General features: G+C 51.1%; 1 protein-coding gene and 1 long non-coding RNA gene across 2 annotated transcripts; one reads left to right on the forward strand and one right to left on the reverse strand.

The window, feature by feature from the left end:
* Positions 1-43,343: 43,343 nt before the first annotated feature.
* IRS2 (insulin receptor substrate 2) lies at positions 43,344-68,792 on the reverse strand. Its single transcript, XM_079138045.1, has 2 exons — positions 64,242-68,792; positions 43,344-44,055 (listed from the first exon to the last, which is right to left on the reverse strand). Exons 1-2 carry the CDS (start codon positions 68,269-68,271, stop codon positions 44,051-44,053), a joined length of 4,035 nt encoding a protein of 1,344 aa, XP_078994171.1. The 5' UTR covers positions 68,272-68,792; the 3' UTR covers positions 43,344-44,050.
* Positions 68,793-69,216: 424 nt separating this feature from the next.
* On the forward strand, positions 69,217-115,324 carry LOC306659996. Its single transcript, XR_013763521.1, has 3 exons — positions 69,217-69,371; positions 112,559-112,861; positions 113,249-115,324. It is a non-coding gene; the product is annotated as an uncharacterized lncRNA (long non-coding RNA).
* The last annotated feature ends 28,013 nt before the right edge of the window (positions 115,325-143,337 follow it).

Raw genomic sequence — 143,337 nt, forward strand, 5'->3', positions numbered from 1 at the left:
ACAAGAATCCAGCCTGTCTACTGATTCGAGGGCTCTGTTTTCTCTAGTTCCCAACTTTGCATTTTTTTAAAAAAGGCACATGAATGAAAACCTAGCAGTTCTGGACAGGTAGAAATGGAATAGCAGCTGGTGGCTGGCGGCCATGCAGTAGACACGTGGAAACCTTTGGGCCCCTGGTCAATCCTTAAGCTCCTGTCCAAAAGGTGAAGGACCCTCTGTGAGTACAGGTCGGGGCATGTGGAACTGCCAGCCTGGTCCCCAAATAGAGCTTATAAGGCGCGTCCCAGAGACGAAGCCCAGACACGGCTTTCTACAGAACACGATTTCCAGGAGAGTCTCAGGAGCCTGGCGGAAGCAGAACAGCCCTGCTTGTTAGTCCAAGAGAACAAGATGTGGACGCAGACTCTGTGGCCTCAGCCTCCACAGCGCCCAATCCCAGCTCATTCTGTGGGGCCCGGTGTGGCGTGCACATTATCCAGGGAAACATGGCCCTTTGCACACCCATCAGATGGCACAGGGGAGGCCAGCACCAGATGGTGCCAGGTGCCAGTGTTCAGGGACCTGCGTTCCGCTCCAGCACACCGAGGCTCTGCAGAGCTCTTTTCACGCAATCGCTGTGATAAAATCGGGTACCGCAGAAAATCAGTGCAGACAGAAAACGCCCAAGGCTCCAGAAGCAGCCTAGCTCCTACGACCCCTAGGTGAGCAGCGGTGATTCAAAACCGAAAGAGAAAGTCAGGTGCAGTGGCACATGCCCATTAACCCAGTGACTCAGAGGCCGAGGCGCGAAGATGGGAAGTTCAAAGCCAGCCTAGGTGACTTAGCAAGACCCTGTCTCAAAATGAAAAACGACAAGGGCTGGGGTCTAGCTCACTGGTAAAGTGCCCAGGGTTAAATTCCCAATACCAAAAATATATACATACATATATAAAATAAAAATGAAAGGAAATATCCGTTTTCCTTCAAGGTATCTGAATTAGTTTTTCAACCAGCTACACGTTGTTAAGCATACGTAGTTATTTAGTTGTTTGACTCTAACTACTTTGAACAGCACTGTTGAGAAGTTCCCTTGGCCTACAAGTGCTCTGAAAAAGATTCTGAGACAATGAGAGAGCCCTGAATCCAGAATACCCACAAACCTCCTTTCTGGAGTTATCAGCTCTCCTGGGGAAAGCCTCTCAGGCTGGCATCTGGCCCAGGAGGGGCGCGGTGGGGAGGGCCCCCGTCTTCCTGATTGTCTTCCGACTGCCGGCCTCACCGGGCACATGGGCCTGTAGTCAGCCACTCAGAGAGGCCTGTGCAGGAAACAGATGTGCGTAGCTACAGAGGAAGCCCACGGCCACCCTGCCTGGCAAAGCCACCCGGCCTCCATTCATAAAAACCAGCCAAACCGAGGTCCACCCGAGTCAGAGGAATATCAGCACGGAGATCATGATAATGAGAACAAACAGAACAGCTCACCTGAGAGGAAACAATAATAATAATAAACCCAGTTTACTCCAGAGAGATTAGTGAGGAAATTGCACCCATAAAATTAGAAGTGGCTACAATTGGAAGGAGGGGGCGGGGAGGGGAGGAGAGGGAGGAAGAGAAAAGGCCTCTCCCTGGAGGGAGGAGGTGCTGTCCACCGCACACGACTGAGGAAATCTCCACTGAAGCCGGGAGCAGGGCTGGTCGCTGAGAAGAGAAGCCTCTGCCCTGTGCTGCAGAGACCAGAAACCGGAGGGTGGAGGCAGGGGATCAGCCAGGTTTAGACGCAAAATAAACAGGCAGATGAATCCGAAAACCGAGGAGCCTTGCAAGACATACCCAGGGACCCCTGTCCAGCAAAGCCGTGTGTGACAAAGAATGGGAATACCAGAAAGCAAAACAACGAGAGAGGACAGAAGCCCAGGTGAGCTGACCAAGGACTGCACAGGACGGGGGACACGTCTGCCCCAGACTCCCTGCTGACAGTCACGGAGGATGGAGGACAGGAAGAGTGTCCAAGCTCTGAGCAGACACCAGAAGAGGGGACCACGGAACCCCGAAACTGTAGCCAGTGGAGCTGAGGAAACCCAGGGATCCACAGAGGCGTCCAGCAGCCCCTGGCCTGGGGCTGCTCTTCCTCAAGTGGCAGTGGGCAGGGACATGGGAGGACATTCCCTCTGGTGTGGCTTTGTTCATTCACCCTGCTTAAAGAGAGCAACACACGCGTGGTCCTGGTACTGTGTGCTGACAAGGGTGACAATCACAATGTGAAAAAGCAAGTCACAAAACAAATGGGCGATCCCATCACGCTGCGTGAAGAATGCACACAGGTGAGGACAGACGACAGCCACTGAGCTGAGCAGAAATTCACACTGCTGGAAAGGACATGCAGCGGACAGTCTGGGAGAGAGGAGGGGCGTTGGGCCTTTGGCACTCGCCGTTTTGCATCAGGGACTATGGATCACTTTTGAAATTAAAAACAAAAGGTACAAAATGGAGAAAAATCACCTTCGCATGAAAGATGGCAGCGAGAGTCCCATACACAGTGGTAACCAAGCAACACGTGCTAGATGAATAAATGATGTAAAACATAAATAAATGTGTCTTTTTGCAAGCAGCAGTGTATCCGAAGATTTATTTTAGTGTCTTCTGTAGCACTAATAAATTCAAGTTGCCTGTCTCTTTCGGGGTCTTCGGTGGTAAATGTGTTTTCTTAGAAATGCATTCATTCAACAAAATACCGAGATGTGCTATTATATGGCTACCAACACTACAGTTTTACTTCTTAGGACTCCATTCATAATGTTTTTAACTTAACAAACTCATATTTTTATTTTCAAAATTCTGTTCTGAGTACTCTACGAGCATTAGCGCTCTGCCTTTCCCAACGGCGCCTCCTGAGCTCTGGGAAGAGGGGGGCCAGCCTCGGGCCAGGCAGCGGCAGGTGAGGGACCTGAGCCCAGGCTGCAGGACAGAGAACCGCCGCCCAAGTGCTCACGGTGCCCAGCACTGGGCCTGTTCCCGTGTCCCCGGGCCTGGCCAAGAGGAACTGCAGTTCCAACAGCCGGACTTTGCGTCACTATGCTCACTACAGTTTTCAAGGTCTGACTCATGAGTCTGCTGTTACCTTCATTCATTTCTTGCGCTCTTGTCAGTGCTTGCGACATTTTGCTTCTGGGGTGGAATGGCTGGCTTGAATCCCCCTCAATCTAGCAATAAAAACCTCTGAAACTCACGCAGCTTCCTCCTGGCACAGCCGCCACATCCTGTGTCTTCTACATCCTTATCTAGCAACTAACCACCTTTCCATTCCATTTCACCTTCTCTGTATCTCAAGGATCTTTTAGGGGCATTTTGGCTTCCACACAGTTTCAGATTTTGTGTTGTCGGTTATGTTCTGGTCACTGCCAAACGTGGCCTGGGATCGATGGTATTAGGCTCTTTTTGAGGCTTAGGCTGCGAATCATGTAACCGCACCAGGGACATTTGAAGAACACAGGGATTTTTTTTTTTTTTTTTTAAGCAAATACTGATTATTATTCAATTCTTTGAATTCTATCTTTTTAACATATATGAAGAACAGAGACATTGTTAAAGTATTCTTTTAAGACTGTGCCAATTTCTTATTGTATTTCCGACATCTTTTGGTATCTGTTAGTCAGCTCTTCATTGCTGTGACAAAATGCCTTAGAATATCAACTTAGAAAAGGAAAGATTTATTTAGGCTCATGGTTTCAGTAGTTTTAGTTCACGGTGGTGTAAATCCATTGCTGTGATCCTGAGTGTGGCAGAACCTCATGATGAAGGGCCCAGTGGAGCAAGGTTGCTCATCTACGGCCTCCAAGAAGCAAGAGAGCAAAAAAGGGGCCAGGGTCAAGATGTAGTACCTGACGGCACAACCCAAGGACCCACGCTTTTCAACTAGATCTCACCTCCTACAGTTGCTATCACCTCCAAATAGCCCATTCAGCCATGAATCCGTCAAATGGATCAATCCACTCTGAGGTCAGAGCCTCATGATCCCGAAGCTCTATCTGAACACTGCTGCTCTGGGAATGGTCTTCAACACAGAAGACTTGGGGACATTCCAGACCCAAGCCATGACTTTTCACTTGATGCTCTGTCACTTGGCTTTAAACATTTTTGCCTATTACTCTCGTTATGAATGGTACTTTAAGAAATCATGGAAATAGTTCAGTTCACCCCTTGTTGCTTATTTTTACTTGAATTCAACTCTATCTGATATGTGTGCTCCTTGGGGTTTTTATTTGTTATTTGCTTTTTATTTCTTTTTCATTCTATTTATATATTCTTTGTGTCATTGTGCTTCCGCTTACTTGTGTATTTAGTTTTATTTTTCTATTTATTTTGCAGTATTAGAGTTAAACCCAAGGATGCGCTACCACTAAGCAACATCTGTAGCCCTTTTTATTTATTTATTTATTTTTTAAAAAAATTTTTTTTGGGGGGGTGGATACCAGGGATTGAACTCAGATGCCCTCAACCACCGAGCTATGTCCCCAGCCCTACTTTGTATTTTATTTAGAGACAGGGACTCACTGAGTTGCTTAGCGCCTTGCTGTTGTTGAGGCTGGTTTTGAACTTGAGATCCTCCTGTCTCAGCCTCCCAAGCCCCTGGGATTATAGGCATTGTACCACCACACCTGGCTATTTTTTATTTTAAGACAGGGTCTCACTAAGTTGCCCAGGTTGGCCTCAAACTTGTGATTCCCATTCCTCAGCTTCCTACTTTCCTGAAATTACAGGTGTGCCCCATGCCCCTGGCTATTGTATACATATGTAGTTAGGTATCAAATTTAATATGAGAGTCTTTGTCTTTCATTAAGGAGATTAATCCACTTATATTTGTTGTATATTGTGGTGAGTGATCTTATTGATAATGGTTCTGTTATATATATATATACTTTTTTTATTATCATCTCCTGCTATTAACACAGATATGTTGTATTTTTAAAGAATCCTTCTGTTCTGGCTGAAGCTTTCATTCGTTCATTCATTCATTTGTTCATTTACACACCTGGCCCGGAGACACTGCTAATCCCCAACATGTGCACAGCATTGCAATGGCCACAAAAGTGCTCTGGTGGAGACAGAGGGGCTGTCCTGCAGCTGCCTTCTGAAAGCACTGCCAATACAACCGCACACTCTGGCCAGTGGCTGCTGTTCTTAGGGCTTTACTTGCTTTACCTTACCAAATTTTTTCAACAATAAAATAAACTTATACAAGTGAGCAACTGAAACAGTTTAAATAACACACTTGTTGTTACCTATTTTGAGATGGGCACGGGATTAAATGCAGAAGCAGACCTGGGCCAGGGTCAATTCTGATGAACACACGAGCCACAGACACACACCTGCTCTGCAAGTGCCCGCAGGCCAGGGCCCCTCCTGAAGCCTCCCTGCAGGTCAGGCTGCAGTTCATGGCTAGTGAACAGCTGACCTCTGTCACCTCCAGCCACTTTCCCCAGGAAACACCAGCCACGCCCCTTCCTCTCTGGCCCACGGACCCCCTGAAACTGTTAGTGACACCCACTGGGTTCCTGGTCTAGTAAGTCTTTGCCAGAGAGATGGACCCTGGATTTCTCAGCTTCCCTCTACAACCCCACACTGCTGTGGGACCTTGAGGACGCAGTGACCACAGGACCTTGCCCTCCCCCCTGAGCCAAGTGCCAGGAGCTGCCTGGCCTGGAAAAGCTTTTCCCTCCTCCACAAAGCTGAGTCTTGGCCTGTGTGCTTGGGAACTCAAATATCCTAATTAGCATGCCAGGAGCTGCCACCCCCACAGTGGAGCAGACCTGTCCCCAGGTTTTTGTTGATCACACTACACATACACCCACCACCACCACCAGCCTGGAGGCAGCCCTGTATCAGGAAATGCAAAGCAAAAGATTTGTCCCACCGCACAACAGGGGTCATAAGGAAGCATTTGCCTAATCCAGAGGGCCTGGAAAGCAGTTTCCTTAGAGACACGTTTGGGTGAGTTCCTAAGGACCCCAGGGAATCACCTGGTCAACAGGAAGGGAGAGGTGTTGGGGCAAAAGACAAAACACCTGCGGACCTGTTCCAGCATCTGCAGACCCTGGGAGGCCAGAGGGAGGAGAGAGCAAGGTGCAGATGGGGGAGAAGCAAGAGCTGGGGTTCCGGGCAGGCAGGCGGGGCTGTGGGCAAGGCAAGAACCGGCTCAGGGCTCAGATGGGACCCAGTGGCACAGAGGGGCAAGGTGGAGGGGGCCGCAGCAGGGGCGCCCTTAAGGCCACCCTACCAGGGCACACAGACGCCACCTCGTGCTGGTGAGTTTCTTTCCAGGACTTCTCTCCCACCTACTAACCATCCTCAGAATGAAGGCCTCAAGATTTTGAGCCCCTGAGATCCAGGGTCATGTGGAGACCTGCCTACCACCAACTCCCCGCTGTGTCCCCTTCCTCAGCATGGAGCCACCCACGGTGGGGAGTGAGCTGTCCCCAACATGCTCAGGACCAAATTGAGCACAAACAGGGCGCTTCTCCAAGCATTGCCGCCGCCTGGGCCTCTGCAACTCTCCCAGCTGGGCTGAAAGAGCGCAGTGGCCCCTGGGTTATTTGGAAGAACAAGTACCATGCTCATGCCCCCTCTTCCTGCGTCTTGGTCTGAGGGTCCTCTCGAGGTAGATGGGCCTGGATAAGAGGCCGGACGGCCTGCCCCCTGGGAGCTCATGGTGGTTCCCACGCAGAGAAGAATCATGGGCAGAAAAGGAGCTGAACTGGTTTTTTCTTGCACTGGAAACGGGAGTCAGACGGGCTGATGGTGTCACGGGCCTGATTCTGACCTCCCTGCCCTGTTGGCCCGCTAGCTGCCTGCTATGGACTGCACCCTGCAGGCAGGGGCAGGATCCGGTACCTGGGCACTTCAAGCTGCGCCTCGTCCTCTGAGAAAGGCCTTGGCCAGTCACTGGAGGCCTGGCCCTCAAGGGTCTTACCTTAGTATTTGGAGGAGGGTCCATGAGAAAGGCCATGTCAATATGTGTTAGAAGCCTTTTCATGAAATGTAAGGCAAGACCACGGGAAAAGAATCATCGTAAGAAATGAATAGCCCTAGACCCACACACAGTAGGATGATCCTAACGTCATATCGTAACCTGTATTTTAAACCACTCCAACACTTAGTTTTACAGACACATTTTTATTTCAAAACACTTGATCCCAGGAAAGTCAGGACTTACAAGTTTTTAGCAAATCAGGACAGTTATCAATGGGATTTCCTTCCAGGACAGAGTTTTCTATCGGGACTGTGGACGGTGTTTGAATCTCTACCCTTGAGTCACAGTGGACACAAAGTCAAGGAGTCCTGGATGCTGACAGTCACCCCACTAGCAAACAAACCTCAAACCCCAGAAGACAGGGGAGAGCTAGGAGGTACTGTCAATGTCCGCGAATCACACAGACAACACCTTTTGCGTGCGGAAGGCGGGGTCCAGAGCCCAGGAAGCTGGGGCAGCTGCTCTCACACGGAAACCGAGCCAGGCCTCCCCAGCTCTCCTTTGTTGTCACCGGGCCCAGCTCCCTAGGGAGGGCACTTTGTTTTCTTCCAGCCTTCCGACATCATATGATGCAACCTGATGCAAAGCGATAGGCATCTTGTCACAGGAGACCTTCACGGGGAGGAGGGGCAACTGCAGCTGGAAAGTCTCAGGAGAAGCCTGGGAGCAGGGCCCCTAGGCAGAGGGAAGCCAGGAAACTCCTGGGATGTTCAAAAGCGAAGAGTGGGATTATTGCAGGCCAGTGCCCAACGCTGGGATACAAAGGCCAGGACGCCCTTTCAGGACGTCCGTGGAAATGCCGCGTGTGTGCTGGGAAGCCAGGTGGAGGGGAGGGTGAAGAGTATCCCTGAGCAGCACCAGGGCCTTCAATGCCTCTTGCTGGGCTGAGGCCACAGTCAGGGCTTCCCACAGGGCCAGGCCAGCCCCAAGGACACCCCAAGTGAGCACCTACTCATTCAGCAGGGGCAACTGCCTGGACAGGGTGCAGCGCTTCCTCTGCAGGTCCTGGGGGATGGCTAGGTGGGGATGAAGTGCAAGAGCCTTCGTCCACCTGCAGAGCCCAGATCAGGGAGCTGCTCTCTAGACCTGGAGCGTGGAGTACCTAGCACCCAGCACCTGCCCTTACGTAACAGGTGCTCAGTGAGTACTCATGGACACCTGGAGGAGCAGTGGTCGTTTACATTTGGTTTAATGAGTGAACTGAACCAAAGGCAGAATGCAGACAAGGAAGATTTGTCACATCTCTGTCTCTAAGTGACTAGCTAGTCAGCAGACACCACGCTGGCCACCTCCAGGTATGGAGAACACCCCAGCCTCCTGCCATCCCTGCCCCACAGCTGAAGAACCTGGAGCCTGGAGCTGAGAGCATGTCTGAGGCCTGAGAGCATGTCTGGTCCACGGTGCTCCTCCATGCGGGCAGCCAGGGCGGGTTTGGGAGTCCCCATCTCTTGTGGGCATCTTGCTTGCTTCCACCTCTCTTGTCCAGAGTACCTAGGCCCCTGACGGGGCTCAGGGCCTTAGGTTGCTTGGCTAGGAGCTCACCAAAGACACGAGAGGATGGCTTGCTTACTGCTCTCATACGGCACCAGGAGGATGGTGTTAAAGTCGATTTCCTCATCAGTGAATGTGACGGAACACACAGTCTGGAAACTTCCACCTGGCTGTTGATTGTAAGTCTAGGAAAAACAGCTCCTCAGAGGCCTTCCACGGCAGAACCCAAGGGTTCCGTCAGTTGAGGCTCAAAAGATATTTAAAAGAAAAGTGGGGGAAAGAGAATAGAATAGATTCCCAGTTATCAAACAAGAACAACCAAAAGAAAAAAGACTTAACAGTAAGAGAAAATAATTCAAATTTTTATTTTTGAGAACTTCCAAATGAAATTATAAAAGCTTCATAAAATAAACTGTAAATATATACTAAGGATATCCAGGTATTTCCAAATATCTAAACCCTTGGAATTGAATGTGATTAATAATTATCATAAAATACATTTCTATGATTTATAAAAACTTTAGCAACTGCTCAAGAGATTTTAAAACTTGATCGTTCTTGAGAAAGGCCAGGAGAGCTGTTTCATGGTCGAGAGTGGCCCAGGGGCTAGCTGGGGTCTCCTGCGCCTTGAGGAAGCCAGGGCTGTGCCCGCCCTTTCCCACACAGGCCAGGCACATTCCACAGGAAAGGGGACTGCAGTGTCATTGCCCAGGCAGAGTCACCTGGCCATCCTCCCCGGGCCAAGCCTTGGTTAGACACTGATCTGCAGGGTGAAGCAGGCCAGCTTCCCTCCCACCAGCTCACTTCCTGTGGCCAGACCATGGCAAGTGGGGTCAGAGACCCTGAGGGAGAAGCATCGGGACAGGGACAAGCCGGAAAGGCAGGTTCCGGCAAGGTGCGGAAGCCCCCCAGAGGGTGGGGCGGAGGTTTCCTACTGTGGGTCTCAGGGAATAGTCAATGGTTAGGAAAAGAACATCCACTCAGAATAACTAAGTCAAAACGGGCCACCAGAGCTGGATGTGGCCTAGAGAAGACACAGGAGCCTTTGTGTGGAAGAAAGTGGACCTCTGTCCCCGCGTTCTAAAAGGCCCATGGAAATTCATAGCCCAGGTGTGCTCAAGGAGCAAGCGAGGGGAAAGGCAGACAGGAGCCACCTGGCCGCACGTGCCCGTCCCCCCAGCCCTGTGCAGGGCGACACATGGATGGAGACTGGTCCATGGCCTGTAATTGCTGAAGCTGGGGAGAGGTGCATGGCTACTTTCTGTACCATGTTCTTTACCTGTGCATCTTTAATTGCCCACCAAAAAGTTTTTAAATTGACAGTGACCCAGCAGCTCGGGAGGCAGGAGGATTGTGAGTTCAGAGTCAGCGTCAGCAAATTAGCGAGGCCCTAAGCCAGTCAGCAAGACCCTATCGCTAAATAAAACACAAGATAGGGCTGGGGATGTGGCTCAGTGGTTAAGTGCCCCTGGGCTCGATCCCCAGTACCAAAAAATAAATAAATAAATAAATAATTTTTTAAAGTTTTAAATTTGAAAGCCAAAAATTAATATGCATTAACAAATGTGTCCTTCAAGATTGGTTTATGGAGTAACATTTAGAAGATAGCTCAAAAAGGAGTGAGGCAGCCTGCTTCAGACTGGTTTCCTGCAGGTGGCTGCAGGTGTTCAAGACAGGGGAGGGGGTACCTCCCTAGATGCTCTGAGGGCCAGTCCCTGGAAGGGAAGGCCTCTGCCACACCTTTGTCTCTGGCATTGCTTTGTGCTGAAGGGACAGCTGCATTATTGTTTCAGGGAGAAAGTCCCAAACACTTTTTAACCCCAAATGTAAAAAGACAGTGTCATTGTTCCGAGAAGATTAAAAGAATTTCTAGAGGTATCAGTAACTGAAACCTAAATGGCCCGCAATCATTCACCAAATTTTATAAATTCAAGGATACTGATTTTATTTCTGCTTTCTCTCAAAACGGATCTTCCCCATGGCCTCAGATGGCTGCCAGCAGTGGCAGGAGCAGGCTGGAGGAATGTAGAGCTATGACCCCTCACTTTGGTGTGATCCCCAACACCCCTTCCTCTGAATGCCCGTGTCCTGTGTGGGAGTATAAAGTGCACCTTCTTTAGCTAAAACACAAGAGGAAGTCACTGTCCAGAGAACATCCTTGTATAGTTGGCTGTAGCCCTTGGCTGCCCCAAACAAAGAGTGGACAATTGTAGCCATAAGCCCTAAAGAAACCAAGGCTGAAGGTATTTCTCTACACTATGAGCCCAGCCGAGTGTCCTCATCTCTTCAGAAAGATTGAAATGGGATAAGATATGCAAAGGAAGACCCCTTGTAACCTAAAGTGCTGCATATTGTATTCAGAGGTGCATTATAATGTCTTGTGTTCGCTGATCATAGAAAGAAGCCAAGAAAGGGTCACTTCTGAACATAGAAATCACTGTTATGACAACTCTTGTAATAAGAGAATAAATTGAAAATACCAGCATAATCTATATGCATATTTATATCTAAGTCCTATACACATATCATGTTCTGAATTTCATCAGAATAAAACCTTAATGAGCAACCCTGGTATGCTGCTCAACTCATATTTAAGTGTGTCCAAATACCTGAGGAAATAGGAAACAGAATTCTAATAGTATTTTAAGTCCAAGGAATATAAAAATGGTGATCTAGCTGGGTTGCAGCAGGTGCAGAGTCCTGGAAATACAAATTCTGTCTTTCACACACTATTAAGATGTCAAGCAAGAGTCAAATAGTGTTCATGTTTCTGTTCTGGATGAAATCAACCACGGTTATAGAGCTACAATCTGTAGCTAAAACACAGGTGAATAAACTAAATTTTAGGCTGAGATTATTGTGATGAGCTTCTTCCCCGGGGAGGAAATGGCACTGAGAGTCACCGGCTCTCAGAGTCAATGCTGGGGTGCTCTGCGGGGACTCTAACTGAAGATGGGGTTAAATGGCTTGGAACTCAGTTTACAAGTAGGTTAAAAAATAACAACCTTCCCCCTCCTCTGCTCCTTCAGTTCAAGCATTTTCTATCTCCCAGGCCTCTTTTGAAATGCAATACTCCTGGGAGTGGTCACACCTTAAATTATCAGCTAACACTTTCAGGGAGATTAGCAGGAAGCCTGGGGAGAGAAAGAAGTGGGACCCAGGCAGAATGCCTGGGGGTGGGGCGGGGGAGGCCCTGGGGAGAGAGTTAACCAGTCAGCACGCCTGCTGATCCTTGATAAGCAGACGCAGTTCACCTGCTCCAGAGCCTCTGGGCCCACCTCCGACAGCCCCAACCCCTGGTTTCTGTAACTGGACCTCAAAGCTAGGAAGGTACTTCTGGAAATTTCTGGGTCAGACATATGGGCACAGTTTCCCACAGTACAGTTAAGGCAGCACAAAGGACGAACAAAATGTATCAACTACTGGCCTACAGGTAATCGAAAATTATTAACCTTTCACCCGGGACAAATTCGAACCATCTGTAAGGGACGTCCGTGCCTATGCGACTTGACTTTGAGAACCACAAGTGGATTTGGGGGGGAAAGCACACAGTGGTCAGAAGGGCAAGTCAGAATTCATTTGTATGCTGCATGCTCTCCAGATCCTCCCAGTGCTGCGACCAAGAAGCCCTACAAGAAGCCCTGGTGCTAAAAGAACATAGAAATAGGGTCCTCTTCTGCTCCAGGGACCCCTTTCCGTTGTCTTGGTTCTCTGGGGCAGACGGCTCCACTCTAGGGCTTTGCTCTTCCTCTTCGGGATCTTCTTTTGCTGACATTAGGGCAGAAGCGTGTCTCTGTGCTTTCAAGGAACCATGTTGAATACAGGGTCCCCGGCATCGGGTGACTTCAGGACTCCCTGCCATGCTCAAGTCCAGTGTGAAATGGCACAGTGTTCGTACAGAACCAGGGAACAGCCCCTCCTTTTCTTTAAATCACCTCCCAATTACTTATAACACCTAATGCAAAATAAATGCAACACAAATCATTGTTACAGAGCGTCTATTTGTATTATTATTATGTTTTTCATTTTTAATTTTTAAAACATTTTAAAGTGTGTTCAATCTGCCGTTGGTCAGATCCACAGAGGCAGATCCTGCAAATCAGAGGGTGAGGGCTCTGCAGAGGGTGCTTTGCTTTGGTTTCTTCTTTCTTGGGCTGAGTGTGTGAGTTTGTTGTCTCTGTTCTTTCCTGCAGACTCTAGGAGGCAATGAAGCAGAGCACGCTTTCCACAGTGACTGGACTCTGGCTCTGTGCTGGACTAGTACACCCAGTGGTCTCAGAATCACTAGGACGTGATGAACCTGGGGGTGTTGGCATCACCTCCTCTGCTGCTGCATTGCGAACACGTGGGAAGTGCACAGCCAGATGGAAGACACCACGCCAACCCCCCACTCCACTTCCCCATCAGCTTTAATGGTCACTAACAACAGGTAGACAGGTGGATTTAATTCTTCTTCCTTATTTCCAAAGCGCAGCAACGATTATATTCGTGAGCATTAGCAGGGCCGAGGGAATTAGTGTGCTTAATGAATATCAGCTTTACTTCGAAAGTCGTCATGGAGAGGAAAAGCGGTCACTCCTTTGTGCTTTAATCTGACAGATGTACTTGTACCCCAGCCACCATGCTAGGCTCCGGGGCCAAGGGACAAGGATGGGGACAAAGCCAGCCAGAGCCTTTCAAGGCACACCTCAGATCCAGTTGAGGAATACCTGGGCGTGGCTTCTGCTGGAAACCGTCCACCCACGGCTCAGCAGCTGGGCTTACCATCTCAGGGTGGCTATCTGCTTGCTGGATAGGTCACTGTGTCTCTTCAGTTCTGGGTTTCTCCTCCATAAAATGTGACAATTGGCTACAATATGATGGTTCTTTACTATTCCTCATATCCTGTGATTCCCTTTGTCAGAGTGAAGCCCAGCCAGGCAAGAAACGAGCAAGGACAGGTGCAGCCTTGGACCTTGTCCAGCAGGTGAGGTCCCTTCATCTTGCTCATCACCTGGGTCCTAGGGGTGGGTTGGCACACCAGACTCTGCCACTGTCTGTCCTTCTACTGTGTCTTCCCTCTGCTGAGGCACGGTGCCACTCACGGCTTCGAGTCTTAACGATCGAGAAAGTGCAATTGTTTAAATGTCCAGCCCAAATGGTCCAACCAGGTATACTTTCAGAAAAGAAAAAAAAAAAAAGTGTGTGTGTGTGTTCTCACTAGGTAAAAAGTTTTTGCTCAGGTTCTCACTAGGTAAAAAATTCCAACTATCAAGTCAAATGACAAAAATATATACTGAAGGCAAATGTAACCTCCAGACTAGTTTCCTCTGTTACTGGCAGAACCTCACAATCAACAGGAATAGTAATCCCATTAATCCAATTCAATTAAGGTACTAAAAAAGTAAGATCCTCTGCTATTCGATGTCTTACTTCGAGCCATGTTAGGGAAAGTTTTATTCCCTTACTGCAGAAACATTAACACCTGCCCTGATTTCTCTGAGATCTTTGTAGGGAAGAAAGATCAGTGAGTGCCAGAAAAGGCAACAAATATCGAACAACCAGGAAAAGTGAGAGAAACCCACTTACAACACCACAACCAAGTGGACCTATTTGACAGGCTGATGGTTGACCAGGGTTCATTAAGCCTAGGATGGGCCATCCATACTGACTGCTTTCCAAAGCCCCCAGCAAACGGTGCCTAGGGCTACTGGGGAGGGGGTGGAGGAAGATCTCGTGCTACCTCTGCGAGGGGCTGAGGCAGAGAGGAGCCCCATGCCCATCTCTACAGGAACCCCCAGAGACCTGCCACGTGCAAATCTCCTGCCACTGCCCCTGATCCAATGAGGAGGAGCCAGGCTGGCTGAGGCAGCACTCAGCTGTGGGCTGAACAGTGACCTGTTCAGAGCCCTCCACAGGCTGGCTGGGATCAGAGTCCTCCCCTGCCCGTGGCACTTCCGTTCCCAGGTTACTAATGAGATTACCTTCTTCTTCCTAACGGATTTCTCTGCCACATGGTGACTGGGAACAGGACCCCTACTTAACTTGCTGTCCCCGAATGTCATACCAACTTGAAGAAATCCTGTTGTCCAGGCAAGCTGTTGACATTTGAGACATGTCCACAGCAGGGACGTGCAGGGCTGCCACCCGGAGCTGGGCGGACTTCATGGAGACTGCCTGGAGGGAAGCAGCACGCCCCCGGTTAAGGCCCCTGCTCTGGAGCGGCAGGTGCCGGTGGGTCCTGGATTCTCCGGCCAGCTGAGCAGCCCTCAGCTTCCCCATCTCTGGTCTCCCTGGAAACACTGAGGTTGGAGTCTTGCTGTGCCTGCGTTGAGACGTTTTGCACGGCGTCTTGGGCACATTAGAGGCACATATGTAGCAAATGGTCTAGGTTTCAAAGTTGTCGCTGTTCTCGTTACGCTGCCACGGCTACCATAAAGGACACCACTGCCGGGTAACTTTTAAAAATGACCTCAAGGCTCTGGGCTCCAGGAGGCCTGGCAGCACTGGCTCCTCCTGAGAGGGAGGCAAGGTCTGCCCGGGCCTCTGCCCGGCCTGTGGGCGGTGGTCACCTCACCTGCCCTCCACACATGTGTCCAAATTGCCCCTTTCTTTAAAACCACTAGTCATGTTGGATTAGAGCCCACCCAGGGGACCCCGTTTTACATCGATCACCTTCATGAGTCTCCCATCTCCATAAACAGTCGCCTTCTGAGCTACTGGGGATCAGTCACTTCAACACAGGAAATAGAGGGGACGTGATTCGGTCCATAACATTGCTGCTGCAAACCATAATGAAACCAAGTGACGATCATTAGGTCACGATTCCCGAGGCAGAGGTGCTCACCCCAGGACGCCTGTGAAAATGGGAATTCTCGCCTGGTGCCTCCAAGGTGCCGAATGACTTGGAGGAGGTGAGAGGCCTCAGGGTGAATGACCACCGGCCACGGGCTGGACGGTGGGCAGGGCTGGGCCTCTTGAAGGACTTGCATCCAGTGGACTGAGGTGCGTGACTACTCAGTTCCCACAATCTGGGGGATGTGTCAGGAGCCCTGTTGGTTCTGCCACCACGGGAACAAGGGAATGATGCAGGGACTTGTGTCATGGAACTAAGGTCAGGAGACGTCCCACAAGGCAGGCTCCTGCTGGGCAGGTCCATGCCCACCTCCACCCACCATCTGTGACTGGGCAGTTATTACACCCGTGGAAACCTAAATAGGATGTCCCCAGTGAATGCAGGCTCCTGCGGCAATGTGCATGACACACCCAGCTCACAGGATCACATAACAGGCTCGCAGCAAAGTCGGGGGCTCCTTCCTGCAGCTGCAAGGAGCACCAGGACTGTGAGCCACCCAGGTCAGGACCGCTGCAGCCAGCACGTGGATCAGGGCCACAAGTCCCAGGGAGAGGCCTCCTGGCTCCCCACAGATGTGCTTACAGCCTGTGGAGACCCAAGAGGGCCAAAGAGGACGCAAGCCACCCACCCCTATCTCTGGAAACCTCCTGGAGGAAGCCACTTCCTCCCACTTCCTCTGGAAGTGACCAGAGGAAACAGCCCTACTTTCAATTAGGTCACATTGTAGCTAAACTGAGGGCAGGTCTGGAGAAATGGACACTTCTGGGGACCTAGAGGCACAATGCATAGTTGGTAATACTTGGAGACTTTCTTTTAGTTTTGCTTGCTTTTACCATGAAAAAAAAAATCTATTGTATCTCAGAGGACAAATTTATTTTCCTACAATTCATAATATCACATTACTTAAACTACACCTAGCCAGGCATGGTGGTGCACACCTGTAATCCCAGCTGCTTGGGAGACTGAAGCAGGAGGATCACAGGTTTGAAGGCAGCCTCAGCAACTTAGCAAGGAGGCTGTAAGCAACCTAGCGTAACCCTGTCTCTAAATTTAAAACAAAGGGGGGGGGGGGTGGAATGATTAAGCACCCTTGGGTTCAATCTCCAGTACCAAAAACAAAACAAAGACAAAACCACCTATTGCCTGGGCACGGTGGTCACGCCTGCGATCCTAGGAGACCGAGGCAGGAGGAGAACAAGTTGGAGGCCAGCCTATGTAACCTTACAGATAAGTTACAGATATGTAACTTTAAGCACACATAAACAGGGCTGGGGATGAAGCTCGGTGGTGGAGTAACTGTGGGTTCAATCTCTAGCACCAGAAAAAAAAAAAAAAAGCACCTATTAGACAATAAGATTCCATTACAGCTCCAGAGAAATAAGTGTCCTTCTGGGAAGCCAATGGGACACACGCGGACTCCAACTCAGATACCTAACTCTCACAGGGACGGTCCTTCCTAGTGTGTGGCCTGTGTGCTACCTCTATGCCCCACTGTGAAATCTGCTATTCTCCTTTGAAAGGAATTCTTGGAATTCTTCTGAGACAGGGCAAGTTCAGTGAAGAGATAAAGGACTCTGGCCAATGCCTGGGAAAGGGATCCTAGGACAGAAGAAGCTTGAAACAAGAAAAAAAAAGCCCTGGGGGCGGGGGGGCGAGTGGCAGTGAGATTCTCCCGCAGACGCAGCAGGAGACTGGACTCCGTGTCCCTGGGACTGGACTCCAGGCCACTGTGGCTGTGAAACAGGACAGAATCCTTTTATGTACAGCTCTGCAGGCTCGGGAAGGAGTCCCACAGCACCTGAGCCCGACCTCATGCTTCTCAGAGAGACTTCTTTTGAATCAACAACCTAATACTTCAAGTGCACTTTTGCCAGACACTTGTTTCCTTAGGATGAGAACATTTATTTTGCAAAGAAATTAGACAGCATATCCAAAAGGACTGAAATAGGCGTGCATGGGCACACGCTACATGGATACACTCTTGCACAGTCCACGCTCCTCAGGTGCCTGCGATGGGCACCCATGACCCACACACACATTAATAACCATCACTTGTCCCAACACTGTGACCGATCCCACCCTCACATCATTACTGCGGGAACAGAGACGGATGAGCCTAGTGTCAATCACCAGGGCTGGACCCCATGTTGAGAGCTACATTCAGGCTCAGATTCATACTTAGAATTCATAGCTGGTCTCTCACACACAGCAGGGACTGAATATTTAACAGTCCTCAATAGAACTTTATTTTTAAAAAAAGTTGTAAGAGAGAGAGACTACTGCTTTTGTAGAAGAAGAAAAACAGTACTTTGTGTAACATTTACGAGAACTGCTGAGGGCACGCAAAGCGAGAATGCGTGCTGAGGCCCGAACGTGGATTGGCACTGCCTGTGTTAACGAAGGGTCCCTAGCTCCTGGCTGGACTCAGTGTGAGGACAGCTGCTGAGGGGCCAGTCTCAGGATTTCCAAGGGCCCAGTGTTCTCACGGGGAAACGTGCAGCCAGGGAGATACCGGCCATGGCGTCTACGGGAGCCGCTCCTCTCTAAAAGAGCCCCAGCCTTGAAAGACGGAGGACTCCTTCAGGCTAGCAACGAAGGAAGGGCCGCTCGTCCTCAGAGTCAGCGTGATGTCCGCAATGCCACTCCCGAGGAGGACGGAAGCGCCCTGCAAATGGCCAGGCCCAGCCTGGGGCAATCTGACCAAAGGCCCTGTCTGCCTTCCCCAGGTGGCTGTGACCAAAGGGCCCTCATGTGGACCCCTCTCTCTGACCGCGTCACGCAGGGCTGTGGAAGAAGAGGAGACAGAGCTCCTCTCTGGGGGAAAGCATCTCTCTGTTTTGTCATTTAGATTTTCAAAGTCGAACAGCCCTGTGTGGAGCCCACCTTTGTTCCCCCCATCAGCCTCAGAGAAGGCCCCAAGCCAGGTCTCCGCAGGGATAAGGCCTTTCTGTGTTTTCAGAAGACCGGGCAGGAGGCAGGAAGGACTGCGTGGGCGGGGCTCTCTGAAGAGAGGGGTCCTTGCAGGAGCTCAGGGAGAAGCAGGGCCCAGCCAGGCAGCTGCCTCCCCCACCAGATCCACAAACACTCACTCTGCTTTTTGATTTGTGTTTGTCAGTGTCATCTCCCCCTAACATTGTGCAAATGAAAAACATAAATGCAGTTCCTGGATCAGTAATTAAAGATAATTATTTTAGTGGAAGAGATTTTCGTTTCCATAATCTCCTCTTTGTCTGCCAGAGCCAGCTCTTGGTTGCATCTGCCGCTGATAGCCTTTGCTCTGTTTACTTTAAAGAATAAGCCACTGTTTGATTTGGTTTCTCATTTTCAATATGTAAACCTTGGCCTCTTGGTTCTCCATTCCAGGAAGGAAAAATGAAAGCACCAGGCTCTTTAAATATCCGAGCAATGGTTACTTCCAGATACACACAACGCAGCATTTTATGTAACAGCCACTTAGGAAGGTGTGTAAGAATGCCCCAGCTGGCAGCCTTGATTTGGCAGGTGCACCTCTGTTGGACTTGTGTCTTTTTACCTGATTGTCCATCCATTTGTTCTCCCTGGCTGCATGGCACCAGAACGTGTGTATTTCAAAAGGTCATTCACCTGCTCCACGGTTCACAGGATCCTTTTGCTCACTTAGGGTCACTGCCATATGTATTAAGACCCAGCTGAGGAGGTGAGTTGAAGTTCTGTAGTGGAGTGAGACCAATAGGAAAACTTCGGAGTAGAAACCACACAAAAGGATTTTTTTTAAGAAGGAGGAGAACAGTATTCCTCAACCAAAAAGCAAACAAGCCCCCCACCCCGCCCCCAAAGAAACAAAACCTTTAGCAACTGCACTGTAGGGGTCTCATTGCACTGGGGAACTCGCAGCTCCAGCTGCGCAAGTACTTATGTGTGTCGCATCTGAATCTCGCACTGGCGGCACGTTCCAGTTGCCTGCTTGATTGACCTGATCCACAGCAAAGGAAAAACAGAGACTTATATAAATTTCATTTTCTGCAAACACGGGATTAGCCTAGTGGCTGAGCTGCGGTGTTGCTCGCCGGGGCCTGTGGAACTGAGGTGAAGGGTCACCTCTCTGCTCCCATGTCAGTCCACCTCTGCTGAACAGAAAAACAAGATCGCGGCTCCAGTCTTGTTTTTAATCCAGAGAAAGCCATTCTCCCAGCAAGGATAAGGGAAACTGCTTCCAAAAAATAACAGGTTTAGGAGACATAATGATTATGTTTGATGAAAACATGGCTTGGCCTATAATACAGCTATATGCAGATAAAAGGAGTTGCTGTCTGGCTTCACCATCTTAAAATATTTATACTTACCTGGGATTTTTATAATTATACTGCTGTGGTTTTCGCAGATGTTTGGGCTATAAAAATGCTGAACTTTACAATTTACATGCTCCCAGTCACCTGTATTTATGGAGGCCACAGGGTGGACAGCCGAGAAGTACGGGGACTCCCTCCCGCTCTGTCCACAGAGGACTTCCAAGTGCATCCTTCCTGAGTGTGAAGTTCCTCAAGGCTCCCTGCTGCGGCTGGGGGCCCTGGGGAGGCCAGGCCCCTGCTGACCCAGGGCCCCTGCTGACCCAGGGCCCCTGCGGACCCCGCCCTCCTCCAAAGAGTACCCAGTCTTGGATGCAGACTCTCAAGGATGGCCCCAGGTTTCCACCATCTCTGGCAGGTGTGTGAGGGTGGGAGAGACAGCCATGCGGGGGTCGGCCCTTCCCAGCCAACTCCCTCTCCCTGCCTTTCATCAGAATGGGGAAGTCCAGAGCAGAGCAGCGGCTCTCACCTCCAGGCCCCGTGTGGACTTGGGGCCCTGCATGCAAACATGCTGGGGAATCACACCGGCTCCCTGCCAGTCCAGCTTTTCCTGTTTACGTGCCCGAATGAAAGTGGGCCTGTTCACAAACATGGCACCAAGTCCCGGACGTGGACCAAACAGCCTCGAATGAGCGCAGGACACACTGCACTCATTTGCCGAGCCCCGAGCAGAGCCAAATTGAAAGCTCGTATTTTTGAAAATATAAACAGAACTGCAGTTACAAAAACACCAGGAAAATGGTCTCCACAAGACATCGTCTACATGATCGTGTCTGAAGTCTAAAGAAAGTCCTTTTCTAAAGAAAGTCCGCGGGTTTTTTCTTCTACTTCTAAGATTACTCAATTGTTATTAAAACAACAACCCAAATGATTTGACTGTCAGCCAAGCTGAGTTTTATTTAACCTAAGATCCCTTGGGTGGAGATGCGATTGATCCAGGTATGACTCCAGTGTCTCTTCCTGGGAAGGGTGCTCTGTGTCTCTGGCAGAGAGGGCCTTGATTTCCCACAGCGACTTTCAACCCCATGAACAGGTGAGGGCTGCAGAACTGAGCACATGGCCACAGGGAAGAGTCTGCTTGGTTGATAAGACAGTTTCAAGGAAAAATCAGCTTACTGCACATCTGTCACCTGTCAGACCAGGTCATGAGTGCTGCCCGATTGGAGCACAGACAGCATTGGATGGAGGGTCTCTTCTAGAGCCCGTGTCTAACGGAGGCCTGGGCTCTCGCCACACCTTTTTACACCATTTCCTGCCTGTATGAAGCCGGGGCCACGAGCATGGTGCAGTGGGACCGGGCATGTGGGACCACTGGGCCCCACGTCGGTCCTAATACTTGCGAATTATTTGACCCAGACTTAATTACAAAACACAGAACACTGGATAGTAGTCCCCTTAAGACACAGGTCAAGCTTTGGACCAACCTGAGTCTGAATGTGCCCAAGTCATTTTATAAAACCAATGAAAAGTGAAGTCTGATGTTTATCAGGGAAGAGAAATTTGCCTTACTTTAAAACGGACATTTTCTTGACCTAAGAGAACAGAAATACAGAGGAGATGTCTTCTCGGCAGTGATCCGTGGCTGCAGGCTTGAGCAGCAAGCTTCCAGATTGATGAAGATCCTGAAATACTTGGCACCCTCCCGCCTGCAGGGCTGATATTCCATTCATGTAAGAGTGGCGTGAGCAGTCACTTACAGGAACTCCCATTAACAGGTACGGCCAGGGTGGCGGGTGTCCTCTGTCTCCTCCAGGCTTCCTCCAGTTCAACGCCCCAGGTACATGGTGACGGGTTCCCCCTCCCAGGAAACACCCACCCAGAAAAACAAAGAAGGAAGAGGCGAAAAGGAAAGGCAAGTGAGCTGGACAGGTGGACCCCCAAATAGGCTGTGCCCCGGGTAAGGCCAGCTCCCCTCCCTGGGCGTCTAACGGGTCACGCCGGGCTGGCTCTCCTCTCCCCCGGTCACAGGACAGCCTCTTCTCAGGGAGGAAGTGGGTTTCTGCGGCAGCTTCACCTATCTGAATATGGGGGATTTATTTTCCCCATAGACTGGAAATGCTTTCCAGTGTGTCCCAAACTTTGGGACACTCTCTTTGGCCCCCGGTAACAATCAGACAACAAATTTACCTTCATCCTCATTCTCCAGTGTTCGATTTACGCAGGTCCAGAGCATCATCCATCGGTCCACTCGTTAGGTTTATTCACTGGGTTGAGGGCAACAAGCAAACAATAGCAGACCACCAGGCAAGGCATAAAACCAGGGGGCCTCCAAATCATGGTCTTTAAACTTTTCCAAACCACTGACATGTAGATGGTGCCCCACATGCATCTGCCATGACAAGAAGCAGCGTGGGCCGGCTTCCCCGTAAGTGCTAGGCCTCCGTGGCAGGTGAAGCCTAGCATCGTATATCCAGACCTCATCCCTTGCTTACAGGTATGCAAGAATCTTCCCCGGCTGGGAGGTGCCTGCCCACCCAGACACAGCTCCCTGGGGTGCAGGCAGATCAGGGAGGGCAGGGCCAACAGCCCTGTTCCCAGCCAAGTTGCTGGTTTCACTCCCAAGGAGAACAGGAAGGCCCATTTTTCCTCATGCAAACTCCACTGTTAATGTGGTTCCTAAAATCCAGGGTGGGTGGAGGCGTGTGCTGCCTGGGGTTGCCTCTGCACTCACAAAGGCACCTCTGCAGTGTGCTGAATGGGTGCCATGGCCGTGCGCCCAGAGCAGTGATTTGAGAAAATCACCCATGGCAACGGTCAGGCGATGCGTCTTCGTTGACTGCCAAAATCTCACTGCTCGCTGGAGGCAGAGAATTCACATCTAACACAACTCAGAGCAGCAACCCAGCCCTTCCTGGAGAAGCCCAATCGGGTCCGAGGACACAAGGTTGATGGTCACAGGCTGGACGTCCGCAGGACCCAGGACACCCAGCTCTGCCTCCCACAGCTCCTGCTGCCAGGCAGTCTTAGAGGACGTTTACCCCACAGAGCCTCAGCTTCCTCGTGGGGAAACTCAGACACTACCTCAAGGGCCTCAGGAGATCCGTGTAGAACAGAATCCCCCGCACACGAGGGCCATGCCGTCACTGCCATCACCTCCAGGTTGCCCTGCAGTCCGGGACCTCAGAACAAAGCAGCAAAGGACAGTACCACCAGGGACCCGAGTACCCTCACATAGGCTCTGTGGAGGGGTCTCTTCCACTGGCAACCAGAGGAGGGACCTGCAGGGACTTTGGAACTGAGATCATCAGCTAAGAGAGGAAGGAAATGCTGACCCCACAGTGCCCTTGGAGACCTGTACATACCCAGAGTTGGAGAGGACTCCACAAGGAACAGAGCGGAAGCCCCACAGAAGAGTGCCATGGCCGCAGGAAGGAGCATAGTTTGGGCCGGGCATTGGACGGCATTTGACGGGAACTTCTTAACACTCGGTCTCGTTTTTCAGGGGAGAACCTCAGTGTTCGTGTGCCTGGAAGCCGGGGTCATGGCCACTGGACAAGGGCAAGCATTGGGCAGGAACAGATGGACAGGGTGAACATCCTCACTCGGCTTCATCCTATCCGGGGCTAGGCACATCCTGAACCACTTTCACTTGGTGACATGGGAGCAGAGATGAACAATTTCCCCCTAATGTCTAGCTGTCGTTTCCTTCTTTCATTTTACGTGGCAAGTGAGGTGCTGGCTGCTATAAGCAGATATTTCTAATCCTGATAATGATCCTGAACATCAGTATTTTGGAACCAATTATCTGGATACATAAAGTGAGTTTCAGAGAGATTAAGTACTTGGTCCAGCTCAATCTGCAGACAGAGGTATACATGTAATTATGTCTCCTTTGACCCACCTTCCTTCCTTTAGATATGATTCTGGATCAGGGTGGGTAGGAAAGCGGTCACTTGCTCATTGTGAAGGTCTTCATGTGCCCAGGCTGGAGAGTTAGGTTATCCTAAGATACACAGTGACTAATCTAGGGGTGAGTGTGCGACCTGCTTAAAGCCAGTCGTATTTTGGAAGATGTGTGTGAATGTTGGAAATCTCTTTCTCAGATTACTCACCTTTGGAAAGATGCAAGCGGAGGAATACAGGAGAGCAGTGTGTTACCACCTCACCCAAGGCAAGCAAGTGCAGGCAGCCAGAGAGGAACCCATGGATGCCGGTCATGTCATTGAAGACATGGGGCACAGGGCCTGGGTCGGGGGCTCAGGTGGAACAACAGCTGCTGCTGCTGGGCAGCTTAGAGATGAGGACAGGGACTGTGCCTGAAGGAGCTCTAAGGGGAGTGTGGGGGACACTCTGGGACAGCAGCAGCAACGCGGGGCCCTGGAGGATGCTGGGGAGGTGCAGGCAGGGCGCTCCAAGGGACACTGTAGGTACACGCCTGTGCTGGCAATGCAGGGCTTGCTCCAGAGGACAGGCTGGGCATTCATGCCCATCCACAGGAGAGCCAGCAGGACACATAGGAGGAAGGGGAGGCCGGCCAGGCAGGAGATGCAGAAGAGATTTTCATTCTAAGCCCCGAGGCAGGGAAGAACCCAGGAACGCCCCCTCCAAAGTCTCACTAGAATCTGCACTTTCTTCTAAAGGCCATTGGGTACCTTGGAGCTGCAGAGAGACCTCTGACCAGTGGGGAGTTGGGGAGTTGTGGGGAGAGGGACAGGAGTCAGAGACTGGGCCCTTAAGCAACTCTCCAGGTCAGTGTGGGGCGGGGTGGGAGAGATTCCCTGCAGAGGATGTGGCAGAGGAAATGCCACACAGGGAGAGATTCTGGAGTAGAGAGAGCTTAACAGGCTTGAAGCAAACCCCTGAAGGTGTGCAAAGAATTTCACATGTATTGTATCATTCTTTTCTTCCTGGGAAGAAGTTTTGGGGAGTTTTGTTTGTTTTTCCTATGCTTTATGCGGTGCTGGGGATCAAACCCAGACCCCTCACATACTAGGCAAGCTCTCTACTACTGAGCTACATCTGCAGCTCCGCAGGGAAGAAAGTTAGTCCTCAAAGGAGTCTGTGACCCAGGAAAACATCCTTCCCCCTTTGGAGCCACTTGACTGTCTCAGAGCGAGTGAGCTAATGGGAGTTGGTGTTTCATGGGACAGCGAGAGGTGGAGAGGTGGAGGAACCCAGCCTGATTCCCAAGTTGCTGGCTGCTGGGCAGAGTGCCTACAAGGAGCTCTCCTGTTGGATCTACTGCTCTGCAGCGGGCCGTTACTGAGGAGGGTGGGAAGCACAGGCTTGGGCGCAAGCAGCCTGGGCACCCCCGGAAGCGGCAGGTGTGCTGATCCCTCCAGCTCTGGAGGAAGCAGTTTGCTTCAGTCCAGGGAAACTTGTCCCCCTTCTCTCACATCTGACTTTGGAGATCCTCTTTCATCAGGGGCTGGCCTGGGCACCATGAGCAATTTGATGCATTCTGCTTGTTACTGAAGCCTGGCTCCAGGACCCTGCCTGCATCCCAGCGGCTGGATTCAGCCGCCTGCCTGCACAAGCAATAGGCACAAGATGGAAAAATGAACTCGTGCAGTTTGAACAAAGGAGCCCAGGCTGGGGTCCTGGGCTAGGCGGCCAGTAAGAGGCTCAGGTCCGGACCTAGACCTCCACCCAGAAAACAAGCCACAGTCTTCTAATAGGCAAGTACAGGACAGACTCCTGAGCAGCAAAAGAAGACCCAGGCCACCAACTCCAAAGTGAGATGGCGGCAGGAACAAAACGCAGCCAGAAAAGAACAGGGAGGGAAAGGCAGGCTCTCTCTCTCTCCAGACGGGCTTGCAGGCGGCCCCAAACAAAAATGGAGGGTGCATGGCGGAGGGAAGGCTGCCTGCCAGTCAAGGCAATGTTTTGAAGCGCAGAAAGAGGAATGCCACCGTGGGGGGCGGATGAAAGGGCCTTTGAGCCCCCAGGAAGCTGCTCGCACACAAAAGCACGCTGTGCCTCCAGACAGACCTCGTAAGTTCCCAAGGCTTCCCAACCTGAATGAGCCCTTACTGATGTGGTTTGGAAATTAACCTTGCTTTTCTTCCCACTGCTGTTTTACATATTAATTAAAGTGTTTTCCTCAGATCAGGAATGCCTGCAGGCTGGCTTAGCTCTGCAAAGGCATCTTGCTCTCTGCTGCTTCCCGCCCGCAGCCAGCCCTGTGCACGGTTCACCGGTTAGAACTCCCGGCCTGTGCCAGACCTTCTCCCCATCTCCTGCCATCCCCCTGTGGAACGCACCCCACCAGTCGTGGTCTTTGAGCTGACTGAGGCGGCGGCTCCTTGAAGAAGCCGCTGAGAGGCCTCCCAGCATTCTGCCCGCTCCAGCCTCCTCACTCAGGAGTCCCGTCTCACTTTCCCCTTTCACCAACAGTGCTTGGGAAAAGCGCAGACAACTCACCTCTCACGCGGCAGGAAGACGCCCACCTGCTTCGTAGCACGCTTTGGGGGAACTGTGGCAATGTGAAGACCATAAAAGATATGACCCCTGGCTGGGAGGACTTGCTCAGCTGCCATTCCGCGGTTTGAGTCCGCGTCCCAATGGAAACTTGGCATGTCATTTTTTAATAGCTGAAGATTCGCAGTGGTGTTTAAGACGCAGCAAATATCCCAGGAACAACTCTCCAGTTAGCAACGTAAGAGTTAATGAACCTATGGCCCAAGATAAGGAGAAGTCACAACCACTTCCTTGGATGTGGGGCACTTGAGGCCAAGGTACTCTTTTCAATTTTGAATTATAGCTTGGGCCATATCCATGAGCTCCTGAAATCAACACGTTTCTTCATGATTCTGGGGAACACTTTGTTCCCTATAAAACTTAGTGTAAAGTGCATTAAACTATAAAATGCAGGTCTCATTTCCAAGTGAGACCGGGAAGCCTTCCCTGAGCCCCCACCCCCACCCCACACCTGGCCTCCACACAGCCCACTGAGTAGCAGAAAGGTCCCTGAGTGTGCATGGGTTGGTGGCCTGCTTATATGCAGGGTCTGCAGGTCTGGGCGAGATCTCTGCTCTCGTGGAAAGACTTGACCTGAGCTAACGGAGTTCTCCAGCAGAGGAACTGGCTCTGTGATGTTGTGAACCCCATCACCAGAATAACTGGAGGAGAGGAGGAAATATGGGGTAACTGTCAGCCCGTCACCCCAGGCTTTCTGCACCGCAGAAGACAGGATTCGGTGGCATCGGAGGCCGCCTCTAACTCCAAGATTAAGAATTTGTCCCATGTCTACTGTATGCATAAACAGCCAACAAGGTCACCCTCAACATTCAGGTCACGTTCTGGTAGTAAAGAGACAATAAATAAGACGAGGAAGTCAAACATACATTACTTTAAAAAGTGAAAAATGTCAAACAAACAAAATCGGAAAACCTAGGAATTGCTGAGGTGATGTCTGGAGTGTGAATTTTAAATAAGCCACCAGAGAGGTCTGTAGGGAGGAAGCTGCCCCCAAGCAGCCCGAGTCAAGCGTGGACCAGGGAGTTGGTTCCACAGCAGGGAGAGGTGCCGGTGAGACAGGAAGGGGCAACGCCACACGGGTGTGTTGACGGGAGAGAGAGCCCTGGGCGACAGGTCCTCAGCTTGCTGAAGACCCTCTGAGAGCATATGCAGAGCCAGCTGTGGGACACGGGCAGGGCCTCGGCTCTCTGTTGGTCGGCTTGCTGTGTGTCTGCCTCTGTGATGCCTAAACAAAGCTTGGAACCTGGAACCAGTAGAATAGAAGCACCGAAGCCAGAGTGAAGGAACTTTGCATTTGCTCTGAGGGACTCCTGGGCACCTGCAGCCACATTCTTCCTATGGGACAGCTTGGCCACAGGGGACAGCTGGGCCCCCAGTGCAAGGTGAGGTCTCCACGTTGAAGAGACGGAAGTGCTTCTTGGGGGAGATTGAACAGAATTCTAGTGAAGGAGGCACCCAGGTAGAGGGCTTCTGGTAAGCCCATATGGAATGGCGACAACTTCTGGAGACCCAGCTAGGGCTTCTCTTGGGAATAGGTTCATTAAATCCAAAGGGAAAAAGAGAGAAGGAGAAAAACACAGAAAGGAAAAAATAATGTACTTATGATATCCTTACCTGAGTTACATGTAATCTTTTCTTTCAAGAACATAGTGTAGCAAGATTACGCATAGTGCCCACAAATGCTGTGTATCAAAATCCAAATTCAGCTCCCTGCCAAACTGACCCCCACACCAATCCACAACTCCACAAAGAAGTGATTTTGAAGACCCAAACCTTCCATCTGTGACAGAACCAGTGTTCTTGGCAGCAGCACCTTCACTGGGAAGTCACAGGCCTCTGGACAGAAGTCCCCATGGCCATCTGCTCCTTAGCAACCACACAGGAGCCCTCTGCAGCCCGTTTCTGTGGGGCGTTCTCACGTGTCCAAAGCAGATCCCAAGCTGTGAAGGCAGTTTCCACCTTCCTCCCATCACCGCGACTTATTGTTACCCCCGGTCAAGGTGCACGCAAGATGGGACAGTCACTCCTGCCTCCTTCAGCGGACATGCCCCTCTGTATGGGGCAGAACAGCCACCCCAATTCTGCCACAAATGCCACCAGAAAGGGAAGTGCTCTGGTAAGTCAGGTGACTTAGAAGGTAGAGGAGGGGACAGAGGAGGAGCCTGCAGGGCCAGGAGAAAAGAGAAAGAGGATGCAGGGGGTGGGAAAGGCAAGGCACACAGAGCTACCTCCCCTGGCCCCTGACGGGTCCTGCTGCCACCTCCCAGGATCTGCAGAGGAGCCCAGCTGCAGGGGGGCCCAGCTGCAAGGGTGCGGACTGGAGTGCAGCCGGGCTGAGGGGTAAGAATCGGGGTCCATGAAGGCTTCTCAGGGCCCGGGACCCCAGCGAGGGGAGTGAGCAAGGAGTAACACACCCTCCCAGGGAACGCCAAGGGAGAGGTGGGCACGGGGGTCATTTGCAACAGGAAACGATGGCCAGAAGGCCAGGTGGCTGCCAGAAAGAGCTGCCCACTCCAAGCTCCAGCCTGGGACTTGGAGAAAACGGCAGGCGGGGACCAGGTTTCAGGGAAGACAAAGATCCCTCTTGATCCAGGCTGAACTTTAGATGCCGTTTGGCAAACCGAGGCAGATGCCCTGCAGGCAAATCGAAAATGCGAGCACAGATGGAGGCAAAAGCCAAAGGAGGACATGGAGAGCAGCGAGATGGGCACAGGCAGCACTGTGGAGAGCGTGGAGGAGGAAGGCAGGCACCCGTGGAGGCAGGAAGGGGAGGCTGAGGCCAGACCAGGAGCCCAGGCTCCACCTTTAGATCTCCTGGCCTGGCACGTGTAGCTGCGGCTCTCAGTTCCCCTGTGTTTAAATGACAGAGGCTGTTGAGGGCGCAGGGTGACGCCAAGCGTTTGTACCAGGTCTGACCCCAGCCACCACCACAGAGTCCCCAGAGCCTCGTCCTGCCCCAGCTGGACCTGGGGCCCCAGCTGAGCCGCTCTTCTCTGCAGGGAAGAGTGGATGGCGGGCCACTGCAGAGGGATGAGAGCCTTATTTTGGCACCTAGGAGGTTGTCGGCACAGCTATGCCCCCAGCTGTGGTGGCGGAAGCTGACTTGCCGACAGGGAGGAAGTAACGCATGGGACGGGAGGAGGTGGGCATCTCATGCCCTCGCTTCTGTACCTGTAACCAGCCCTTGCCCTCTAAGCTGCAACTGAGAGCTTCTCCTGATGCTCCCCCTGGCTCCACAACAGAATGGGTGGCTCCACTCAACAGTCTCTGAGGGTCCTTGCTCTTCTCAGGCCCAGTGACGTGGCCAGTGATGGGCCTTCTCTCACGTGGGAAGGAGCCCAGTGGGAAGGAGGGAGCATCCCGGTGAGTGCTTCTTCTGGACGTGGGGACCCCCGTAGGACCAAGAAGAGGCACCTGCGGCCAAGCGGGGGAGCTGGGCATTTGTAACTGGAGACGGAACACTTTCAATTGCCAGTAAGTTCTCCCTGTGGCTGGTGGATATTCTCATCTGTCATGCCAACTGTGATTTAGCGAATTCAGCAAAGGATCTTCAGGGTTTGTTAGGTGATTATTTGAGGCTTGTCACTTATCATAAAATCAATGAATTCTGTGGAAGCCCTGTGCCTGAGATAAGGTGGGAGATGAGTGAAGATATTTGTCCCAGGGAATCCAGTGCAATCACTGGAGAGATGACTCAGGTGTGAGCAAAACGAGGCCCAGAGAGGAAGACGTTTGCCAGCACCACACAGGAGGACCTCTGTGGGAACCCTCTTATGCCCATTTGCCCTTTGCTTCATCCACTGGATTACTGCACATGGTAAAAGAAAAGAATGAAGACCTGGTGGTGTCAGGCTGCAGAGTAGGTTCATCTCTCTCCTCTCCCCCTAAGCACTGTGGCTGCCGAGGTACACAAGATGAAACATGTTGTCCTGTCACGTAAGGAGCCAGATTCCATGCAGCTTCTCACCTCCTTGGCTTCAGAAGTCAAACCCAGAGGGCTGTTGAGCAGCCCATCAGCTCTAGTTTACTCTGGTCCGATTCTTCCAAGACAGCTCCTCCATGGCTTCCAGGTCCTCTCCTTAGGGCTCAGCTTTCTGGGTGGCCCCAATGACAGTCCTCATGCTTTTATTTTCAATCTATGCTTCCCTTGTCCAGAACAAATGGAGGTGCCACCCCCAAATGCATCAGGTGTGTGGCTGAGGAAGGTGCAGACCTCTCGAGAGTGCTGTCTGCCAAAGCCGCAGACACGGACCAGGCTCCAGGGCGCTACCAGAGAGGAGCGGCCAGTGCAGTGACCCAGAGCGGGGAGCTGGGGTGCTGGCCATACACTCCTGGCGTTCACATCATTATAGGGGCAAAAAAAGACTCAAAGGCTCCCATTCTTAGGCGTTGACCACACCCATTCATGTTAGCTGTATTTAAATTTTTCATGTTTGCACACACCTTCAGATATGTATTTTTAATTCAAATGAATGGATAAAGACGAATTACCTAATAGTAGCTACTTAATTTTTTCCTCCTCTCCCGTTTTCAATCCTTCCAAAGCATTAAGGCCAACTAAGGTGCTGCTGTGCAGTGGGTGGTGACCAGTGGCTGGATCAGGCCTGGGATCCACTTTGAGGCCAGGACCTTGAGGTTTGCAGGATGAGATGTGGTGTGCAGTGGCCAGTGTCTGAGCATCCAGCTGGATGGACGGCTGCCTGCTGGAGACTAGGGAGAGCAACCTTGGGGTGAGGGCCGTGCTGATTTGGGCATGTGTTAGACATGCATGTGAAGGTGCTGGCGGGGGTGGAATCTGAGCACTGTGAGGCCTGAGACCCCGCCCAGGCCCTGTGCTTTGGAGGGGCAGCATGGAGAGGATGGAGCACCTTCTCCATGGTGGCCCCTGGGGCTTAGGAGGAAGCCCTGCTCTAGGCGGGCCAGGAGCCTCTGCTCTGCACCAGGAGCTGGAGACACTGGGTGCGTGAGGACCGGCTTCTGCAGAAGGAAACGCGCGAGGCTGGGGTGCGTGGCAGTCAGAGCAGGGGACAGAGACTGGGAGGGGAACTAATGAGGGTGGACCAGGGCACCTGGGCAGGGTGCCAAGTGAGACCAGCTGAGGGACAGACGTGAATGCTGATATGCACAGGACCTGGAGGCGAAGACGCGGGGATGAGAGACCCACGTGACGGGCAAACCAATCAGGAGGTGACGGATGTCTCCCATCTGCAGGACTCCAGGGTCCTTTCCCACCATGCCTGGAAATTCTCCCTGCCAAGTGGTGCAGCGCTAGGGGAGAGGAGTTTGTTTAGTGCCACTTGCTACAGAACCTCCAGGGTAACCTGCAGAAAGAAGGAGCATCCCAGAGGGGCCTCCTGGAGGGAGGGGCAGGAAAGGGAAGAATGGGAACTCTCGCCTACTTCTGATGGCTGTCCCGACAGAGGCAAAGCCCGCCGGGACCTCTGTGACACGTGGGTGACCCGCGGGATGTGGAGGGAGGAGGCAGGCATTCGCCATGAGGCTCCTTCTGTCCCAGGATGACTGCCCTCATCCAGGTGGTCTGGGCCGCACCTCCCCATGGAGGCCCCCAGAGGAGGCTGGGCCCTCAGCACTGCAGCCTCAGAGGAGAGGTGCTCAGACCACAGCTCAGTCCCCCAGGGCCATGTCTGTGCACACTGTCTCTTTCTCCTCCAGCTGGTGTTCCTGGTCCTACCTTGTGCCTCCGGGCACAGCCTGGGGAAGGTGAAGATGGTACAGGCTCCGCCTTCCAGCATTTGCTCCTCCAGAGTGCGCCTCTCTTCTCTTTACGCTCCCCCTGCCTAGCCCGCCCCAAGTCTGGTCCCCGACCTGCACTCTGGGCCTCCTCTAGGGGCTTGAGATGCGCAAACTCTCACTCCGCCTGGACCTCCTGGGTCAGAACCTGCATTTTAACAAGGTCACCAGGGGGAGTTTCCGTTCGTGCTGACCTTTGGAAGCACGGTTATGTGCTATTAAATGACACTTCGCCAGGGTTTCCCAAAGGAAAACCTGAAGAAAGTAGACAGTGGGCCATCGTCACCCTCCAGTGAGGGACTATCTGAGCGATTCCAGGCGTGTGCCAAAGCACCCAGGCACAACCAGGCCAGCCACAGGCTGCACTCTGGGGCTCCGGGGCTCCAACACCTGTTCCTTGAAGGCGACCTTAGGGCCGACCTTCGTCCCCTTTTGCACTGACCCCATGGCCATCTAGGGACCTCAATGCTGCACCTGCTGGTGGTGGAGCATGTGAGGCTCAGTGAAGCTCTCCACTTTCCCAGCCCCACACAGGCCTTGAACCTGGGCTCCAGGCCCAATTTCTCAGGGTACCTCGGGCATTCTCTGTGCACCTGAGATGGAGGGCAGCAAGCTGTCTTCCTTTGCTGTTTACCGTTTTTGACTTTTATGCAAATGGCTTCAGTCAGCTACTTCTGTTTACATCACAAGAGGCTATTTTGCGAATAAAAATTGGAAGTTTTGTTTTCTAGAAAATGACATAGGAGCTATTTCAATACATATTCAAAATCTGTTTACATGTGCACTTTGGTGCAGATCAATAATTAAAATTCTCACCTACATACTTGACTTCAAATGCAAAGGAAACTAATTAAATGTCTTTCCTTCCCTGAGATAATAGTTCATAAAGCTGCTTAATGAAATACTGGAACCACAGAATGGAAGAGGACGTGTGAAAACCCCTTTCCGGTGTGAACCTATTTTTAAACAATCAAATGAAAGCACCCGTCAGCCTTTGCAATATGCTAACCATCTGGCCTCTGTATCCTGCCTGAGTCACCCGATAAATAGCTACAGGTTGCCGGGAGCACACCGCACCCGCACAGGCTGCTCTGCTGGGCTGCCCACTGCCCTTAGGTGCAGATATTCACTCCTGTGGCTGAGCACATTTTCAGTCACACCTGGGTGCCTCCAGGGGATTAAGAGAAACTTCTAGTTGGCTGGGTAATAACATACCTCTGAGTAATGGGAACGGTGTGCAGGGATGCGGGTGGGGAAGGGAGCAGCCTGAGCCCAGCAGCTCCGCCTGCTACTGGAGAAGCACTCCGTGGAGGGAGGTAGGAACACCAAAGAGCACTCTGCCACCGCCTCCCGCTGCCTTCAGCCAGCCTTCCAGGGCTGCCAGGAGGGAGGTTCCAATCAGGAGTGCTGCCGGGGTGTAGGAGGGCCTGGAGGGCCCGCCAAGGGGCCACCGTCTTGCTGCAGGAGCCCAGTCGACTCCACAGAGCACGGCAGGAGCTGTGTGTGCTGCCCTTGGGGAGTCTTGGAAGGAGAACCCACTTTCCATACTCCGAGGAGGAAAGTGAGAAGAGGGCACCACGGCTCCCACCCACCCTCCTGCCTCAGCCTTACTGTGTACAGCCCGGCAAGGCAGCGGCTGCTGCCCTCGAGGTTCTGTGAAGCCAGAGGACTGGCGGCCACCTGACTGCTGGTCCTTGTTCCAGACAGACAGACGGAAGCAGGAGGCAAGGGCTGTGAGCTGACCGGGCGGAGGGAGGAGCAAACTGAGCACAGGCTCCTGCCAGGAGTCTGCAGCACCTCCCGTAGGATCCTGAGGGGTGAGGTGGCCTCTGAGGGACAAGGAGGACGCAGCGGGATGGGCCCTGGGGCAGCCACAGTGCCAGGCCTCCAGGGATGGCAGGCAGAGAAGCCCAGTGGTGTCGCCTTAGGATGAACCCTGGCTGAGCAGCCCTCTCAAGGGTCGGCCATGTCCCCACCAGCAATAGATGACAGACAGCTGGGAGCTCTCAGCAGCAGTTCCTGTCCCCTGAGGTCAAGGTTTGAGGTGTGCTGGGGGCAGGACACTGGGCCCTGCTCCTGATGCAGGCCACCCCTCAGGTCCCGATGTGCGAGGCGTGAGCAGGGGCAGGCTGGGTCAGGCCTCTGAGGCCTCCAGCTGCCTGGCCACGCTGCCTGCAGGAAGCTGCTCGTCCCACCCGGCACCACCCTTGCCCAAGTCTTAGGCTTGCCAGCCCCCGGGACGGGACGGTCTCTGCACTCCCTGTTCACGCACACACAGGCGGAGGGCTGGGCTTGACCTGAAGCCTGTCTCTGGGAACAGGAGGAGACTTCCTCTCCTTGGCATGCCAGCAAAGGTCCAGCAAAGGTTCAAGTGACGCTGTGAGGCCAGGGATGTGCCTCTGGGTTTTCGCTTTCCTCTAGACAGCATGGATCTTTTTAGAGTTGGGGCAGATGATGGTGGAGATCACAGTGGAACTGAGCAGTATGAACATCAGCACGTAAAACAATACACACCTGTGAAGTCCTAAGATTGTGGAGACAGATGGTCTTGATGTGACCCCTTGGGCCCACCAGCCTCAGGTTGTTAGCGTGGGCCCAGCTCACTTCCACCCGGCTGCTGTCAGGAGCTTGCTGAAGGCTCAGCTGTATGCAGGTCACCCTGTAGTACAGAGACCGCCTGCCCTAGAGCAGCAGGTCAGTACCCTGCCCTCCTAGGCCACACTGCTTGGACACGTGGGTGGAGACAATGGACTGCGCCACTTACTGCGGTTTCTGGGGCCCTCTGGGTCACTCCAGGAGGGAGCCCTTCATTGGAACAGCAGAGCCAAGGTAGCCCCAGCAGAAAGGGCAAGCCCTCCACCTGCAGCTGTTCCAGCACAGGGCGTGCCCCATGGGCCTCTGCTAGGAGGCACACTGTCCACCCGACGTCCAGGCCACTCAGGTCCTCTGCTTGGTCAGAACAGGTCTGCCCAAGAGAAGAACCCTCGCAGCTGATGCCTATGCTGCCCTTCCTCTGCTGAGTCCCACCTCCGCACTAGGAATTCGAGGGTTCTCCATGATCACACTTAAATGGCAAAACTGTGATAGATTATTCCATAATTGGTTCTCATTTAAACAAGGAAGTTCTAAATAGAGAACAGTAAAAAGTAGAACCACAGAGCAGAAACTGGGTCATTGGCCTCTTCCTGTTGCTTTCAATTTCCCAAGCATGCTCCTGCCTCAGGACCTTTGCGCTTTCTGGACCATAGGCCCTCAGTGACGACCTTCTTCTGCACAGCCACACAGTGGATCCCTCAGGGTCCTGACTTAGGGTCCCCTCCCAGAGAGGCCTTCTATATACAACAGTGCTCCCTCTGCCCACTTCTACCCCCACCCTCTCTCTGCTTACTGCCTCTTTCTCCTTCATCTAATATCAGCCACTAATTGGGAGTCACACACATGTGGGCGCTCGGGTTTCTCCCCCTGCTTGTCCGGTGCCTGGAGAGTCCTGGCAGAGGAGGCGGGAGCCTGGGGTCAACACCAGCGAAGCCTTGTGGACCGGGCGCTCGGCCTTGCCTTCCCAGGACTGGCCGCCTTGCCTCGCTGAGGAAGGTTTCTGCAAGGCCTCAGGCTTCCTGCTTCCTGGCTGCTGCGTGCGGGGCCGGAGCTAGGCCATCCCACTAGCAGAGAGGTCCAGGCGTGACGCGGGGTGTTGAGCTGGCACCTTTGCACGCAGGTGAGGTGTCTCGTGGCATGAGACCCAACGGTCTCAAAGGGCGCGGTCTTCACGCCCGTCGCCTGCCGGCACTGCGCGGCCAAGTCGGTCTGTGCCCCCACCTCGGCCCGCTCCCCTCGGAGCTTCCTGCCCTGAGCTCCGGCCTCCGGTCTTCACTACGTCCTGTCGGTTCAGAGTCGCGCTATTTTAAAGACTTTTTAAGAAAGGAGATGTATTTTCAAAATTCAGAAGAAGCGGCCGATTTTGAAGTCAGATGTGGAGAGGCGAGGCCGGAGCCGCCTGCTCCACCCGTCGGCAGGTTCGGGTCTGACGGCATTCGGGGCACAGGGCTTCAGGCTGGAAGCTGGCTTCCTGCTCCTCTCCCAGCTTCCACAGGTGTCTGCAGCGACTTCCTCAGAAGCTCACTTACAAAAGGCGACTCAGCACTGGCCTGGAGAGGATCTGATGCCGTTCATCTTCGTGGCAAAGCAAATGTGATGGCTGGAGCTGCAGGAGCCACGTCAGACCCCGAGGACGGAAAGAAGTGTGCTGAAGATGGCAAAGCACGCGACAGTGGCACAGGGTCCCAGGAAGCTGAGAGAAACGCCGCAGAGCTCAGAACGCCGCGCTAGCTGGATGAACCGACGTGTGTAGGTCGTTGTTCTTCGACTTTTCAGATTCATGCTGTTAAGTGTGATTCCCACTCGTGCATGCATCGATGGGACGGCGGGAGCCAATAGTGGTTGCTTGCTACAACTCCGAGAAGGACCCTCAAGCCCCCCGCCTAGGTGTGCCCTCACACAGCCCTCAGCAGCACAGCAGTGACATCAGGCAGGTGCACCCTACTGTCACTCAAAGTGACCGAGCCCTCAGGCTGGGGTGCGCTGGTCGTATACAAGGCACCTGTCCCAGCTGACCAACGACATTCGCTGAGTGTCTGCTATGTGTTGTGTACAGACCCCTGTGGGCGAGCCTGGCCTTCCAGCCCCTGGCCTAGTGGGCATGGGTGTCCGCACAGCTGCGGGAGTGAGGTGGTGCAGGTCACCTGCCACCTTACAGCGGGGGCACTGAGAGCAGGGACAGACCAAACCCGGAGACTGGGAAGGTGAGCCTTGGCCGGCGGGCAGGCTGTCACCAGCTCCTTTGGGGAGCTGAACAGGCATTTCCTTTTTCCGCCTCCTGACTGGAGGGATCTTCCTGTCTCCCTGGAGGATGTCTGCCTGGGACCAGCCTCAGCCAGTGAGAACGAGGAGGGACGTGTCTCACTTCCAAGTGCACCTTTCAAGAGGAGGTGGGTGTTTGCCATGACTCCACTGCTAAGGGACTGTGCCTCCCTCTGCCTGGGCCGGAAGCCAGGCGGTGCCCCAACCTGTCACAGTGAAGCAGCCCGGCAGGGTGGCTTGTCACTGCAGCCGCCTCAGTGCTGCTCTGACCCATCCAGGCGATGGCGTCTCTCCTGAAGAGGGAGTATGCCTCTGGATGGAGAAGGAGGTTGGCACACTTTGGGGCAGAGCAGAGTCAGAAGGAATTTCACGCAACGCACAATCATGAAGGGACTCAAATTTGGTGATGAGTTCAGTGTGACAGTCTCCAACACTGGGCCCACTGGGTAAGAGGCAGAAGTTGAGTCTGGGCAGGTAGGGGACAGATGGCATGGGACACCTGTGGACAAGGTGAATTCTGCAGAAGTGATTTGAACTTGGAACCCATTCATCAAAACCTTTTGATTCAGTAAACTAAGCTCAAAATTGAGTTAGTAAACAAAACTCAGAATAAGGCAGTCCTCGAGGCAACGAATTGAGACCCCAACAAGATGTCACATTAACAAATACACAACAGCAGTAAGAAAGAGTATCAGCAAGGCTGGAACCCCAGTTGGAGACACCGGGAAACTTTGAGTGGTCCCGAGAGGACCCGGGATGCCAAAGGACGTGGTGAAGAGGTGTCAAGACAAGCGCAGAGCTCAGCAAGTGACGAAGGAAGACATCCAGTCAGAGCACAGCACCTCGACATCAGCAAAGATCTACATCCGCCAAGGCAGAGCTCAGAGAGCCAGGAGGGGTGGCAGGATGCTCAGCCAGAGACACATCTGGGCAGGCTTCAAGGGCAAAGGCAGGATTCGCAGGTCCGTGCAGAGGAGAAAGCCCTGAGATCAGGCAGGCAGATATTTTGAGAAGAATGCTCAGTGTGAGAAGGCAAGGGGGAAAAGTCCACAGAACCCAGGGGGCGAGTCTGCAACCTAAGGGACCTGCCGCCCTTCTTCAAGGGGAACAGCACATACAAAGGATTCCCAAACACGGCCGGAGAGTTTTTGTTTTTAGCAACAGGACACAGTGGTAACTAGATGGACTGGAAGTCAGCGTGCTAGCGGGACTAGCAGCGGGAGCTGCGTCCTTGAGAAGGAGGAGGACTCGTGTCCGCCCTGAGTCCGGCTGCGGGAAACAGGCTTCTGATGCTGTGACAGAGGCAACAGGGCCTGAGGGGGAGGCCGGGCGGGAGGACGTGAGACCAGAGTGCCCTCGGCCCTCAGGAGAAACGCAGGGCGCTGTGCGACGTGTGACCGTGCATGTGCTCCGTGCTTCCTCTTGCTTCCAGCGCCTTGCGTTAGCCCTTCTTGAGGGACCGTTGAGGCAGCGACGTCGCGGGGTAAATAAACGCTCTTCAGGTTCAGCAGTCCTCTTGATTTTGGTGCCTGTTCCCCTCCGTGTGACGGGTGAGGCGCAGGGTAATGCTGCCATGGCTTCCTCAGCTGCCGAACTCCAATGCCACTTGGTCCCCTCGTCTCCAGAGAACCCAGGCAAGGCCGGGACGGGGCTCTACCAGCTGTGCCAGTGCCCTGCATGAGTCCAGAGGCGCGGCCCCCCTGAGCAGAGGCCCCCAGCCCTGCCTCCGCCCGCTGTGAGGCGCAGAGCCCGGTGGGAAGGGCTGTGGAGCCCATGGCCGCTACCACGTCCTACAGAGGCAACCTGAAACCTGTCCACCCCAGTGTTTAATAAGCCTCATTGTTACAAAATGACTCCTGGTGGAAGTTGAACATATTTTCTCTCTGGACTGTGCCCTTTTTCTGGCTGAGTCCTGTTGAGATCAGATGACAGATTTCCTAATAGCCCCTGAGGTGACATGCCAATCAATCTACCGGGGCTTCCTTTCTCCACTGCGCCTTCAAGGCTCCGACCCTCAACCCCTCCATCCTCAACCTTCAGAGCACAGCTCCCAGGGTTGCTCAGGATCCAATAATCAGAGCAAACACACCTGCAGATATGGGTAGACTTCCGGCCGGGTCCCCACAGGAGCAACTCTGCACACAGGCCAGTGACCCGGTGTTGATGTTGCTCCCTCGCCTCCTTCTGCTGGTGTCTGTCATAAATCCCCCTTTGCAAAACCACTGTGGCTTGGGGGCCTGCTGGCCGTGGGGGTGACGCCCTCGGAGGTGCGGTTACCCAGGCAGGGCTGGTTCCCTCTCCTGGCAGGTGGCCTGGCCGCCCATGCCACTCTGCCTGCTTTGTAGTCCCTTTGCCAACACCCACCTTTCATCCCTTCTCCTCCCAGGACACGGACTCCGCCCAGCCCAGGGTCATGGCCGACTCCGCAGCAGCCCTTTCTCTCCCTCCTGAGTAAGCCTGGGCCTGGTGCTGGCCACGGGTGTGTGCAGACGGCCTGCTGGTGTGGTCCTGGGGTTATCCACACCTGTCCCCAAGGTCCCCAAGTCAGCCCTGTCCTTCTGGGCAGGATCAGGGGAGGACGTGCACTTGGGAGCTGCTGCTGCCCTCCCACGAACACGTGGGCCACTGAGACAGGAAAGCCACACCCTGAGGGTGGCTGAGAAGGAAAGAGCTGGTCTGTGAAGTCAGTCACTTGGCTGCCAGGTGACCAGCCGGGACTGCCCTGAGGTGAGATGAAAAATCCCCTGGCTTTTCCACGTTTGGCCAAGCGTGGTCCCAGGCCAGCCACATCAGTATCTGGAAATTGTTAGGGACGCGACCTGGGCTGAGCCCCTGACCCAGAGAAGTCCAGGCCCTGAGCCCAGCGTGGGTCTCCAGTCGCCAGGTGGGCTGACAAACGCCACCAAGCTTCCCAGCTGGTGTCCCCAGTCCACGGACTGAAGTCCATCCCAAGTGCTGATCCGGGAAGTGGGCCCCTGCGAGGTGGTTAGGTCATGGGGCAGAGCCCTCATGAACCCCAGAGAGCTGCAGGGTCACCAGAGCCAGGGTACAGCTACTCGCCAACCAGGACCTGGACACCAGACCCATGGAGCCCTGTGTGTGGACTTACAGCATCCAGAACTACAAGACAAGATTGTTGTTTACAAGCCACCCATTGTGACTTTTTTATTATAAGAGCCCAAACCAATTGAGAGGCGCTGAATCGGGGTTGCAGCTGAAGGCACCGTAATACAGCTATTTTATTGCATTTTATGTCTCTTTCTAGGAAAAAACGCCTGTCAGTCAGTACAATGCTTCTGTTTTATGTCAGCATTGCCCAAGAACAGTGTGACCTGCAGGGCTGTGGAGATCCTGCACGGCCACCCGCCCTGAGACACCCACCCTTGGGCTGGGGCAGCTTCCTGCGGGTGCAGGTAAGTTTGGTAAAAGCTGGGGGGTTTTGAGTTCCTGGGTGAAAGGAAAGGATCTCAGAAAACTTCGGGAGCACCAACCCCGAGCGAGCTTGGTTCAGTCATGCCGGGAATAGGGTAGGGGTGTCCAAGAGCAGGGGGAAGGCCACAGGCCACCTGAGAACTCCTGGACACCAGAAGCAGAATCCTTGCGCACGCAGACGGGAAGCCATCCAAGTGCGCCAAAGGGCCACGTGGAGCTGGAGAAAAGAAGCCGAGGGGACAGAGGCAGCCTGGAGAGGGCTCGGCAGGGCTCGGGGTGTCTGGGGCCTGCGGCCGTGGCCAGCGTCGCGGTTCCGTCACATCCGGGTCCCTGCCTGTGCCACTCAGCCGCACCACGCCGGGAAAGGGGCAGAGCCGCGCTCGGCACGACGGCGGGGAAGGGCTGCGCCAGTGCCCTCTGCGCTCGGGCTGGCAGCACCCAAAGGCTGGCGCGGACGCGAGCCTCCTCCAGCGCCCGAGCCGAGCTGGCGCACGCGCACTGTGGCGCCGGCACCAGAAGCAGCTGCGCTTCTCCCTCGTGGGAATCGTGCTCCAAAAGCAGCGGGGAGCGAGCTCCATCCTTCCCCTCCTCAGCTTTCCCGTGGAAGTTTCCAGATTGGCCTCGGGTGCCTCAGCTCTCTGACCCTGGATGCAGCTCCACTTGCGTGGTACCTGTGCTCGGCCCTCGTGGTCCTCCCGTCCCTGGGGAGGCCTGGCATCACCTGCCCCCTCTGACCCGGGGAGCGGGTCCACAGGGTGCTCGCCCTGCAGTGTGCCTCTCTCTGGTGACTGACAGGCTCCTGGGAAGCATCCGGAGGGAGGGACAGCAGACAGGACAGGTGACCCTTCCATGGGTCCCCACACACCGGTGTGCACCTGCCCTGCCCACTGAGAAGCTGCCATTGGAGACCACCTTCCAGAATGCTCCGACTGTGTGTTTCAAGAGAGGAACACACTCGACCATGATTTCAGGCAGTGAACATACAAAAGAGTGATTCCTAACAGGGAGCGGGAACCGGGTTGGATCGAAGTCAGCTGGCATTATTTCTGTATTTTCTGCCTCCTGATCTGCACTTGCTGGGTCTGAAGATCACACTGCTCAATACTCCGGATGAATGTGTCACTGTTATCTTCTTGCCATGTCCATGTCAGGGAGAAAGCACAGTGGACAGCGGCCAACAGACTCCAGACTGCTGGGACAGATTCCTGCCACTAGTGAGCTGTGTGTTCTCCAAAAAGTCAGTTAACCTCTCTGTGCCGTGGTCTCCTCCTTCATAACACTGGAGTGGCGATTCCTCCCTCTGAGGCTGTTACAGGCCGTGAAGGAGTTAATACTCACAAAGCATTTAGAGAAGCACACAGGATGCTCAACTATGTCTTGTAAATAAAAAGGCTTTCTTCTTAACACTAATTTTTCATTGTTTTGTGATTTAAGGAACATTTTCTGGTTTCTAGAATAAAAGTTTTAAAATTCGAAAGTATCCAAGTCTATTTAGAAGCCTAATATTTATTCATCAACTTTAAAACCCCAGGAGTAGCTTGGCTTTCTGTGACATTCAGAACCCATGCAGAAAAAATATGCTCAGAGCATTGCTCGTTTCATAAATAATGTACTTTATTTTATTGCATATGGCTATTAAGGAGGCATCCATGATCAACACAGACTAAATACAACGCGCTGCTCCAGGCCAGTTCCTTCTCGTCTCCAGCAGCGCACGTCGACCCTATGTACAGAGTGTACAGCGGAAGACGGGGGGTGGGTTAAGTCTCTCGTCCTAACACAACACGAGAAGTAGATTCAACAGCTTGATATCCAGAAACAATACGTACCCAAAGAAAACACTGTTTAATAACTGTTAAAGTTTATATAGCAAAAAATATTTTAAATTTAAGGTAAGTCAGGCAAAATGTACAAAGACCCAATGTACATTGAGAAGTTTTAGCAAACATAACATTTACACATTTTGGTTCCATTCTGTAAACTAAATTAAAAATGTAAATATTGCATATGCCTTTTTTTGAAATGTACAGGATCGAGGAAAATTTAGTACATTATCAACTTTGTATTTTGCTCATTTTAAGTGGCAGCAGGGACCACCTGTATGGTACCGTGACTCCTCCAGCAGGGGCAGATAAACAGGCGTCAGCGCTGCATCCAGTAGGGTCCCTGGCATCCTGCTGTGCGGGGGAGTCACATAGCAAACCACCTGCCAGCTCCTAGTCCCACAACTAAATATAACTTTAGGGCATTTTATACATCTTGCTAAAGTATATGATACACTGGAACGGACCTTCAGACTAGCACTGCGTGGCCTGTGCATTATGGTGATGTGTAATTTCAGAAAAGACCATAAGAATGGTCAGGGAGTCACTTTACATTCAACTTTGTCTTGCAATACAATCCTCTGTTCTGAGTTCAGCACGGAAGCAGGAAGACATTTGCATTGCCATTAAATATATTTTTAAGACATTGAATTTTTTGGTCTTCCTCTAAAAAGCCTCATTTGATTAATGCATTATCCTAGAGTGATATAGATCTATATATTTATATATATATATATATTTTCTCCAAAACAGAAACAAAACAACAACAAAAAAACCCAAACAAACCAACTCACATCTCCAAGAATGAGTGTAGCCTCTACGGGACCACCAGGGGCACAGGCACTGGGGGAGGCGGCGCCTCCGGAGCGTGTCTAGGGAGCAGCGAGGGACCACAGTCTGCTGGCGAGCTCAGCAGGGCTGGGTGACATCTGTGATAATCGATAATTGCCACAACACTGAAATTTTCAGAACACTGAAAACATAAAACCAGGGTAGTCTTGTCAAGAATTTCTTTGACAAGTGACGTGCACTGTGAGAGATTGCTTTCTTCTTTCTTTTTTCCACTCTAGCACAGGGGCTATACGCCTCTTTATTTTTTTTTGATCAGTTTCTTTCTCTCTCTCTCTCTTCAGGGCAGGCTTGTTGGTATGCTAAAGAGAATACCTTTAAAAATTAAATCTGCCAGGCCCAGAGCAGCCTGAACCGCCAGCATGCCTACGCGAGTTTTTGGTTAAGGAAATGTAAGCTCAAGATTCAGGACAGCAGAGGCATCTGAGCTCATGAATGGAACAGAAGGCTTTTGCAACTTGAAGTACCTACACGAACACCTACGTAGAGAAGGACAGACAAGCCTGTTAAAGGTAAAAAGAGTCACCCTCCCAGGTCCCCTCCCTCCCGCCCGCACCACCCGATACAACTGATGATTTTCAAAAGTAGGTTGCTTCAGGTACATTTAATAATTATTATGTATTAATCCAGCTTCCAAGTCCAATCCCAGATTTCACCTCCGTGGAGAACTGTCAGTCCCACTCGGGCTCTGTACCAGCGAACATGGCGGGTCCCTGGACTGGAATCCGTGTCGACTGGAGCAGATCAGCCAGGCCAAGGACCACGCTCGAGCCCCCAGGGCGGACATGCAGGAGGCCCCTGTACCCCAACCACGTGATCCGGCGTTACCTTGGACTGAGGTAGGACTGTGGTAGAGTTGAGTGTAAGCCAGTAAATACCAGATTTTACCACTTCGGTGGGTGTTGTAGATCTCCTAGCATGCTTTGCCAAAATGAAAGTAAGAAGAAATGAAGACACCGGCCATGATCTAAGAAGGCCAATGAAAACATCCAATTTGCTCCAGAAAAACTTCTTCAGCTAATTTAGTTGTAAAATAAAACCAAACGCAACACACACTGCACAATGTTGCATGTCCCAGCCGGGCCCAGTGAGAGAGGCAGGTGCTCTGTCCTGGTTGGTCCTGTCCAGTTCACAGATGTCTCAACGTGGAATCACCCAGATCCGACAGAAGGTCGCATGCAGCTTCAGGTTGGAAACATGCTGAGCATCTCCGAGTGGGTCTCTGCCGTCGACCTCAGGGGCGATGTGGCCGGACAGTGCTTCACTCTGAAAGAGAGAGCAGAGAACTCAGGAGCAACTCGCACAAGGGCAGGTGGTCTCTGGGATCCAGAAAAGACCCCCGACCTGCGCTTGACGGTTTCCATGGAAGGAGGTGCTTGGAGGAACAGCTGTGACCTCCTTCCGTGTTCCACTGCCCCGGGCGCAGCACCGAGGCTCACCCTGAGCCGTCTGTGAGGGAGGTCTGCAATTTCAATCTAAGAAAAGGCTCATATGCACTTTTACAAGTGACCCCATCCAGTGAGCTACGAGAGACTGAGAGGCAAGAGTCCACCTTTGCACTGAGTACCTGTGCATCCAGGAACCACCCCAGGGCCAGGGGGAACAAAAGCCATTACTTTCTCACGGGGCTGCTGAGAAGACAAGCATCACACACCCCCTTGGTCATGGTTGGATGTGAAGTGTCCCCAGAAGCTCATGTGTGAGACAATGCAATGCTCAGGTCATGAGAGGTGTCACCCAAGAGGTGGATTAATCCACTGAAGGATTAAACGGGTGGTGACTGGAGGCAGGTGGGGTGTGGCTGGAGGAGGTGGGTCCAGGAGGCGCACCTTTGAGGTCTCGTCCTGAGCTGCCTTCGTCCACCATGCCCTTCTCACCTCAGGCCTAGAGCTAGAGGCAGCCATCTATGGACTGAACCTCTGACTCCGTGAACCAAATCCTCTGTTCCTCTAACTGTTCCTGTCAGCAGCCAAAAGCTGAGGAAAACGTCCCAGAGAGCTCTCGCCCACCGCCTGGCTCTGCCCTGGGGGCTGGCAAGCAGGAGGGGCATCGCCAGCTCCGCCTTCCAGGGCGGCTCCTGCGTGTCAAGCCCAGGTCTGCTCCAGGTCACTACTCCAGGGACAGCTCCCAAGATCCTGGCACCTCCCCTCATGCTGCCCGTTTTTTTTTTGTTTGTTTGTTTGTTTGTTTTTTTAACTTTCTTGGCTTTTAACTCCCCCAAAACATACTGTGAATTTTCCCCACTCACCAGGACGGCAGCAAGGTCACTGGAACCCTGCTCGTTCTGAACACTGGGTCCCAGGGTAGGTGACCCTCTTCCCCTCACAGCTGTCTGTACCTGCCCTGCCTGCGGAGCTGGGTGCCTCTGCAATGGAGGAGAGCCCTGACCCTTCTCTGGCCCTCACCTTGGTTTCCCTGGAGTTCATAGGACTGACCTCAGCGAGCGACACTGTGCACCCCTGGAGACTGCCCACCACCAACTCCAGGTTTCACTTCCTCTCCACAGAACAGCAGCCCCTGGAGAGACCCCGCCTCTTCACCTCCCTGCGAGGTGACATCTGGAGATTGTGCAGCTTTTCCCTATTCTTTTAATGAAGTTTACATCCTTCAAAAATCAAAAGGGGGTTCGCAGACGAAGCCTGACACACACCCAGGCTCCCAGTTTCCTCCCAGGGACCTCGGTCACACCACGATTTTCCACTCTGCCGTGAGCTCTGTCTGTATTCCTTTTAAAGTCCCCGTTTGCTAAACTGGACTCAAGTTTTACTCGAGTTTGCATTTTGTCACTCAGGCCCTGACCATGAGATAATTCCTGCGCCAGAGCAGATGTCAAGACCCTGTGAATCCACTATAGAAAGACCTCTAATCAAAGTTTATTTTCACCTTAACAATTAAGCTAAATGAAGCTAAATGTCTCATGTTAACTCAAAGCCCATTATCTTGAAAACAGCTCTTGGCTTGGAGATGAAGCCTGCAAGCCGGACTGTGGTCCCTCACACCCATTCACATTTACACAGGGCACACATGAAGGAGCCTTGTCTCCTGCTATGGCTGCCTCCTGTCAGGGAAGGGAGCCGAGACCTCTGGGTCTCCTGGGGACCTTCAAGCTCTAGCCGTGCTGCTCAGCACCTTGCCACTCCAGACCAGCTGGTTCACCACCTATTCCTCAGCCCTCTGTGGGCGGCTGCTGCTGGCTCAGCCCAGAAGCACCACACGAATGTGAAAGGGCCAGCCATCCCTTAGAGGCATCCTTCCTGGAGGTGCGAAGCAAAGCAAGGGCCAGCAAGGGAAGACCGGCCCACACCTCAAACTGGACCCACCTCGACTTGCTGAGCCACAGCAGAAGGACGTATGGACCTACAGACCAAAAATGCCCAGGAATAATGCAGGGAGTAGAAAGGAATCGTGCCAGAAATCTGCCTGCAGGTCTTCTACGCGTTACAGTAAGAAGGTCGAGACAGAAACTGGCCACCTCAACTAGTACCCAACACCCCTTTCCATTCCATCATCAAAAGAGCAGAATGTGTCTGTCCCATGTGCTAGCTAGCAAGGACCCTGACCCAGGACGGCCAAAGGGCACCTGCCTAGGGGAGGCACCTGAGCCAGCAGGTGCAGAAGGTCTCTGCAGCCCACGCCTGCAGCACCAGACACCAAACCCTGAGTCTGGCCCTGGGGGAGGCCCCAGGGAAGCCCAGGGCCTGGCCCTTCTGACAACTGCTCACTCCTCAGTGCCACTCTCCTGCTGCAGGCAGGAGGGCAGAGCGGGCGCCGGGAAAGGCTCCTGCGCATCTGAACCCAGCAACGGACCTGAACCCAGCAACGAGCGCATTCTCCCCTTCCTGTTTGTTTGTTTTCAAGGTAAGTTATTAGTCTGGTTCATTCAAACTAGGAGAAAAAAAATATTGTCTAATACTACTCCTATGACATCTTTAGTCCTTAAATATTTATGCTTCCTTGATGAGATCCCAGCAAAAGTTTGTTTATGTCTGCTAACCCCACTAGAAGCAAAGCGCCAGGTCTGAGCCCCGCCACACTGCTCTGCACAGGCCCTGGGAAGGCAGACTTCCTTTGAACTCAAGGGGCCCAAGAGCAAAACAAAAAGCAGCAGATTCCAGGCTGCCCACGTGGTCAGGGAGCCAGGCAGCAACCCCTCCTACAGAAAGTGCCTACTAAGAAAGGGACATGTACTCATAGTCACAGGGCTTGAATCCGCCACACAAAGCTACTGCATGCCTCAGGCTTGCTCTGCAGAGTCCTTCACAGAAGCACACTCACGAGTCACTGGGTGAACCAGACCCAGCAATGACCACTACCTGTGGCGGAGAAAGTTGCCCCACAGGACACGCCAGGCATTCCGGCTATCATTCTGGTATTTTTCCTGCTGTCCTTTGTGATAAAGGACATTCCTATGTGGGGCAGTCACACGGGGGGGCGGGGTGTAAGCTAATTCCGCTAATTCCGGGTGGGCCAGCCATGATTCCATCCTTGCACTTAAAGAGCAATCAGAACACAGAGGAGCCAGTGCCTGTGATAAAGGCCAGGTCTTCAGTCTGCTCTGACCTGCCCCCAAAGAGAGGGAGGGATGGAGGAGAGGGAGGGAGCACCCATCATTGGGAAAGGGCAGTAGAAAGGCAGAAAGTATCCTTGCGACACCCATGGACAGGTCAGCACCAGGGAACTGAGGGCCACGTCACATCACATGAGAAAGACCAAGGGAGCATGGAAGGCAGCATGTGTCAGCTACGAACGAGGCAAACTGTCCAGCAAATAAGATCAGGTGGCACTGCAGGTACTTGACTCATTCCTGACTTTTGTTATGATTTCTCATGAGAATTTGGGTTTGGACCTGTCCGACTGCAAGGTCATATTTCAGTGTTCAGAGTCCAGTCCACTCAGCGGGGTCACAGTAACCCCTGCCCACCAAGGCCCTGCTTCTTTCCTCTCCAGGAGCCCCTCGTAGCTGGTGCCCAGGTAGTGCCCACCCAGAGCAGGAAGGGTGCCTCCACACCCCCGGCACCTCTGAATTGGGAGTGTCATGCTGACTGCCAAGCCAGGCACTTCCTAGAGCGACTACTCACAACCACAAGCCGACACAATCAAGGGAGAAACCTCGGCTGAGTTCAAACCCATCTTAGGCCCAACTCGCCCCCAGTTTAGACCTTCTTCTGTTAAACACAGAATTACGAAGGAAAATAAAGTTTTCAGTTGCAGGAGAAATTCCTAGAAAAAATGCGCCTGATAATTCAGTATCTCCAGGCTTTACTAAAAGCAGCTCACTGAGAACGTGAGCAGGAGCAAGGTGGCGAGTGATAACCAGCAACCAGAGATTCTGAGAAAAACGGTTGCTGCGACTTTCTTTTAAATTGGGGGAAAATCACTCAGAAGGAAAATGCGGATGAATAAGCTGCTGCAGGCAGTAGGGACAAGGTCCACCAACCCCATGACAGCAGGACTTTCTACATGAGCTCGGGCCTCTTCCTTCTGAACGCCTGTTGCGGGAGAAACCCCCAAGCGGCTCCTGACACAGTGCGGGCGGCAAGAAGCCAGCCTGGTTCCCTCATGGCACTGGATCCTTCCCGGCAGACCTCATCTAGTCACCCAGCGAGTGGGGACTCCCACTGTCCCCTGCATCCCTGGACTCCCCTCACACAGCTGACCTTCCAGGCACAGGCACCTGCAGACTGGCCCGGCAGATTCCAGAGCACAGGACTGGGATGACGGTTTCTTTTTTGGGCTGTCTGCTGACATGCGTCATGTGAGCTATTCTTCTATGGCAAGAATTTTCCACCCTACCTGCAGGACAGCATCCAGCACCACGTGGGAGAGTCTTCACATTCTCTGGCACAAACAGCTTTGAGACCAAGTGGCTCCTAAGCTGCTGAGGGACACTTCTCTGGGATCATGAAATGCTAGTAGCCCCAGGTTAAGACCACACCAGGAAGCATCAAGGGCCTGACGAGGTCTCCCAGTGGGTTCCTGGAAGACTGCACTCAACCCCTCCCCCACCCCCACCCCCGGGCCACAGGGAGGTGTGGGGACGGGACAGGGCTCTACTGCTGGACATGACCACTTCGTGGGGGCCCAGAGCTCAAACTTCCAATTGTACCATTAACTTTTTTACTTCTTTGAGTAAGTGTCACTGTGCATATTGAGAATCACATGATGCAATGGGACATATACAGTCAGGGGACCTGGCCAGGTAGGCGAGCAGCTCTATCTCAGAGGTACGTCTCCGTGACAGGAGCAGATCCATCACACTAGTGTAACAAGATCCCCTAATACGATAGGGTCTGCTTGCCCTAGTCACATGTCACACGCATGTGCTGGACCTGCGGACTCGGGCAGCTCCATGTGCTCCCAAGTCCTCTTCTTTGCCTCTGCCGCCCCTTCTCCCACCCCCGATGGCAACCACGGTCTCATTCTTGACCTCTGTAACCCAACCTTTTATTATTATTTTAGGACCTACATATGGTACAAGAGAGCTCACACAACACTGTTCTTTCCCTAGCTCGGGGATATTAACTATGGCACTATATTTGACACTAAAAAGTCACTCTGCGTGATGTGTGCCGCTTTAGGGATCTGTTCCCTGCTAGACCAAGTCTAACCACACCTTTCTTACCTTGGTGCCCCCAGCGACGCACAAGGCTTACTGGGTCCTCAATCACCCTACGCTGACCTCAACTGGAATTAAAACCCCGGGTGGTTTATGCCATTTCTGACGCAGAAAAGGAAATACAGTTTCTGAAGAAAACAAAACTTTAGGACTGGATGAGACCCAGCATCAAAGGAAACCTTTCCCACCTCACCTGAGAATGACATTCTAGGCAGAGGCCAGTAAAGTACAGCCCCACCTGCCCCCTTACCTGTCTATGCCTACTTCCAGCTGAAGCCAAGTTAAGCAGCTGCCACAGAGACCCTGGAGCAACGACACCCAACACCTGCCAGCTGGCCCTTCAGGGAAGGCGTCTGCCACACCTATGGGGCGTCTGGGCAACCTCTGGTACGGAAGGCCACGAGAAGATCCAAGGAACAACATGGGAGCGTCCCATGTGTCGGTCCCACCTGCGGCTGCCGGACACCCGAGGCTTGAAAACAGCAAGCTTCTGTGCCACGCGCCTACTGCCAACACCCTGCACAGTCCCGCTGAGGGTGAGGAGGATGAGGAGGCAAGCCCAAAACCCGTGTGGGAAGCCAGACCCTCACTGTGGCGTTGCTGCTCTGCAACTAAGTACACCCTACGAGGTTGCCCAGCATCAAAGGGAAAGGGAGGTCACACCCACCAGGTCTGCCACTCAAGAACATCCAAATCCTTTCTCAGGTCATTTGAAAAGGTGAAGATAAGCCGGACCTTCTTCCCTAATAAGGACATCTGGGACATGTGCTACAATTTGCATTAAAATTGCAAATACACTGTATCAATGCAATTCTTGGGGCTGGGATTGTGGCTCAGTGGTAGAGCACTTGCCCAGCATGTGTGAGGCACTGGGTTCAATTCTCAGCACCACGTATAAATAAGTAAATAAAAGTCCATCAATGACTAATAAAAATATTTTTAAAAAAGCAATGCAATTCTTTCCTGAGACTGAAGACATTTTTGTACGTATGACTAATACTAATGTAAAAAATATGACTTTACATATACTGTTAAAACATTTACATCTAAAGTTATAGATCTTATTTTCTATTTTTCCTGTCAAATTAAGGAAATGTGGAGTGACTAATTCCTTCAAAATATACCCATATCCAAATGGCCTGTTTTTATGCATCATTTCAGCTGAACCTTTCTTTCCTTCAAGTACTTGCACAATCATGGTAAGTTCCTCCCGCTGTCTGACCCTGCATGACACAGGGCTGCGGCTCGGCCTCTTCTGGAGAAGCAGGTCTCTCTGGAGCCCTCTGGAGTGTGTGCCCTCGCCCTGGGGCTCTGCGGCCTATGGGGACAGACGGGCGAGCTCAGGCCCTGCTCCCCAGCACAGGTGGTGGTGGGCACTGCCAGTCAGCCGCTGCCAGCACAGGTACTGTTCCCTGGGGCTCGGGAGCGATCGGTGCCTGTGCGTCTGGGCACAGGCCACCCCAACAGCACGGCAAGCACAGCGCTGCACGGAGACCAACCCAAGGCCGGCCCAGAACCACCACGGCCAGCCTCGCATGAAGTGGGGCCCCAGCCCAACCGCACCCGAGACCGGGCGCCAGGCCTCCCTCCTGGCTGTCGCGGAGCGCACCCGCACGGGCCCTCCACACGCAGAGGCACCGCAGCAGCGCGGGGTGCTGCGGGGCCGGGTGGGCTCCCTGCTGTGTTGTCGCCACAAGACTTCAGAGGCTGGGCTGCTGGGAAGAGCGCCTCCTGCGCGCGTCCTGGCCGGTGTGCGATCGGCAGTGGGGCTGCTCAGTCACAGCCCCGTCCTCCTCCAAAATGGCATCCAGGAAGGACATCACGAACTGCAACTTCTTGCAGCAAACAGCAGACAGGCCACAGGGCAAAGGACCAGCGTACTTCGGCCAGACGAGCAGACCGGAGGGGAATGTGGGGCTGGGCGCCTGGCCCCCTGAAGCTCCCCGTTCTCACAGGCTGCAGGAGCACCTCTGCCCACCAGGACACCAGGACACCAGGACACCAGGACAGGACAACACACCCAGGCAGGGGCTGCGCAGGCCCACCGCAGGGCAGCTGCCCAGGACCACACCCGCCCTCCTGCGACAGGGGCTGCACAAACGCAGGGCACGGACAGGCAGCTCTCTGGGCCCTGCCCTCGCTCCCTCTGTTTTATACAGAAGGGGCACCGCAGCACAAGCAGGCGCTTAGATCCCTGGCCCAGGCGAAAGTCACTGGCTAGGGACAGTGCAGTAATGCCACAACACAAGTCCACTCACTGAAACAGACAAGTCCTCCCTGGGCAGGGGACGGGCCACCAGTGCTTGTCATTCCTCTTCCCTGCCTTCCCAACCCCGTGTGGATGCCCCAATCCACCAGGATGGCTCTACCTGCAACTTGCCTGGCCGATGGCCTCTAACACTGGGTGCCCAGATCCCACCAGGCTACTCACACACCCTTGCAGGCAAATGCCCAGGGGCCCTGAGGCTGCCCACGACCTCAAGTCTAGATGGAGCACACCTCATAAAAGATGACTTGTCTGGCAAGACCTTGAAAAGCAGGAACCCTACAGACATTTTCAGATGCTGGTGAACTGGACTGCCTGGTCAGAGAGCTGGCCGTGGTGTTTTCCATAGGCCCCTGGGGACACTGGATGAGCAGGTAAGCTGGAGAGGTGGCTGGAGACTGTGCAGTCTGGCTCCTGTCCAGACAGGCTCGCTAGGACCATAGGGGGACATGACTGATGGCAACCCTGTCCCCACCCAGCCTTCTCCAGCAGGAAGGAAGCATCTCAAAAGAAAACCAGCCCCGTGGAGGCGACTCCCCAGCTGAGGCTTGGAAAGGGGAGAGTTCTCAACCGATCACAGAGAAACGCCTCTTATTTGAAAAGCTGAACTGCGAGGGATGGCCTACGTGAGCACAGGTCCAGTTCCTCGCAGCTGGGCCGGGCAGGGGTCCTCTAAGACAGACAAGAACAGAGCTAAGGAGAGGGACCTCACTGACACCGCTCTGCTGACCAGAGTGACACACAGGGACCAGCACACTGTTCGCCAGGGTCACGCCCCACGCCTCACGGGCTTAGCGGCTCTCCTCTGGGGGAGTGTACGTATGACAGGCTGCCCCGGAAAGTCCACTCGACCGTGCAGGATGCTTCAGCTGTGAACCCCTGCACTACCCAGTCTGAAACCACCACGAGTCACTGCCCGCCTCCACTCCTCTTGGAGAGTAACAGGCCATCTTGTAATTTCCACTTGGAAGGAAAAACTAGCAACAGTGCTGACATACATGGAAGATGAGGTCCTATTCCTATGTCATCAGACGATGAATAATACCTTTTTAAAAAAGTGTTTCCCAATAGGTGTCACACTGAGCCGTAAGTCTAAAGAAAGATCTAAACACTATGAGCTTCCCCAACGATGCAGGCTGTGACAGCCACACGCCACTCGGTCAGTGTGCGTCCTGCTGAGGGCACTGGGCTCCCTCCACAGGCACCACTGCCCTCTCGGGGCACTGGCATCTCAGCTCTGAACTCCCTCCACAGGCACCTTCCCGTCGAGTCAGAATTCCAGAGGATGTGGAATTGTAAGTCATCTCCGGATGTCCTGCGTTCGGTCACTCAGCTTCCAGACCAGGTGGAGAACCGCACTCATCTGCCCGCGCGGAGCAGTCTCTGGGTACAGCAGCGGGCGCTGGGTGCCCGGCCTCGACCAGAGGAGTGGGGAGCGAGCAGGCAGGCGGTGGACGGCCCAGGGAGTGCCCTCTTCTCTAGAAGATGCACAAGCAGGCAGCAAGGGCCCACCAGAAAGGCTCCACAGCCAGAGCACAGCTATGTGGCCAGGTGGGCGCTGAGGAGGAGGACAGCAGGAACCTGTCCTCCGGGAGGCTCCAGAACGCTCTGCAGACCGTCACAGCCACTGCACCAACGTGGCTCTCCAGGACCAAGCCTGCCGTCTGCGACTCGACATCCGTGCTTCCTTCCATTCTGCTGTTCCGGCTGCAGACACTCCCCTCTGGATTCCCCAACCTCAGTGACATTTCAGGGCCTCTATTCCACTGGGAGACTTTATGTGTTTTTGTGTAAAGGAACTCAGGAATGCACATACACCTCACCAAGTACAAATGCCACCTGGGGCCACCACAAGGCCAGGCTAGGAAGGACTGGCACCAGCACGGTGCACTTCCCGCGACCCCACTCTCACCTACTCTTCTGAGTTCTTGCCAGCAGCTCAGACGCCGGGACACACCAGGCCATCTCCTGCCCCAGGGCCTTTGCATGGCTGCCCCCTCCTCACCTGTGTGCCTCCTCCCTGGGAGTCAGACTGACTCTATGCCCCCTCTGGTCACTGAGTTCAGATGCCACCTTCCTGCCATGCTCCTTTCCTGCTGTATACCCCAGAACATTTGTACCACCTACCACACGACTGTCCTGAACACACCTCAGCAGGGTTTGTTCCTAGGTTTCGGAGGTAGACAGCCTACTGAGGACTTTATTTTAGCTTGAAAAACAACCATTTCTCGTCAGCCTCTATTTTTGTATCATTCAAACGGATGAAATGAGCGTGAAGTAGTCCACAAGTAACAGCCGTCGCCTGCCACAATCCCTTCCCATGGCCCGAGGGACGTTTCTGCCACTCCTGGGTTTTGGGGTTTGTTCTGGGAAGAAGTCCAAGAGGTAAGTGGACAGGTAACCTGCCTGAGCCCACCCCACATCAGCCTGAGGGACTGGGCACAGCGGCACGCCCGCCAGACCTCCCTCAGGTGGTGCCCCGCTGGGGGAGGAAGGGACTCACATTCAGAGCAGGGAGCAGCCCAGGAGGGCTGGGGCTGTGGCAGCAGGGGGCGGCCTCCACAGGCAGGAGGGGGCTTTCCTGCAAAGCCAGGCGGCTGTGGAGGGTGGGCCGGGGCCCGGCGGGTCTTGGGTCTATGGGGTGGCAGGGAAGTGACTACCAATGGGGCTATTCGGAAGGAGAACACGCACGATCCTACGGAACGTTCACGGGTCATTCATGAAAAAAATGTGAACTAAGCTCCGAAGGACACACTGGACACGGGCAGCCAGGCGAGCCAGCTGTCTCCCCGGCGGAGCCACGGTGGGCCATGCCACGGAGCTCCGGGAAGACTCCTGGCCACACGCAGGTGCAGAGCGGGCCGATATCCAGCCTCTGGAGCACCAGCGTCCCACGGCCCCAGGAGCCCGAGGAAGACCAGGGTGAGGCGAGCCAGCACCCAGGCACAGCAGCAGCAGCCCAGCCAAACCAAGGCCCCGCAGGAGACCAGCTGGGGACGGAGCCGAGTCCTCCAGCAGGGCCACACCCCCTGCAGGGTGGCTCCAGACGATCAGAGCAGTCTCGCCCACAGGCAGCTCAGGTGGTGGCTGTCCACGCTGACCCCAGGGCCCAGAGGGCAGAGCCCTCCTTCTCTTCTGCCTCTGGAGCCGGCACATCTGTGCCCGCACACCAGACTCCCAACAATCAGACTGGCCAAGGCACCACCTGCACGATGCCCTTAGCGAGCAGCCCAGGACCCCACAAATTCTGACCCCACCCGCTGAGCCAAGTGAACCCAGGATTCAAGGGAGACACACACACACACGCAGCCGACCTCACTCTGTGAACTCCCTTGGGTGCCCCGTGCCGGGAAAATGAGATTTAATGCATTGTTTCATTTTGAACTAAGACCACGTGCTGATCCAGCAGGGCCGATAACTACACTGGAAACAAAAGCCTGAAGGCAGACTGAAGAGAAGACGGGCTCCTTGGCATCTGGAAGATTCTAACAGGACCCTAGACACCAGGGTGCCATTACATGCCAAAGCCACCCAGCCTTGAAAAGCCTGTCAAGATCTCAGGAGTGTTCACAAATTCGTTAACACTTGTGTTTAGGATGTCCTGTGTGGTTTCCGTATCTAGAACTTCATCACAGTTCACAACTAAAATTCAACTTCAACTTCTTTCTTTCTTTTTTTTTTTTTGCAGTACTGGGGATTTGAACCCAGGGCCTTGTGCTTGAGAGGCAAGCACTCAACCAACTGAGCTATATCCCCAGCCCTCAACTTCTTTCTTAACCAAATAAATCAGTTTTCTGATACTGCTGTTAAAGGAAGTTTAAAGTCCTGCTCTCACAATACTCTAAAAGAGAAAGATTTTGTAGTTTTGGAATGAAGGCACTTTGCTAAAGCACTCGCTTTGACCCAGGCTCAATGTGTGCTGGGCGTCTACCAGACAGTGTGACTCAGTTCTCCACAGAAGTCTTGCCAGGCTTGTTGGGCATATCCAACCAGGAGGTGTGGGGTGGCCTCTGGGATGGCCCTCTGTGCCAGCTGCACGTGTCCAGTGCTATTTTAGGTCGTGCCTCCTATCATGCCAGAATGACAGAAGCAACTCAAAAACACGCCCAGGACTCTTCTTTTCCAGGCATTTCTGTTGTTTGGAAAGCTCAGGGGCTTTGCAGTGTCCGCAGGACACCAGGGTCCTAGTACCTCCATTTCTGACCTCTTCACACAAAAGCAAGCTGCTCAACTCTCTAATCCATGTCGTGGTTAATCCTGCTTATTGCGCAGAGTTTCCAAGTACTATTTGCATAGTTTTTAAATTTAGTAAGGACATCTTGGCCTATTTCCAAGACTCGTCTCCCTGCTTTACAACCCCCCCCATTTGTCCACGCACTGGGGGCATGTGAAGTCCTGAACATTGAGGGCAGAGAGCTGGGGGGCCTAACCCAGGGGACAGGGTCCAGTGGCTGCTCCCACATACCTAGGAGCTCAGGGGATCAGATGGTGCCTGGCCCTAGTGCCTAAGTCCAGTGGCTTCACAGCACTGGGCAATACAGGTGAGCGCTCAGTTCCCGGCCCTCTATGGAATGCAGAAGCTCACGGGGAAGAATCCACACCTTGCTCAGGAAGAGACTTCTGAGCCCATGGCGGAAGACTCCCTTCACAGGACATCAGAAGCTTAGTTTTTAAAAGCAACCTGGTGAGTATCAATAAACCTATTACCCCCAGACAGGGGACTCTGAACCTGTCCTTCCTAACCTGGAGAGCAGTTTCCTTGCCCCACCTGGAGGCTCTGGGGTCATGTGCTGCCATCTGCTCGGAAGTCAGCATTCCCTTCCTGGATGCTAAAGGGACTGACAGTCACTGGGGAGGAGACGCCGAGCCCCCAGAGCACCAGGCCATGTGTCTTACGAATTTGCATGTGTTTGCTCAAGTATTTCTTTTGAAAAGGGTGTTACAGTTATATCACTACAAATTAAGTTTGTAGGAAAACCATTTTTCTTCATGTAAAAGTTCTGTTGAATGATTTCTTTCCTTAAAATTAAAAAAAAAAAAGACCTTAAAAACAATAAAGGTGCTGGTGAAAACCTCAGTGAAAAACTCAACCCCCAGAGGCTAACCACCCAACAACAACAGTTAGTTGCTTATTGGTCCTTAGCAAATTCTAAATTGGTGAGTTTTAAATAAAAACACCATTAGGTGGGTTAATGACTATTTCTCGGGGAGCTGTTAGTGGACGCGTTCATGCCGAGCAGCGTCCGAGGTCCACTTCCAGGAGCAGTGCATGGTAAGGACACACAGGCCTGCCCCTTCGCCACCGGATTAGCGCCCAGGGTGAGCACCTGCAAGGAGCAGGCCTTCTGCTTCCCCAGAACACCCAGAACACCCTCGGATCTGGACTGCGCTGGGCTTTCTTCTCCTTCCGAACAAGCCGCGACCCTGAGGGTGCACAGCTCTCGCGCTGCCCCACCCACTTCCTCACTGGGACCTGAGCACGTCTTCCAGGCTTCCTCGCCTTTCTGTCTGTGTGAAGCATCTCACTAACTGGGGTCACTTCTGCACATCCCAAGTCGGTCCAAGGGGAGCAGGCCGCATGCTGAGAGAGTCACTCAGCACCCAGGGGACCACAGGAGCCAGCCACGCTTCCCCTCCTCGGCCCACTCCTCCTTCACACTGTGTACGAACAACACTCTGGTAATTAAATCCACGACCTTGAATCAGATGCCAGAGGCACCTCACATGGCCCCTGTTTTCACAACCTTAAAATAAGTGACATTATGTCAGTGGCTCCTGACTCTTCACCCTCACGCTGCCCTGGGACTTCTCCCTGCCTGCCAGCACACTGAGCTGAAGTGTGGATATTCTGGGAGGATGGTGTGTTTCCAAACATAACAGCCCACTCGCTGTACTAAAACTTATCTGAAAACAGCTGGAGAACAGGAGTTTTCCACTAGTACTCCAAGCAAGATCCAGGAAGGAAGGCTGGACCCCAGAACCTGACCGATGGACAAAAGGATTATGAGCTCTCAGCTTCCCTGGCAAAAAATCTAAGCTCTTCAAATGGCAGGTGTGAAACTGGTTTTAAAGAAAATAAAGGGTTCCTGCCAGGCCCAGTCTTCTTTCTCAACTGTCCCCACTGTGGAAGGAAAGTAAGCGACTACCTCCAAGTGAAATGCAAATCAGGACACTAACTTGACAGCTGCCCTCCAGTCTCAGCAGGGTCCAAGTCTCCAGGCGACTATTATGCGCCCTCCCCAGGGGACAATTCCACTGGGAATTGGGAGCCTGGGAGGGGAGGGCAACATGAGGCTGACCCCAGCCATTCCTCCCCACAGTGACCCTGGGCAGCTCACTTGGCCGCTCTGAGGTGCAGGCCTTTATTCTTCCCAAATCGGATAGATAGAGCTGATGCTGCTATCATAAGGTTTCTGGAGCCTGCGGGAAGGTGCAGCAGGAAGATGTTTTAACACTGAAGTGAGAAAAAATACCTTTCGAATTTCACCCAATTCTTTTGCCCCATGCAGTTATCTTTCAATACCAATCAGACCAGTGGTTACATCTTCGGCGCATTCAACTTCAACAGCATTCTTTCAAAATCATTAACTGGCTGCGATGTTTTGAGACTGTGAGCTACATTTATACTTTGGTGGCAAGAGAGGGCTTGATTTAAGTTCACAGGATGCAAAGAGAAAGGACCATGTCACGTTCATGAACACTAATGCTGTGTGTTAACACTCTGCAAGCACATGGTCCTTTTTAACCTAAACACATAACTTTAAGGTAATAACTAAAATCATACGTGACAAACTATCATTATGCCTACTTTTATGCCTTGAAAAAACCCAAACTTGATACTACACCATAATAATTCACTCAAGGGCTTATAAGGATTCCGTATGAAGATTAAAGTAACAGCAGATCTACGATTACGCTTACAGTTCCCGTATAAGGTTTAACATGATCCAAAAGCAGATCGTCAGTATCTGAGTTTCAATTACAAAGAAAAAATTCATGCTCCTCAGATGATAATTAGATGAGATCTTATGAAACTGCATGTATGCACACACTCTCATGTACTGCCCCAAATATTTATTTCTGGAGAATACTGATACTATTTAAATATTAAAAAGCCCAGTATTTATATGGCACAATGCATGTGATCATTAATCTTTATGCTGTGGATCTGAGTATTTGGTCAAATATCCCAAATTTTAGTATAGGCAAAATAAGCAAGAGTATTTTTATAAATATTGCTTGTGTGAATAAACAGCATATACATATGGCCTAAAAAAACAGAAGAAAGCTTAAAGACACATTTACCCATTCATTTTGGACAAGTAAACATGATTTTATGCAAACTTAATATTTTTCTAGTCCAATAAAAAAGAAATCAGTGCTGCTAAATTGACTGTTTTATCACTTGCAAGCACGCAGCCTGTGAGTTTTAACCCAATTCTACTTCAGCATTATTTGCACCCAGTAAGCAAACTACATATTCCCCTACTCTCTTTATTCAAGCTTTCTCCTATGCATATTACTTTAGCATGGGTATTTTTTAAAGAGTTTCACCTTTATGATTTAATATTAATTGCCTTCTATACAAAGAGGTCTCACATAGTTATATTCCCAAGTCTAGCCTTGCCTACCAGGTTGGTATCTTGAGAAAGACACTGAATACTCAATAGCAATCACAGCCCCCAGCATTTCCTCTGCCTGGAATGAGGGCTTCACCAGTTCTCTCCAGAAAACAAAACAAAACAAAACACCATGGAGCCCTGCCAACAATTCATCTACTCTAACTGGTTCCACGTAACCACAGTCTTGAAGATCACGTTCAAACGAAATAAAATTAACAGAGTATCCTGCTCAGAATGTGCATAGCATTGTTTTCTCAAAACCCATGACCTGATGAACAACATAATGTTCTAACAGACAATTTCAGAGAGTCAGAAAATTTTGTTTTGTCTACTCAAATGCCAACTTAGGATGTTCTGCCCGGCTTGTACAGAAACATACATCCTGTTCATGTCCACAGAGAGAATCCACAGCCACAGGTCCCGAAGAGAAGGAAGGCTCGGGCTGGGACGGGGTTCTGCTTCCCGGCCTGTTCTCACCACTTCACTAGGCAACGCAGATAAACAGGTACGGTTACATTTTCCCTTCAGTTTCTAAGGTGAAATGGGAACACCTGATTCTGTGCTACCCCCCGAAACAAAACAAAACAGAAAACCTTTCCACTTGCCAAATCTGATACCAAAAGTTACCTAGCTCCTGGAACTGCACTTCTAAAGAAAGTGCATTAGTGGGAATTTAATAGAAAACCCTTTATGCCCACGCTCTCACTAGGACTTCTGCAAGTTCTCTTCAGAAAAAGATCTTCATTTTAATACTGATCCTGCTAAAGAAAATCAGCAAGCACAACTCCTCTTATGTGTGTGTGTGGGGGGGGGCACAAAAGATGCCAACATTTTCCTACTCTAACCCAACCAAACAGCTGTGAAGCACGGCTGCAGAGGAGCTGCCCCAATTAAACCAACTGAGTGGGCTGGGGTTGTGGCTCCGTGGTAAGAGAGCTTGCCTCGCATGTGTGAGGCACTGCGTTGGATTCTCAGCACCACATATAAATAAATAAAGGTCCATTAACATCTGAAAAATAAATAAATAAAATCAACTGAGTGAACTCCAAGACCGAATAAGGAATTAAAAACCTGAAGTTCAGGGGTTCTTGTGTCCTCATGCTGTCTGTATTAAGACCTAATTTTTTTAAAAAATGTATATTCTATTATACATTCTCATTTTGTCAACATTTCTTAATACATGAACAAATCCCAAAAGGGAATTCAACGGTCCCTTTCACAGAGGCCAGGAATCGGATGCCATTTCCCTCCCCCTTACTGTGCCCTGTCATTTCAAACATTACTTTTTAACTTTGGACAGTTTTCTATAGGACAGACTTTCTGCCTGTGTGTTTGCTGCTGGGGATGGAGCCCCAGCCCCACACGCAAAGCACTGGCTATCCTACTGAGCTCCACCCCAGTCCATGAAAAATCTTAACTGCAGGGGGACCAACTGAGGGCCTGCAGGTGCGGACCCCTGGGTGCGGGCTTTTGTTTTTTGAACTCAGGGTGCCTTTACCAGAGTCTTTCAAAGTAACAACTACCATCAGAATTTCTGGATTTATGACCACTTTCCTTCCAAGGAGCTGAAAACACACTTGCTGCTTCAGGTCTCCTTTCCCTCCCAGCAGCCCTGAGACACAGGATGACAATCACCCCATTTCACAGAAAGTGAGAAGCAGGGATCAGGTGGCTGCCCAGAGTCATAGGGTGACTCACAAAGAGCAGCCACCAGGAACCCGGCTTCCTGATTCCACGCACTGTGCTTCCTTCTGTGAAGCACTATTTTTATAAAGGTTTCTCTTTCAATAAAGGAAATGGAGCGGGTCACGTGACTTTCATTCACGAAAGCCTGTGTGTGTTCATTAGCACCTTACTCCCTCTTCCTGCACGTGGAGCCAGCGGAGGCACCAGACCTTTGCCAGCCCTTGCCAGCTGGGACTCAGGCCTGGGCGGGCAAGGAGTCCCTCAGATTTCCAGAACAAGCTCATTTTAATGTCAAGACTTTTAGACATACATCGTGACTTTTCTGTTCCTCTGAAAACTCTTCTCACAATCGTTTTATTCTAAGATATGAATGGAGAGTCCTTTCATCAAACAGTACAGATGCTTTCTGTGGTGACTCTTATCTGTTTTATACATGCACAGAAGCCAATTTTAGAATGAAATCCCACCAGGGAGGAAAACTAAGATAACTTATTTTAGAGAATATTAAAATAACAATGCAAAAATATAAAAAGTTAACTTTAAAAAGCAGTTCTAAAGAACAGTAAATTCAACGGCATGTTTCCAGTTCCAAACAACAAAACTCTTAATGTATTGGTTGGGTTTTCTATACACACACACAACACAGAAGCAACCTTCCCTGGCCCCCAAGTAAGAAGCATAACTTAGCGTTTGCTCTGAACTATGAAGATATTGACACCTAAATGGGTTTTGAATCGGCTCTTGTGTTTAAAGCCCTCTGCTTTATTTCCAGTCATGCTGTAAACAACTACCGAACGTTGCTGATGCCACGTAAGCAGACACTAAGGAGTACCCAGGGACCCCCATAACCCTCCCCCAGTGACTCGGGAGGTCTCCGCCGAGCGCTGGCCTTGGGCAGGGCGGCCAGCAGCCGGGAAGTGCCTGACCTACGCCTCTTCAGAGAAGTGCTGGCCCTCTTCAAGGACACTGCCTTCTCTGAACTTCTAACCCAGAAGCACCACAGCCCCCCGGCCCACCGCCGCGTGAGTGGCACAGAATGGACGTTCTTGCTGAGGTCCTGGAGGCGCCCTTCGGGCTCAGCCCTCAGGAAGGAGCCATCTGACCAACATGGCTCGCGGCCCCTCCCGCTCGGCCGCGCTCCGTTGCTGCTGGTTTACTGGAAACCTGATTTGCCACACGAATCTTTTTTCAACATGTGGTTTTGGTGCAACGGACAAACTCCAGTTACCTATTTTTCTTTAAAACAGGCCTTGTGCTTTTCAGAAGGTGGTCTGCCGAACGCCACGGCGCCCACGGACTTCAGAAAAGCAGCCACCACACCGACCTCTTCCCTGCTCAGCGACCGAGGAGCACGCACTGCTGCTTGGCTTTCAGAGCGCGAGTCCCGACAGCCGGAAGGATTTTACACCGGGGGAAGCTCAAGACCAGCCACAGCAGGGCTCCAACTAAACTCACACCTCTGCTGTGCGAGGGGCACTGTCTCCCAGGAACCGCGTCTATCAGAAGGGCCTGGAGTCCTACAGGCCCGCAGCCGCCCACAGCCCCGGCCTCGGCTGCCTGCCTGCCTGCAGGACCTGTTCCGGGCCCCTCGGTCCCATCCTCCACCGAGAGCAGGAAGCCGCTCGTTCTCAGGCTGTTTTCTGATAGGCTAGACCTGGGCGAGGTAGCTCTTCCACGCTCACTCTGGCGCACACCCAAGTGGCATACCAACTAAACGTGCGCGCACGTCTCCCGCACTCAATTACACTCACGCGGCTGTGTTTACACGGTCCATGTCTTAGAAGGCAACTAAGCTTTCAACCCCCGTCACACTGGCAATTTTGTAGTGTTTAACGTGACTCCAGCAAAGTGACCTTCAGTTGAGTCTCCGTTTACGAGATGCATTCTGAGAGCTTCCAAGTGATTTAATTAGATGCTGAAACACCACACTCCTGACAATTCGCCATGACTTTTCATCTTCTATCATACAGTTTTAATAAAAAAGGAAATAGCCTTTCCTCTATTACAGGGTATTCACCCTACAGCTATAATTTTAGATTGCTTGAACCAACAGTCCCAAGCATACTATAAAACATATACTGGCTTCAGACTGCATCAAACTGGTCTGTTTACTTAAGAACAAAAGGCATGTGGAATGCCAGGCCCCTCCGTCAAACCTTCGGAGCCCTTGCAGATCGTGCACCTTCGGCCATCATCCACCAGCCTCCCAGTCACAGGAGAGACTACTGAGTATGTGTTGGGTGTTTCCTGGAGTCTATCCTGCAGCCATTCCACAAAGAAACAACAACAACATCTGAAACATGAACTGAACACCCAAGCCGCTCTGACTCCTCCTCACACACCATTCACAGTCTGGGACGGTCAGCTGCCACTCTGTGTTTGATGGGACCAGGAGGAAGGGAAGGGGCACCCTCGCATCCAATTGTTCTTGAAAAGACCTGCTCTTGTCACTTGTTTTCTCCACAGCATGAATTCTGGCTGCATGCTGGAGTCACCAGGGAAACGCTGGTCCTGGACTCCACCCGGCCCTGCGTTCCCTTCCGGAGTGCCACCAATCTCCCCCGGGGAGCAGAGTGCAGCAACAGTGCAGCAGAGCCGGGGCGGGCTGCAGGCGCATCAGGAACCCTGGCTTGTGCGGGGAGCTCTCCTGGTGACGCCAGGCCCGCTCAGGTGAGCACCACGCTGCTCAGGTGTAAGAACAGCACTGCCATTTCAGCCCTGGGGAAACAGGCCTCTGAGGAGAAGCTCGAGAGTTCAGGCGTGACCATTGCCTCTGGCAGACACCACACCCAGTGCCCACTCTGTAAGGACACCAGGGCCTGGTTTTACAACCCTGCGGCTCAGTGAGTCTCAGCTGGAGCCCAGCTACAGGCCACAAGGAGAAGACAGGTGTCTGCAGGCCCCGCCCAGCGGCCCCACTGCACCTATGCCAGTGCGCTGCCTGCCTGCCTGCCTGCCTGCCTCGGGTGGCTGGGCTGCAGTGGAGGACTTCCTGATGCCCGAAGGCAGGGGAGGACAGGGGGCACCGGAAATGGGCCGGGCCTGAGGCTGAAGTCTCCCTCCCATGGGAAGGCGGCACCCTCACCCCAGAGGTTGACAGAACTTGACAAGTTCTTTGGAGGAGGGCACCAGGCAGCCAAGAGCCAGGATCTGAGCCAGTAGCTGGCATTTAGATCAAGGGGCCCACAGGGAAGAGAGCAAAGCCCAGAGACACACCCGCTGCCCCGCCCTCTGCCCCCAGCTCAAGGTTAAAAGGCCTCACCTTTCACGATGGTGGCCTCTTTCAAGTGATGGGACAAGAAGTCAATGCTGGCGTAGGTGTTGGCCGAGGGCAGGGCACCAGGGCCCGGACCACCACACACCCCGCTGGTGCCGCTGCCCCCCACAGTGCTGAGGAGACCCCCAAGGCTACGGGTCCGGCCCCAGCTCTTGTCTCCTGGCTGCGGATGCTGCATCTGCACCTGGGGGGACAGCCCTGGCTCATCCCTCACGTCGATGGCGATGTAGTTGAGGCCATTCTGGAAACCCGCAGAGGTCTCTCTTCGCATAGGAGAACCACTGCCCCCAGGACAGCCCACCAAGCCCCCAGGCTGGCCAGGGGCCCAAGGCCGCACCTGTGGAGGTGGAGGCACAGGAAGCGATGGCTGCAACTGTCCTGGGGATGTGGGTAGCTCCTCGCTGGCTCCAAGGCCCCCACCCAGGATGCCCCCACCACTGCCCTCGCCGCTTTTCCTGAGAGAGACGTTTTCTACAGAGGCCGAGCTGTGGCGCTTGGGGTTATGGGCGAAGGATGGGGACACCGGGGTGACTGTGGTGGTTGAGGAGAAGGTCTCCGAGCTGTGGCGGCGACGGCCCCCCTGTGGGTCTGCACGGATGACCTTGGCCCCCCGATGGGGGTCTGGGGGCTGGCTGGCCTGCAGGAAGGCTTCGACCCCTGACACCTGATCCATGAGACTCAGCCTCTTCAAGCCCGATGTGGGGCTGGTCACCCGGGCACCTTCCGGTTTGGGGTGGGCCACAATGGGTTGAGGCGGGGTGGCAGCCACACCAAAGGCCATCTCGGTGTAGTCACCATTGTCCCCGGTCTCAGAGGATGTGGAAGAGGCAGCACTGGGGCCCTGGGTGGTGGCAGCGCCCGATGCTGGAGGCAGACGGTACGGCTCCCCTGGAGGAGGCTGTGAAGAGGACTGTTGCTGCAGGGAGGTCGGAGAGGCAGGAGGACGCGGAGGCAGGGGTGGGTATGGAGAAGCAGCCTCGGGGGAGAGGAGGGCATCCAGGGAGCCCACGGGGTCCGCACTGCGGATGCCTGGCTTGGGAGACTTGGGAGAACTGAAGTCCAGGTTCATGTAATCGGACAGTGGGGAGCGCTGCCGGCTGTCACTGCTGGTGCCTGGGGTGCCCGAGCCCAGGGACGAAGCCGGGCTACTGGCGGACAGCAGCGAGGAGGATGAGGCGGCCGATGCCAGCAGTGGAGGCGCAGGTGGTGAGAGGCGGGCACCTGCTTCGCCAAAGTCAATGTTGATGTATTCTCCAGGGCTCTTGGGCTCTGGTGGCAGGGGGTACTCATGCATGCTGGGCAGGGTTTGCAGCCCCTCCAGGGACAGGCGTGTGGGCCGCACTGCCCGGCAGCGCTGGCTCAGGAAACCCTCTGGGCGGCCACCACTGCTGGGCCTCACAGGTGAAGGCACTGCTGGGTGATGAGACTGGGTGTGGCCACCCCCGCCAGACCCAAAGGTGCTGGCCAGAGGGGAGGCCACTGGGGTGGCCTGGGGCTCCAGCCTCTCCTCTTCCAGGATCCGTCCCACGGGGGAGCTCATGAGCACGTACTGGTCACTGTCCCCACTGCAGGCATAAGGGGCCTTGTAGGAGCGGGGCAAGGAACTGTAGCAGTAGCCAGGGACGCCTTTGAGCACCTCCCCACTGCCGTGCAGGGCCGCTGAGAAGAAATCGGGCGGTGTGCCTGCGGTGCCTGCGTCGCTGGGGGACATGTTGAGGTAGTCCCCATTGGGAAGCAGCTTTGGGTCGGCAGACTCCACCGACAGCTTGGAGCCACACCACATGCGCATGTACCCCCTGTCCTCGGGCGAGCTTTCCGCGGGGGAGCTGGCCTTGTAGCTGCTCCCGCTCACTGAGAAGGTCCTGCTGGCCACAGAGGGGGGCTGTGGTGCTGCCGCTCCCGTGGGGGGCAGGTCTGCTGCAGGCGACGCTCGTGGCTGCAGGATCTGCTTTGGGGCGGACACGCTGGTGGGGCTCATGGGCATGTAGTCCTCACTCTTGCAGCTGCCGCTGCCACTGCCCATAAGGGCTGCACCAGGGGTCATGGGCATGTAGCCATCATCAGCCCCCAGATTGCTGCTGGAACTCCTGTGGGATCCAATCTCTATGTCCCCATAGTCCTCTGGATAGGGGTGGTAGGCCACTTTGGGAGAGGAAGTGGGGAAAGATGGGCAGAGGCGGCCTGAGCTTCCAGAGAAGGTGGCCCGCATCAGGGTGTACTCATCCAGGGAGGCAGAGGAGGGCTGGGGCACTGGCCGCTGCCTAGCGGGTGTGGTCAAGGAGTAAGTCCTCTTTCTCAGTCCTCTGTCCAAGTCCTGGACCCCATCCCCTGAGACTCTGCGATAGGGGCGACCACAGTGGCTCAGAGGCCTGTCCATGGTCATGTACCCATACAACTCACCCCCGCTGCCATCCCTGGCTGGGGGTGTCTCAGCGATGGACTCGGGTGTGTTGCTCCTGTGGCTGCAGAAGGCTCTCAGGTCACCAGGGCTAGAGCCATATTCGTCCAGGGACATGAAGCCAGGGTCACTGGGGGAGCCTGAGGCGGAGGCGCTGCCGCTGGAGGGCCGCTGACCTGGGGGGTGATGCAAGGGGTGAGGCAGGTGGGGGTGCGGGCCCGGCGGCAGCGGGTAGGAGCCTGAGCCGTGCCCGCTGCTGGACGACAGGCTGCCGGGGCTGGTGGCAGCCGGGGGCGAGTGTGACACTGGCATGGACATGGAGCGGCTGTGTTGCAGGGCGCCCCCTGCCGGCGCCAGTGTCACTTTGCTTCCGCGGCCACCGCAGCCGCCACTCAGGGTGTGCGAGCGGCTCAGGGGCGCGCGCACCGGCCCAGGGCTCAGGGGGCTCCCAGCTACCGACACCGGCCTGCCGGCAGCCGCCACAGTCCCGGCCGCAGCGCCCCCGTCGCCCTCACTGGCTGTGCGAACCCGGCACGAACTACACTTGGTGGCCGGCGGGGTTGCAGCCAGGCTATCGGTGCGCGAGCGGCGCACCAGGCCTGTCTGACTAGGGGGTAAGTTGACCAAGTGGTGGTGGCGGCGCGCACCAGGGACGCTGATGGGATGCGTGGCGGACGACCCAGACGACTGGCTTTTGCTGCGCGGCCGGAACTCGAAGAGCTCCTTGAGCGCCTTCATGGCCTCCAGAATGGTCTCGTGGATATTCTGCGCCACCACCGAGTCGTCGGCCTGCATCCACAGCTCTCCAGGGCCCGTGACGGCCGAGCGGCCCACCTCGATGAAGAAGAAGCTGTCCGAATGGCCGCAGCGGCGAATGTTCATGAGCTGCAGCGTCACCGACGGCTGCTCGCAATTGAGCTTCACGAAGCCGATGGTGCGCGCCGACAGGCACAGGCGGTACACGCCCGTCAGGTTCTTGCTCTGGCCCAGGCCCTTGGGCTTCAGGTTCACCTGCCACACCTCGCGGTAGGCGGTCGAGGCGGGCGCCACGAGCCCGTAGCTGTCATCGGCCGCGGCGGCGCCGGCCGAGCCGCCCAGGGCGCCGGGGAGGGAGGCGCTGCAGGACGCGGCGGGGGCCGAGGCGGCGGGGGCCGGGTCGCCGGCGCTCGCGCGGCCCTCGCTGACCAGGTCCGTGAGCGCGCGGTACCAGCCTTCCTGCTCCTGCTCGTTCTCGGCCGCCACGGCGAAATACTCGTCCTTGGTGTAGAGGGCGATCAGGTACTTATGCTTGGCGTCCGCGCGCTTGTTGATGTTCAAGCAGCAGTCGAGCGCGATCACCCGCTTCGGGGCGCCCGCCTTGCTCCGCCACTTCTTCTCGCTCTCGTAGTACTCGAGCCGCGGCGGCTGCGGCGCCGACCCCCCGCCCGCAGTCGCTGTCGCCTCGTCGCCAGCCGCGCCAGGCCCGCGCAGCACGAAGAAACGCTTGTGGCCGTGCTTCTGCTTGCGCAGGTAGCCGCACTTGCGCACGCTGTGGTTGTTGTTGTTGTTGTTGTTGTTGAGGTTGGGGCCGTCGCCGCCCGCCTGCCCGGGGGATCCATGCAGCGGCGGGCTCGCCATCGCCGGCGCTTCAGGCCGCGCAGCCCAGCCCGGCGTGGAGGGTCTGGTTGAGGGCGGAGGGGCGCGGGCGGGGGCGGCTCCCTGCCACCCGTTCGCCCCGCCGCCCGCAGGAGCACGCGTCCCTCCGGCCCAGGAGAGGGAAAGGTCCAAGGAGGCCCGCACGTTCCGGTGGCGCAGCGCCTTCCGAGGCTCTGGAGGATGCCTGACGCGGGCGGTGGCCGCCCCCCGGCCCGGCTGCCCGCGGCCGCTGCCTCCCGGGCTCTCGGGCGGCGCCTGGGGACTCGCTGGCTGGGCCGAGAGTCGGGGTCCCGGAGCCGCGCGGGGCCGAGCCTAAGGCGCGCGCGGCCGCACCTTTGCTGCCGCCGCGCCGCGCTCCAGGAAGCCGGGGTGCAACCGGGCACTCGGGGTCCGCGCCTCTGCTGGGGCTGCTATTGCTGCTGCGAACGGCGACCCGAGCTCGTCGCGGTCCCCGCCGCACAGTGAGTAACACATCGCGCACCGAGTGACTGAACTAAGAAGAGCAAAACAACATGTGACTCGGCGTTACGCAGGCACACACGGCGCGCCCGCCCCGCCCCGCCGCCCGCATTGGTGCCGCGCCCCCAGACGGACGGCGCGCAGGACCAATGGGCGTGGGGACCCGGGGGGGCGGGCCGAGCGCCCCCGCCCCGCCCCGCCCCCCTTTCTCCCGGGGCCGCGTTTCCCGCCGTCCCCTCCCCCTCCCGCGGAGGCCGGGGCCGGGCCGGGCCTCATTAATCAGAGGCTCGTTGTGGATGCAGCGGAGGAGATGCCACCCAGGGCGGGAAAAGGGGCGCGGAGGAGGGGCGGGGGCGGGCCGCGGCGGGGAGGGCCCTTCCCTCGCGCCTTTGACTCAATTAATTGGACTCCGAGCTTCCGCCGGGGAGGGGCGCGGGGAGGGGAATGGCAGAGGCGGGGGCCGCGGAGGTCGGGAGCTGAGACGGCCGGCAGGGGCGGGGCAGGGGCCGGTGGCAGCACCCTTCTCCAGCCCCTCGTGGCCCCCGCTCGCTCCTCTCGCGGCCTTTCCGGGCGATGAGGGGCGATGAACTTGGCCGCCTTTCGTAGCCCTCTCCCCGATTTCGGTGAGCGATCCCGCGCCAAGCTCGGGGTGCGCGCGAACCCGCCCGCGCCTCTCTGCGCTGGGCGGTGCCGGGTGCCCGGCCCGCGGGGGTGGCGGGCGCGCGGCCCGGCTTGTTTACGAGCATCACAGTCGTCTCTGGCGAGCTCCCGATCGATCGCGGCTCTGCGCCCTTCCCTGGGAGGAGGGGGGCGCGGGCGTGGCGCCCCGGAACCCCGCCGCGCGCCGGGGGCGCCCTTCCCCCGCACCCCGCGGTCGTGGGCTCCTTCCGGGGCGTCATCAGCGCCATTCACTTGTCAGGTTCTCGGGAAGTGGAAGTCGACTGTTGGGGATGTAATAGGAGAAAGGAGGAGGACGTGCCTGCGTAGGAAAATGCGGTTTCCATAGCGCTGGGAAGAGGGCGGGCCTCCGGGACAGCGCGGCGCTGGAGCGGTCCCCGCGGCGGGCGCCCCCCTCGCGCACAGGCGTGGAGTGGGCGTCTCCGTACCTGCTAGCGTGGCGCAGGCGGCAGCTGCGCGCGGAAGATGCCCTTGAACTGCTTCGAATGTTGGTATCTACGTGGCTTTAGTGACTTTGAAAGTCGATGACAAAAAGCACCCAGACAATTGCATCTCTTAAGTGATAGTGAGGGCCACTCTTGAGGGCGGGGATTCCTCTAGTTCACAGCAGAGCAGGTTGCAGAAAGACAGAAAATGTTGTCTTCATGAAATAATTTGTGACAATAATTTATCTCCTAATCTTGTTTTTAAAATATTAGCTCCCAGAATCATGTCTTTGAATGCCTCTACAATTTACAAAAGTCTTTGTTTTGAATTTAATGAGATTTTAAATCTGAGGAAAATAATTTAAGATTGTGATTTTTGAAAGGATGAAATATCTGTTAACATTTGTATAAAAGGCGACGTAAAGACTAGTTAACTTTATGCGCTAAGAGATCCTGAGAAAAATCATAACATTTATATTTTTAACGTGCATATAGTTAGGACTACTAACTAGTAAGATACATTTGGGAAGAATAATCAGTATAGCGAATATCATAAAATTTGCCTCAGTTGCATGTAAAGTCAATCTATTTTTTTTAACAGCTTTAAACATGATATTTAAATGAATGACATTTTAGGTGTGTGCACCTCTGTACCTGTGTGTATGAGAGTGTGTGCATGCTGGGGCACTGCCCTTAGTCTTTATGGACATTATACTTTGAATTTCTGTTTATAAATTTTGTCACTGTTTTTATGTTGACAAATATTGCCAAGCAGTTTGTCTACTCAGAGAAGAAACATGAAGAGATTCTTATCTTGGAGCTTGAAGAAAATGTGGCCCAATCTTATTGGCTTTGTGATGATTTACATCCCACTTTATGAGAGATGGGAATAAGCCATGACCTCATATAGTGGGTGATGGTGATGGGCCTCCTGGTGTCAACCTCGTGTGATAATTTCTTCTGAGAAGTGCGTTATGCAGTTATTTTATTTTCGATTTTGACTCAATACAAGAGTAGACTTTCATCTACATGTGGGGCGTCAACTTGCTGTTCCCATCAGATGTCAGCATGTGTCACCTGTGCTTTGTTTTCCTTAAGGCTGTGCTGGCATGAAGTTCCAGTATTTGGGTTAATGTGTCAGAAACTCTAAGTTGGTGGTAACACCTCCCCCTGTGCTGCCTCTTGCCAAGCTGGGGCAAAAGAGGGAAAGGTGCAGAATTCTAGCCATGTCAGTGACTCTCATATCATGACTAGGACAAGTCTACAGCAGATGGCACACCATTCGTAATTCAGAAGTCCTAGAACCTCCAAGTTCAAGTGTAGGAAGTCTAATTTCAGTTCTCATTACCAGTCAGCCCTTGGAAGCATCAGTTTAAAAATGTCATTGGAAATACCCCATTCTTCTCCACCTACCAGCTCTTTTTCTTACCCGCTTTGTATTGCTAAATAAGCTGTTTACTTATTGGAACTTGTTTCTGCACTTCGCGATCTTCCAACCTTTCTCCCATACCCTTCAGCAGCAGTCAGCTAATAGCACTTGCCTCTGAACTCTACATGCAGGATTGGGTGCTGCTTGCCTGGCCTAATGCCAGTGAAAAGCCCGGATGCAGGTTTTCTCATAGTTCAGGACCTTTTGCTGGAAGCTTGCTTTCCTTCCACAGCTAACAAAATGGCCACATCTTTTAGCAAATAGGTTTTTGTATTTTGTTTTTGAATAGACATATGCAATAATGATACTTTTACTGCTAAAGGTAAAGGTCCTTTATGGAATAATTTGTCATAAAAACATTAATTTTTAAAAAATGTAAAATATGTTACAAATCCATAATACAAATACCAATACTGATAGTAATAGTGAGCCTTGTTAATTTTGTTTCATGTAAAAGAGGCATGTATAGAAGAAGAAAAGTAGATCATAATTCACTGCTTCTGAGGTTTTGTTCTGTTTAATTCTTTATCCTGCCGATGTTTGAAACTATTGTGTGTCTAGGTGAACTCAATCTAAAATCTGACTAAGCAGATTGTTCAGTGGAATGCTCCATTGAGAATAGTTCTCATTAAAAATGTATCTTTGAAGGTACAGATTTTAATTTCTCAGGTTTATGTCAGAGGATATATTTAATCCTTAGAAAGAATGGCAACATTTTGTCCTCTTTTAATATACTAAATAATGTGGTTCAGGAACTCATTTAAATTTTTTCTGTTTCTCTGATGAATGAACTTTGCACAGACTTTTGCTCATCTGATTCATTATTGCACTTTCCCAGCTAGTTTTTCTGTGCAAACCTATTTGCTAATATGTTTCAACTGAAATTGCACAAGAATTTTGTAACATGCTAACTCTGTGTGCAACAGAATGATTTACATGCAAGAATGTAACTGCTGTTTGGATCATTTAGTATCTATGAATGGTATTGCAAACATTTAAAGAATCAGGATTTGTCAATAGATTTTATCACTTGGAAATTATAAAGACTTTCCACTATAATATTTATTCTGCTCATTCAAAATATCAACTAAATGATTTCTTTCCTAAGTACTTATTTCTGGAGGGATTTTCTAAAATGCTTATTTAATGTTCATATATAATAGAGCAAAACACTATAACTTTTAAAACAATAATTGTTCTGAAAAGTGTATGAATTGAATTGATGCTATTTAGAAAAATATCTGTGCAGCTAATTCAATATTCATAGCATTTCATTTAAAATATAATTATGTCAAAGATAAGTGCTCAATTAAAGAGTGAATGCAGTTAGGAACTTAATATTCTTATTCACACCTCTAGATTTTATTATGTTTGAATTGGAGAATGTACTTCTATATTAAAAACAACAACTTTTTAAACAAGATTTGCTATGACTGAAATAAAACAGGACATATGGGGCTGGGGGCGTGGCTCGGCAGCAGAGTGCTTGCCTAGCACAAGGGAGACCTGGGTTTGAGCTCCAGAACCGCCAAAAAATTACATAATAATAGCTGTATAACATTACTAAGCATAGGAAAAATGATGCAACCGCTCCTTCTTAGACCAGCACTTTTCCATGCGATGCTTGGCTCCTGTAATATACACTCAAATTTTGCATGACTAAATGGATGCTCTGTGTATTATTGCTGTTCTAGCTGCCAGGTTAAAATGTTTTTGTTTTGGTTCGTCTTTCTTGCAGAGCAGAACAAAATTGTCTGCTTCTCAGTCTGCACATCATGAGCAGATGACATTAAAAATGTCTCTGAAATGACACAGCTATATTTTCTGGGAGAGGGCGGGGGGGGATGCGCAGTGGAGATAGCTGGGAGTGACCTTGTGCAGAGTACAAATGTTGCAGGAGGGGACCGTCAGCCCGTGTGCATCCAGCCCACTGTTGATTCTGAGAGCCGGCTCTCACCCTGGTTTGAAACTGCTCAGGAGGTAACCGCAGGGCGGAGCCTCCTGCTGCCCACCAGGTGACCTCCTGTGTTCTTCCAACTGTCTCCTCCTCAGAAATCTTGCGCTTTGCTGCACTTGTTTGCAGGCTGCTCCTAGGTTTGCTTGGGAGTCTGGATTCTAGAGTTGTTTTGAAATTCAACCTAAAGATAACAGGAAATGTGACCGCTCTTGTGCATGCTGCCACCCACTGGCAATGTCTCTTCCCAGGCAGATTCCAGGGAGTTGCCACAGCCCCCGCGGTGGTTACTCATGAAAGGTTGCTTACAGGCTAGTGTGAATTGGGGGAGGAAGTTGATACAAACAATGTGAGAAAAAACAAATATTGATAATGAATGACTAAGAGCAGTTATCAGATGACAGGTGAGGAATGGGTACATTATAAATGTGGTACTTTTTTAAATGAAGAAATAACTATCAAGCTATTTTATTTACATTTTCTAAAACATTTTATGTTCTAGTTTTCATATCCACTGATCAAGAATTGTTGAATGGAAAATGTATATAAATTTTAATTTATAGTTTTAGAAAGCTAGTCAAACTAAAAAACAAGAATCTAGATGTAGGGTGTTGTTTTTTGCTGTTGTTTTGTTTTTGGTATTTTTACTAGATCAAACATGAATTGCAGTCAAGATTTGCTTGTCTTGCAAGCTAAGTTGTTATTTTGTTTCCCCATGCATTTACCTTTAAGTCTCAGATTCTTTTTAGAATAAGCCAAAGTCATCTTGAAAGATATTGAAAAACAAAATTTTAAAAAGTATGGATGGGAAAGAAAATGTATATTAAAAACGATAAATAACAAGCATATTCTCAAAACTATAAATTACAAATGGCAATAAGTGTCGAATGTGACTGTCATTTTGAACAAAATTATTTGGACTCAAATACTCATGACTAATTGTTAATTCCAATGTACAAACTGCATTTCCTTCTTGAATTACTTTGGTCTCAGTTTGGGCAATGCAATTGATGGAGATATTCAAGGTGATGAATATGTTTAGCCAGAGCTCTTGTTCAGATAGTGAGGAGATCCAAAGACCTGATTAATTTGTTTTCAATTATGTGGTACCTTTGTCTATCAATGGGAAAAAAAAAAAGAACCCTGATATATAAAACATCAGTAATAGTAATAATTAGTGTGAGTAGTTTATCACTGTGCTCATGCTGTGACTGCTGATTGTTAGTAGTTTAGGATAAAAAATATCATACTCCCATAATGCAGGTATTATGAACTATGATCATAACACACCTGGGAACTGAGCCAAAGTCTTGATTCTTGCATGGGTAATGTTTACCAAGGTACCTGTGAGACCACGTATCTACACAATGATAAAAAGGACAGTTAGTTATTCATGTACATGGTACAACTTTTTCCTTATTTGGAACGTTTAAAACAAATGATATTAACTAAACTAAAGTAACTTAAGGGGCTACGCATTAGTGAGGTTCACAAGAAAGTAAATAAAACAACAACTTGTGAAATTCAGGCAGATGCTTCTTATTGCCATTTTCGCTGACTTGGCTGAATGCAGATTTCAGTTCAGATAAACACTTTCTAAGAATTATGACTTGAAGGTAAGCATCGGCCTGCATTCTGATGTTTGCTCCTTCTTTATTTAAATTTTCAGATGCCAACCTATCTTTTTTTTTTTTTTTTTAGCATCCTGCTGAAAGGGGAAAAGAATCATATACTTCAAAAATCTTGAAGTTATATCTCATACTGCAAGGACACCTTTTTAGGTAGTAAAAGTAAGATGTAAAAATTCATATTATCCCCAGTTAGCAAGCAAAACAAAACACAGAAGATGAGATACACTGGATATTTTCCTAATTTTATTTGGGTAAATTTGTATCTAATTTTAAAATCCTTTCACACAAAATCTCCAAAACAATTTCCAATGGGTGCTCAAATCCCTCATGATGTGAATGTCAAAAGAAATTATATACAAGTAATCATCTATGTCTCTCACAATTTGAAATATAAAAATCAGCAAAGATTGAATTCCTAAGCATGTGTTCAATATTTGTTAAGTTTCAGACTTTAGGAATTATCAAGAACATAGGTCTTTGCTCCTTTGGTTTTTATCTAAATAACATACTATTTTCCTTTCATGTTTGACAAATTACTTTTTTTATTTGTACCTTTTGTTACAATATTATCATATAATTTGAAAACAAAAAGTGGTCATCTATGATCATAACCATTAGCTGGCACATTTCTTTACTGTCGAATGTTTATTTAACTTCTTAGTCTTGCCATGTTTGCCTCTTCTTGCTAATGGTAGGTAGTAGGGAGAGTGATTTTCACCTTTGAGGCTGGACAGTTTCACAAAGTATCAAATACCACATCAGATTTTATATTTGCGAAAATTCCAGGAAAAGATGACGTAAAGATAAAGAAGAAAACATGAATTGAACTCCACCTTGGTTAAACAGATTTATCTTCTCGTGAAAATTATGTTTGCACTAGGAGGAAAGACAAAGGATAAATAAGACCATAAATAAGACCAAGGAGAAGGTAAATGGAGGCAACTTTAAAGTGGATCTTTCTTTACACACCTTTTATTTTAACCTGCTGATTGAAGGTGAGAGTCCTGGTTGATGGGAAAGTGGCCTTGAGCTGTTTCCAGTGCTTCAGCTTCAAAGGGGCCCCAGGTTTCCACCTGTGCGGAGATGCCGAGCGGCTTCCACAGAAGCTGCCCAGGGGCTGAGCTCTCGGTATTGGCTTCACGGTGTGAGTGGTTTTCCACACCTGTGTCCTTCATTTCCACACGTTTCTCAGGTGTGATCACAGGGTGGCTCGCTGCTTGTCTCTGTTTCTTTTTTCTTTCTCCCACTGCTTTCTTAGGAGCGGAAAACCCTTTTTTGTGCATTCAGATTTGTTTTGGGGATGGTGATCACAGTTTCCAACATAATAGTGCACAAGGAGCATGGTGCCCACTTCACAGATAAGGGATGTCCATTTAGAAGCAATTCATGGTACTTTAACCCTGTCCTCGCCTTCCAAGTTATCGGCCAAACATTTCAAGATAAGGAAGAGAGTAAATAGTCCATAAACGGCATGCCATGGGAATGAGTTCAGCCAAGCACTGGTGATTCTATTTAGTTCATTTTAAGGTTGCGTTTTCAAAAGTGATGCCTGGGTCCAGAGAGCAGGAGGCGTCCGCCAGTGCACGGCGGTGCTGAAGACTGCTTCCTGGTTACATTATCTGGTGATGTCATATCAACCCAGTGGCATATTGAATTCTGTCAAGTTCATCCATGTATCTCAAGCTTCTGCTTTGTGCTAGACACTGTCTGGTCCTGAGGACAACAAAATGCAAACCTGTACCTGTGTCTGCAGGAGACATGGTCCTCCCTCTGGTCGCCACCTCCTCTGTGTTAAGTCCACCATGCATGATTCTAGCAGAGCCAGTTCTAGGAGTTGTGCTTGCAGAAACCCACCGGAGGGTGTGTTCTCCCCACAGCAGAGCAGCCTTGCTTACTTCCTGCTACAGAAGAGGTGGGCTCCCCAAGCCAGGTGTCAATTGAGACACCTGCCCCTCCTGCCTGTGGGTGTGGCCTCTCCACATTGCTCCAGGAATGAGGAAAGCCTTGCTGCTTGCTGTCCATGATTCTCTGACCCCAGTGCCGTGCATCCTGTGCTAGCATTTGATTATGGGTACCAGGCTCTTTCTCTTCTGAGGAAAACGGAATGAGATCCCAGACCCCAACAGTATCCCCAGGAAGCACTCGGACTAATGGGAGGTGGAGACCCTATTTGCAAATAGCCACATCAAGGTAGTGTACTTTGAAGTTGACATCTCATGGCAGTGAGGGGCAAGACAGATGAGGGCGACATAACCAGAAAATACATCCACATAGAAGTTGGATCCCTGTCATCTTTTACTTACGTCCCAGGTGAATCAGAGAATTAAATATTAAAATACGAGCCCCCAAAACTTAGGAAAAGAAGAAGAAAATTGTAAATTTGACTTTCTAGAATAGAATTAAACTCTGTAAGGAAAAAACAGTAAAAAGAAAGTTAAAACCTGGGAAAAGACATCGCTGCCAATATCATGGGTGAAGTACTGATTGTTCATCTCATGTCTTAAGAGCTGTAAGATAACAAAGAGACCAGAAATGGGCAATCTGAACACAAAGTTCCTAGTCGCCAAAGTATGTGTAGAAAGCTGCCTATGCTGTAGCGTAATGCGACAATGAAGATTGCCACTACAGCGGGTCAGATATTTCACCTAGCAGACTGGCACACAACAAGAAGTCAAACTCCACAGGATGTTTGCAGACTGTTGGGAAGTGGGTTCCCAACCAAAACTGCAGGTGGTGTAGACAGAAGCCTCACCTGTGCAAGGTAATTGGATGGCACCATCAAAACGGCCAAAACCCAAGTGCCTGTATCCTTGTTTTAACTCCTAGCAATCACTCTGCGTTGTGACAAGATCTCTTTGCAAGGGTACCCACAGCATATTGCTGGGTCCAGATCTGTCCCTTGAGCTCTTGTTTGGAATAGCAAGTTTGTGATTCCCTCTTCAAAGGACCTGCCACATAGCAGATGCTCTCTGTGACAGAATTGGTAGGCTTTTTTGGGATTGTATTTCTGTAGTATTTTCTTTCAAGTGTGGATTTTTTTTTTTTTTTTTTTTTTTTGGTAGGGGGTTGAGATTATTGAAAAGTGCACAGAAACGTGTGTGTCAAGGTCCTTGGGGTCTCCTGCCGGCGCGTCACACACAGCCAGAGAGCGTTTGCTGTTTCATTTTGTGCCCTGTCTCATCTTCTGGGAGCCATACGTCGAGGATCTGGTGGAGCCTGTCCACTCGAGGGGTGAAGTGCTGCCTCCCAGGGTCCTGGGGGCTTGTCTCCTCATGGACATGTGGTACATGCCATGGAGTGGTCTGGAAAGAAGGGCATCTGGGAACCTGACAGAGGAAAGAGGCAACTGAGCCGCAGGCTGCAGGTGGAGCCTCCTGCTTCTGGGAGTCACTGCTGCTGTCTCCCGGGGACCCGGAGGTCCTTCGCGAGCCGTTCTGTGTAATCTGGAAAAATGTCTGTGACTGCGTAGGATGGGCAAGTGGGTATTTAATAAACATCTCTCTACTTAGCTTCAGAAGAGCAGTGGTTGTTTTTTTTTTAAATCATTGCTGGTGAGGAAATAAGGAAAGTCAAAGATGGCTGAGGCTTTTTCAGAGAAACGAGTATGCCTTTGCAGGGAAGACAAACAAACTATAAAGTCTCAAGTCTGTTTCTGACATGCCATTATAGTAATCTAGAATTTATTTCTACCAATTCCTAGTTTTACCACTACAAGGATGAAGTGTGTAATCTTTGGAGCTAGAGAGTATCTGTGGGGTTATTTGGAGGATGGGGCTGGGCCTGGGGTACCAGCTACTCTTGGTCACTTGAGTAAAGTGCAGCTATTCTCAGTGACCTTTTGTCTGTGGATTGAGAGCTTGTATTGCAACGGAAACAATCTTTTTCTTATTTTGAAGTCACTTTCCATATAGTAGAAATGAATTCTCTGCCCATACCGTCATACTTGCTTCCCAAACTCATGTTCGACTGGGAGGGATCCTCAATTTAGAAAATTTATACCCAAGCAGAGGTTTCCTTTGAACATTTAAACAATATCTGACCTGGCAAAGTGGAAAACATTTTCAGTTGAAAAGCTTAATAAAGAGAACATCACCAGTATTTTAAGTTCTTTGGCCAGCTTTCTCACTGTCTTAAATTTTGTTTATTTTTCATCGGCTGCTTTGTGGTTTTACCAAATATGGATGCATTGTACTGTTATTTAAGCATAATAGAAACATCACCGTAAGTATTGTGTTCTTCTGCAACTTGCTTCTTTTGCTCAACATTCTTGGTGTGTTTAATTGGGATATAACCCACACAACATAAAAATATGCAATTCAGTATTTTTTAGTGCATTCATGGCATTGTGAACTGTCTAAATCTGGAACTGTTTTCTTCTTTTTCCTTTTTATTGTACAGTTTAATGTGATATTTCCATATATGCATGCATCATGAATTGATCGTTTATGGGGAAAGAGCCTATTAGAATAATCCCAAAAATGGCGCCGGGGAGTAAAAGGGAAACTTAAGGCACAGAAAGAAAGCTAAGCAACTTCCTCATTCTTGGGAGGGCTAGGATCAATGCTCCCTTGTATGGGAAAGAACGGCTTGTCTCTCGCTCATTGGGTGACCTTTAAGGCATGGTGTACCTTTGTGGTTTTCCTCTATATATTCTGTGCCCCTTTCTTTAATAAACGCGATCCTGCTTGACAAGTCTCCCGTCAGCGGTTGTATGTTCTGACCGCACCGCTTCCTCACTTGCACGCCCGAAGTTCGGACCTACTCTGCGGCTCCACAAATGGCGCCCAACGTGGGGCCCCTGTAAGTATTCCCCTCCAACTCCGATGAAGAGCCACTCCGCCTGGGAATAGAAAGGGGGCGTGACGGTGATCGTCCGGCACTCTCCCTGCTTCCCTGGAAGGGGGAGGAACGCAGCCCGCTTAGGTTCTTTTAAAGAGTCGCAGCGGACCTCCAGGCTCCATCTACTCCCTCAGAGAGGCTAGTAGGTTCCCCCACGAAGTCTCAGGGTGTAAAAATCAGGTTCTTCACAGGGGAGCCATCCCATCATGGGTAATGCCAACAGTAACCATGACCCTGCCCCCAAAGCTCCCCGACTAATGTTGAAGAGCAGGGGACTAGAAGTTAGTGATCAGGCCGCGGATCAGGTATGGGCCGCTGTCTTAGAGTTAGCCCCTTGGGTCCCCGCTTCTAACCTCCTCTCTAAGGACACCTGGAAAAGGGTAGAGGAGCTAGCTACTAAGAGGGAAAAACATCAGGGGGTGTCCCTCCTTTAGGGTTCTACCCCATGGCAAGTGCCCTTAAGATGACCTTTTCATCCGGGGAGGACCAAAATCCTTGGGCTCTAGAGCCCCCTCCTAAGGACATCACAAAAAGAAAACAGAAGGGACCTTCTGGCTGTCCCCTAGATATCACCTTGTGCCTCCTGAGCCCAACACCTCCCCAACAGGCCAACAGATACTGGGAAGGACCCCCTCCTGCGTATTCGGGGTCCCCGGCCGTCCACCCTTGGCTCCGCCCCAGGTGGAAGAACAGGCAGATTTCCACGCTTTACCTGTCCTTATCAAAACAACACCCAGGTTGTTATCGATGGCCAGGGGAGGCCCCCACAGCCTCAAACTCTACCCCGTTATCTCCCCTCCCCAGAGTTTTCACAGGATGGCTGCACCTCCTTGAAGCCTCCCAACTGACCGCACCCTTGTACCCCTTGAATCCTCGGGCAAACAGCACCCCTTATGAGCAGGCCCATGTCAGCAGGTTCTTCGGGCTTATCCTGTCACTTGAACCCTGGAGGAAATCGCCCCGACCCTTGGTCCCCCTGGGAGCCCAGGGACTTAAAAGAACTAAGGAAAGCAGTTCAGGAAGATGGCCCCAACTCCCCTTGGGTGGAAACCATCTTACAGGGGCTCATACACCAGGCCTGTACTGCACGAGACTGGGTTGACCTGGCCAGAGCGTCCCTGTCCAGCTCCGCCTTTATAAAATGGACAGCCCTTTTTAAAGAAGGATGCAGAGTTCAAGCAGAAAGAAACTAGGCCGCCAATGCTGCCATTCCCCTTACTTATGGTATGCTCTCCAGGACAGGTGACAGATATTCCACCGGAGCTCAGCAGGCTGCCCTCCCTGCCCCCTACCAGGATCAAGTCAGGGCAATTGGCCTAGCCGCTTGGAAACAGAACAGGGACCTACCGAGTCCCCAGTCGGTGGTATGCAACAAAAGGCTAACGAGGAGTTAGCCGACTTTATCGATCGGGTTGAGAAGTCCCTAAGCAGAAAACTTCCGGGGGGACCCCTTAGAGAGCAGTTCGCAAAATTAGTAGTATGGGAAGGAATGACCCCCGAGCGTAGACAACATTGCGCCGGCCTTAAAGACTCCTCTATGAGCCGGTGGATTATAGCTACCAGGGATACTGGGTCCCCCCGCCACCAGGCCAATCTCCAAACCCAGGCTTTAACTTCGGCCCTCCAAGCCCAAACAAAACCTTTCTAAAGTCCTAGTCCAAGCCCTTACCCCTCATTCTAATCAAGGCCTAAAGTGCTTTGCTTGCGGGGAGCCCGGACATTTTCGGCGGGACTGCCCTAGGAAGAGTCATCAAGGAATAGATTCAAGAAGGGCACCACCTAAAACCCTGCCTAAGACTCCTTGCCCCCAATGCAAAAAGGGTTTCCATTGGCAAAGGGAAGGCCACTCTAAGACTGATAATATGGGGAAGCCACTTGATCCTCGGCCTTTAAACTCCTAAGGGGGCGCCCTCCAGCCCCGTTACCCCAAGGAGGTGCCTGGCAGATATCTACCAAACATCCACAAATGGCCTGGACCATTCCCCTAGTCGAGGGTTTAAGGCCCAAGATGACCATTTATATCAATGGAAAGCGATTCCACTGTTCAGTGGATACCGGAGCTGACAGAACGGTTTTAAGGAAGGAGGAAATTCCCCATGATTGGCCCCTTAAGCCTGGTCCCAAAGTCATGGGAGTAGGAGGACTAACTAATTCAGAGGAGACAGTTTCCTGCCTTCGCTGGAAGGATGCCGACGGGGAGAAAGGCACAATCCAACCCCTAATAGTGGAAGGACTTTTAAACAATTTATTGGGGCAGGACCTATTAGGTCAAATGGACGCAGTCATTACAACAAAGCTTTGTATGAGGATATTCTAGAGGATGAGGAAATGAATAGGCTGCCAGACTCCTTGGAGGAGAGTGATTTTTTTTACCTTCAGAAACTATAGGGGGGAACCACCAAAAATACCCAGGGCGTACCCCCAATGCTAAGGGCCACTGCCCCCGAGACCCCTCCCATTAGTTGGACTGATGAGGACCCTGTCTGGGTGGAGCAGTGGCCACTTTCCCAAGACAAACTCTTAGCTTTATAAGAGATTGTGGAACAATTATTAAAGGAGCAAAAAATTCAACCTACTAATAGTCCTTGGAATACCCCCATATTTGCCGTAAAGAAGGCTTCAGGGAAATGGAGAATGAGTCAAGACCTAAGGGCGGTTAACGCCAAAACGAAGTTATTTGGAGTCCCCTTGCGGGGACTCCCGTGGGTACCTGGAATACCCTCCCATTATTATTTAATAGTCATAGACCTAAAAGCTTGTTTCTTTTCCATCCCCCTCCACCCCCGGGACAGAGAAAAGTTCGCTTTCTCCATCCCTAGTGTTAATTTTTCCCAGCCCGATCAAAGGTTTGAATGGATGGTTCTACCCCAAGGAATGGCCAACAGTCCTACCTTCTGTCAGAATTATGTTCATCAGGTGTTAGCCCCCCTTCGGAACCAAGCTTCCTCCCTCTTATACATCTATATGGATGATATCATCCTAGGTCATACAGACCCCCTTCGATTGGAAGGCTTATTTAATAGAGCTTCTCGCCTCCTGCTAGATGCAGGTCTCACCCTATCCCCTGACAAAATTCAAAAGGTTACCCCCTTTAAAGTACTTGGGGCCCAATTAACCTTGTCACAAGTTTCTCCATTAAAGCCATCTCTAAAGGTTCCCTCCACTCTCTCTCTCCCTGATTTGCAAAAATTGTTAGGTGAAATAAATTGGTTAAGACCCTGGGTCCCCATTCCCACTGCCAAACTGGCCCCTCTCTTCTGGCTCCTAAAGGGGAAGAAGCCCTCAGATGTCTTTCAACTTACACCTTCTCACCTAGAAATCTTAACCGAGTTCAATCAGTACCTCCAGCAAGCATGTGTAACTCGGTTTGACCCCACAAAGCCCCTTGCCTTATGGATTATCATAAAAGATACCCATGTTTGGGGCGCCCTTACTCAACAGGGCAATATCTTGGAGTGGCTCCACCTTTCGTTGGGAGGAGCACCCCGGGTCTATCCCCTAACAGAACAAATTGCTGATTTAATCCAAAAAGGGAGAACTAATTCTCTCAGGCATTATGGGGCGGGGGGACCTCAATCCATCATCATCCCGTACAAATTACAAGACATTAACTGGATCTCTACCCACAATAGCCGAATGGCGTTGGCCCTCGAGGGTTTCCTGGGCACCATCAGTTGTCACTATGGGCCATCCAAATGGATAGGCCCCTTCCAAAAATTAGAATGGAGTTTCCCTGCTTTGTGGGCCCCCAACCCCATACCCAATGCCCCATACGTCTTCACAGACGGAGGAAAAAGCGGGGCAGCTTTCATAACATATCAAGCATCCAACCAAGCCTTACTTAATAAGGGCTTTCAAGAGATATCAGGTTCCGCCCAATATAAAGAGTTATTTGCTGTACATTAGCACTCCAAGCTCATCCTGAGGATTTCAGTCTTATTACTGACAGTTTATATATTGTCAATCTTTTACCTTACCTTGTAGGAGCCTTTATTAAATGGGACAATAACTCCACAACACCATTAATGATCCAAGTTCAAACGCTTTTGGAAGGACGAGGCGCCCAAATTTACCTGCAACATGTTAGAAGCCATTCCCTTCTCCCCGGCTTCTTTGCTCACGGCAACGCTTCCGTTGACAAAATGGTCTCCCGACTCTACGTACTTACTATTCTAGAGGCCTCCAACCTTCATGAGCTTACCCATGTTAACTGGAGGGGACTGCATAATCGATTCCCCACCGTCCCAATGTCTGACCTCAAGAGAATAGTACACACATGTAAGTCTTGCCAGCCATATCTAAAGGTTTCCCCACTCCAAGGACCAGGGGTAAACCCTAGAGGACTCAAACCTAATGTCATTTGGCAGACCGATGTTACTCATTACCCCTCTTTTGGGAAGCTTAAATATGTATTTGTATCAATTGACACCTACTCACAGGCCTGTTGGGCAACTGCCCACACCGGAGAAAAAACAAAACATGCTCGGTCTCATCTTTTGCAGTGTTTTGCCACTCTGGGCCTCCCAAAATCAATCAAAACCGATAATGGCCCATGCTTTACTAGTTCTTCCTTTAAGGAGTTTTTAAGCCTATGGGACATACAACACACCACAGGTATTCCCTACAATCCTCAAGGACAAGCCATAGTGGAAAGAAATCACCAAAACCTTAAGGCAGCTTTAGACAAGCAAAAGGGGGGAGACACCCCACACTTGAGGCTTCTGATGGCCTCATTCACCTTCAACATACTAGACATACAAAAAGGACATACAGAATCAAGGTTCAAAATTCACTGGGGTGACCCTACCCCCAAATCGTTGGCCAAAGTTAGATGGAAGGACCCTATGGCAGGATTATGGCAAGCTCCTGATGATTTTCTAGTTATGGGACGAGGTTATGTATGCGTGTTCCCTCAAGAGGCCCTGTCTCCAATATGGGTTCCTGCAAGAAATATAAAATTTTATCTGCAGGGAGAAAACCTCCCACTTGCTGACCAACAAGGAGAAAAAATGCAAGTGATGGATAAACAAGATCCACTCTTTGAAAACCACATGCAAACGTAAAAAAGGAAGAACACGGCCAAAGTCTCGTACACAACCATCAAACAATTCTTATTCCAGTCTTCAAGGGCTAATCTCCCTTGAGAAGATCTTTTCTGTTCTATCTCTTACAGATCTCAACAATGAACCGCTACCAATTGATTGTCCTGGGCTGCTTCATCGCCCTTCTCCTGGCCTGGTCCTGTTTATAGTGACCACAGCCTGATACACAGCTCTGCAAGCTTCTCGCAACACCAACTGGACCGCCTTCTAGTCACCCAAAGTGAACTACTGAACAAACTGCCTCCTCCTACTCATAATGATCTTTCTCCTTTCACTTCTCCCACTCCTCCTCCTTCAAGTGGGCGCCAAACCTCCAACCAACCCCATGGACGCCCATATCCCTCGCCAGATCACCTGGATGATCATCAACTCACAGACAGGTTCTCTCGTCAACTCCACCTCTAAGGTCACCACCCCATATACCTGGTTCCCCACTCTCCAGTTTGACTTATGTGATCTAGCAAGGGGCGTCTGGGATGTGGGTGACTGGGTAGATAATGAGGGATGCCCCGAATGTGGCGGGAAAAGAGGATGTACCCTCCCTCTAACAGGAAGTCCCCGAACACCGGGGTGCTCCCATTTGATGAAACGGAACGCCCTATTGAATACTCCCTTTTATGTGTGCTCCAGAGGTCGCCGATCCAATAATGTCCTACAAAAGTGCGGGGGAGCCCAAGATTTCTTTTGCAAAAGCTGGGGATGCGAACACACAGGAACAGTATCATGGGTTTCCCATACAGGGCTAATAAAAGTTAACCGGGTCGCTGCAGTACGTCTTTCTGCAGACCCACGATATGGGGCTTGTTCCAACTATCACTGTAACCCAATTCAAATTAATTTCACCACCCTAGGGCGCTCACCAACTATAAACTGGAATAATGGTTTACTTTTTGGGCTAAGGTTATATCAATCTGGATATGACGAGGGGCTCCTTTTTACAATTCAAAGGAGGGTTCTCCCCCAGTCCAAGGACCCCACTCCACTAACGAAGAAATCTCTGCCCAAGAAGCCTCATTCTACTGACCCTCCTTTACTGTCCACCTCTCCTTCATTCCCCAATGGTTCCCTCTCCCCGTAATCATTTTCATCACTCAAAAAACCCTCCCAAATCCTTGTGCCCAGGAGTCTCATCCTGATTTCTGCCTCCAGCCCCTGCCAATCACTGTGTTCTGTCTCTAGTCCGCATTGGGCTTTTGAGCAGCATCTATATTAATGTACGTAGCTGAGTTCATTCAATTGTAATAAATACGTAACTGTCTTTCATATCTGCTAGTTGAAGTATAAATCATGCATGGTTGTTTATTTTTAAATTTTAATTCTAACAGTATTTTTAAGTATATCTAATAATAGCATTTTTAAGTATATTTAATAATTTCATGCATTTTAACAGTAAAAGTTCCTCTTAGCCATCACTCCTCATGCACATTTATGTATTCTCATGCAGGCTGTTTTGGACAAAGGAGTAAAATTGCCGGTTTTCGTCCCACCTTCAATTTTAATGCATATTTAAGAATTACTTTCTTAAGTAAGTGAACGAGTTGAAAATTCCACCAACAGCATTGACTCCTACATTTTCCCATTGATTTAGAGGCAGAATCTACAAACACCCCGAGTACTAATGCTTTAGACCAGTGTTTTGTTTTTTTTCTCCCCATTCTCCTAACGTTGTCATGAGCAGCCATTCCGAATTTCATTCAAGTCAAATGTGTCAGCTTTCCTTTGGGATTTTATGTTTTGTTCATTTTGTTCAAGTTTTTTTTCCTACCCCAAACTCTCAAGTGTTTAACCCTGTCTTTCCTTTGTGGGTTTGGCTTTTATTCACCAGTCTCATGTGTTCATGTGCCGCATAACTGGCTGCAGTCACTTTCCCCTCATTTCTGAAGCACGTGCTTAGTCTGCGGCTCTCTCACTGGCCTGAGATGATGCCTGAGTCTCCTGGAATCCATGGGCAGTTGCTGGTCCTCTGTTCTTTTCCTCTTGTGCTTTGTTTGCTTATTCCTAGAGCAACATGACGCCATCTTAGCGGCTGCATTTCTAAAGCCACTCTCCCTGGCTGCAGACCCTGCCTTCACCTGCTCTTCTTGAGCATCTTGGATACTGGCCACCTTTTCCTTATTCATTTTAGAATCAGCTTGTTAGGATTTAATGAACCACCTTATTAAGATTTACATAAATTAAAAGACTGAACATCTTCAAGTTAACTGAGTTCTCCTACCCACACACACGGCTCATCTCCCAATCTACATAGGGGACTTTACAGGTCTGTGTAGTTTCAAATTTTCCCCATTGAGGTCTTAAACATATTTTCTTAGATTTATTTCTTGCACATTGCATATTTTGTTACTCAATAAATAGTAGCTGCATAAAATTATATTTTCTTTGTTGCTTGGTATGGAAATGAAATTGAGTTTTAAATTTATCTTATATTCCCCAAATTTGTTCAACAGTCTAATAATTTGAAAATGTAGGGAGGGGATTTCCTTGTAGAAAATAAACAAGTAATGTTGTTCTCGTACCTTCCTTACAAATTCTTGCCCCTTTGCCTTTCACACCTGAAGGCATGGCTGGAGCCACAGATTGGAGGTTCAACGGCACCGTGTCCGTGTCTTCAGGCCTGTTGAAAGCAAATGCTTTAAATCTGCCATTTGGTACAATGTTTGCTCCTAGGATTTCACAGTTTCAAAAAAAATTATTATTATTTTTCAGTTTAAGACATTTTCCTCCAAGCTGAGTGTGGTGGTGCAACCTGTAGAAGCCAAGGCAAGAGGATCAAGAGTCCAGTCTGGGCAACACAGACCACCCCCAAACCCACTGAAAAAGGAAAGAAAGGATAAAAGCTCTCCTCCATCCCCGTAAGCTAATGGCCTTAACCTGAGTGGATATAAAAGGTCTATCGAGCATCTTTCAGCACCTGCTGAGATAATCTCGGGCTTTTCTAGTTTAATTTAGAAGTGTGGTGAACTTTATTTATTGACTTTCAAATATTGGGTGAACTTTACACTTCTGGAACGAACTCGACCCAGCCGTTCCTTAACCAGGGTTCCTCTGTGCAGCCTGTGCCGAGGACTCTGCATCGGCAGTCCCAGCATCCGCTTGGTGTCCTGTGCACCTGGGCTTCCCTGTTACCTGACATTCGGTCCTTGTGCCTTGGTATTTAAGGACCTTCTCTCCCTCTAACCAACTGAGAAAGTCCAGTCAGACTCTACTTCCCAGAGCCCGTGGCATCTCCCTCTGCCTTTGTGGATGTCACCCCCAGTGAAAAACCTGAGCTCCGGGTGCAAGGCTGTCCTCGGGTGCCATCAGCGAGCCACCTCCACTGCACCCCTTGCCCGCAGCTGCCTCCCTGCCTCTGGTTTTGTCCCTATGGTTTTCCTTACTCTCTTCCATGCTCGTTATGAGCTTAGAATTTTTATCTTAGACCTTATATATATTTTATAGCAGATATTTCACAGAATATACAGCCTGTAAGCTTTCCAAGAAGGGAAAACCAGGGGCTCTCAAATAGTCAATTCAATCTGGAAAAGTTTTTAATAGTTTAGTTCCTTGTTTTTATACTTAGAAAAAAAAATATAACTCTACATATATGCATATGTATATATATTCTTTAAATGGCATTTGATGGTAGTACTATGTCAGACCAATAGATAGCAATATTAAATAAAATATCGTTCCCAGTTACCTGATTTTTTACAAAAATATTAAACTGTCAAAGGATGACTTACTTCCTTAGTAAGTTTTATTTGAGAGGAATATTATTTGAAATATAAATTATATTTTACGAAATGGAAAGATAAAACTCTGTCCTCACTCGGTTGCATATTTTAGCCGCATGAGGCCCTGGAACCAGATGGCAGAGAACCACCTATTCTGGTTGGCCAGGACAGCCACAGGAAGCCATGCCCTGCATAGGAGCACCCCCTGAGCTCCTCTGCCAGTGTCTTCATGGTGAGGCAGATCATGTCCACCAACACTTGGTGACCCCCCCATGACATCAGTGTCATAATGAGGGTCCACCCTGTGAGTGACCAGGGTAATATGCATGGAATTGTTACACAGCTGGGTCACTCTGAGTACATCTTTGAGAACCTGTGAGGTTGGCACAGATCCTGCTTGCTTTTTACCTTAAAACCTTCAGGTTACATAACAGAGTCAGGAAAACACCCTGGTCAAAGCCAAGGGCAGCAGCAAAGAAACTCACTTGTCCTAGTTTCCCACTATTCCCCTCCCTTTAATCTCACAGCGAGTTAGGTAACATTATTCTTACATTTTCTCTTTCTCTTCTGGGTACCTATAACATTTCCCTAGCTCAGCACAACAGGAAGTTAAAGATAGGATCACAGGCTACTCTTCATTTGGCTTCATATTCTCTCCTGTGCCAAAGAATGTCCAGCCTCTTGCTGTGCGTGGTCCCGTGTGTGTGTGACATCTGCACATACATGTGTTTGCCGTCCAGTCTCCAAGGGGCTTTCTTCTGTCGGCTAGCATCTGTCGTGTCTCTCTCTGCCTGTGTGCCCCTCTCCCCTGCCTCCCTGACTCAACTCGATGAGCCCAAAACACCTGTCCCTTCCTGGGAAGCGGGAGGTCTCCTTGTCAGGGCAGCTGGACCAAGGTCCACCGGTGCCATCGCCAGTCTTGCCACCTCCCTGGAATTATCTAGGGTCCCGAACACACTCCCGGTCTTTCCCCAGCCTTGGAGTTCAGGTTCGCAGTTCGAAGCACAGACTCTCCAGGCGATGACCATCTGCATCGATACCTGCATCCCCGGGGCAGCTGCTGCTGCCCAGAGTGTGATGGACAGATCTCTCTGCCCAGTGGACGCCCTCAAGCTGACTCAGGAAGTGTGGTGACATGCTGCTGGTCCTTTTGGCCTTGCTGCACGTGTGGCGTCGCCTAGGAGCTGTGTCTTACTCCATCACACAGCCAGCGGTCATAGCCCGTTTTCTTATTGTGAGGGCCTTTTTTCTCATTTTCCTGGCGGTGATAAAGCTGTTTTGATGAGTGTGTTAAACATGCCTTTCCTTTGCTCGCCTGTCCCTGGAGGATAGATTCTCGCACAGAGAAGTCCTGGCCCAAAGGAGTTGGCTCTTTACGTTTATGTGCATATCACCGAGTGCTTCCCAGAAATGCCATCCCTCAGCCTGTGAGGACACCTGTCTCTCCACCTTCTCCATCTCAGTATTAATATTGTTCAATATTTGTACTTTATGATATGGAAAAATGAGGCCCCAGTGTTCATCTCTGTTTTGATTACTAATGGGGATGAAGTGATTCCTTGACTAACCACGTGGATTTTTCTTTTATAAATCTGTTCCTACAGATTGCTGACTCTCTTCTTGGGTTGGTAGTGTTCTGCTCACAGACATATGTGAACTTTGGTTATTATAAGTGATGACCTTTTTGTGACATATTTGTTATAAATATTTATAAATTATTAGGTGAACTATAATTTTGTTAATTATGTCTCTTGGCCTGCAGAAACTTAAAATTGCTGCGCAGTAAAGACATCTTCATTTATTTAATACATTTTTATACTTAGAAATTCCTGCTACTGGAGAGAAGAATTGCTTGTTTTCTTTTACTTTATTATGGCTTTATTATTTATTTATTTAATGATTTTTTTATAGTAAAATGGCATGAGTGAAAATTAGATCTGCCTTTTCTCCATATATAAGTCTTAATTCTCAACACCCTGCATTTAATGGACTCTTTTCCCTGTTGATCTGTGTCATTTCTCCTCCTTTCATTCGTAAGCGATACTTTGATGAGCTTTGTACACATGAAGTCGTCATTACGTACAGTCTTCTGCAGGCATGTGCCAGTGACCAGCGCAGACGGGGACCGATTTTCACCCACTTAGAAGACAGGCCCAGGCACGTCCCTGGCAGCTGTCTTTTCAGGAGCAGAGACTAGGAGCGAGCTAAACATTCGTCTGAGTAGCGTAATAAGTTAGGAGAGGTGCAGAAAATGAACATGAGCAATGAAAAAGAAGAAATGGCTGTGCAGGCAGTTAGACTGAGTCTAAGAGATGTCGAGGGCAGGAAGACACACCGCCATTCCACGTGCGTGCAGCCGCAGGCAGGGAAGGCCCGAGCGCGTGACAATGTCCTAACTGAGGAAGGCCATCTGGGAGCCTTTTGGGAGCCGCGTGATTGGTCTCGGTGCGTAGATATAAAAGTATTCACGGATGTGCATAAAACTGTGGATTCTTCAAGCTACATACTTAAAAATGTTGTACTTTATCTTTCGGTTGACAAGTGAAAGCCTTCTGGTGTGGCATTAACGTCTAGAAGTGGTTTGCCGAGTGAGTGTCATGCGCCAAGGTAAAGCTCCGCCGGCCCTGTAGAAGTTTTGAGAAGTGCAAATTGATTGATTTGGGTCGAGCATCCATTAAGAAGTTGCATGTGATTTTGGAAGAGACCTAGGATTGAAGAGACTCATCTTTGCTGCTACTTATTTGTCCTGGAGCTGTTAACCTGGGATTTAGTCAGGTTTTGTTTTTTAAATTTTTAAATTTTTAATTTTTTTTATTGCTGTGAACAAAAGACCTGACCAGAATAATGTAGAGAAGGAAAAGTCTATTTTGACTTACAATTTCAGGGGTCTCAGTCCCTAGAGGGTGGACTCTATTCCTCTGGATCTGAGATGAGTAGAACATCATGGTGGAAGGGCATGGAGGAGGACTGCTCAGGATGTGGCAGCCAGGAATCAGAGAGCTCTCCTAACCCACGACAGAATATAAGCCCCAAAGGCACACCCCCAGGGACCCACTTCCTCCAGCCACACCCTAACTGCCTACAGTTTCCACCCAGGTAATCCATATCAGTGGATTAATCCACTGACTAAGTTATACCCCTGAATCTAGTCATTTGCCCTTGGAGTGGTCTTGCATTGTCTCTCACGTGAGCTTGGGTAGGGACCCTTCTATCTAAACCTCCACGATACCATTTCTGCATGGCAGAGGATGTTATCGACTGATCTCCGGGCTGGCACATGCCAGGCATTGTACTGGGATTCTGTGCACATTACCTCAATGTTCAGGCACTACAAATACATATGGCAGTGCCACATAGCAGAGTGGAGAGACTTTGAGAGCTTGTGACCAAGATCCCGGAGAAAAACATGGTGCGCTCAGCAGGAGCAAGTCTCCTGAAGCAGCTCTTTTCCTTATTGTTTGCTTTGGTATATTTTCTTATCCATCTTATTTATTTAAAACAATACTTACTTTATTTCAACACATATTAATAGGCTGTCATCAATCTTGAAAGACACAGGGCTAGCATTCAAAGAAAACAGTCTACTAACCAAAGATATGAAAATAACTGTTACATTTTCCTGCATCTGTCAAAGAACATTAAAAGCAACCTACTTGCTGACCTGCAGCAGCAGTGTCGAGTGGCCACCTTCTCCAAACTTCTCCTTCTCCACCCCGTAGCCTTTTCTGCTTCCCTCAAACTTCTCTTCCCATCCTGAACTCCCAGCTCTCTGACAGCCCCAGCCCCTTATCCACATGGACACACCCCTTTCCTTCTTTGCCCTCTTTCTTCCCTTCTGCCATTCCCTTTTGCCTCTCAGGAATTTAGTCTGGACTTTTCCAATTTGGACCAGCTCTTTCTGTACTCCCTGGTCTTCTCTGGGTTTTGGAAGAAAAAGTGTCTGGTTGGATCAGTGCAAGGCACAATGGAGCTCCAAATCTGCTCTGGCTAGGTCAGGCCAAAGTGCTGTGCAGACAGCCACTTACCTCCTGTTCCTAGCGGCTAGCTTCCTGAGGCTGTAGCTGCCCAGGTTTGAATCTAGATTCCAGGCCTTCCTCACTGCCCTTCAGCTCTCATGGTGTGGGGGTGCTGCTTCTCCCACCCCAGGCTCTGTCCCGTTCCGGGAGGGGATGTGTATGCATTCCATCCGGCTTTGTGCCTTTCCAGGCATGCACACCCACCATGGTGCCACCCCTGAGCCCTCCATGAGCAGGTATTGCTGTCTTTAGATACGTTCTGAAAGGAGGAGGGCCAGGTCTCCTGGGAACATCACCTCCGCCCCAGGGATTCCTACTCCCAAAGGGAGGGGTCCCCCACAGTTCTGGAGGACTGGACTGGAGGAACGGGGTGGGGGCCATGGCAGGGACTGCCTACCGTTCAATGTGAGAGCAGAATGCCGCCTTGCTTTCAGCAATTGAACACACAGCACGTCGATCTTCTGAGGTATTTGACATGCTTGTTTTAAATTGAAACAAACTGAGGGTAAGGTGCTGGCCCAGGACTACTGAAAAGAGTAGGTGAACTTTGTTTCCAGGACACCAGCACCCTTTCCCTTTTAGTGAGAGTGCCTGACTTCTGCCTCTAGGGAACGGCTCTGCAGCCACAATAAAATGGTATTGATCGTTCAAGGCTAAACTGGGCGACAGGATTCAAAATGGCCTGTTCGCACGCAGTCTGTGTTGTCCCGGAGAAGTTGACTCCATCCAAACTCAGGGACCGGTCTGTAACCTGGACCTGCCCGTCCGCTCCTGTGCCAGCTGGGATGGAGCAGTACTGCATGAGCTGGTTGGAGCGAGTGTGCCCTGGGCTGCAATGGAGGTGTGCCTGTTCCCTGCCGCTCTCTGCTCAGCCCTGTGCAGGTGCTGCAGGTGTGCAGCACCAGGCCACTGTGGGGCTGGGAGGGGCACGGTGGAGCTAGGGACGCGGTGAGGCTCGGAGCCAGGTGGCCCAGCCTCCGGCTCTGCTGCAACCGCTGGGCACATCAGCTTGTGGCCACAGACTCCATTTGTGGTTCAGGTCAGATCGCACTGGGTTGTCTGACATCTGGCAAGACAAAGTCTTGCTGGCCAGCCACCCAGCCAACAGAAGCATAGCATGCACAGCCATGTCGCAGAAGCCAGCTGGACACTGAGGTGCTGCCTTCCTGAAGGGGAGCAGCTGGAGCCCTCCACGTGTCTTAGGGCCCTGGTGTTCTCTCATGTTCTCTGATTATCTCTGTTGTAAAACGGATTGATTTGTCTTCTAGGGAAATGAAAGTGCTTAATGGAATAAGGCACACTCTTAAGTGCTCCATAAATTTTGGTTGTAGGTGGGACAGACGTGTCTGGACACGAGCAGATGCGTCTTCCACAGAGCTGTCCTCCCCTGCCCTCCCAACAGGAGTCAGCTCTAGCAACGGCTCGGCCCGGTCAGGGCCTGCTTTGATGGTTCTGAGCTGTGCGGCCTTTCCTACTCAGTCACTTGGGTCTGGGTCACCCAATTTAGCACTCGATTACATAAGAGCTTTCATCATGGTCTCTTCTGTGCTGTAGCTTAGCAGTCAGAAGCCCAGACTCCTGAGACCCTCTGCCTAGTTTCAAATCCCAGCCCCACCACCAGCAGGTGAGCCGTGTGCCCTCAGGAAAGTTGCTTAAACTTCCTGTGCCTCCATTTCCTTATTCCCAAAAGGGAAATAAAAGCAACCCCTACCTGAAAGGCAGGATCACATCAGCAAAGTTCCTGGTCTATGAGGATCCCATAAGCCGATTCTTTGAAGGATGCCCAAGACAGTGCCTGGCATACATAGACCCAGGAAGGTTCTGCAGTTGCTGTTTTATTGGGGTCACTGGGAGAAAATCTGGCAGGATTTAGAGCCAGAAAAGCTTGAGCTCAACTCTTGGACCGACCCATGTATTGAGCGATTGAAGAGAGTTGTCTGGTCCACAGGTGCCAAAGTCATCACAGCTTGACCCTTTAGAGATGCAGATTGTAGATCCCTGGGTGGACCCCTGGTGGTGTGCCTGGAAGGGACGCCATGGAGGGCTGGGCCCCTTGATCCTGCAGGGCTCAGGAGGCTGCTGAAGGCAAGTGCCCACCTGCTTCAGGGCGACCTCGTGCTGCTAGTGCAGGACTATACTGTGGAGCCAGGACGGGCTCCAGGGCTTTGTGCAGCCCACCAGAGCCCACACGGGAGGGTAGCTGGCACTCCTGCCTCTGGAGGACATCAGCATGGCCATCAGCACCTCCTTGACAGAGTTCAGGCCTCCCCAGGGGAGGACTCTGCTGCCCACAGCTCCCGAGCACCTGACGTGCTCAGGCCAGGGAACCTCTGGTCCCTTCTGGGGCTGAGCTCCTCTTTGATCCCAAAGTATGTTTCGTGGTCTGAAGAAGGTGAGGAGGGCTGGCTTCTGTTCTCTTGAGGGAAGTACTTAAATGTGCGTCAGGACTGTGGTTGGGGCACCCTCACTGCGACTCAGAGAGATTCGTTGCCAGCGCTGGCCTGGCAGCACTTTCCCCCACTGGAGACAGGATGCAAACATGCAGTGCCCCACTTAGAGGCTCTTGGAGGACACATGCCTTGTGGACCAGAAGAGCGCATGCAGCGGGTTAAGACAGAGTCTGATCAGTTGCAACATCATGAGCTGCAAGAAGTGAGCCACGACTGTTACGAGGAGGGAGAAGCAGCATGCTCGGAGTGACCGGCAGGGAGGCTTCGTGGCCAGTGACCGGACCTGCCTGAAGCTCACGTAGGCAGGTTTGGGTACGTCAGCCCTGGAAGCAGGCTGCGGAGCCCTACTCCCACAAGGCAGTGCGGCCATCTGCCCTAACGCCCTGGGCATTGGGGCGGAGCAGCCAGGAGTAATGAGGACACAGCATTCGGAGACCGAGGTCCAGGTCTCGTCTGCACTTGCCCTGGCTCCGTCACTCAGGGTGAGGCTGTGACTCTGGCCTGGCGCTCCTCATCTTCATCAGGGCACCGGAACGTCCTCTCATGGGAGCGCTCTGTGCTGGGCGGTGCTGACCTGGACGCAGAGCCGCGGCTGTATTCCCGTTCATCCGTGGGCCTCCAAGGAGCAAGGCCCGCGCGACCTGACCTCACCGCTTCCATCTGTGGGGACGCAGAGGAGGGGACGTGGTCATGTATCTGCTTCAGGAGGGGCATCGGATAGCGGTGGGCGCTCAGAGCCCTGCGCCAGGGCTTCATGGGTTAGAACACAGTCCCAGGGACGCTCCGAGGACGCCCACGTGAGGACCTGGGGCCCACGTGGGTCAGGGAAGGAGGAGTCCATCGTGGTAGAAGGAACAGCTGCGGGAGGCTGGATACTGGGAGGAGACTGCCGTGGGCGGAGGACACTGGCTCCACACTGGGCCTGGATTCTTGCCGCCAGACCAGGCACTCGCCCTGAGCAAGTCAGAAAGCTGGGTGTTCTGTTTCCTCCCCTGCTTATCGTGGGTCCTGTGCACTTGTCTGGGCGCACATGCGTGTTCTCTTGGAGGTGTGTTAGAATGGGCTCTGTCGTGCTCTGGTGACTGATGGTTACCAGGTCGTAAGGGCTGCTCACAGGTGTATGCCAGTCCATGCTCTGGTGGGACTGGGGTTTGTCCCCCTGAGCTCGTCCAGGAGAAATCCCCGAAGTCTTATGTTAAAGGTATTATGAGGGTGGAAACGTTGTTCCACTATGGGGTTTACATGTGCCATCTTTAGGAAGTGATTACATTAGACAAGGCCTTTGGGGTGGATCCCCCTGGTTGAATCCTGGCAGCTTGGTAGGGAGAGGGAGAAAGACCACCCAGAGAGATGCACAGGTGCTCCTGCCAAGGTGTGATGCAGCCAAGGGGGACCGGCAGAGCCTGGAACGTGCTCTTTAGTTCCAGCCTCCAAAGCGGTGAGCTGAATAGACCTCTTTGTTAGTAAGTTAGTTTGCCTTGGGTGTTTTGTCATGGTAATGAAAAGTCGGCTAATATGATGAACCTGCCTTCAGGTTGGTGGGGGCGGAGCTCCACAAATCACTCCCAGAGCGGATCCAGGGCCTCTGGGTGCTCCTCCCTCCACCAGCAGAGCAAAGGGCAGTGAGGATGGTGTAGCGCTCAGAGCTTCGACCAGGGCTATGTGCCTCAGGATCACTTGCAGTCTGGTGGCCTGACACAGGACCCAGCATGCTCCGCGTGCGGGCAGGGCAGCCTCCCGTGTGACTGGAAGACACCCCAGTGAGTCACGCACCAGTGTCCTAGCCCTCAGGTGCTGGGGGCTGTGCCATGTGGGCTGCGCCGGGATGGCACCTGGCTGCCAGCCGGAGGTTACTTTGATCACATCGGTGGTGAGGAGGTTAATTAACGTAAGCACACTCAGGTGATTTATCATTGGCCGTATTCAATTCAGTCCTCACACATAACACGTGCACAGGTGTTCCCGAGTGCTCCTGCTCATGCCCGCTCGTTTTGACCTTTGCCATGATAGGGCAGCTGCTCCTCGCCTGATCTCAACTGGTGTGGCCCCGGCCTCTGCCTCCTAGAGGGAATATAAGCGGGCAGTAGGCAGAGGGCAATTAGCCGCAGTAAGCAGCAGCAGCTAGCAGAGAAGAGAAGCAGCAGCAGTAAGAAGCAGTAGGCAGCGGCAGAAGGCAGATGGTAGAACGGAGAACTGAGAACACACCTCTAGGTCGTAGGCCTCAGATAGATAGCACCTAGTTCACAGGATGCGGGACGCACCTTCAAGAAGAAGCAACAGAACTAAGAAGAAATAGATCTCTGATAAGCGTAGGAGCCTGTCTTTCTCTAAAACTTTCTCTATAAGCAAAGCCTATCTTTCTCTCAAATTTTCTCTTCCTCTAAGCAAAGCCTATCTTTCTCTCAAAGTCTCTCTTCCTCTATAAATTAGCGAATATAGGAAAGTAGTTTATTCCCAGTCCACCTCCAATAAATACCCGTGCACTTGTTGCCGCGGGCCACGACACTCAGGCCTCCACAGCACACCCAGCACGGGCGGACTTCCCAGGTCAGGTGTACGGCTCTGTCGGTCCAACACACATGTGTGAGCCCATACTGTGTGTAGGAATCCTGGCTCTTGAGAACCAACAGAGAGGAGACATGTCCTATTCCCTCATGGACATAAAATTGAGTAAAGAAAATAGAAAGTATGTGAGGAACTGGTCTAAATATGTCTGCAATCTGCTTTCTAGATCATGAGGTAGACACAGAGAAGCATTCAGCTAAAGGCTAAAAACTCATAGCTAATGGATAGCAGAGCCAGGGTTTGGGGCCAGGGAGCTGGACTTTGCAGGCCACCTTCTGGACATCCTCTTGAAGCCACATGGTGCGGGCAGCAGCTGGGTGGGCTCAGAACCCACACAGCCAGCTAGTTAGGAAATACTGCCAACGGCTTGTTTTTTCCTAAAACATCTATAATTTGCTAAGCAAAGAGTGTGAGGTTGGGCTTCTGTGTGTGATGCACCATACCCTGGGGTTGGGTGGCAGTGAAGCATGCCCATGGTTCCTTCCCTCGGGAATCACACAATAAAATGGATGGGAGAAGACACCATTGTGTTGGCTGCGAGTGTCATGATTTCACTGTGTCCCAAGACCTCAGGCTGGTCCAGCTCAGCCTCCAGGGCCTATTCAGACTCTGTGTGAAGTCACCACAAGGGAAGACTGGAACGAGCAGTTGCTGGCCAGGCTAGGGGTGCCCTGAATGTCCGAGAATAACCAGTGCTCTAGCCCTACAGAGCAAGAGCCAGAATCCACAGGGGGTCCCCAGAAAGCAGCTGCCCCAAGCCCTGCAGATGGTTGGAGCTTGTGTGGATCCTTCCTGTCACCCCGTGAGACACCCTCCGGGTGGAAATCATGTCCAGTATCTTCTGTCTGACCACAAATGGCCATGCAAGGACCCCCACTGTGTCCCTGCTACCAGCCTCTGGCATGGGTGAGGCTTTTCAGTGCAGCTGGGCTAAGAGGCTTCCTGGAAGTGCCAGCTTCGGATTTCCCTGAAAAATTGGCCCAGGTGTAAGTGTCCTTAGGCTCATGCTCTTTGTGGATCCTCAGGGTGGCTGCTGCGTATCCTGCCTCAAGCAATTTGGCAGAGCAATTTCTTCCTGAAGCCCAGAGGGAGCTGTGGCTTGAGAGGAGCAGCAGTGCGAACCAAGGAGTGGCTGAGCCAAGAATCAGAAAGAAGGAACCCCGTCCCTTTGCACTGGAATCGCATTGCTAACTGTGACAAGATTCCTGAGGGGGGACAAAAATGACAGAGGAGGAAAGATTTACTTTGGCTCACAGTTTCCAAGGTTGCAGTCCATGGTTGGCTGACTCCACTGCTATGGACCTGAGGTGACGCAGAGCATCATGGTGGCAAGGACATGGTGGGGCAGAGATGCTCAGCTCGTGGTAGCTAGGACGCATACAGAGAGCCAGAGAGAGAGTGACAGAGCCAGGGCCAGGACTAGACATACCCTTCCAGTGCACGACCCCAGGGACATACTTTCTCCAACTAGAACCACCTCCCAATAATGTCTTCAAGTTAGTATCAATTAATGGATTAATCAGATGAGGTCAGAGCTCTCACCATCCGTCACTTCCTGAAGGCCTTACCTCTGAAGGCTGCTGCAGCAGGAATGAGCTCACCACATGGGCCTCTGGGGACACTCCAGATCCAGCCATAACAGCACATACGCCAAGGAAGGGACTCCAGCAGCATCGGAATCTTGGCCCAGAGTAAAAATTTTGAACGCTCTTCCCTCCTCCCTGACTGAGCGCAACTGTCGTTGCTAACGTTCCCACAACTCAGAGCCTCTGACCCACCCCTAGGTGCGCTGTCCTCTGGTCTGCTGTAGGGACCACGGTCCTGGACCCAGGGGCCCACAGTCAGGGTGTGAAGGCTCGTCATGGTGTCCTACCAGTCATTACTTCCCACGCGTGGATGAAGACTCTCACGGAAGACGTTCCTTTCAGTAGGCGTGGGAATAGCCAAGACTGCTGCACATCACGTGGGCTTAGGTACTGGGGTTCATAATGATGATTTTAAACAACAATCAGTTTCTAAGGATGGCGAGTAAATGGGGAAAGAACCAAGCACTGCTTATCCTCCATCAACTGCACCGTGGAATTCCAAAACATTTGATGAGAGGTCTCCTTGCAAGTTTATCCCAACTAATAAATGCAAACAAAATGACTGTGTTAGTTAGTTTTCCATTGCTGTAACCAAAATGCCTTATAAGAACAACATGGAAGAGGATTTTGGCTCATGGTTTCAGAGGTTCAGTCTGGCTGCCTGGTTCCAAGGTAGACGTACCGTGGCAGAAGCAAGCAGGAGGAAAGCTGTCAGCTCATAGCAGCTGGGAAGCAGAGAGCAAGTGAGCACAGGGGCCAAGGATAGGTTCAGCCCCCAAGAGCATGCCCCCAGTGACTTCCCTCCTCCACCTGTGACCCAACCGCTATAGTTACCACTCAGCAGTCTGCTCAAATTATTAGTCTATCAAATGGTTCGATCCACTGATGGGGTCAGAGCCTTCATGAGCCAATCATTTTACCTCTGAACATGGCTGCAGTGTTGGGGAAATTCCAGATCTGAACCATGATGATGGTAGAATTAGAATGGAAATATTTTCTAAGGATGGGGATGTAGCTTAGTGGTACAGCACTTTTCTAGTATGCACAAGGCTCTGGGGTCCATCCCCAGCACCACTGGAAGCAAAAGAAACAAAACAGAAGAATAAGTGCTTTCTAGCCCCAGATGACCCGATGGATCTAGGCTTTGAGCACCAATGAATGTTTCTGTCAAAATGGAGCAAAAACTAGACACTGTGTGCCTCCTGATGATAGAGCATGATGCCACCTGTCATCTTGCCATAGGAATTAGATCCAGATCTGATCAAACCTCTGCGTCCTGCTGCACAGGGAAGACACAGGAGAAGCGCCATGTGCAGTGGGACTCAGCAAGATCTCACTTGGGAAAACTCACAGGACAGATTCCGTGTTCCTTGAGGATGGACTGCAAGAAAATGAAGGCCACTGGGTGACATGGAGACATAAAACACATCAAGTTTAACTGCCAGCACTTTTTTTTAAAACACAGGAAGCAAGTAATACTAGAGTAGTGATTTCTCTGGGGAGAGAGGAGACTACGGCTGGGACAAGGGTGCATGGGTCTCCCGGGGAGCCTAGTTCAGTTCACCTTACTGGTCTGGTTGCCCTTACAAACGTGTGAGCTCTGCGTCTGTTCACTGCATGTTGCATCTTCTTCCTGTAGTGTCTGTTCTGTTGATTTGTCCCTGAGAAAGCTCCTATTTTCCTCTCGCTGTGCCCAAGCTGGCAGAAGCTCATTCCCCTTTCCTTGAGGGCTCTCATTGTCTTCTGGTCATTTGGTGGAGCTCACCTCTCATGTTACATCTTTGTGGAGACAGATGCACACTTTTCTGTGTGGGGAGGAAAGTGGTCTGTTTACTGCTCAAGGTGAGAATTGGACATGAACTTTCACGTGGAAGATCACTGGCCTGAGCACATTAGGAGGGGCGTGTTGACGCCTGCGTGGACGAATTTACACATGCACTCACAGCCACTTGTTGCCTGGAGTAGTTGAAGAAAATATAGGACCTCTGTGTAAGCAGAGGGAAATTCCTAGGAGATTCCGAATGGATGGCACCCTGTCTCAAAATAAAAAATAAAAAGGGCTGGGGATGTGGCTCAGTGCCTAAGTGCCCCAGGGCTCAATCAGCAGCTGATTATGGAATTAAAACACCATAGTAATAACCCTAGCGTTTACAGGGGAGAAGCAAGCTTCTACAAAAAATAGACCCCAAGGCCTTAGGGCTGCATGAGCAACAGGGGTGTGTGTGTCTGGAACTGCAGCCCACGCAGCCTGAGCTGAAACCAGTGGAGGTCCATCGTGCCTTGGAGACTCAGCTGAAGCTTTGAACCTGAGGATAGTGGGGCAGGAATCTTCTCCTCACTAGCGGAAGACCCACAGGATGCGCCAGGAGTGGCCAAGACCACCTCTGGGACCTTTGGCCCATTGCCCACCAGGGGGTAACTTAAGAGGAGCATTGGAGGAGCTGGATCACTGAGGTGGCTGCCCTGGAAGGGAGCGGCAGGCTTCTTTGGAGTATGCGGAATTTGTTCTCCCAGGTCGATGGATGCCTGTGAGAAGCACAGAGCAGCACAGGCTAAGAATCCATGGGACCTGAGTCCCAGGATCCCCTCCCCAGTCCTGCAGCTACCAAACTCCAAGGATGCTTGGGTTCCCCCATGAATGGCCTGGTGTTTGCCAGGAGCCTACACCATCCCTGCATCCTTTAAATCATCTCCAGGTTACTTACAATACCTAGTATAAGGTAAGTGCTGAGTAAAGTTGTCTACTGTTTAGGGAATGATGAAAAAGACCTGTTTATATTCCGTATAAAAGCTTTTCTGATGTCTTTTTAATTTGAGTTGGGTTCCATCTCTGTAGAACCAACATGGAGAACCAACTGCACCTACAAGGACAGAGACTTCAGCTGGCCTCTGTGGTGCATGCCTGTAATCCCAGCAGCTCAGGAGGCAGAGGCAGGAGGGTCGCAAGTTCAAGGTTAGCCTCAGCAACTTAGCAAGGCTCTGAGCAACTTAGCAAGACCCTTTCTCAAAATAAAAAATAAAAAAGACTGAAGATGTGGCTCAGTGGTTAAGTGCCCCTGGGTTCAATCATGCAGCTAAGTTCCTGCGGGGAAGTCTTGGTGTCCACTTTTGAACAAAGGAATGTCCATCAACTGACTAACTGGGAGACACAGGAGAGCAGAAAGCCTGGAGCAAGCACAGGCCCAGTGCAAGAAAGGGCAGCAGTGGGAGAAACCGGATCATCCTAGACTGGGGCAGAGGATGAGGAAAGACATCAAGCTTTCCCACTGACCAGATGGCCATTGTGGCAGGGCCTGGAGCCTGCACAAGGCCTTCTTCCAAAAGGGCTGTGGGAAAAGTGAGGCACAGACCAAGTGTAGTCTCAGCTGGCTTCAGGACCCTGAGGATCCCCCAGGGACACCGGGAGTGCCCAGACATTTGCTTAACAGAAGGAATAAACAGCTGAGCTACAAAAGTGTGTTCGAAGGAACTTTTCTCCTCCTCTGGAGAGCCAGGTGGCAGTGGGACCCGCTGGCACAGCAAGAGTGGAGGGACAGGCCCCAGGCCCCCTGCCTCACTGCTGGCACCAGGAGCTACAGGGGGTCCTGACCTGGGAAGAAGACAGATCTTCAACAGGGAGAGAGACTGGGCTTTGTTTCAGGTGGCGCGGGACTTCTAGTGTGGGGGGCAGGTGCTGAGGCAGGAGGACTTCCTGCCCGAGGGCCCCGAGCTCAACCCTGGAGTGGACCCAGAGTGACTTCCTGCCCGAGGGCCCGGGGCAGGAAGCTCTGCCCTGGAGTGGACCCAGTGTGTGCCTGGATCTGGGGCCTAAGTGCCAATGTCACCTGCTCCACCCCTCCTTGCCGCCTCTGCCTTCCTCATTTCTCGCCGTTTCTAGTCCGTTCTTCTGTGGGCTTCATGGTCTCCGGCTGCAGACCACACCACATGAAGGGAAGTGGCTGTTGGCAAGCACCCGACATCTTTGCAGCTGGCAAGCCAAAGCTACCAGCTCCCTCTTTCTGTCCGTAGCTGCTGGTCAATTTTGATGGGACGACTCCCATTGTTCTACTTGGGACTTGTCTCTACCTTTGAGCACCAGACCCTGGAGAGGGCAGGTGGGACATCAGGGTGACAAACACGTGTTCCTTCTGTGGCTAGGTCAGGTGGGTCCCAGAGGTGTCAGCTAGCAGTCACATGGGATGAAAGGGGAACGCTCTCACTGGAAAGAGGAGGGTCAGAGCTATGCTGTCCGTCCACAGTGGGGGCGCTGGTGAGTGGACGGGCTCAGTAGGAGCCGCTGGGGCAGGAGTGGCAGGAGCAGAGGAGGTCAAGGCAGAAGTAGTCCCAGGTTTCACAGGAGTCCTGCTGTCCCCAGTGGGGCAGGTATGCGGCCCCACCTCTTCCTTGATCTTTGCTTCGTAGTGCCCATTGCTGAGTACCTGAGCAGAAGGACATGAAAGTATCAAGGTTCTATTAATCTTTTAAAAGTTGATAAACTGCCCGAAGGATTAGTGTATTGAAGGCCAATAACAAGCCCAGCCATGCTGCAAACGTCTAAATCCCTCCAAAATAGCTTACTGAAACATAAAATGGTACATTGGATAGGTCCAATAGTGCAGATTTTCCCTTTTATGACCAATATTTTCCTTTCAGCACCAGTGAAATGTGTTGTCCGTAATGATTACCAAGCATCTGGCATGCCACCTTCATGCCAATCACCACACTCGCCTTGCCGGGCACCTCTGCCTTGGCCTTATCCTTCAAAGACATAAGAAAAGTGTAACAGTTTGTTTCTTTCCATAACGTACCTTAGTGTGAAAGGAGAATAGGTTTAAACTGAACATGGATATAATGGCATAGTTACTTTTTATTCTAATATCACTTGATTTCTGAAATGAGCTGTATAAGCAAACTGTCCTAAATAATCATTAATAGAAACATGGACACCTTAAGAGAACTGCATTTCAGAGTTGCTTCTATCAGGTTTGTGCTGATGGCTGTTTAGGCCACCTAAGTTACAGGTGACCCCGGACAGCTTCCAGTTGGAAGGACCTGTGTTTACTCCTGAACTGTGAACCAATGAGTCCACACCTGGCCTGCTTCCCTACAAGCTCCGGGGTAGCAGTGGTGGTGTGCCCGGGGCCTGTGCAGGGCCGGATCTCTCCCTGGATTCCCAGGTGTTCACTGCTGAGAGTCAGATAGTCACAGTCACACTTGTGAGTACACAGGAACAGAAGGGTAAAGAAGAGGGCAGAGAAGAGACAGACAAGGATGCGTGCGCAGGCTGAAGTTGTCCCTTTGTTTCCCCATGCTACGATTAAATGCACAATTGGACATAAGCATCAACGCCTGAAGCCCAAGGCATGCGCCTCCTCCTCCGCTCCCTCTCCCTCTCCTCCCTCCCTGTTGTTGGCCCCACATTCATAGAATGTGTCGCTATTGAGATCCGAGGCCATGACCGATCTCCATTCAAACGAAGAGAGGATGAGGGGACAACACCAGACAACCACTGGCTGCCCAAGTTCCGTTTCTGCACCCGTAACATGCCGTGTGATATGCACAGTGACTCACCCAACGTGTTTCCTCATCAAAAAGAGGTGGGTTCTGGCTGGAGGCTTGCTAAGGCTCCTTCCTGCTCTAAAAATGTACATTCTTCCACAGCATTAAGCCCAGAGCAACAGAGCGTGGGGACTGCATGAAATCAGAGAGTGATCACCTGGACAGAAGGCGCCGTGAGCAACTGCTGGGAACCGGCCGGGGACCTGGCTCTGCTGGACACACAGCAGTGCTCCTCCCGTTCTAGGTGCTTTCTCGTTCCTCCCCAGCCCTGGCTTCCCTCCCTTCCCAGCTTGAACTCTGCAGCCAACTAGCTACGAGCACTGTGCGTGCGCCCAGCCCTGCCCCACCTGCAGACCCCCACTGGAGTATGGCTGAGGCCGTGTGCTGAGACCACAGGGTCTGTTCTGGCTGTCCGTGGACTCTGCAGCACTGTGCAGAACTTCCATGATCCTGCCCTCCCTCTCCTCGTCCCTGTCACTCATCCCTGCTCCTCACTCTGTGCCTTGATGGCCCTTCTCACAATCCTGAGGTAGCCTGCCACAAACTGGGCAGGTTAAAACTAAGGAGAAGTATTCTCTTGCCCTCTGAACTCGACGGTCCGCAGGGAGCCCGGGCTGCCTCTGGCTTCCGCGGTGGCTCCAGTCCTCGCCTCATGGGTGCAGCACTCTTGTGTCCACCTCTGTTTCTCTGGGCACCCCCCGTGCGTCTTTGCCTCTTCCTATAAGGACACCAGTCAGAAGGATAAGGCCCCGCCTAATGAGCTCATCCTAACCTGACAACTTCTGCAAAGGTCCCATTTCCAAGTAAGTCACACTGCGAGTCCCGGGGATCAGGGTCAAGCATTGTTTTGGGGGAACGTATTCAACCTCCCACAGGTGGGTTGTGCTTTCTGTTCCTTCTGCATAGAGTAATTTCTAGACAACTACGTGGCTCCCCATCTCTTCAGGGGAAAAGTCCAGGGCTTTCCAGCACCTTCAAGGACCAACAGTACATGTCTACCCTCACTCCTGGTTCTCTGCCCCTTGTGGCTGTTGTGCATCCCAGCGCGATCAGGCCACATGTGCCCGGGGACTTTGCCATGGCACCCTCCCCTCCAGGCTCCTCCAGGCGTGGGTCACGTGTCCTCAGTCCCTCAGTTTACCCCTTCTTCTTTGTTTCTGATAACATCAGTCACTTTCAACTTGCCATCGGATCTGCTCTTCACAGTTCGTGTCCCACGTTAGAACACACACCCGTGTCTTCCGTGTCCCCTGACATACTGATTACCTTCACTGATTAGAATGGGTGCCCTTCAGTACTGTTGATTGACTAATAGCTGTAACAACTCCTTCCAAACTTGTCCTCAGAATCCAAGGTCTCAGAAGACATGCTCCCTTAAAGAAATTACTCATCTTTATTTGTGTTCAAAATGACGTCACGAGCCATAAATTAGATGTAGCAACTAAACATGTCTGTGACAAAATTAATACAAAACAAATGTTGAGCCATCAAGCCAGAATATTTTATTTTGGTCAAAAGTAAAAGACTTGGTTGAATTTATTAATAAAAATGATAGGAAAAACGTGGAGCTATTGAAAAGTTTTCAAAAGTACGTAGCCCTCCTGTTCATGATGAGATGCAGAGGGCCATCTTCTGGGCTTTCGTGTTATTGTTTGCTTCTGCAATTGTAATGATTGAAATTGGGGTAGCACACATTCTCTGGGTCCTTATTAAGGCTACATCAAATCGTCATGCCTCCCAAGACGCTTTCTTGAAGCATTTATTTACTTTTCAAGATCAGCATCATTGAGCTGTTATTTCTGTCATTAAAAAAATTGCTAAGAAAATCCCTGTAGCTCCTTACACAGGGTATCAGTAAATACTCTGGTCAAATTTCAAATAGGAAATAAAGCTTGGAAAAGAAGAACATTTTAGCATCTGCAACATCGTATCACATTAAAGTATTGCCAGAGTAAAGTGGGTTCCTGTAGGGATCTTGTCTCTTGTGGACTATTTGAAATAAATGTATTCGAGTGTATAAAGAAAGAATGTGGTTAACACATAATTAGGAATAATCACTTTTATGTGCACATACTTTAAGAACAGAATTTACATAAATGTATTGAAACACAGCAACTTCAAATGACGTAACATCAGTCATAGTGATCATGTGGGCACAAGTGGACTTTATATTCTAGAAAATCATTGTAATGCAGAAGGCACAGATCATAGAGTGGAATGGGAAAGACATCGCTCTGTTCTGCAAAATGTGACCCAAAATAAGAGTGGGATCCAGTACATGTATTTGCTCACTTAAGTCTGTAGTTGCTGGGTCCCCACTCCAGCACCAAGTCGGGGCAGAGCAGGCTTCCCAGGCGCGGGCAGGATCCGCGTGGCCCAGCCTGGGGAGGTGGACTTGGATGGAAGGCTGGGGGTGTATGTACAGCACAGACACCATCAGAACCCAGCAGGCGCCTGTCTGGTTCGAGTTTAAGGAGTGGCATCGCGTGTCTGTCCAGCGTTCACCATGGAAGCTGCGGCTCTCTCAGCAGGGATGTTAAACACCCTATGGGTGATAAATCGCATGACGGGATCTCCCCAGAAATGCTGGTGGGTAATATGGCCATGCCTAACAATCCAAGCAGGAAGACAGGGAGAGCCGTGAAAGAACTGCAGCTAGTTATCTTGGAGGCTCTTAGGCTCAGGCTCAGAATACCGTTTGATAAATAATAGAGTAGTGGCCAGAGAAAAAGTTTAAAGCCGTTATTTTGTTGTACTTCTGCAAGGCAAACTTCTCCCAAAATATACACCTCCCGTGGCTAATGCGGAGCAGTCAATCAGCAAACCAATGCAGAGCCACGCTGAGAAGCAGCGGCAGGTTCACCCCCCGCCCCCCATGGATGTCTTGTGCCCACACCCAGAATCCATCTCTGTACACGACCCAGTAGGTAAAAGTCTGTGGAATAAATAAAACTGGGCGTGGAGTTTTCATCTGACATTGCAGTGATTGGAGGGGAAGAATTTGACCAGAGGTGTGTTTGAGGGAAAACCACAATCCTCTGTGACATTTTAGACCAGCGAGGTTGAAATCCAAGTTCAGAGGGTGGAGTGATGAGCTCGAGGCCAGCGAGTTCACTGGGGAGAGCTCAGTTTATTGTGGGGCCTCCTGCGGAAAGCCTCTGGCCTCTAATGCTGGAAGGAAGGTGGACCTGCTCCACTCAGTGTCCTCTGTGCAAAACCCTCAGGGGACAGGGCCTGGGCCATTTTCAAATCAAATCATGAAAAAACAGGGCTACATTTCTTTGTCACAAGCATATCAAAGGGTTAACCTGACAGGGGTGCTTTTTCAAGTCTGAAAATTAATTGTTAAATTGGTATTTTAATAATTAAGTCCATATGGATCAGATGAGATTTCTCAGAATAGTGTATGATGTTACAAATGGATGCAGTTTGGCGGTTAGGCGGTATGGTTTAAACTGGTTTAAACACTTGAAGATATTTCTGTTTATCAGAATCACCAAATTGTTTTTGAAAATTTGCCCCAGTGATTTCATTAATGGCAGTCTAAATTTTTGTAGTAAGAGACGAGATATAATCATGGCTCAAGTCAAAAAAATTAAGCATTCTTGTCAACAAAAATATTCATTATTGCCAGAACTCAATAGCTGGAACACTACTAAAAAGCTCATAAATTACTTAAAACTGTGTGTTCTGCACTTTCCTTAAGAAATCTCCATGGAAAGCAGTATAAGTGGTGTGTAGCTTTTGATGAATTACGCTGCTCCTATTCTTAATGTAATGTTGAGTTTCTCATTATTAATGGTCATGTGCCAAGATGGTCAGTGGCCTAACAGTCAATTAAATTTCAAATGACTTCAAAGACCAGGAGTAGCCATTTCCTCTTGCTTTCAATTCGTTAATAACAAGTTTCTGAAATTCCTGGGAAAAATTTAAACACAATTTATAGTCAGTGTTGGATTATTATAAAATATTGTTTTGCAATTTTTTAAACAACTGGAACTTTTAAAGAGCAGACCTGACAATCATTATAAGGTAGACACAGTCAGAGGCCACAGGGCTTTGCTAACAGGTCAAAAATGCAGCATCGTCAGTGGGGCGGGATTAAAGAAGCTTTAATTCAGCTTTGCTGTTTCCAATGTATGATTTGCATATCCCCCAGGAAAAAGCTGCATCCATACATTTTGTGCCACAGGCATATATCTTAGAATAAATGTGGCCACTGTAAACAGTGATTTTTAAGGGAGTAATATTTGAGAAAATACTTGAGGAATTCTCGTTGGGTCTTTCTCTCGTTCTGTGATGCACAGACCTTTCCTGCTGAGGGGAAAGTACCTAGATTTCCCACACCTCCAAACAAACTGGGGGAGGAAGATCCCCAGATGGGGATCTGTTGCCCGTCATGCCAAAGGGCAGCCACAGAGGAGCAGCTGTTTACCTCTGGTGGTGGCCACAGGGACCTACCTGGGACGCATGCGCTCCAAAACTTGAAATCTCTGTGTACTTCTCCTCCAAGGTAATCTGTGTTTAAAAGAATCTGTCGTGAGAGGTCTGGCTGACATGTGGAGACTGAATGCAAAACCCCAGAAGCAGCAGCGCAAATCAGGAGCACCCTGTCCACATGCTCGACGTGCATGGGCAGAGGAGACAGGGTGGGGAGGCAGGAGTCCTGCAGCTCCTTGGGCTCCAGTGTCCCTTCCAGGTTGAGGTCTCCTGCCGCTTGTTGTCAGCCCCCAGGCTGCAGAGATGAGGCAGGTCAGGAGGAAGACAGAGAGAAATACCAAATCCCAATGAAAAAGTGATTTAATTTGACATAATTAGAGATTGACAAAAAGTTGCAAAAAAAAAAAAAAAAAAATACCAAGAGCTGTCCAATCCAGTCCACTACCCAGCTGCCCTCGGTGGTTACATGCTGCAAAACGACATTACAGCATCGAACCAGGACAGTCACACCACTGCAGCGCGTGTGCGGATCCGCACCTCTCCACTTCAGCGTAGATTGAGCCCAGCCTATGTCGTCTGAAAACTGGCCCCTCGAGTGCCCCCTGCACAGTCACTGGTGTCTGACGGGAAGCAGCAGAGTGGGCGGGAGGAGGAAGGCCACTCTGCCACTTCCTCTGCTCCAGAGGCTCTAACACTGGTCCTGTCGACCTCGAGAGGGGGAGCCTTTGCTTGGACTCCCACAGGCAGTGTTGCCCTGAGAGACGCTGAGGGAGCCGTGTTGGCACGGAGCTGGCCTCCTGACCCTGAGGAATTCCCAGGTACCCCAGAAAGAGGCGGGAAGGAGGCAAGTGCAGGAGGGGTTTGTTGCGGTTCCCAGGCTCCAAAGGAGGTGCACAGTGTAAAATCAAGAACGAATTTGTATCGTTATCTACAAATGTACCCAACTGCCTGTTTCCCCGTGCTCTCGGATGAAGTGTCCCTTCACCAGAGCAACTCGTCCAGAAGGACAGAGGCGAATCCCTGGACACCTGGTGTCTCAACTTGACCATTTAGTGGGAAGTTTTCAGAATCGAACCGCAGCTCCCTCTGCATCTTCACCATCCCCCCAAACGTGCTTCCTGTTGCCACTATGCCACATCACACCAGAAGCACAGTGCCCTGTGTCTCAGAGGGACTGGGCTCTAATGGCACTTGTGCTTAATGAGCTGGATCCCTGCACAGCACCTTGGCAATCCCTGTGCTGTTTCGGGTTGCTACCTGGCTGAAATCTCTTAGAATCGTCTAGAATGATCCGCCTGGGCCCCAGCCCACGCCCGCTCTAATCAGGGCAGTTCTCCCTGCGGCCAGCTACTTGTTTTCTAATGCTAGGGACCTGCCTAAGATTTGTTGGAGGACAGGATCAGCTGATGAAAAATAATTTGAAAACAAATGACCAGGCGAGCACCAGGGGTGTGATGCCTTGAGGTGGCCGGAGGTCAGGGTCTTGACGGACTGCTGTGATCCTCTAGGTTACAGATGCTCCAGTGGACACCCCAGCTTCTCGTCGTTCTCCATCTCCCCACGCATCTCCTTGATGTCTTCAGCTGGGGATGGTGGTGGCGGGTCCAGCCCTGTACCCTGACCACGGACCTCACCATGACAGCACCCTGGGGTGGGAAGGGCAGCTCTCTCTCATGGGTGGGGGGCGACCGATTGATAACATGTGGCCGTGGCTCCATCAGTTGAGACAAAAAATGAAGAGCTTGAGTGGAACAGGCAGAAAATGTCAGAGGTCAGGTTTTCTGAAACTACCTTCTCAACCCACAGTGGGTGAGGACATGCTGTTGTTGGTCAGGATAAGGAGACGTGCATGTCTTTCTGCAAAATGTGAACAGATGAGGGTTGGCACCCCGCTCTTTCAAATGGTCCTCTCATCTCCAGGACAGAGTGGGGCTCGGTTCCAGACACTTTGTCATCTGTGTCTCGCTTTGCCTGTTTCGAGTCTCAGGAGCGGCAATCCGGGACTCCTCTCTCAGCGTGGTCTTGTTTGTGGATGCGATGGAAACATGCATCCCACTCCTGAGGACAAAGCAGTTAACTATAGTGTATTCTAGATTATTCCAGAGGTTGTGTTTTTAGCCAAATCCCGGGCATATGCAATATTAAAAATCATATCTCTGATGTGATAATGAGATTAAAAACCTGGCACAGAGCCTGGATAATAGAGCATATGATTGCATTTCTTATGAAAATTCTTCTGTAATCTTTCAGACTCTGAGCCCTCACCCTGGACTAAATCAACGGGGAACTACTAACCACCAGGAATCAATAAAGAACTCCACTCTCCTGGGGGAGAGTTCTGATAGGGCAGCTTTACTTTTACTGTCTAAGCCTTTGGTTCTGATGAGATAAGTCACTGAAAGTAAAAGTTAGGGTGACCAGTCGGAAAGCTAATTGTCCATCTGTGCTTTCCCTGGCCCTTGGTGAGCCACATGTGAAGAGTGACATCTTTGCATGCTCCAAATGATTAGCTTCTCCAACTCTCTAGATTTTCATTTTGTGGCTGATTAATCAACATCTGTAAGAATTTCACGAATTATTTACTTTCATTAGCATTGTGAGACTTCTTTAACCAAAATTCTTTCCATCCATGTTCCCAGTCGGTGACAGAGCTGTTCTATGGATGATGGGTCTCCACTCTGATCTAGCTTGAGGCCCATGAAAGGTTAGAAAATCGTATCGACCCTTTCCTCCCCAGATTGTAGAGAGTGGCTTTGACACCATCTTCAGTCCTTCTCTAGGCCTGTTGCTCAACAATTCAGCAATCAGCTCACATCATTCTTATACCTCTAGGAACACAGAGTCACACAAACTTAGGGACTGAACTTTCTATTTACACCATAGAATTAAAAAATGTGAAATTCTGACACTCCAGTGTATCATCTTTCCAGTCATTAATGGCGGCTATAAACTGAAGAACTTTAGTACCAAGATATGAGTGACTGGCACGACAGCCACACAGGCAGGCCTCGCTCCCCTGGCTGGTTGTCCCGGTTGACCTGCTCGGTCTGTGGCCCTCTCATAGACTCATCCCCTTCCTACACAGGGAGAGCGCTCAGCATCCCGGGCCGAGCACAGTTTAGTGTGGAAGTGAAGGCGGAAGGGATTTGCATGCCATGTTGTAGTCTTGTTTCCAAGGCTTTGAGGAACCCAGGATTCCAGGGAGATGAGCAGCTAATCTGCACTTCTGCCAGCCGGAAGGGGGACAGGTGCAGCCATGCAAAGGGCAACGCGCGATCCAGTGAGGATGGAGCCCCCTTCCCAGGCCTCAGGCCATACTCCGTTTCTCCAACATTCTGGTGCTGTTTGGGGACGGAGCCGCCAGCCACTGGAGACAGTTCCAGTTAAGTTCTCTCATAATCTTCCATCCCCTGAACATGTGACCTCTCTTTGTTTTGCTCACAGGACTGTGTGAAGTTAGCGGCAGAAAGAATGCTGCATTTCACCTGAAGTCGGATGAAGCTGACGCTCACCCGAGGAGAAAGAGCATCTTGAGACCCACTGAGCTCCTGGCCTGGTGGCGCAGGCAGAGGCAAAGCTCAGAAGCACCTGCCTGGTACGAGGCCACGTGCTGTGGCCTGGGCATGGGTGCCATGTGGTAAGGGTGCAAGTGCGTGTGGCGGCCCGGGCTCTCTCTGGCTCAGCCTCAGTTTCCCGGACAGTCTGGTGAAGACACCATCCGTCTATCTCACAGGCTCTACAGAGCAGGCACTTGGGAGCCTCTTTGCTCCTTTTTAAGTGTGTGCAGTGCTGGTGGGTTTCACAGAGAGCCCAGCTTCAGTCCTGGGTCAGCGCCCCATCACCTGGTGTGCTCCTTCCTTGGGAGAGAACGAGGCCCCCACCTGAGGAGGCAGCCCTGTGCCGCTGTGTGAGCAAGGCGTCTGCCACAGCAGGACTCAGCCGTCCTCCTGGAGGGGTCTCGGCTCACCTGGGTGCGAGTGGCCTGGGGAAGCACGGATTGCTCGCCTACCTCCAGGAACCCGCTCTCCCTGATCAGGGCTCATCATGTTCCCTTGCTGCTGGCACCTGTCTGTCCCCGTCCTCAGGATTCCCAAGCTACGTGTCCTGTGGCTTAGCTGTCCCTGTCCTTCACAGCCACAGTGGCGGAGCTTTCTGAGACCCTGAAGAGGAACAGGAATGTTCTGGCTTCTGTGCACCAAGACCTCTGTCTCTCCCGATAGTGGAGGACAAGGAGAAAACTGCGGGTGAGGGTTTACCAGATGTCCCAGACTTTTTAAAGTGGATTTCCCCACTTGATACAAAGAAACCTCTGTTCACCCAGGAAAACCCCCTAACCAGAGAAACAGAAAAGAGAATTAAGCTCATTCAGAGGCCTGCCACGCAGAGCTAACCACCGTCCCGCTTCTTTCACATTGGGGTCTTAATGTAAAGAGATTCTGACACTTTGCTGACTACTGGCTTCGTGTGGTCAGCTTTTTCTCCTGCCATTAGGGTTCTGGGACGTCTTTCCTTGGTGGCTGTGGCATAACACATCCATTTTTGTCGGGTCATCTGTGACTAACCAACAAAACTGAACAAACATTTTATTGAAATTATGAGAGACCACAAAAAAGTCAGCCTCTCCTTGGATTAGCTCTGGAGTGAACAAATCAACCTGCACTCCCACCCTGGGTAGCAGACGAGGGATTGAGAGGCATGGCAGGCAAACGCCCCGGTGCTAGGTGCAAGCAGTGCACGCTCCACAGCTTGGGCTCGTGCCTGGCTCATCCACAAGTTCATCTCGAAAAGCCAGCTTCTTCTTAGGGTTAAGAGAACCCATATCAATAGCACAAAGCACAGGAAGCACTTTTTAAAATATAATTATGGAGGGAAAGAGGTACTTATGAGAAAACAGGAAGCGTGTTTGGGGAAGATTAGCCCAACAGTGGGAAAGCAAAGCCACAATCCCACGTGGGACCCATTTCCCGAGGGGGCTGCAGTGCCGTGTCCTGCTGAGTGCCCACAAGGCTGCTCACCTCCAGTACCTCCTCAGAGAATGTGTACAGAGCACCCAGGAAGCAGAAGGCAGCTGGCCCTGCCCCAGGGGAGCTGAAGACGCCCCCAGCCCTCAAGGGCTTCATGGCAGAGGGGCAGGCAGGTGGCACACGATCGCAGCACGGGGCACCGTGGGCCTTTCTGTGTGTGGTTTGGGGTGCAGCATGCTCTCGGGGTGGATCTTGTCATAGATGTACCATCTGAGCTGCTCTCAGAGAGCACCACAGCTGAGCAAGCGGAAGAACACGTTCTGGGAAGTGGACCTGAGCCAGCACCGAGTGACAGCACGTGTGCCCTCCCTCCTCAGAGGACGAAGAGACCGGAGGGCAGGTCCCCACCCGGGAGTGCCATGCCACATTCCCCAGGCTTAGCTGTCCCCACCTGCTCTCTTCTCCAGTGTCAGGTCTGCACTTGGGAAGGACTCACAGAGCCAGGGATACAGGAGTCAGCTGGCTGCTTTCATGGCCACTGGCAGATGTGCTCTGCTCTAGAATGTTCTCTCCAGTGTGCAGCCCCCTTGGAACAGTGGCCTGTCACCTCAGCTCACCCCCTCCTCATTCCAAGGCGAGTTCTCGCTTACTTTGGGTGCTGCCCCTGTTGCTCTGGCCCCCTGACGGCTACAACTGGACAAATGCCCCGGCCAGAGCCTCTGCCACTGAGGGTCTGGGGGTGAGGCCCAGCAGCCCAGCGGACACCACCCAGCACCTTTCTCCCTACACTGCAGGGTCCTTTACAAAGGTCACTAGCAACAAAACACCGTCCACACTGCGAGGCTCCAGCCCGAGCATCACCATAGCAATGCCATGACTGGCACACGGGCACCATGCCCACCTCACAGCCACAGAACCGATGGGAACGTGGAGCGCTGATGGCCCTGTTCTGCTTCCATTTTGCCTAGAGACGGTTTCAGTGGCCTCCGCAGTCACGCTGACTGGAAGCCGTTACCCCGTCCCCATCAGCAGCGCTGGCAGCCGCCCCGCCCAGAGGCATGGGAAGAGCGTCTGTCTACTAGGTGCCAGGGACACGCTGCAACCACTTCCTAGTATGAACTGGACACTCGTAAGACACTCAGAAAGCCCCAACAGTGCCCACAAAGCAGGTGCGGGCAGGATGAAGGCACCTGGCTGAGTGGGCACGACTGGCCTCAGGCTGCTCGCCAGGGACCCACGTCTTTTCAGGAGTCATGGAGGTGTGTCAAAGCCACCCTTCCGAGGAGTGTGGAAAATATCACATGGCACTTCACCTGGGAGACTGGCGATGAGGAAGAGTGGGCAGTGTCCCGAGGACAGCCAGGCCACATACGTACTTGAGCATTTGTGAGCCCACCCCAAAACAGCTTTCCTGCCCTGGGCACGGTACGTTCTCATTGCTCCTGGGTCCTTGCCTACCCTCAAGACTGGCATATGCCCAGAGGAGAACGTAGCTCCCAGGTCTTTGCTCTCCCAGCCCTGCTTTGGAGAAACTTCACGGTAGTGCAGGAACTTTGTCTGGACTTAGTCCCCAAAGACTCTGGTCCTCAAGCCTTAGCAGGTACAGAGGGCTTCAGAGGTCCCTTCCAGCTCTGATGTCATATGACAAATTGGTTAGAAGCATCAAGTGCCATGCTGAGGGGCATCCTCCTCTGTAGCGTTACTGCCTTTGGAAATGGCACCCAAAGAACACTGGGTGAATGATCCTGTGGTGAGTACCACCACAGGGCAAGGCAGGAGCCTCACCTGCAGGCTGAGGGACTGTCCTGACGTCCCACCTGGGGAGCAGGTGGATAGGGGTCAGGGACCTGGCCTGGAGGGCTGCAGGAGAGTGGCCACGCACTGGGCACTGTCCAAGCTTCTCTTCTCTCCCCTCTGCTTGCTGGCCAGCTCCTCCTGCTGCTTCCACTATGACTCAAGATCCCTCCTCCCACACCTCTTCCAAAGCATAGCCCTTACCTTGTTCGTGGTTCATCCCTTTAACCAAGTCTCTGGAGGGCTGGATGCATTCCCATTATCTTCCCCGGCCGTTAGAGACCTTGGCACGTAAAGGGTGGCGGGGCCCCGCTGCCTACAGGCGTGTTTTCCAGAGCGCCTCCTGGCAGTGCTGTGGGGCCCACTGTGGATGTGGGAAAAGGTCACTGCTAAACATCTTTGTTCTCTCCCATTCCACATGAGTCACCTGAGGAAAGGAGAAGCCATGGTCCCCCAACATCAGGTGCAGCGGAATGGACAATTTCTGCACTCACATGGCTGAGAAGAACAACATGGAAAGCAGAGTGGAATAAGGGTCAAAACCTCTGAAGTGGGCTCGACTCAGGCCTGGTACCCAGGTCCCAGGGAGAGAGGCATGGGAGCCACACGGGGGCCAACTTCCCTGCCTCCAGGGAAGTCCCTCAGCACTGTGAACCAAGACGCAGAACAGGAAATGGGCAGAAGCCCAGGGCCCGGAGGAGTCCCCGGAGAGCACAGAACAGGTCCCTGAAAATTCCAAGCGGCCAAGAGCTAGCTTCACTTTGTTAAAAACTCACAGACTGTACTTTTTAGTGTAGTTTTTGGTTTACAAAAATGAATAAATGAGGAAGAAAGAAAGAGAAAAGAAAGAAGGAAATTGAGGGGGGAGTACACAGAATCCCCACCTACTCCCTAACCAGAGCCCCACCCTAGCAATCCTTCTTATTGTGCCCCCTTGGATGGATGAGCCACCCTGGCTACACGGTGAGCAGTGCTGACGCGTGGTGGACCAAAGGCCCGGTTCACCTTGGCTCACCTGGGGCCTGGTTCTAAGGTGTGGGTGGTGCCCAGAGGTTCACATTTCAATCTCTCCCTTTGCCTTTCGCAGGCTGGGGTACAACAGGAGCCATCTGCACTCAGCCTTTCCAGATTGGCCTTTCCCCTTAGTGCCGTGCGTTTAGCATCCTCCGTCTGTCCATGGCTCCAAGCTCATTTCTTTTTATTGCTGAGTAATAATCCATTGCCTGGACGTACCACAGTCTGTTTATATTTCTTCAGTTTTTACATGAAGACAATTACAAGAGATGAAAAGGAAAATGCTTTCTTCATCCATTAATGCTCTTTCTTTTGCTTTTCTTCTGAACTGCCTTGTTCCGAAATCATAAAATGCTCCAAATGTGCACAGGGTTGGGGTCTCACAAACATGTTTGCTGGTCCCCACTTCAGCCAAACACCTGCCCAGGAGCACATATAAGTAGCCTGTGACCTCATTTATTAAACTTGTGTGGGAAGCAGGGTCCCTCCCACATTCCCTCACAGGGACAGTTTGGAGCACTCTGTCTAATTGCTGCGTTTCATTCTGCACAAGTGCTCTGGGATATGAATCATAAAGCCATTTTATTCGCCAGCCCGTCTGCCCAGTACCGATGACCGCAGACTTAATGTTAGGCAGATATGAACTTGGTCCTGAAGGAATCTCCCCCTCCGAGATCCCCAGTTCTCAGCTCTGGAAAAGGCAGCCCGTCAGGTGCTTACTGGATGCCACCAGCCTCGAAGACTGACAGGCTGGCACCTTCCCACCCGTAGTTCACATAAGGTTTCCATTTTAGAATATCCAGTGCTTCACCTCATGATGGAAGACGTGAGGTCCTTCCACAAAAACTGGGTGTTGGATGACATTCGTTTGGCAAGTGCCACTCACTGGTTCAGGGACGACAGCTCAGGTCTTAGACGTGTGAGGCAGTGGCACAAATGACTGGGCAGTGGCTCCCTGGGAGGCATTCAGCCTTTGCTGTGACTGGGGAAGACATGAGGGTAATGTGGTGTCCCAAGAGAGCCCTGGCTGGCGGATTGGGACCAAGACAGGAACAGGGACGCCCATGAAGCAGCGTAGGGCCACACGTGGCCAAGGCAGGTGCCCAGCAGATGGAGCAGGGAGAGGGAGTGAACCGCTGCACAACACTGCCCTTGGTCAGCCAGCCACCTAGGCAGAGGCCCTGAGGACCCCTGCCCGCGTGCCCATCCTCCATGCCACACCCAGAGTGAACGTGAGGTCCCGGGCGCAGCCACACAGCCTGAGCAGGAAGAGGTGTCAGGTGACACTCGACTAGAGATTTGGGCCCCACCATCAAATGTTCACATAGGTGACAGGCAGCCCCTCCTGGGGGCCAGCAGGCACAAGGCAGGAGGCTGGAAGAAAGAGCCGAGCAGGGGCTAGGGTCCCTGGAGGCTGCCGCTGCTCTTCCTCCTCAGACCCTCTTCTGCTCTTGGGTGACAGTGATCCCCATTTGTTTGAGAATGAGGCACAACCACTGAGGCCGCAGCTGCCACCCTGTAGTGTGTTAATTACGATATTCACACTCCACAGACATTTTGAAAATATACAGGAGAATAAAGATGAAAATAAAGGACGATTTTGCGGTTATTTTCTTTTAACCAGGCAGAAGCCGGGTGGAGCCTTCCTGCTGGACAGATGCCGTTTCAGAGGCATGGTGCCAGGATGGCCAGCGGCCTCTCCACCCTCAGGCCCCTGGGGAAAGTGACCACCTGCTGACAGTTGCGGGGTGCAGAGGGAGTGCGGGGAGGGGCCTGAGTGTCAGGCGGCGGCAGAGAGGCCAGCCTCCTGTGACTACGGAGCTGTCCTGGGGAGGTCTCGGTCCCCTGCCCACTGGCGGTGGCGAGGGTACAGAGGAAGGAGCAAAGGCAGAATCCTCCGCACCATGGGCGGCCACAAAGATCATTTCTTAGTTTTCTTATTTTCAATTTCCAAAAATGCAGAATAAGTTAAGTTACCATACTTTGGGAACCACTAACGAAGTTCAAAAGTTAAGTTACGATATTTAACAGTTGAAATTAGTGTATGACTCTTACGGCACATTACTTTTTATTCGTTAAAAATCATTTGTGTTCTGTGGACTCCTAAGGAATGGGGGTATTTTATATACATTTATCAATACTTCTTCATCGCTTTAGCTGTAATTTACTCTATTTACTCTTTTTTTTATAACACTTCTTATGGAAAAGTACCTTTGAGACTTTGAAGTTTACTCACCAGGTAATAAGTAACCCTCAATTGTTTCATTCCAGTTTTATTTTTAGTGTAAAAAGGCATTTATTTATTTTGATATCTCCCTTTTTTGCGGAATTCCATAGTGAAACCTGTGTCTAGTAGTTATACCTTTTCTGTCTTCTGAAATAATCAATGGAAAACTTTTTTAAAAAAATCAATCTTTATTAGTTTTAAGAGAGTACATCAAACTGCCCATGCCAGAAAATTCCACATTTTGTCCCACATGGAATGTGGCTTTCTCAGTGATAGGCTTCTGTGTGTGGCGTTAGCTGTTCTCAGAGACACCAGCATGGATTTTCAAAACAACCTATTTCTTCACAGCTGAAGAAAACCCTCAATACCAACGTTTTCGATCACACCATTCTAGCACTTTCTTATCTAAAAAGGCAGAGGAAGCATTCCCAAGAGCCACAGTAACCATGGCAGAGACCAGGAAACCATGCTGTCCATTCCTGGAATGGACAGTCACAGGAAAGGGGGCCAGCCTGCACACACGAGGGGTGCCCCAGCCTGGGATTTCCAATGGGAATTGGTGCCGTAGGAGCAGACACTCTGCCCACCTGGATTTGGCCCCTCTGGAATAGGGGTGGGGGATTACTCTACCCCTTGGCCAGGGCTGCGAGGATTTTTCAACATTCCCTGTGGGAGCAGCTTCTTGGCTCTGATCTGTCCCTTCGCCTGAGGGGCTACTGCCAAGGCTTCAGGAAGGAGACCTGCCAAGTGGGCCATCTCCACTGACAGCTGTGCCCCTCCTCTGGAGTCAGAGGGAGTAAGTCTTCCTCTGCATGGAACCACAGTAGCCTCTGGTTACCCCAAGCGGCCTTGGAACCCTGATTCTCCCTGGTGGTCCTCTTGTGCAGAAGTCCTCAGACTCCAGGGTCACACTTGGGGACACAGCCCACTCAGGTACCCCCAGCTGGCTCCCACCTGCCCACCTGTTCTGTTTGAAATCTCTCAAAAAGTAGAAGCTGACAGTAGTTTGATTACTTGATTTCTCCTGGCTTCTGTCCTTCAAGAGAACTGCATGGGACGACACATTTTTCTGACAAGCAGACAACATTGCGGAGTAGGTGGTTTTGACTGTGTCGCGTCTGTAGCTGGTCTTCGCCTCGGCTGCTCAGCGGCGGTGAGAACACTCGGATGAACATCTCTGCATGGATTGTACTTGCAGCTTTGGCCACCCAACCTGCCCAATCTGCCAACTTCAATGATTAAAAACAGGGAAGACTTTAGCAACCACTACACAATTGCTCTAGGGGTCATGCTATAGAAAACATATTTAAGTGACATTTTATGAGGCTCAACTCTTGCCTTCAAATCAACAGGGCAGTGGCACTGGGTCCAGGGACATCAGGGAAGACACGACAGGTTCTGCAGTCTGGACTTGGGAGGGTGGTGGGTGTTGGGCTGTTCTGGTGACCACGGCAATCAGAGAGACTTGAGCGTGAGACTCTGCGGAGACAACATGGCTCAGAGGCTGGCTGGCGTGTGAGAAGGGGAGAGAGCACCTTTACCTCTGCAGGAGCAGACAATGGAGGCCCGGCTGGGAGGGGAAGTCCTTGAGGAACAGGTCTGGAGCAGGGACACACTCAGCTCCACATGGGACCCGGAAGAGGCAACTGGAGACCACCTGGAGATGACCCACAGGCCAGTACACGTGGGCACATTCTCCCAATATGGGCAGGACACAGAACCAAGAAGCCACCGAAAAGACCAATGAAGTCAATGACATGCTTTCCTTGCTAAAAGTAACAAAGCTGAGAGAAAAGCCAAGCCTGAGATAGTGGTAATATATCGGATAGATGGAATTTTAACTTTCTTAATATATAAGAGATATATTTCACAAATTCGTAAGAGAAGAATCTACTGCCACATGGAAAAGGGTAAAGGAGGTGAATGGGCGATTCATCTAAAGGACGCAGGAGTGACTCCTGAACACAGGAAAAGCTGTCGAGTCCTCCGCTGGGGAACGAGAAGGAAAGCCTCCAGGGGTCCTCTTGTCACCGGCGGAGACGGAAGTTGGAAAGCACACTCCCGCTGTGGATACCGGGAAATGGCACGCGGATTCCTGGGAACGTAACTCGTGCTTTGCCTTCGGAGGGTGATTCAGTTTCTCACAGAGTGCGTGCGGTCAAAGCACGAGCTCTTAAACTCCACATTTTGGGAATTTGTCTTCTGGATAATTACGTGCGCGCACCAGAGGGCATCTGAGTTGGCCTAATGTACAAAACAGCTTAAGCATATTTTAGGTTAAAAGAAAATATGGGTTAACTATGCATATACGACCCTCTGGAGGGCCACAGAAGGGCCTGGAGGGTCCATGGACAGGAAGGATGTCAGATGGTGGTGACCGGGGAGCAGCGGCCTCGCAAGGGGCTCTCAGAGACAGGAAGGGAAGGACAGGGAGTCCAGGAAGCAGTGGGATCCTGGACATTGGGGGACTGTCTCAGCCCCTGAGAGAGCGGCCTCCTCCATCAGCAGCAGTAAGCACTGGGGAGAGAGCCTGAGGAGGCTGCCCTCAAGGGCCAAAATCATGCCTCAACAGGAGCAAGGGGCCAAAGTGCAGACCAGACCCTGAGAAGGCAGGCAGAGGAAAGAGCGAGGAGCTGCTAACTGGCTGAGGGATGCCTTGGCTCTGTTTCAAACACATGAAGAACTGAGTCAGAGATAAGATGAGGAGGAAAAGAGCAAAGCGGAGGTGGGGAAGAGACGTGGGACATGCAGGTGTAAGGAGCATGACCACCGGGAACTCCCGAGGAGGGGCTGGGCCTGGAGTCAGGTCATCCCAGGTCAACCACGGCGACCTCTGGGTGAGGCACAAGACCTGCTGAGGACCGCCAGCCTTGGGAGGACGGTGGGGCACAAACCGTCACCAGCAGAACCTCATAAATGTTGAGATGGAGAGGGAGGTTTTGAGACACAGCTGGCTTCAGCAGGGGGCCGCCGTCCCTTGCCCAGCGCCTGTGGCTTAGAGATTGAAGCAGTTAACTGCATGGAAGTGTCTACCTCTGAAAGTCTTCCCCCAGACCGCGTGCCTCTGATGGGCCTGGGGCGGGAAGGAGAGGAGGCACCCGGGAAGGCGGGTTCCAGCGAAGGGGGCACAGATGCTGAGCGCTCCTCCAAGAGGCTGTGTCCTTGCTGCTGAAGCTCCTAGTTGGCCAGACTGGACCTCCTCAGGCTGACAGCTTTCCATAACCAGCTGTTAACAGTCTGAATTTAAAAATCAAATCCGGTGTCTCCTTATTTAAAGTGACTACCTGTTCACTTTAAATGTTTTGCCCTTCATCTCTAAAACCTTCTGGGGTATATAATACTAGTGAGTGTTCAACACAGGAAATTTTGGAAAGCAATGAACGATATCTGTAAGAAAAGAGTAATTACCACTTGCTAACTGTTTTCAACTATCCAGAAGTGAGGAATAGTCCACATGGTAGAATACCTAGGAATGTCATGCTCTTTTCCCAAGATGTGACTTCCCGATGATGATGTCAGTACTCATCAAGGAAAGGTCAGGCATCTCGATGGTTAGAGAAGACAGTCGTCTCAGCAGCCCAGCTGGTGTGTGGGGGCAGCCAGGTACTACCTCTAAAGGTGGCTTGGCCTTTGGTTGGTGGGGACCTTCTGTGGTTCTTTCCAGCTGGTGGGCAGTGAGGATGTGGCCTCCTGCCATTTGGGACTTCTGGGTGTTCCCTTTGCCTGTCCTGATGTTGACTTTGATGGTCTGGAGCTTTCTCCAGAACATTCCCCAGGGAGGGCTGATGGGAACAATGTTGCCTGAGAGTCACAGGTTTATAACTGTTGGCAATTTCATATTTAACCATCATGTGCCAAAATACAAAATGTTTGACTCACATACTTTTTCCCTCAAGGGTCAAAATTACCCCTCAACATTGCCATTGAAAATTTTGAAGGCAACCTGATTTTCTTTCCTTTGTGAATTGTTATGGTTTAGATATTAGGCATCCTCAAAAACCTCAGGTGTGAGATAATACAAGAATGTTGAGAGGTGAAATGATTTGATTATGAGAGGTGTCACCTAACCGGCGAGTTAATCCACTGATATGGATTCACTGGGTGGCAATTATAGGTAGATCAGGTGTGACTGGAGGGGCTGGGTCACTGGGAGTGTGCCTTGGGGTTTGCCTTTTGTCCTTGATGAAGGGAGCTCTCTCTTTTCTTCCTGGCTGCCTTCCTCCACCATGCCCTTCCGCCATGATATTCTGCCTCACTCACCTCAGGCCCAGAGCTATGGGGTCAGCCAACCATGAACTGAGCCTCTGAAACCATGAGCCAAAGTTAATCTTCCTTCCTTCTATGTTGTTCTTGCTGGATCTTTGGTGACAACAACAAAAAGCTGACTAAGACATGAATCGACCAATTTATTGGTCTAGATTAAAAAGGACTTTAAACAATCTTTTTGTCATATCCAATAATATCATATGGGAATACATCTTGGTCCATTGGTCTGTATGCTCAGGAAACAAGGTTCCATTTTAATATGTATTTTAAACCTTTCAACCTCAGGAAATATTGACTGGATTTCAATGTTTAGTCTTTATTTCATTGTTTCTTGGGAAATTCTACTGCACACGCGGGGAAACTTCCTTCCCTAAAGTCTAAATTTTGCCACTTTCTTTTGAATCCTTTTCCTTTTGATTTTAAAAAGATTCCTCCTCTTAAAGAATGAAATTATGGCATTTGCAGGTAGATGGATGGAACTACAGAATATCATACTAAGTGAAATAAGCTAATCCCAAACAAACAAAGGTCAAAGGTTTTCTTTGATAAGCGGATGCTGATCCATCGTGGGAGGCGGGTAGAGGAGATTGAAGGAGCTTTGGATTGTAGAGGGGAGTGAGGGGATTGGTGGGATGGTGGGGATGGGAAGAACAATAGAATGAGACAGACATTATCACCCTTCATACATGTATGAAAAAAATTTAAAAAAAATACATGCATGTAAACATTACAAGTACTCCATTAATATGTACAAATTTTATGTTTTAATGTAATAAAAAAGGAAATAAAGCTTCCTCCTTTTAACCTATTAAGACATTGTGTTTCTCCTCATTTCGATCATTCTCATTTGTAAAACAACTTTTCTGAAACTTCCGGTTCTTTGCTGAACGCCCCCGGCGTCCTTGAGTTCCCTAGTTCTGAGTCAGGTTGATCTTTTACCTCTCCCGTTACTTCCTAGGTGGCTTTCGTTCACTTTGAGGTGCTCATTGCGATGGTTTGGCTTTCCGGTTTGGGAGGCACTTCTTTCCGACCCAGTCATCAGGAGGAACAGCCTTTCCTTCCTTCTCTCTCTTGGAGAAACTTTGCGCGGACTTACATGGTGACCCTTTCCTGTGGCCCATTCTTAGCTGCCCTCAGGAGGGAGAGATGGTTTTCCCAGAGCTGGCCAGCACCCGCTGGCTCTCCAGTGCCTGGCTCTCCAGCGCCCTCTCCTGTTGCTCTCCGAGAGATCAAGGGAGTGGCTGGTCCTCACTCGCTGCCCAGCTGTCCTCTCTGTTTCTCCTTGGGCCACCCGCAGTGCTGTCCACTCCCTCGGTTCATTTCCAGCAGCTCTTCCTCCATGTGGGTCTTGGAAGCAGGTTGACTTGCTTGTGGGTGCTGCTGTGCCTTGGAACTAAAGACTAAGAAACACATTTGTGAGCTAGTTACTGGTTAACCGAGGATGCTTAGTCAAAATGACAATACTAAACAAAATAGATTTTACTGTTTAGAAGAAGCAAACAGAAAGCCATGTAGAGAATATGATGGAAAATTCAATACTCATCTTGGCAAATTAAAGATGAGGGGAAATATGGGACTGAATCTCTTTTTTTCTTTTGCCTGGCCTGGAATTTTTTAAATGATCTTCATCACTGTTCAGACTGTCAGTTAAGTCTTATTCACAGTAAGGATTTTGCCAAGTTGGAAAATCAGAAAAGTTGGTCTTCAGCAGAGTAAATTTAAAGAAGAAACCAAAGATCCACAGCCGTGTGTCCCCACCCCACACGCTGCTTTTTTATCTTCTCTTACGGCAAAACAGCAAACATGCTTTCATAATACATCCTGAAGACAACTGAGTGCCTCTTCCTCGTTCTATTAATAAAGGCCAATTAAGTTAATGCATCCCCTGGCATGTCTAAATTCCTGGAAGATCGCTTTTTACTGGACTTCTTACATTTGCTCTCATCTTTACTAAATTGGAGTGGAAGAGAAATCCATTATGGATATTACAATAAGGGCAAAGGGAAGAGTGATCTCTCTCTGTCTCTCTCTCCCTCTCTCTCCTTTTTCTCCCTGAGTAGAGGTGGCTTTATGCTACAGGTAGGGACAAGGATAAGATGGGGCCCACTATGGGGTGGCGGGAAACCCCGGACACCGGAGCCTGTGATAGCCCCCGACCTCCCGTGTGACCAGTGGTAGGCCCCAGAGGCCCCCTCCCAGAGTTGCCGATCACGCCGGGCCTTGGGCAGTGGTGCTTGGGCTTCCTAGTGTCTACACGTGATCCTTGTGGACCCTCAGTGCTGGGAACTGCCAGTATGGAACACGGCTGGGAGCTGAGACAGACAGATTGTGAGAGGCCAGGGACTCTTCGTCAGGAGTTGGGCCTCAGTTACAGGTGACCACAGCCTTTTTCAGGGGACTCGGGTTAGACAGTTCTTAGAATGGTGTGTGCAGAGCATGTTGAAGTGGAGGTGAGCATATGCTGTGCGCGGAGTCGCAGCATCCGAGGGAGGAAGTGCGGGCCAGGATGCTGGGTGGGAGCCTGGCAGGAGCGGCCCGGAAGGTATTCAGGGGAGCCTGAGGTGAGCTCTGTGCGCAGAGACTCCCCAGGCTCTGGCTGCGACCGCAGGGGACACATGTGAGGACTCGCGTTCCGTGGGGGCCATGGGGCATGGCGACATCTCCACCAGCAGCAGGCAGCAGGACGTCACCTGGGGGAGGAGTGGTAGTGATCTGGAGCTTCCGGGGCTGGGGCTGCATACCCCGTTGCTAATAAGATCTGGGCCTGGAGTTTAAGGGGTGCCCTGAGCTGAAGTTTGCTTTGCATGGAAAATGCTGAATTAAAGTGTGATTTTCTTTATTGCAGATTTGCCTAGGGACCCTGACATGCTGACCTTCTTTGTGAATCTCAAAGCAGGACCATAGCGTCATTACCCAAACCTCTTTGAACAGGATCTCTTTTTGCATAGAGAAAAGTATGAGCATAAAGCTGGATTTTCTCTCTCAGGCAGGGTTGGTGGATGCTTTGGAGGACCCCGGGAAAGCACACCATGCTCACCGGGAATCAGCGGTGGCTTGTTCCCTTGTTCTGGACAGTCTGCCTATCTATCATCATATATTTATGCATTAAAAATAAAAACCTGGGGCTGGGACTGTGGCTCAGTGGGAGAGCACATGCCTAGCACAGGTGAGGCTCTGGGTTTGATCCTCAGCACCACATATAAAGAAAAAAATTTTTTTTTTTTTTAAAGCCTGAAGTATGACTCTAGCATGAATCGTAGACAGAGATTCAGACCCAGAGAATGCCCCACAAGGGAAGAGGCAAACCTTTCCAGGATGTAATTCAGGGTCAGGTCTGAGGATGTGACACTAAAAGTATAAGATGGCAGGTTTGCCCTCCTGCAGGACCGTGGGCGCCCTGGGGCTTCTTGTTTAGCCTTTGCACACATAATGCCTTTTATACCTTAAGAACTTAATAAGTACTTGCTGAAACAGACAGCAAAACATTTTTAAAAGTAGTTCATTTTCACATTCAATCGAGAACTCGTGGTGGAGCTGAGGACTAGAAGCCCAGGCACAGTGCCTCAAACCTCTGTTGAGAATGAGTTAATAATGGATCAAGACCAGCTTGTTCCTGGGAAGGCGGACATGACCTCTGGGAAGGGATGTGCAGAGCGCTCGCCCTGAGGCACTGACACGGAGAGATGGGAGTCCAGGGAAGAGGGGCTGTGGTGGCCAGCTCCTGGGTGGCAGGCAGACCTTCCCAGCTGCAGAGCCCGACGCTTCTTCAGAAAAGGAGAGGATCGAGAAATCTTAGGGAGGTCAGCGAAGTCCACCCACTTTATTGCAGGAATTACCATCTTCATATCTGCAACTTTGGCCAGGCGTGGTGCTGTTCCAGAAGTAAAAAAATAAATAAAATAAAATAACCAGGAACTTCCAGATGTTGGAAGCCAAGTGATGCACTTACAGAAAACTGAGCAAAGAAAGGATCTCAAGGAGAATTAGGAAATGTTCTTGAAATGAAAATGAAAATACAACAAAATAAAATTGGGGGATGGAACCCAGGGTGTTTTACCACTGAGCTACACCCCTAATTCTTATTTTTTCTTTAGAGACAGTCTTGTTAAGTTGCTGAGGCTGGCCTCAAACTTGCAGTCCTCCAGCCTCAACCTCTCAGGTTGTTGGAATTACAGGTGTGTGCCAGCAAGTCCCGCAGAAGGAAGTTTATAATTGTAAATTTACATATTATACACTCACATAATCTCTTTAACTGTCCCAACAAGTTTGGAAACCCAAATCTGTGAATCTCAAACAAGATAGAAGAAAAGAAATTAAATTGATAAAGGCAGAAATTAATAAAATAGAAAAGCAGAGGCACAATAGAGATAGTAGATAAGTCAAAAATCTGGCTTTGTCACAGGATTATAAAAACTGCAATGTCCCTGAGAAGATTGAGGCACTAAAATATTACTAAGGAAAATATTGCAAAAATTAGAGATGAAAAGGAACACCATTAGAGATGTTTAAGGTCCTCTTTAAAAAATTGCAAGTTATTATATATAATTATTACACAAGTAAATTTAAAAATTTATATGAAGGGATAAATTCCTAGAAAAAGTGTACCAAAATTAAGACAAAAATAAATAGAAAATTTGAGGAGACTCACATCTCATAAATAACTTTAGAACCTAATTTATATTGTTGTTATATACACACACAAATATGCCCACCCATACACCAATCGAGGTATGTTGCTTCACTGAAAATGTTTTTTTAAATGTTTAAGAAAAAAATTTATTAATCTTACACAAACTATTTCATATTTTACAAATATAGAGAGTACTTCACAACTTTTTGTGAAATCAGCAATATCAAACACCAAAATCTGATTATATTAGAAAAAAGGAAAATTATAGGACACTTTCTTCCTTTTTTTTTTTTTTTTTTTTTTGGTGGTGCTGGGGATCAAACCCAGGGCCTTGTGCTTGCAAGGCAAGTACTCTACCAACTGAGCTATCTCCCCAGCCCTATAGGACACCTTCTTTATGTAGATGTAAAGTTCCTAAATAAAATCTTAGAAAACTGAATCAGTCAATATATGAAATACATAACCCATCAGACTAAATTGTTATTTGTCCTTGAAATGCAAGGTTGGTTTAACATTCAAAAACAAGTCATTGTAATTTGCTACATTAAAAAGTCAAATATTCATTATATATGAATAAATTACCTTATACAATTTAATAAATAGATACAATTTTTAAAAACATTCACTAGGAATGAAAGAAAGCTTCCTTCACCTGCTAAATACAGTTTGTAGCAAGGCTACTAAAATCTCATTTCTCATGTTCGAAGCTACAGCGGTTTTCCCCGGCTCGGCCACCACTGGTCAGAAAGCATGTCCATTTTCACCACTTGTTATGGTTTGGATTTAAGGTGTCCCCCAAAAGCTCATGTGTAAGACAATGCAAGAAGTTTTAGAGAAGAAATGATTGGGTTAAGAGAGCCTTAACCCGATTAGTGAATTAATCCCCTGGTGGGATTAACTGGGTGGTAACTAAAGGCAGGTAGACTGTGGCTGGAGGAGGTGGCGTGGCTTTGGGTATATATTTTGTATCGGGTGAGTGGAGTCTCTCTCTCTCTGCTTCCTGATCACCATGTGAGCTGCTTCCCTCCACCACACTCTTCTGCCATGATGTTCAGCCTCACCTCGAGCCCTGAGGAATCGAGCCAGCTGCCTATGGAATAAGACCTTTGAAACGATGAGCCCCCAAATAAACTTGTCCTCCTCTACAATTGTTCTGGTTGGGTCTTTTAGACACAGCAGCACACTGATACTGTACCCTTCCCCTTGACCTCCTCACCAAACTTTGAAGGTACGAAAATGTGTAAGGATTAAAGAAGAGACGAACCTGTATTTATTCACAGACAACATGATTCTGTTGTAGAACATCTAAAAGGAGCCACGGAAAAGCTACTAAAAGTAGCTTGCAGAACACAAGTCTCAGGTAACAAAGTCGATATTCAATGTGTGCTGCTTTTCTATGAGCCAGCAACAAATAGAAGACGATATTTACAATGATGTAAAGTATGATAGCACTAAAGAAACATCAACTAGGAATGAACTTGACAAAGTTGACACGTTGGAAATCTTATAGAAAAGATTTAAAATATCTGAACAAGTAACGGGATATTCTTTGTTCATGAATCCACGGGTTGACTATCATCTCTGACTTCATCTCTGTATTCAACAGGATCTCAAACAAAATACCACCAGGTATGTTGAGAATGTTAAATAGCAAAGACTCAAGACATAGCCAAGATGATCTTGAAAAGAACAACCAAACTTGCCCTCTACTGTGGCATTTGAAGATGCTTTGATGTCCCCCTCTCATGCCCATGCACGCCGCAGGAATAATGGAGTGTCCATGTGGCACGAAAGACTTTGACTCCTTCCTCGTGCCACACATCAAAGCAAATTCCAGATGGGTTGAAGGTCTAATCATGAAATGTAAGGAATCTTCATGGCCTTGGGGTAGGCAAAGATTTCTGCAACAGAGTGCAAACTGTGCTCTCCAGAAAGGATAAAACCAGGTCAACTCTCCTTCCCTAAAATTCAGAACTTCTGTTCATGAAATTCACCATTAAAAAAATTAAAATGCAACCTGTGGAGCAGGTGCAGGGTTTCAGACAGCAATCTGTGCTGTGTGTCTAACAGGAGATGATCGTCAGAACAGATGGAGACTTTCCACACACCTGGAAGAAAAAGAGGTAGAAAACCTGAAGGAATCAAGAAAAGCCAGGATTTAAAAGGTGTTTCCCAGGAGCGTCCACCCCACACCAGGAGGCACAGGAGGCGTGGGCGGGAAACTGGTGAGACCACAAAGCACATGTTCACCGGGGGGGCCATGGTTGTAAGTCACAGGAAGGGAAGAAGGAAAGGAATAAAGAGCAGAGAGCGAAGGGAGGAAGGCAGGAGAACCAGGGGTGCTTGTTGACATTGGTGAGCGAGCGGCCAAGGGAACCCAGGGCAGAGCTGGGAGTGCTTTCCAAGGTGCACGCTGTGCTGCTCTGCAGCGAACGCTTCCCCGCTCGGCGCGCAGGTGTCCACCCAAAACTCACGCGACTGGGCCCCAAAGACTCTGCGAGATCTTTATAACAGCACTATTTAAAATAGTCAAAGGTTTATAGTCCTGTCCTTCAGTAATTAATCTAAACTGACAGAAAAAGGGAAGGGAAGCTTCTCAGAAGCAGTAAGAACAGAGAGCAGAGGGGCCTGGAGAGAACCCGTGAGGTTTGGGTGGAGGTCGAACAGGAGCATCACCCATCTACTATATGCACACTTTTCTAAACGTATATTTCACACACATACGGATTAAAGCTGATAAGAAACTGATTGTAGGCATGAAGCGGGCTGCTGCGTCTGCTCTGTTATGTCTGCCTGTCTTTCATCTGTAACTGCAGTTTCCAAGGGTCATCATAACCGACAGCCACAAACTGGATGGTTCCAACATCAGAAATGTGTCAACTCAGAGTTACAGAGTCCAGAAGTAAGAAGTGGAGGCGTTGGCAGGACTGGTTTATTCTGAGCCTGTGCAGAATCTATCCAGGCCTCTCTCAGCCTCTGGAAATTTGCTGGCCACCTTTGGGTTCCTCGGCTCTGCCTGTATCTATACATGATGTTCTCCCTGTGTGCATGTGACCGTAGTCCCCCCTTTTAAGGGACCACAGACATACCATGCATTGGAGCCTACCCTAATGACCTCATCTTACCTTGACTATCTACAAAGACCCTATTTCTAACAAGGTCAGATTGTGAGGTTCTGGAGTTATGACTTCATTCAGTGTCTGATTTTGAGGGGACATAACTCAGCACATAATGTTATCAGTCCAGGCACACATATGCACGTGCACATACACACATGTACCCACGAATGGTTATAAAAATATTTGCAGTCCTTAAATAAAATCCTGCCTTTTGATCAAAGTTTGCTCTTGGAAAATACAATTTCATTCCAATACCCAGAGGCAAATTTTTAATAGTTCAGTTCAAAGTACATATACAGTTTTTATTTAACACATAACCTGGGACAATAAAAAATGTTGCTGTAATAATGTAGCTCTCAATGTATGACTAAAACATTGAAAGTGATCCAACTTGTCTTTTTTAGCAGTAATTACTGGACCTTCCTGAAGGACCCCTGGATGAGGAAATTGTTACAAGTAGAAATTACAATTAGATCCAAATGCTGTTTCAGATTTAGTTATAGTGAGATGCTGGGCTTATTTTAAATTAAGGAAACATTGTTAAAATTAGCAAGGTGGAAGAGTAACCGGCAACAGCAATGTGGTCGATGCCTAATGGTCATGGGTATGCCCCCCGCAGTGCCCAGCACTCACCCGATCCGCTCAGTTAACTCCGCGGGGAGTTTAGAGCTGGGCTCCTGCAGGCTGCAGGGACAGCACTTGCCCTTCCTGCCTGTTGTCACACAGGAGAGCACGCTGTGCAGCATGGTGCGAACTTTGCCTGCGCCAGGGTGAACCCCTCCGTACAACTGTCTCGAGAACCCTGAGTCAGGAAGGCGCTCAGAGAGGGTCCAATCCATGGGTTCCGATGGTGCTTTGGAGAGAGCAAAGTACTTCCACCTTACGCCCCGGCTTCAATCCTCAGAACGTAAGGCAACTGTCACCATCCCCACACTGAATGGTATCTATCACACAGATAAGGTAAGTCACGCACATGCCTCCCCGCGGGTTAACTGAGCGGATCGGGTGAGTGCTGGGCACTGTGGGGGGCATAGCAAGCACTTGACATATTGGGTCTTAGTGATTGTACTAATTTTTATTGTTATTACCTCCACGAGATCACATGGCTCATAAAGTTCTGAGAAGGAACATGACCTGAGGTCACCAGACTTCAAAGTCATCTCCAATTGCCTTGAAACATTCAAAACAATAGGGCAGAAAGGATGAGAACCCCAAGGAGCCATGGGGACAAACCTAGGGTGGCCACAAGCTGCCTGCGGCCACCAGTGGACTGGCAGGCTGGTGAGTGCCTGCCTGGGGTGCAGGAGAATACAGTCCAGCTGCGTCACAAGTCCTGAGGGAGTCCAGCCTTGGGGAGCTGAGTGGAGGACAGGTTCCCAGGAACACGACCTCCCCATCGGCTACTGCCCCTGGTGGGAGGAAGTGGTGCAGCCACCTGGCTGCCTGGCCTGTGTCACCGAGGGCGGCAGAAACGCCACCTGCCTCACACTCCTCCCTCCATGCATTCCCAGAGGCAGACCCCGAGGTCTCCTCTCAGAGGGAGAGAAAGAGGCCACATTCCTGGGAACTCCAGGGAACCGTCACTTGGAAAATAATCAAGCATTCGCTGTGAGTAAAGTGTCTGGGGCGAGCAGCCCGCTAGGCGAGGTGGAGACATGGAGGGCAGACGGTCGACTCCGGAGCCATTTTGCATCTTTCTGGGTGAGTACACACATGACAGGGAGAGAAGGGAGAGTGGCTGCCCACGTCGGAGGCACCAGCACGTTGCCAGGCAATCTGCGAAGCCCGGCAGCGCAGACAAAAGGGAGAGGGCCGGCCGCCGGCGCACAAAGGCGGCCAGCTGCTGGGCTGGGAGGCCGCGTCCAGGGCGCAGCGCAGGCCTCTTGGCTGCCTGCCGCTCCCGCTCGCGGGAAAGCCCCTTCTCCCCTGGTGCCGGGAAGGCCCTGCCGGTACCGGGAAGGCGTCTGCTCCTGAAGAATAATACATCAGAAACCCAGAAGAGCCCACCACACAGAAGCCAGCCTGGAGTGCGCTGGGAACCTGGAAGGAACCTGACCAGAATCTCAACGCGTGCGGATGGGGCTGAGCGCAGGAGTGCGGGCTCAGGAGGCCCCACCAGGCGGCCCCACCAGGCGGCATCCAGCCCGGGAGGCGGCGTCCAGCCCCCCGACGGAACTGCTAGCGATCGTGACTGCAGTTACTAATAGTCATGGTGAAATGACATCGCTGTCAGATGTGAGGCTGGCGCCGCGCATTTCCCAGAGGCCTGCTCATATGCGTCTCCCACGGTGATCACATGGTGGCCGAAGAAGGGCAGGGAAGTGAGGGAGCAGGAGTCGACTGCTGTGTGCTCTCCCCACGCACACGGGTGCGCAGCACGGGGTGGCACCCCTGACCCACTGCTCTCCGTCTCCATGACCTTTGAAAACCAGCTGGTCTGTGTGCTACACAAGTGCTGTCTGTTGAGTGACAGAGGGAGTCCTGCCCCAAAGCTACTGCATCAGAAGCCGGGGCCTGGGGAGGCTCATTGCTAGAAAGTTCCCCCAGGGAGCTGGGGTGTGGCTCAGTGGTGGATCCCTCTCCTAGTGTGCTCCAGAATCTGGGTTCCCTTGCCAGCCCTGAAGAGATGATAAGTTCCTCCAGCAGACGTGGGGCTCAGCCACAGAGGCTATTTAGGAGCCTCCGGATCAGGCACTTGCCTGAAGACTCCTCTCACTGGTGCCCCCTTAAAGCCAGGGAGTCTCCCTGCAGTGCCCTGGGCAATGCAGTTTCTGCCTACCCCCTTTGCACCCACCCTGCTCACCCCCACCCCCCCAACCCCCACCCCCCATGGGTAGGTGGAGTCTGCTTGCAAGTCCTCCACAGCTGGGCACCTCTGGGTGTGCTGCCTTTCCGCTGGAGGGCTCTGTTCCTCGTTTGACATATGCTTATTGTTCTGCCAAAGCCCTCTGGGAAGCTTTGGGCCTGAAAGCCCTGTTGCATGGACACCCACGAAGGGACTTTTTACACACGCTATACCTGCTAACTCCATTCCCAATTCACAGAGCCCCGTGGGTTGTCTGCTCTGTGGCCAGGCAGGGAAGACAGGGGAGAGGACAGCATGCATCCTGAGAGGTACATAGGGTGAGAATTCAGACAGTAGAGGGGCAGTCACCTGAGCACCCAAGGACAGGCAGGGTGGGCCACGTTAACTCCGAAGAGAGAGGACCACAGCCCAAACGTGGGCGGCAGAGGGCAAGAGGCCTCTAAGAAGCACTCCTGCTGGAAGTTACTAAGCAGCAGGCATAAAGCAGCCAAGTGGGGCGAGCAGGCTGCTTTAGTTAAGAGGGTGTGTCTCCTGTCCAGATTTGTAATCACCTTGGCAGGAAGAGATGCCCAAACCAGAGGAAAGCAGGACGGAACCAGGTGGATGAGCAGCAACTCCCAGGAAGAAGGCCTGGTCAGCGGCCATTGCCCCCAAACACCCAGAGACCCTCTAGAGCAGAGCTGGGTGGGTGGGCCTAGATCCTCAGTACCTAGCGGGCACTCAGTAAAAGCTTGCTTCAAGAAATGCTCTGCTCAGCAGCTGGGAGGGGTGTTTATACAGTGTAGAGGAAGATTGCCATAAAGAAATGCAGCTGAATGCAAAGGCGTTTGAGCCCATGTTCTCTTCTGGCAAGAAATACAGGCTATTGATCATCATATGCAGTGACCATGGAGCCTCTGCCTCGGACACCAGGAGAAATTTGGATCTGCATTCTTTCTTTTACAGTCCCTCAATACAGGGAAAGTGTAAAGCAACTTACCAGGTGTTTTTGCTGGCTAGTACCACAAAGTATGAAGTCCTTTATATGATATCCATTTTTAAGTCATAGCCCCTTAAGTTATATTCCAAACTAGTAAAATATAGGGCATCATTTATATATATCCTCTTTCAATTTCAAGATAAATTTGTTTCTGAGATGTATGGCACTTTGGAGCTGTGCTGGTGAACATGCTGAGAACGGCGGTCTGTCTCACCCGTAGCCAGGGCATTCCAGCTGACCTTTCACCCTCCATCCCTTCTCTACCTCCTCTCTCTACCCTGTGGAGAAGTCTTTGCTGAACGTAGTCTACAGAATGCAATAAGAATCTAGCCCTTAGACTGGCGAGTTACAGTTCCTGTCTGAGTCCAGGGTACAAAGAAAGAAGAAACAGAGTCAGGAAGTGTGCCCTGTTGGGCTGAGAGTTGAGGGTGTCTTTTAAGGCTCCAGGGGAAAGCTGCTTGCTCTCTCAAATAATCACATAAGGACCCTGCTAATGTTTCTGGTTCAGCTGCCCTGCAGTGGGTGATTTCCAAGCAATGAAAGGTGAGAAGGCTGGAGAAGAAACCCAATCCCACAAAGTCTGGGGGCTCTCGATCAATTTTAATTGAATCTACTAATTGAATCGTACATATCCTTTTAAAAGGGACATAGACATGAGAGAAACAAGCCTTGTTTGGTGCCTTCTCCGGTTCTCAAACCTTGTCAGCATCAATTCCATTCTTTTTCCAGTGGAGAAAAGACAGGTGGTGAACCAAAGATAACTCTCCCTGGATTGATAAATCATTACATTTCTTCCAAAGATTTTTCAAGAAATAGCTACTCAAAGTCTTCGTTTTCCAATAACGTCCCAGGTGCTTTCCTCTCTGCTTCTCGTGGCATCTTTTCCTGACAGTTTCCTCTATTGCCTTCACAGGATTTCTACTACTGCCTGGGACTAGCTCTTCCAGAGAGGGGCGCAGGGTGTGCCTGGGGTGGTAGAGGATTCCAGCACCACCAGGGTGGGAGCCTGCCCAGCAACCTGACTTGTGGTGCCAGAAGGTCCTCGTGTCTAGATGGGGATCCTTGGAGAGCCAGTCTGAAAGAAAACAGCAAAAGTTCTATGGGAAAGACTATTGGAGGAAACCCGCTCTGCAGACCACGGTCCTACCCTTATCCAGCCATCAGAACTCACCAGGTTCCGTGGGCCTGACGCTGGGCCAGGTGTCTGGTTCCTCTGAAGACACATCAAGGGTCTTCTCTGCCTGCCCTTGCTGAGCAGCAGACTTTCAGACCCTACTCTGAGCCACTACAGACTGACCCCCAGTTTCCCAGAGGCCTTTGCTTGGCCAGAGAGAGCCCTTCAGACACCCAGAGGGGCCTCAAGCTGGCCTTGATGTGCAATTGCCCTGCCCAGGGCTGGCCTGGATGAAGGTCTCCTGTGTGGCTCCACTGGTCAGTGACAGTGGTCACTTTATGACCATGTGTTCCCTGCAAGCCTACTTCTCCCTTGGATTCTTCCTGCTTTGTTGGCCACCCTGCCCTGTGCTTCATGTTTTCTGACCTTCCAGATAGACAAATACCGTCTCAGCTCTGCTATGGGGGCACCAGTTAGGATGACAGCGTGAGAGCCAGGGGGAGGCCTCCCTCAACAGTGCTGGCGGCCAGTGCCTTTGCTCAGGTGTGTGCAAGGGTCCTGGAGAGCCCACAGGTGGCGGGAGTGCACCTGTCAACACCCACACCCAAGCCAGACTCCCAGCAGTGCCTGCCTCTGCCCAGCCTTCACTGGTCCTCCACCACCCTGCTGCCGCTGCCCCAGCAGGATGTCTGCCCAGTTTGAGGGACACCCCCTGCCTGTGGTGCTCCTCCCCTTTGTCTTCTAAACTTTGCCCTCAAGGACCAGCTCAAATTGCCCCTCCCACGTGGCAACCCCTGACCACCCAGCACAGAGGGCCCGGTCGCCCTTCGCCTCCTGTTACATTGGCCCTTGGAGAGTCTCCTACCGTTTGGCCGCCCTCTGGACGTGTGCACCTCCCACTGCGGAAGCTTTCCCGGGCGCTCATGTTTCTCTTAGCTTCTCCAGGCTTCACTCTCATCTTGCTCTGTCTTCACCAGGAGGAGAGTTCAGCCGACTGTGGTCTCCACGTTCTTTCCTCCTCGGCCTCTGGCCAGGGGTCTCTGCGAGTGAGTTCGGCGCTGTCGGGTCTGCCTTCCTCCTTCTCGCTTTCCCTGTCCTGCCATGGACATGCTCAGGATAGTCTCAGGACGCAGCCTGTGTTCCACCCTGGAAGGAGCACAGCCCCGTCTGAAGACTGAGGTCAGGCATCGATGGCGTCCCAGGGCCTCCCTGCTCCTTCCCTTCTGCAACTGAAGGCAGGGCACTGGGCAGAAACCTCGCAGCCACTGTTTCTGCCTGCTGTGCCCTCGCGTGTTCTAGCAACACCTTAACCCAGCGGCAGGAAGACAGCAGCAGGAGAAATACACCCCTGCTGCATCTGTGGAACGGGGAAGGCGTCAGGACCACGCGAATCCTTCTGTGTCTCAGGGCCAAAGGGGAGGGGAGGGGACGGAGGGGTCCTGGCAGGGGGACATGGAGACATCCTGCTCCGAATCCGATTGCTAAACTGCTTCTCTAAGAATGCACTCCGTCTGCTGCCCTCCTAACACTGTCTAGACAACTTCAGATATTACATAATTCGGGGCGGCTGGATATTTTCCTGTTTACTGCAGAGTTAGTCCACGAAGGCCACTGATAAAATCATCTTTTAACTGGTATGAGAAGCATTCAAAAAATCCAAGGAACTTACGGTCCTTGCATGCCCTTACTTTTCGATACTGATCCATGGATGACATAAAACCACACAGGCCTGATCGTCCCTGGCTTCTGGCCAGGCTGCGAGAGGTGTCAAAAGACAAAGACCAGCTGGTCCCTTCAATGGTCACGTGAAGACCGTCATCCATGTGGGGCCTTCCCACTCTCTGATGGAGCCAAACGGAAGCCCAAGGAACACCAGGGAGACTGCGCAGTGTTTCAAGATCATAGTCTATGCCATACTTCACAGAGATGCTGGGTACTTTGACTAAAAAGAGAATTTAAAAAGAAAGTAAAGAAAAGGAAGTGAAGTGTGGAGAGAGGGAAAGGAAGGGAGGGAGGGCTCAGGCCGCGGCAACAGAAAGCTCATCCTGCACCCCAGCATCGTGTCCATCTGGGACGTGCCCCACCATCTGCCCACTGAAAATGGATGCCTGGACTCCAAGCCTGGTGCTCACTGTCTGAGCTGTGCTGCTTCCTGGGCTGGCAATCAGTCCTTGCACGCTCCCAGTTTCTAGAGCCACTGTGGGTCCCCAGAGTTCCAGGGCCAGCCTCTTCCTCAGGGGCTGGTCCAGCAGAGCAGGCCTGGCCAGGTGGGAGGTGGGCCTCGGGGTCAGACTGGCTCTCCCAGAGTGTCCTACCCGCTCTCCACCTCTCCACCAAGAGACCCAGCAGGATATCAAGAGATCTTCCTATGTGACGATGCTTATCCTTGCTATCACTTTTAATTTGATCTGTGTTGTGAAAGAAATGTTCTGTGGGGCTTACGGGTCACACCAGGCTGACCAGCTTTTCTGATTTTATGACACACACATATCCTTTTCCAAGTCCCAGCTGATCAGCCCCTGACCTCAGGAAGGTCCTCTTCTGTTTCTGAGTGGTTCTGACCTCGAGGAATGCACCTCAGGCCATGTGATGGCTGTGCTGCGTGTCCCAGGCACCCACCTGTGGAGCTGGCAGGGGCCCTCTGTGCCCAGTCTGGGCCTTCTCTGGGTCCCCAGGCAATGCTGGGACAGGGCACCTGGGTAGGACATTTTTTAAAAAAGATGTTTCAAAGACAAAGCAACCCTCACCTCTGTTTTCTTTTCAGGATGAGCATGGATTGGCTGAGACAGCTAAAAACAAGTCCCCAGAACAGGTGGGCAAGGTAAGGTTCAGGTGTCTGTGGTGGGGATGAGCCAGAAGTAGAGCCCACGCGGCAGCTGGACAGACCCCACCTCACAGGGAAGGGCTGGTGGCAGAGCGGTGCTGCTGCCCACTGCCGTCGAGGTGCCTTTGGATCAGACGCTAAAAGACATCAGCAAGGAGATTGTTGACAGAGACATACAAACACTCTGCCTATAAACCAGAGTCGGATTCAATTTTTAGAGTTCAGTTTCACTAAGAAAGGGAAGGAAGGAAGGAAGGAAGGAAGGAAGGAAGGAAGGGAGGGAAGGAGGGAGGGAGGGAGGGAGGAAGGAAGGAAGGGAGGGAGGGAGGGAGGGAGGGAGGGAGGGAGGAAGGAAGACCATGGATCTAAGAAGTCTGTGTGCTTCCGGCCCCACTGATTCCCAGACTGTGTCCAAACCCGGGACTTCCTCCCATCAGTTCACTCACGATCCACTTCATTGCACATGTTAGAAATAGGTTTGTGACCTGTCTGTTGGCCTGACTTTACAGGTGTGTAAAGCAAGCATAAGAAAAGATGTCCGTGTCCACGGAGAAAATGCAACATGCCCCACAGTCCTCTGCATGTCCTGAGCAGGCAGCAAGGAGCCACCAGCACAGCCCTGGCCTTTTCCACAGTCAGGAGTCCTGCCCTGGTGCATCAGAGACTCCTGTAGCCAGGAATCACCATTTAGACTCTTGCCTAGCGAGGCAGCTGTGTGTTAGAAGCATGAAGAGATTTGCTCAAAATCCGCACAGAAAACTAAGTTGCAGGATTAAATCTGTAGCCCAGATCTGCCTCCTTCTGGCGCATTTCACCATGCACTTCCCTGGCTTGCACCGTGCCATGTTTGAAATCCAGTATTTGCTTCATGCCAGTCACCTTCAGGCAAAGAACTACATGGTTCTGACTGAAGTTGGGTTCTTCCAAAGAGCCAAGAGACCAAGGCCTGAAAGGATCCTCATCTGTGGGAGGAGGGTCCACCTGTTCGCCCGAGGTCTTTCCTGTTCTAAATTCCGTGAATCTCTGGACCTTATGCCTGCAGCGTCTGCCCTGGGAAGCCACAGCCTAGGAGGGTCAGAGCAGTGGCCCTCTCATTGGTGATGTCTCACGGCATGAGACATCACTGTGGGTGAGTCAGGCAGTGGCACGTGTTTGTGAAACGCTGGGATGTTGAGGACACACAGAGACAGTCTTCAACACTGATGTCAGACACCAGAAATGTTTTCGTGTGTCAGGCGAGTGTCTGTGAGCTCGGCCTCTGTCCCGGGGGCGGGCCAGCCGTGGGAGCTGCTATGCTGGCTGGGCCCTGGGCTTGGTCTCCCTGCAGAGCAGCAGCCAGGTCCTTCCGCAGCTGGGGTTTGGGAAGTGGGATGCCAGAGATTTAGGGCCCCTGGAAGCCATGCCGGTTTCCCGGGTACCTCCAGTCCAGCCCCTCCCTGACGTGGCAGGCTCGGAGGGTGGGACGAAAGCTCACACTCTGCCAAGGGCAGAGGTCCCTCGTGGCTTGGGCTCAGCCACAGAATGTAAAGCCCGAGAGATGTGAAAGATCTTCAGTAGCCCAGAGCTGCTGAAGGGGAAGAGACACAGCCGCGAGGACTTCGGCGGAGGTGAACACAGGACAAGGCCTCTGACGGGCGCCTGGAAGGAGATGATTTCTTCCAAGAAGAGCCTGAAGGGCAGGGCAAATCCGTACCCTGGGCTTCATGTGAAATTAGCTCTTCAGTTGTGACTCACTCTTCTCCCCGGACAGAGCAGCAGGAGGATGGGTCCCATAACGGACAGGCAGGGGAAGCCCAGAGACTTCCAGTGCTGCCCACACTGCAGCACAGCACAGCCACCACACTCACCAAGCACGGGAGTTTGGGCCTATTTAGATGAGTTCAGTGAATAGTAGATCTGGATGGTCTTTCCATTTTAAAATGCTGGTTCTAAAAAAAAAAAAATTTTGCTTCGATATTTTCAGTGTTTAAAATCTGTCCTCTGGTCTCATCCTTGGTAAAGCCAGGATTTCATCATTACCAGCACGCACCTCAAGTCAAGTCTCAAAATATTGCATGATTTTTTTATTATTGCTGTTTAATATTAACGAAGCAATCAGCCAGTGGCAACTAGCATAAGATGTAAATGCCTATCCAAATAAAATAGTTCAGAGATTTGTAACCTAATACAACATGCACTAAACACCTCTTATGGTCAAGATATTGTGCAAAATTCTTCAAGGGACAAAGGCCACGTCCCAGACCAAGATGGTCAAATGGAGGTGCATCCAGGAATTCCCAGCTGGTGCCTGCATCCAGGCCCTGTGCTCCTCTTCCTGACTTGCTCCTGAGGACGGCAGCCACCCTGTCTCAGCTCCACATCTCACCCTGGATGAACTTTTTGAGTTGCTCAGGAGGGCTCAGGGGACTACGTGTGGCCATGTGCGGGCAGCAGATTCCTGTTCCCAGAGAGTCCACAATGCTGGAGGCAGCATGTGCCTTAAATGAGCCAGAGCTGGGAATCTGAGTATTTGGGTCCGTGTTTCCACCTGACTGCACTCTCCTCCTCTGAGTGAAGGATGGGGAGCAGCCGTCTCTGAGAATGTCACCTGAACATTCTCCAGGGTCAGCATTTAGGATGTGGAGAATTCCACACTGCAATGCCAGACAAGAGCCAGACAAGAGCTGCGTGGCCACAGACCTTGCGTCCTTCTAAGGAAAACAGAGCACAAAATGTGACTCTCGGTCCCTACGAGTTTAACTTTACATCTAGTTCAAAATTTTAAAATAGACTAGCAAAAGAATAATTCCAGAGCAAGACATTATGAGTGGGTCACCATTGTGGAGCTCAACTGAAGATACTGGAAGGTACTCAGATTTCATTCTAAATTCAAACCCATGTGTGTGTGTGCATGCGCATGTGTGCGTAAGAACCAAAATGTACTTTGGAATGATAACAGGTTGCAAACAAATATACAGATCTACAGGTTGCGGGTCAGGCACACAGCTTGGTTTCAAACAGAATTGGCTTGGTGGCCACAGCAGAGTGGTGTTAGAAGCAGCTGTACACAGGATGCATGTCTAGTATTTAATTGTCCAGGAGCAAGACACCCTGGATGTGGGACCAACCTGTAAGTTTGCAGTGGCAGCATGTATTGCCGCTGCAGAACCTCAGCTCCACTCCCAGAGCCCCTTGCTGGTGCACGGTGGGGTGGCCTGGAGAGTACCAGAGATCCCTGAGTCACCATCTGCTCCAGGTGTCCGCAGACCTCACGTCCAAATTCCACTCAGGAAGCCAAGACTATCAGGGACAGAGGTTTGACCCTGCCTCACCTGTGGACAGTGCTTCTCAAACTTGCATGGGTCCATGCATCCCCCGGGTCTGGTGGAAATGCAGGCTCTGGTTTGATAGGTCTGGGCAGAGCTGGAGGAGCTGCATCTCCACAAGTTTCTGGGCACTGTGGGAGCCCAGGTCCATGGACCAGCCTTGAAAGTCTGGCACCAGAGGATCAGTGCCATGTGCTGTCTGCATGCAGATGGCACACACACCAGGGGCCACGAGCAGAGCTCAGAGAGAAACAAGACCCAGTTCCTGGTCTGCCCCAGGCAGCTCAGAGGCAGCCAGCTCCAAGATCCCGAGTTTAATGTGGTTTCAAAGAAGGGGCTCAGAGGTCTCCATCAAGAGCACTGCAGACACAGGGCCGAGGTTTGTGTTCTGCACACTGAAGACACGTTTCCCAAATGGCTCAGAGGGCACTGGCACACCTATGGGACCTGCACTTAGCAGCCACCGCGCCACCACCCGAGACACACCCTGAAGTGCCTGCATGCTGAAAAGGACTTGTCCAAGGTGGACAAGGTCAACACCTTGCCTCTCGAGTGGCTTGAGATGTCACAGAGAGGAGGTGGTCGAGGACTGGAAAGAGGTGCTATTTATAGAGTGCCCCCCCACCAGCACTCTAGTCCAGGTGGGCCTAAACACCCACCCACTTCCCTGCTACGGAGGGTGGGGGTCTGAGTTCAGCACGAGATGGCCAAGATGGGGCCAGACCCCACCCCCGCTGCTGCCTCCCCCACCCCTGCTTCTTGCCAGAGAACATTAAAATTACATTTCCTCCCAGTCTCACAGAAGTGTGGCCGGGGATTCGTGTTACTGGTGTATCTCCACCTTTATAGATCTATTTTCTAGCATGAGCACTTTATAAGTGATTTTTTAATGTCTGTCAGTTTCCTTGTAAACTTACAGTTATTGTTAGAATTTCAAAATAATGACAGCTTCCTTGCCTACACACACACACACACACACACACACTCACACTCACACACACGTAATTAAGGTGGATAGTATGCAGCAAACATATTAAATACTGATGATAGGAAAGTTGTAGCTAAGTGATTCTGCTGATTTGACTTATGATGATATTTTTTGTCTAAGAAATGCAGGTTTTGAGCTGGGCATGGTGGCACAGGCCTATAATCCCAGCAGCTTGGAGGTTGAAGCAGGAGAA

The sequence above is a fragment of the Sciurus vulgaris genome, assembly GCF_902686455.1.
Source record: "Sciurus vulgaris genome assembly, chromosome: 4".
Classification (NCBI taxonomy): Eukaryota; Metazoa; Chordata; class Mammalia; order Rodentia; family Sciuridae; genus Sciurus; species Sciurus vulgaris.

What these genes read in the sequence shown, in the direction of transcription:
- IRS2 (XM_079138045.1), bottom strand. Translation starts at nt 68,271, where the DNA reads ATGGCGAGCCCGCCGCTGCATGGATCCCCCGGGCAGGCGGGCGGCGAC.